The sequence below is a fragment of the Heteronotia binoei genome, chromosome 15 (genome assembly GCF_032191835.1).
Source record: "Heteronotia binoei isolate CCM8104 ecotype False Entrance Well chromosome 15, APGP_CSIRO_Hbin_v1, whole genome shotgun sequence".
NCBI lineage: Eukaryota > Metazoa > Chordata > Lepidosauria > Squamata > Gekkonidae > Heteronotia > Heteronotia binoei.
The window spans coordinates 8,630,928-8,766,133 of NC_083237.1; the positions used below are offsets into that span (position 1 = coordinate 8,630,928).

Sequence of the window (135,206 nt, forward strand, 5' to 3'; positions counted from 1 at the left end):
TGGAATCACTGGAATCCCAATGACATCAAAATTGCACTCAAAATGGACCAGGGTGGGGGGACAGATGGAGCTGCTGGCTGCAAAGATCCAGGGTGAGGGAAAGGGAGGTGGAAGGAAACCCCCCTGCTTGCACACAAGGTGCAGTCCCTTCTTGACCCCAAAATTTTAGGATTGGCTGCCTCAATGGCCCCTTTCAGAGCCTTCAGCTTTTGCCTCTACCCCAGAAAGCTTCTAAGAAACAGCAAGCCCTGCAGTGGAGGGGAAAAGGTGCCCCCAACATTTTAAAAAGCCCCCCCACACACACTTTTAAAATCCTGGCTACAGCCCTGATGTAGTTTCATCCAACTCTGAATTCACTGCCACAGGAGGTGGTGGTGGCTACAAGCATAGACAGCTTCAAGAGGGGGTTAGATAAAAATATGGAGCAGAGGTCCATCGGTGGCTATTAGCCACAGTGTGTGTGTGTGTGTATATATATAATTTTTGGGCCACTGTGTGACACACAGTGTTGGACTGTATGGGCCGTTGGCCTGATCCAACATGGCTTCTCTTATGTTCTTATGTTTTAACCAACCAGCCACAGCTTCCAATGCCTTGACCAGAATATCTGGAGCAGAGTCTGACCAGCCATCCATCAACAGATGCAGCTGGGTGTCATCGTCATACAGGTGACAGCCCTGCCCAAGCCCCCAATTCAGTTGGGTGATACACGCGTACATACACAGACATGCATAGAAGATGGATAGATTTACAGCAAATAGAGACAATAACTAATTGACCGTCCAGGTTGAGAGGAAGTACACCTTTGAATGCTCCCTTCAAGGAGCTGAGGGCTGTTTCTTTCATGCATTTCTTGACAGCAAAGGCTGTGCACCCCGTGGAACAACCCGCTGTTAAGAAAAGTAATAAAACGACCTGGCAGAGAAAAGCTTCAGGTATTGAGGAACTTTCTTGTAGTTGAAATGTTAGACATCCTATTTTCTTCATTTTTTTGATCCTTCTTTCATGACTCTGAGAATTGAGAAGAGAAACTGACATGAAACACCACAAGGGAAAGATTTCTGATACATGAACGATGGGGGTTCAATGGAGACGTTGGGTGCATTCACGGTGGATCTTTCATGAATGCTAAATCATCAGTATTTCTCTTGACTTTTGAGCCACTGTGGAGCCTAGGAGTGAGGAGTTCCTCCCCCCCACCCCAAAGCCAACACTTTAGTCAGATTGTTTTTTGACAGCCTCACAACAGGCTCCTTCATCGTTTACAAATCACATGAAAGAAGGTCAGCAGGAAAAATGGAAAGCCCAGCCCGGTGTTTTGTTGATGCATATTGCCTGAGGATTGCATGTGTACATTTTGATATATAGCTAGGGTTGCCAGGTCCAATTCTTTAAAGCCTTTAAAGCCTTATATGGCCGAGGACCTGCCTACCTGAGGGACCGTCTTTCCCCATATAAACCCCAGAGAGCACTGAGGTCAGCTGGGAAAAACCTAATGACCATCCCTGGGCTGAAGGAGATTAAACACCAGAATATTAGAGCATGGGCCTTTTCGATCGCGGCCCCTACCCTATGGAACCGACTCCCCGAGGAGGTGCGGGCCCTGCGGAGCCTTGATCAGTTCCGCAGGGCCTGCAAGACCACCCTTTTTAAACTTGCACACTCGGACTGCTAAAGAGGATCGGTAATTAAGGATCCGCCAATGCGGTCTAAAGACCTATACCGCTGTATAACTGCATTTATTAGACTGGTTTTAATGTTATTAAGCTTAATGTTTTAATGTTTTATATTGTAAATCTAAGGCTCTATTTATTACTGTATGTTTTTATAAAATGTTGTTAGCCGCCCTGAGCCTGCCGAGGTGGGGGAGGGTGGGATATAAATAAATAAATAAATAAATAAACTCAAGAAATATCTGGGGACTTTGGGGGTGGAGCCAGGAGCAAAGGTGTGACAAGCATGATTGAACTCCAATGAGAGTGCTTGCCATCACATTTAAAGGGACCTTTTAAATGCCTTCCCTTCATTTGGGAATACTGGAGCATAGGGGTGCCTTCTTTTAGGGCTCATAGAATTGGACCCCATGGTTCAATCTTTTTAAAGCAGGGCGGGGGAGGGTGCTGATGAGTGGCACCAGATACTATTCTGAAAATTTAGTGCCTATACCTCAGCAAACAGCTCGCTGCTCCCAGAGCTCCAGATACCCATGGATTGATTCTCCATTATAACTGATGGGGAACCAGTTTCCATAAGGTATAATTGAGTACCCAGCAGACATTCCCTCCCCCTTCCCTTTCTGACAACCCTGAAGTAGGGGGAGGGCCTCCAACCCAGGGGAATCCCCTGCTCCAACTGGGGACTGGCAACGATATAACGTAGTTGATGCTGTGAGTTTCCTTGAGAAACTGAAGAAAGGTGGGATATGCATGTGTTAGTTCAATAAGGCTGCAGTTCGAAGCAGATTTACCATTGAGAGGCAGTATTGAGCTCAGCTGTAATTTATGGCGACATGATTAATATTGCATTCACAGCCTCGGGTTCCAAATCAAGGCAGTGGCTTCAGCTCAGGGCCATACTTTCATTTGGTTGCTTAGCGCTGATGAAGACTTAGAAGCCATGTCCCATTCTCTGGCCCACTAAATCCTCAAAGAAGCTACCCTGAATTTAAAACGACCCCACTTAATACAGTTATACTTGTCATAACTGCAACTTTCATGTGAATGAAAGAAAACCACTCTCTTTGTGGCATATCTTGGATGGAGGGGGACACACCTAGTCTTACATTTGAGTAAATAAGGCATTTCTTTACATTGTTTTCAAACCAGACCACTACGTACTTGCTGTCAAAGTTTCCACTCCCAAAGTTTCCAAAAGTGCTCAAACTCTGCAGATGTGATTATCTCTCTCTCTCTCTCTCTCTGCAATTATCTAAACCCCTTCAATTGTTTCATCATAACCAAAGTAGCATAAGTGTCTGGTAAACAAGTTTGAAAGAGGTGATAAATGCCCACATCCCTGTGCAGTTAAGAAAGGTTGAAAGAAAAAGGCAGAGGGAGCTATCAGTTCTGCTTTATACTTGGTTAGAATCAATCAGCCTTGAGATAGGTATCAGTGCAACCTCCTCTGTTTTCCTCTCTGTGTTTACTGGTAGAAGTCGACTATTGTGTTTCCCTTTAAGGGACATATTACTGCAGCCAGTGAGGTGGGCACAAAAGAGTCTGCCCCAATGGTGAAGCTGATGATCGTACTGATTCTGTTTCTTCTCATGGCGTATGAAGTAGATACTTGGAGATGTCATATGAACGACCCCATTCCAGTTCTACATGACTTCTATCAGTCCGGGGACATCCTTATTGGTGGGATTGTTTCTCAGATTGTTTACCTTGTTCATATATCTCTTTTCAATGAGCATCCCTCTGATGGATTGTTTGACTTTCCAGAGTAAGGATTTCCACACTTCATTTGAATCGTATGAGCCTGGTTGGATCAAAAACCCTAGCAATTGTTCTTGACAATGAGAGGATGGTCATGTTTATGGTGTTTCTTCTCCCAGAGTGAGAACTCTTCATATTTTTAAGGCTGGGATGAAGTGGAGGAAAGAGAGAGAGAGATTTCAATGGCTTTAGACTTGGGAAACTATAGGAATGCATTGACCATATGTTAATAACACCAGATTTGGAGTCAATTACATGCATGCAAGTACTACAGACTACAAAAATATGGTAAAAGCTGTGAAAAGGGCAGGGGTCTTTTTCTTTTGTGGTAGATGAGTTTAAAACTCTTTCCCACATTCCCATCTGTAGCAGATAGATGCTCCATGAAAAGGCAATGCAATTACTGTGGGATGCTGCCATCCTCTATAGTTCATAAACCTATGCTTAGAGTAGAGGGAGTAAATTTTATGTCTCTCTTCCATAATACTTGTAACTCATGATACTTGAACTACGAAGGGCCCAATGAAACCGATGGGCAAATGGATTAAGGATGGGGAAAGGAGCAAAATGTTCACGCAACAAGTAAATCACTTGTGGAATTCAGTGCTAGTGGACATAGTGATGCACAGATGTTTCTAAAAGTCTGATTCATGGTGGAAATGTTGATTGACCAAAGAGAACCTCCATATTCAGAGGCATTAAAACTTGGAATACCACTGATAGGAAAATCAGCAAAGGGCTTCTTTTGGATCTCCAGGGCAACTAGATGACTGCTCCATGTGACAGGATGCATGCCCATTCGGCAGGTCTTTTCTTATGTCCTTGAAGGTTTTGCTGCTGCATTGCTGAGGTCCATGGAAACAAAATGGTGGCATCTTGTCCTTTCCAAACATATGAACCACAAGTTTCCATGCATTGCGCTTCATGCTATCTTACATGCTGTAGCTACTGAGGTACATTTTAAACTATCGATAACATATTAGAGGATAACAGAGTGTTACACAGTATTGATCTTGGTGTCTAATATTATTTATTTAATTTATATCCCGCCCTCCCCATCAAAGGCAGGCTCAGGGCGGCTCACAGAAGGGTCGACGCAAGCACATCAGTGTGACCGATAAAATAAACAGCAATAAGAACATAAAACATAAAAACAATTTAAAAACATTTGCATGTGCTACTATCATACTTTCAGCCAGTATTTATATTCAGGTGGTTAGCTGTACTCAGAGGTCTCAGGATCGCCGCAGTGTGGTGTGGTAGGCCATTGGTGGTGTTCTTAAGGGCCAGTTCCGTTGCTGCAGATGTAAACATCATGTAAATGCCTGGCAGAAGAGTGCCGTTTTGCATGCCCTGCGGAACTGTGAAAGCTCTCGCAGGGCCCTAACTTCCTCTGGCAACTCATTCCACCAGCTAGGGGCAGCAACGGAAAAGGCCCTGGCTCCCGCTGTTTTGAGCCTCACTTCTCTGATGCTGGAGGCTGTCAACAGGTTTTGAGACCCGGACCAAAGTGCTCACTGGGGTATATGCAGGGAAAGGCGGTCCCTAATAAATGCTCTTAGTGTTGAGGAATACATTTACTAGCTCATGAACCAACAATAGCAACTCTAATTACCTTATGCTGGGGTAATTCAACCATAAGAACATAAGAGAAGCCATGTTGGATCAGGCCAACGGCCCATCCAGTCCAACACTCTGTGTCACACAGTGGCAAAAAAATTTATATATACACACACACTGTGGCTAATAGCCACTGATGGACCTGTGCTCCATATTTTTATCTAAACCCCTCTTGAAGGTGGCTATACTTATGGCCGCCACCACCTCCTGTGGCAGTGAATTCCACATGTTAATCACCCTTTGGGTGAAGAAATACTTCCTTTTATCCGTTTTAACCTGTCTGCTCAGCAATTTCATCGAATGCCCACGAGTTCTTGTATTGTGAGAAAGGGAGAAAAGTACTTCTTTCTCTACTTTCTCCATCCCATGCATTATCTTGTAAACCATAACAGGCTTGTGGTAAACCTTTGTCAAATTCCACCATTAAAGATCATGAAATTCTGTTCACAGCATGCTGATAAAGTTCTACCAGCATGTCCTGGCTCTGGTGTTTGCTGTAGATGAAATCAACCAGAATCCCAAGATCTTGCGCAATGTCACTCTTGGGTTCCATATTTGTGACAGCTACTACAGTATCCAAATGACCTATCGCACCACCCTTCATCTCCTCTTTCAGTCGAGCAGGTATTTCCCCAATTATGAATGTGATATTCAGAAAAATGTAATGGCTGTCATAGGAGGACTAAGCTCTGACATCTCCTTACATATGACAGACATCTTAAGTCTTTACAAGATTCCACAGGTAAGATTTTTGCGCAGAGTATTTTCAAATTACATCTTTCTTTCTGGGTGTTATGTTGAAGTTCAGAAGGAGGAGGAGGGAGGATAGAAAGAAAAACAAATTGTGCCTGATGCATAAGATAAAGGGGACATAAAATTGTACTGCTTGACTTGGTCAGAGGGTCTTGAGTAAGGTCTTGTTAGAAATCTAGTTATTTTGGTCATTTGCAATCAAATGCATTATATTACAACATGCAGTAAGAATAGTCTGATGTGGATGTTTGGTTACTCACTTTAGTCTGAAGCCCGCTTGTCCATTAGAGTCAGACAAACATTCAGCAAAACTTTCCCTTGTCTTTGAACCGTTTTTGCTTCAAGCAAACAGTGTAGCATAGGTTATTTCAAGTTTAAGTTTTACTAAGCAGTTCTAAAACTTCCTTCAGCACACATTGTAGCTCAAACCAGCACAGGCACACACACTCCTCTCTGTAAATTTCTTTCAATATCTGTGCGTTGCCTTTCAGGTTGCCTACGGGTCATTTCCCCAAGAGGAGAGTAATACGAGACAGTTCCCTTCTGTTTACCGCATGGTTCCAAATGAAACCCAGCAATACATCGGAATGATCAAATTACTTCAGCATTTTGGGTGGACGTGGGTCGGTCTCTTTGCTGTGGATGACGACAGCGGAGGCCACTTCTTGCAGACCCTGGAGCCGTTGTTTTCCCAGCATAGAATCTGTTCGGAATTTACAAAAAGAATCCCAAACCAAGTCAATTGGGATACCTTCTATGAAGTTTATAATATTATGTCAGTTATATATCTGCCTTTCAGAGATAGCAAAGCCAACACATTTATCTTCTATGGAGAATCAAGGACAATCATATCATTGAATGATTTTCTGTTTCTAGCAGATTACAGCTCTAAGGGAAATACATATTTGAGAAAGGTGTGGATCATGACGGCCCAAGTTGATTTTGCATTAACAGGCACTCAGAGGACCTGGGATTTCAATGTTTTCCAAGGGGCACTTTCCTTCAGAATTCACTCAAATGACCCTTTAGGGTTCCACAACTTTCTTCAGAAAATCAAACCATATAGGGAACAAAAAGATGGTTTTCTGAAGGAGTTTTGGGAACAAGCATTTGATTGTTCCTTACTCGATCACCAGAATTCAGAGAAGGATGACACCTTATGTACTGGGGAGGAGCTCCTAGACAGCCTTCCAGGGCATATTTTTGAAATGAGTATGACTGGCCACAGTTACAGCATCTACAATGCTGTCTATGCCGTGGCATATGCTTTGCATGCAATGCACACATCTGTGTCCAATCACAGAGAAATATTATGTCGCAAAAGACTTGATTTTCACCATCTCCATCCTTGGCAGGTATGGTAATGAATACACTGGTACAAAATAGGGCAATGAATTTTGAGAGAATGAATGCACACAGTATTCAGTGAAAAAAAGTGTGAGTGCTGCTGAAAAAAAAAAAGATTAAGCATAGATTTTTATTCCTCTCAGGCTGCAAAGTAGCTGCATTGTCTGTTTTTTTTTCAACATGACATGTCATAAAGCAACGATTAATGTTTACGATCTCAACATTAAGACCACAATATTTTGTTTCTTGCTTTTTCTTTCAACCAGCTACACTCCTTTCTTCAAGGGATTTCATTTAACAACTCAGCAGGCGAACGTGTGTCTTTTGGGGATAACAGGGAAACGGGAGATGGATTTGATATCATGAACTTGGTCACATTCCCAAACAAGACTTTTGTTACAGTGAAAGTTGGAAGTGTGTCTTTCAAAGCTCCAGAAGGACAAGCATTCATCCTTCATGAGGAAAGAATTGTGTGGCAAACAAGTTTTAACCAGGTGCAGATTGTGGGCTCTTCACAGGTGTCATTCGTTCTCTGTTTGAGTGATTCGGGGAAAGCTGCTTTCTCTTCTTCTTATCATTGCCCTGTGTTTTGATTGGCTTCATAATAAAGTTAGAAAACTGTGATTTTGGAAGCTCTGCTATTAAAACACACACACACAGGCACACACATAAGGTCCAAAGTGCATGCACATCAATACTTTACATAATATAAAAACATAAGAAGAGCCCTGCTGGATAAGACCAGTTGTCCATTTAGTCCAACATACCATCTCACACAGTGGCAAACCAATTGCCCTAGATTGCCAATGACAAGGAATAGAGGTCAAGGCCTTCCCCTGATATTGCCTTCTGACACTGGGATTCTGAGGTTTACTACCTCTGATGGATATAGAGGTTCCCTTTAGTCACCATGGCTATGAGCTACCTATCATCTCGGAATCTGTAGAACAACCTTTTCATGTCTTTCATGACTATTGCCATCACTACACCATTTGAAAGCAAATTCCACATTTTAATTACTCTGAGGAAAGAAGGATTTCCTGTCATGAATTTACTCCCCATTGATTTTATTGGGTACCCTCAAATGCTGGTCTTTTGGAAGATGGAGAAAAAACTCTGTGTCCAGCCTCTGTAACTTTTGAAATTTCTGCCATGTCCCCTCTTAGATGTCTCTTTTCTAATCTGAAAAGTCACAGGATCTTCAACTTTTCCTCATCAAAATGGTGCACCACCTGCTTCTAGTTGGCATTTATTGTGTACTACACATATATTAAACTTCAGTTCAGAAAACTTCCCATTATGCCACATACTACGCTGAGATTACTCTAATATACCATCACCATTAGCTAACAATTCCTTTCAATAAAAGATGAAGAATTTGGTTGAGCAATGTGGCCAGACCGGAGCAAGGGCTTTGGGTCTGAAACAAATTGCCCTCTGGGCAGCTCTTCTCTAATCAAATGTAACACTGACTTCCCTTGAATACCTTTGTTTCCTACAGCATTTGAAAACAGTTGTGTATTTTCCATATAAGTGAAGTGAGTTGGACTCTCCCATACCTGCATTAAAATTTGCTAGATTTGAAAAGAGCTCCCCCCCATAAAGATCTAGGCAGAATATTCAAGTTCTTTTTGGCAAGCCACAAATTTCCTTCAGCAACTTGAAAAGCTTGCAAAAATAACCTGAGCCACTGCTGAAGAAACTGTTAAAATGGCAAATTCAAAGCAGTCTATCAGGACTTACAATTTTGCCTTAAAATTCTGCTTCACCCTCTCCACACAAGCATTTTTTTTGCTGGCTGCTGACCCACCAGCCTTCCCTTTAACATCATGTCACCTGCTTTGAGATGTTGGGGGTGAGGTGGTTAAATAAGCCTGGTTCTTATACAGTTTAGACCAGAACTAGTTTGGCAAGGATAGCGTGGGCTGATCATGTAGTGATGGAGGGGTCTTGAACACACCATGTGACAGGATGAGGCCAGGAAAGAGTGCCCTTGAGGCTGAACAACATCTTTCTGAACCTGATATTGGCTACCCAATGTGTCGTGAGAAGGAGAGGGCACTGGGCACCTTCCAGCATATTGGAAGACACAGGCCCAGGTTGGTGCCAGGATGTGTCTGTCCACCAAAAGCAACCATTGCCAGGCTCCCTAGCACAGCCCACCCATTTAAATATGTTAGCATATTTATAAGATGGCGTAGATCTGCATAATGAATTTATTCAAATTCTTAAACCCAATGCTATTACCTTCATTGGGGGTACCTGGGGCAAACGATGTTTGTGATTATTTCCCCTTTACCTGTCAAGTACACAGTAAAATAGTGTCTAGTTTCTCCCACTGTACTGTTTTTTTCTCTCTCCCCCGAACAGGGAATTCCCATTTCTGCGTGTAATGACTACTGCCACCCTGGTTTTCAGAAGAAAAAAAAGGAAGGGGAGAAATTTTGCTGCTATGATTGTGTTCCTTGCCCGGAAGGAAAGATTTCAAACCAACAAGGTAAGTGGTATACAGTGCAATCCTGGACACATTCACAGCAATCTAAGTAGAAACCTGTGGTCTTTGAATGGATGATCTCTGCAGAGAATTCAACGAGAAATGCTGCAGAATCAAGGCATTGTCTCTTCAAACTCCTCCATCCCAAGAGATCTCAAAATTGCCAGCAAATCTGCCAAAACCTCATACATGGTAAAAACCATTTGTGTAATGACAACAGGTGGTAGGCAGGCAGGATAGAGGAGGGCACACCAATGAAAACTGATATTATCATGAGTTAGATTCCTCTCCCCCCGCCCAAAAAAAGATAAGGATGAAATGTTAAAAATCTGAAAGAAACTTTATAAACCATTGACACAAAGTTATGTATGTATGTGCCATCCAACTGCAAAAGACTTATGGTGATGACCCTAGCAAGGGTTGGCAGAAGTGGTTTGCCATTGCCTTCCTCTGCAGAGTCTGTCTTGGTTGCCTCCCATTCAGGGACGAAACATAATAATTTGCAAGATCTGACCATACCATACCATTCCACATCCCATTACATAAAGAACCAGAATGGAAAATGCAAGTAATAAAATGCTGCAATACCCCTAAATAAACGGTCACCTGAAAAGCCAAAAAATTATATAATTTGGAACATAAATGGACAAAAGAAAATCAACCACGTAACAAACGAAAGGTCACACCCGAAGGGATTGAGGGCAAAAAAAAGAAAGAAAGTTCATTTAGTACAGTGACAGAATGAAGATACAATGGCTACCAGCTCAATCACAAACTCTGAAGAAAGGGTCAGTGGCTCAATGGCTCATCTGTCTTGCATGGCAAAGGTTTCAGAGCCAAACCTCAGTGCCTTCAGATAAAACTTATCAGATGACATGAAAAAACTCTCCACATGGAAGGTTTCCTCCAATCAAAGAATAAAAGTGCTGATTTTGAAAAACCATATGCCTCATTCTGTATAAGGGAGGTTCATATGTAGAATGATTTCTGTTTTCCTCTCCCCTCTCCCAGACATGGTGGATTGTATCAAATGCCCAGAAGATCAGTATTCAAGCAAGAACAAAGATGGATGCATCAATAAAGTGATAACCTTCTTGTCATTTGAAGAACCTTTAGGCATCAGTTTAGTTTTGCTTGCTGTTTCTTTTTTCCTGACCACAGCCTTTGTGCTAGGAGTTTTTATTAAGAACAAAGACACCCCCATAGTCAAAGCCAACAACCGGAATATCACCTACACTCTCCTTGTCTCCCTTCTGCTCTGCTTCCTCTGTTCTTTGCTCTTTCTTGGAAAACCAAACAATGTGACCTGCTTCATCCAACAATCTGCTTTCGGGATCATATTCTCAGTGCCTGTTTCTTGTGTGCTGGCCAAAACCATCACTGTAGTTTTAGCTTTCATGGCCACACAACCAGGATCTGGCCTGAGGAAGTGGGTTGGTAAAAAACTGGCCAACTCCATTGTCCTTTCCTGCTGCCTTGTGCAAGCTGGCATCTGTATCATATGGCTAGGAAGCACTCCTCCATTTCCAGATTTAGACATGTATTCCATGGCTGACAAGATTGTAGCAGAATGTAATGAAGGATCTGTGGTCATGTTTTTTATTGTCCAAGGTTACTTGGGACTTTTGTCTCTCATCAGCTTGGCTGTGGCTTTCTTTGCCAGAAAGTTGCCTGACAGTTTTAACGAAGCCAAATTCATCACCTTCAGCATGCTCATTTTTTGCAGTGTTTGGATGTCCTTTGTTCCGACTTACCTCAGCACCAAAGGGAAATCCATGATAGCTGTGGAGATCTTCTCTATCTTGGCCTCCAGTGCTGCATTATTGGGTTGTATTTTTTCCCCCAAATGCTACATCATTGTGCTGAGGCCTGAGATGAACAACAGGGAGCACCTGATAAAGAGAAAGAATTAAAGGCTTCAAATATCCTGCTTATAATGTCCATACATTGGAGTGAAGTGTCTGTTTCAAAGGACAGTCACTGTTGAGTTGTGGTTAAGGTGTCTGACTACGATCTGGGAGACCTAGCCTCAGATCCCTACTCTGCCATGAAATCTTCATAAGTGACCCACTCTCAGCCCCGCTTATCTCATGGGATTGTTGTGAGGATACACTGGAGGTGGGGATAATTCTGTAAGCCACTTTGTATTCCTACTAGTGGGAAGGGTGGGGTATAAGTTATGTAAGTTAAACAATGGCTTGTTTTGGCTATCACATGTACCAATAAAATTTATTTATTTTAGATTAAAGGAAACACAATGAATGTGTGGTAGGACCATTCTTGTGGTAGGAATCAAGCTCTGGAATTTCATCCCCCCACCACATGCTGCAGAAACCCACTATCAACACATTTACAAGCTTTTAGCCATCTGAACAAATGTTTTAATTTCCCCTTAACTTTTAGGCTGCCCCTGTTAAATTGCTTGCTTTCTGGGGTTGTCCTTTTATACTAAATGTCTTCTATTAGGGCTTTTATGGTTTTGTTCTGCTTTAAGAGGTTCTAAAATCCCTTTCATCTTGGGTTTTTTTTTTTTGCTTCCTCTTGTTTATCTTGTTATTTTATTGGTTTTATTCAGGTTTTTTTGGAGGGGGGGTGCTGTAAACTGCCTAGTAGATATTTATATTAAAAGGAAGGAAATACGTATTTTAAATGGTGAAATAAATGGAGGAAGAAAGAGCTTTTAATGGAGACAGAGATGGGCAACTTGGGTTTGCACCAATTTTTGCAGGTATTTTTCCCTTTGCAAACTCTCAAAATAAACCAATCAGGTGTTTAACTGGAATGGGTTTAATTGAAAATAGAAAGTAAAACTGTCTACTGAAATCAGTGAATAGGAGGAGAAAGTGATTTTAGGGAAAGTGATATTTAACTATCTCAGAGAGTGAGGTCCACAGAGAGAGCTACAAAATGATCAGCACTTCATTCAGTGAAGGAAAGAAAGGACCCACACACATCAGGCATGATACCACCACCACCACACATGTACATTATAGCACAGAGTGCTGGCTGTTATGGGGGGGGGATGTTCCCTGGGGTAGTCTGACATGTTTTTCCCCAAAGCAATAATTGATTGCTATTCTGGGGATGATCAATGTTCTTGGGAAACCTTGATGAGATTGCTGGGGATTGAAAAGGTGTTACAGTTCCTTGATGAACTTCTGAACACTGGACTGGAAAACAACCAGGTTTTGGTGAATAGTGTTTAGAGTTACATAATGTGGGTAAATAGGAAAGAGGGAAGTGACGCTGAATCTTGATAAAGTCCAAGATGAGAAAATGTTTTCTTGGGAGACCTATTGTTTTAAATTATACATCTCTTTAGGATTGGGAGGAGGGTCATTAAGGTGGTCAGCCTCTATGATTTACCTACTAAAATATTTCCCCAGGCTCCTACCTGACCATCATCCATTTTGTTTGTACAAGATCCTTCTTATCTATCTATCTATCTATCTATCTATCTATCTATCTATCTATCTATCTATCTATCTGTCTGTCTGTCTGTCTGTCTGTCTGTCTGTCTGTCTGTCTGTCTGTCTGTCTGTCTGTCTGTCTGTCTGTCTGTCTGTCTGTCAGTCAGTCATCTAGATTTCATTCTTAGGACAGTCGGTGCCCTGTACATATGATTTTGGGGTAATATTAAAGGTAATATTTTGGGGTAATATTAAAGGTAACTGTAATATTGAGGTATTACAGTTCTGATTACTTTGTTGGGCTAAGAAGAAGAGACTGGATTTATACCCCACCCTTTGGAGTCTCAGAGTAGCTTACAATCTCCTTCTCTTCCTCTCCCCACAACAGACACACTGTGAGGTAGATGGGGCTGAGAGAGCTCTGAAAGAACATCTCTGAGAGAACTGTGACTGGCCCAGGGTCACCCAACAGCAGCATGTGGAGTAGTGAGGAACAAACCGGTTCTCCAGATTAGAGTTCACTGCTTTTAACCACTACACTAAACTGGCTCCAATACTAAAATGGATGGTCATCAACCATCTCAGCTATCTTCAGCTGCTTGTAGGCTCCCCAAGGCATATAGCTGGTGTGAGAATCAGATGGAATTTAGTAGACTCTAGTAATTTCTTTGTTCTTATGTCCTAAGCCCCTCCCCTGGCATAATGACTTTAAATAACAATCTTTCAGAGACTGGGCCATCTGGAGAGCCAGTTTGGTGTAGTGGTTAAGTGTGCGGACTCTTATCTGGGAGAACCGGGTTTGATTTCCCACTCCTCCACTTGCACCTGCTAGCATGGCCTTGGATCAGCCATAGCTCTGGCAGAGGTTGTCCTTGAAAGGGCAGCTGCTGTGAGAGCCCTCTCCAGCCCCACCCACCTCACAGGGTGTCTGTTGTGGGGGAGGAAGGTAAAGGAGATTGTGAGCCGCTCTGAGACTCTTCGGAGTGGAGGGCGGGATATAAATCCAATATCTTCATCTACCTCACAGGGTGTCTGTTGTGGGGGAGGAAGGTAAAGGAGATTGTGAGCCGCTCTGAGACTCTTCGGAGTGGAGGGCGGGATATAAATCCAATATCTTCTTCTTTTTTCTTTTTTGCTGTTGTTTTGTCTTTCAATAAATTGAGAAACGATGACCAATTTCACACTAGACTTTTAATCGTGGTTTAGCCCTGTCCCCAAGGTGACATTCTAAACTAAAATCATACAATCATAGAGTCATAGAGGTGGTTTCTCTGATTCTAGTGTAGAATGTCAGTTTGGGGACACAGTTAAACCAGTATTAAAGGTCTAGTGCGAAATTGGTGTATGGTTCAACAGAGTTTCTTCTTTTTGTGCTAAGCTTCAGCTAACTTTCTGTCACTGTATCTCTGCGAACACAATAATACACAGCAGTGTCAGAAGAAGTTAGGGAGTTCAACTGGGCAGAGAACTGATTCTTGGAGGTATCTGCAGAAATAGTCACTTGGCTTTTGACCACTTTCTTCCATCATAAGGGTACATTCCTGAAACCCATTCCAGACCTTTCCCAGGAGGCTGACTGATCCAATGGCAAAGATAATTTGCATCAGATATTGGGAAACCAATCACTTTATATAACAAGCCCAGATTCTCTTCAGGTATGACAATTTCTGGTTCAAAAGAAGTAAACTGAACATGTAAGAAGACCCCTTAGGACAAGAAAAGATGATGATGAATATAGCATGTTAGGTAATCAATGTATTAAGCAAATCAGTTTTCCACAAAATATATGCTTATGTCTTGGAGTAGTCACCAAAGAAAACAAGAATAAAGGCATTAGTTTCATGATGTAAATGAAGAAATGTCCTAGACAGACAGGAACAATTAGTATTTGAGTTAATGAGGCAATGTGAATCCTCAGTTTAAGAGTCCTTTTGAAGAGGGTCTCTACATAACCATCCACATCTTGAAGGGATTTGCATAAGTCCTTCCTACACGAATACAAAATATAAAGAGGCTATTAGAAACAATGTTTGGTAGAGGGAACACTTCCAGTTTAGTGACGTACCTTGTCCCAGTGTCATGGACAATGAAGGGGAGCTGCCAGTTGCAGCAGAACTAGCAACTGAACCCTCTGATAGCACAGCAGCTGAACCCTTGGAAGAAACTGACAACTGCTGCCACCGTCATTCCTTGAAGTGGAGTGGCCACAAGCACAAAGCCCCCTCCCCCAACTCACCCTCACGGATGGCTCATCTTCAAGAGAGACTTTGGCAGGGTTTGGCCACCCGATGCCAAGAAGCGTGGTTGAGAACTAGGCACTCCCTCAGCCCAGAGTTCTAACAGGAGCATGGCCACTTGCTAATTGAAAACAGTAGCAGCAAGCCATTTAGCTCCCTGCTCTGGGCAGATTCCCTTGTGGAAGCAACACGTCTAATCTTGTGATGTGCATCCACCCCCGGCTGGTTTTGAAACCTGATCCTTCAGCTCCTGAACTCCCGGCTATGAACGACTTGGCTATTGGTTGGTGTGCTTGGACATTGTCCTCTATTGGTTCCTATTCTGTTCTGCTCTGTTGGCTCTGACCTTGCACTGGCTTCAGACTCTGTGCTTTGGACTTGCCCCAGTGGTTCCTCCTCTTCTCTTCAGCTGTCTGGGACTGGGTCTTGTTCCCTGCCTGCACCCCAGGGCATGACACCCAGGGTCTGATGTTTAGTTTAGTTTATTTATATCCTGCCCTCCCCACCAAAGCAGACTCAGGGCAGCTCACAGTACATAATAGAGTAACAATAAGAACAGTTAAATTAAACATTAGATTAAAGCAATTAAAAACAATTTGGTGCTAATTTCCAAATAATTTTTAAGGATGGCATTCAGTGATCTTGAACATCTATTTAGATCTAATATCTCAGCGATGGTCATCATTCAGTTAAAGGCGAACTGAAATAATATTGCCTTGCAGGCCTTGAGGAACTGGGCAAGGTTCTGCAAGCCTCTGACCTCCTCAGGCAGTTGGTTTCACCAGTGGGACCAGTGATGTATGCAATTCACTGCATAGTCTCATAAAGAGGAACCCTGACATCTTACAGGAGTGATGTAGGCATTGCCAGTCACTGAGTGATGAGTAGAGCTCCCAGGCTGACCTTTGCAACCAGCAGTTGGGCTTCAGGCAGGGTCATGGTGGGAGAGCGGTGTAAGTGTGATGACATCACTTCTAGTGAAAACACAGACATTACGGGTCGCTCTAGGAAATGCTGAAAACTCTGTGTTGAATCCATTGCATATCTGCAATTCCTAGAGCTACTCTTTATCACTTCTGTTTTATTACCTGGTGTGACAGTGCCTCACACAATCATGCTAGTTGCTTCCCCCCCCTCCCACCGCCTCTCAGAATGGTGGAGGTCAATGGGAGCAGGGGGTGGGGGTTACCCTACCCCCACCCATGGCTTGGCAGCCCTAGTGAGAAGGCTGTGTGTAGGTTTTCAATGCACCTGGTGACTGTCTTGAGCAATTACCCACACCTAATGGTCACATTCTTTATTTTTAAAACTGGAGAGTGACCAAACAGTGGTGCTCTGCCATAGGCCTATAAGGTTGCACAGAGCAAAATTTGACCATCCGTCCTACAGAGTTGCTAACCTCCAGGTGAAGCTTGGAGATATGGAATTACAACTTACCTCCAGATGACAGATACCAGCCCCTCTTCAGAAAATGGCTAATGTGGAAGGTGGAATCTATAGCTTTATAACCTGCTTTATAACCTCCCCAAACCCCAGCCTCCCATGGTTCTTACCCCAAATCATCAGAGAATTCTCAGTCTTGCATTGCAGCTCTACAGCCTGATGAAGGAGCCTATTCAGCACTGGGCGTCCTCACCTCAACTTGCATACGGTCTGGTGTAAGGGAATGGGGTTAATGAACATCATCTCTCTGCAAACTTTGATCTGCAGAAAAAGAATAGACAAGACGCATATTTCCAGCATTCATCTTCCAATCTTGTGCATCCCTTCCTTTCCTGCTCCAGAACAACATCTTTTACTTCCCTTCTCTATCCATGTTCCTGTACCATTCTAGCTTCAACTCCATGCACAGCATTCCCTCTCTCCCTCTGGTCTTGGATTGCATTAGGATTTCACTCACCTAGTTTCAATACCAACTCTGATTGTTCCAAGGCACAGCTTTTTTAGTCACCATACTAAGAATCAAGTTTGACTAGTAATCAGGTGGGGGAAAGTTTCATACCAGTGGTGCTCCTGAAGGGCAAAAGTCTGCCAAAGTAATTATCTTCCCCTTGCAATTATCCATATAATTATTATCATTCTCCTGATCAAAGCTCCAGCTGGGTTTTGGAAGGGATCCCAAAGCACCTGATAAAGTAAGAAATGATAAAAGCCAGGGTCGTTTTGACCTGGCAGAAGGGAATAGGTAGGGCTTTTGTCAGTTTGATCTCTCTGATTTTGTTTTGTTGTGTCATACTTGAGTCCAGAGCTTGTGCTTTTTTTTTTTGCCACTGTGTTGATCACAGAGATAAGATTGATATGTTTCCTTTCCAGTAGACTGGTTCCTGCAGCCTCCATTCAAGGTCACCTGCTGAGCCATAATTAGATAATGTCCAGATAATGAGGCTGATAACTTTACTCGTTCTCTTGCCTTCTATGGTATGGGAAGTAGATGGTATGAACTGTTCTAAGAATGATCCTGTCCCCATTCCACATGCATGGTACCAGTCTGGGGACATCCTCATTGGTGAGATCGCTTCTCAATTTGTATATTCTCACCATACCGTTGATTTTAAGAAACATCCTTCTCAAGGCTTGTTTGAGGCTCCAGAGTAAGAATCAACCCCCCTTCCTGTATCATTCAAGATTGCCAATGAGCAAACCCAAGCAAATGTTTATATAACTATCAGGATGCTCAAAAGAGGGAAATTGGAGGCTTGGTCAACCCTGCATTTTTGTCTGTTGCAATTACTTTCTGAGCCTTGTATGGTCTGCTTGGTTTGCTTTACGTTTCCTATCTCTTCCACATAACCAAAGGCCCTGTGTGCTTGTTTTAAAAGTTAAAAATCTGAAAATTCAACTTTACATGACGTTTAAAATATAATGAACGTGGGCCAATCTCCAGAAGGGGGGAAAAACAGTTGCAAAAAAACAATTCGGTACAAATTGTTTACAAATCCATGAGTGAGCAAACTGCATTTTCAATGAGCCTAAAAATGATAGTTTTAAAACACAGTTAAATACTAATAAAGATGGCTGCTGGGATAGCACTCAGAATGGAAAACTGAAGGAAGTGTGTGTCCTGCTAATTCCGAAGATGTGATGCAACAATCAATAGTCAATTGTTTGGGATAGTTTCAGTGGGTAACCTTGCTGGTCTTTCGTAGAATGGCTAGATTCAAGTCCGGTAGCACCTCATAGACCAAAAAGACTTTTGGAGTATGAACTTTAAGAGAGCCAAAGGGATCTAGGGAGCTTTTACTCTGGAAAGCACATACCCTCAAAATTTGGTTGGCCTCTAAGGCGCTGCTGGTCTTGAGTTTAGCTGATTGTTTGGGAGACAATGACGCATATAAAACATGATGCTCTTTTTATTGCATATCTTGCAAGAAAAAAACATTCAGTCAACATGGGACATGTAGAGTGCAACCCTAAGCAGAGTTAGATCAATGGGCTTAGAAGGGTGAATTCTCCTTAGGATTGCTCCAGGTCAATCTGCCACAGAAGAGCAAGACTTGAAGCCAGTTGCACCTAAGAGACCAACAAAATTTCCAGGGTATAAAATGGAGAAGAATGCTGCAAGCCAGTTTGGGTCCTCTTTGGGGAGAGAGGTAGAGTACAAATGAATGCAATAAATAAATTTCAAGCATCATTCATTAGATACCATCAGGAAAGAAGATTCCTGAGTCCTTATCCTAGAAATCTTGTTGATCTTGGAGGCGCTACGGTATGTCTCAATCTAGATCTCCTTAAGATCTGGATATTTACTAAACTGAACACAATATGGGGGATTCCATAATGCATTAAGGTAGCAGGCATGTTCTTTTCAAATTTTGTCATTCTCTTTTTAGCTATAATTTTTGAGGTGTGCATTTTTATGAGATTATCATATTGTGTACATTTACCCCTCCTATTCTTCCTCAGTAGTCCTCATAACTCCTTTTTAAGACTGTCTGTTGCAATGACTGCTTTTGTTATAAAAACAATCAAATCTCACCAGTTTTTTTATGACTTGCCCACTGTACACAGGCAGTCTGATTGAATCTTCCCAGAATTAGGTGTGTGCCTCTTTTTGCAACTATTCCCACCGTATTTCTTTCTAAGGAAAGCAGCATCTCATCTCTTGAATGTATTTTTGATTTAAGACATTCAAAAATCTCTCTCCCCAGTCCTGCAATTTAATTTAGTAGATTTTTTAAAACAAAATTAGTTGCTTTTTAAGCAAGTAGATTTTTAAAATAAATCTGTACTTAAAAAAAAAACATAATCGAGGAGAAGACATGCTGTGGAATGGAAACTTTTTAGAGGAAAGCATTTCAGAATAGCATTTCGGTTAATTAGTGGTATGAATGATTTGTATTGACACAACGTCCTGGGAAGCAATTTGAAAGGTTTGAGAATAAGTAAGTAAAGTAAGTAAAGAAATTTATTTTTATATCCCGCCCACCCCCGCCAAAGGCGGGCTCAGGGCAGCTCACAGACATGGAACATCATGATTAGAATAAAATACAATGTAAACAAGAGTTTAAAATAACTTTTCACTAGTCCTTTTTTGAACACAGGTTTGGATCGGTGGACATCCTGATTCTAAAGATTAGCAGATGCTAATTAGCAGAAATCAATGCTTTCTCAGGCACAATAGAAAGTAATCATGATTCCATGACTCTCAGCTTAAAGTAATGCACAACAGTACATACCATGATACAATATCCCTGCATGGGTCACTCACTATGCTTTGATAACAAAGAACCAGCATTGTGTTTGGGGCGGGGCGGGGGGGGGGCTTACTTCATTCTGCTGCATTTGGAGGTTGTCCAATATTCTGTGAATTGCACAGATTTTGGGGTTATGTCGCATTACAACGATTATTTGGGTTGAAGTAGAGGTTGATTAGATCAGAATGTCAATGAAAGGACAGAACGGTGGAATCAAAGCAAAATGGACCAGAACTATGGTGAAATGATACATTTCTGAGCAGACAGCTCTTATAAAAGCTCATTTAACTCTCTCACTTTCTTTTCAGAATGGTGATAAAGTACTACCAGCACATCCTGGCATTGGCATTTGCCATAAATGAGATCAACAAGAACCTCCAGATCTTGCCAAATATCAGCCTTGGGTTCCAAATCTATGACAGCTACTTTGATTTAAAATTGACATATTGTACAACTCTGGGACTGCTTTTCAGATCATGGAGCTTTGTCCCAAATTACAAATGTGAGATTCATAGAAACCTAGTAGCCATCATTGGGGCACTTGGTGCTGACATCTCTTTCCATATGGCAGATATCTTAGGACTCTACAAAATTCCACAGGTAAGAGCCATGCAGAGATGATTGATGATTTCACAAACTGAATTCTTGAAATGCAGTTAATTTTGGTGGAGATGAGAAATAAAAGTATGATGAACAGGGAAAAAAACCCAACCCTCTTGTCTGATGTTTAAGGAAGAAAGCCACGTAACAATTGCTTTATACAGAAAGAGCAGAAAAGAATTAGCGGTAGTATGGGAAACCTGTCGCTTACTTCTTCCCCATGAAAAGAATTAGCGGTAGTATGGGAAACCTGTCGCTTACTTCTTCCCCATGACCATTTTCTAGGAACTGTACAGTAGTCACAAGATATCAGGAATTTCAGCCAGAAGTATAAATGAGTCAGAGACACACAACTTCCTACAACAGAGTTATACTGTAATCGATATCATATCCAGAAGAGGTGCGAGCTCTGCGGGACCTAAATCAGTTCTGCAGGGCCTGCAAAACTGCCCTCTTCGAGCTCGCATTAAGATGAAACCCAGGAAATGACATCTAGCCTTCTTATATACAACTGAATTGTAGCAGTGAAACTTAGAATTCATAACGGTTTAACTGTTTATTTAATTTTAACTTAACTTATGAATGTAATTTATCTGTTTTAACTGTCTAATTGTTTGTAATAATATTGTATTTTACTGTAATCATGGTATATACTGTGTCATGTTAGCCGCCCTGAGCCTGCCTTTGGCAGGGGAGGGCGGGATATAAAAATAAATTTATTATTATTATTATTATTATTATTATTATTATTATTATTATTATTATTATTAAGTCATACATGCTATATGTATCAGTTCCTCAATTTCTCTTTAAATAAATCTATACATCTTATTTTAGATTGCATATGGCTCATTTGCCTCAGAAGAGAGGGATGCAACAGAGTTTCCTGCTTTCTTTCGCATGGTTCCAAATGAAGCTGCTCAGTATAGCGGGATTATTCGGTTGCTGCTCCATTTCAGGTGGATATGGATTGGGCTCTTTGCTGCAGATGATGACACTGGAGAGCATTTCTTGAAGACCATGGAGCCATTGCTGTCCCAGAATGGAATCTGTTCAGCCTTCACTGAAAGAATTCCAAACCAAGCACAATGGGATACAATAGAAGATATTAATAATATACTCTCGAAGGTATATAAACTATTCACATATAGCAAAGTCAATACATTTGTCCTCTATGGAGGGCCTCTGACCATGATATCAATGAACAATATGTTGGTTTTTGGGGGTAGTGGCTATAAGGAAAATACACTTTTTAGAAAAGTGTGGATTATCACAGCTCAAGTGGATCTCACATTATCTGGAATGCAAAGGAACTGGAATTTTGACTTATTCCCAGTTGTCATTTCCTTCACAGTTCACTCAAATGAGCTAACAGGATTTAAAACTTTTCTACGGAAAATAAAACCTTCACAGATGCAAGGAAATGTTTTTCTCAACGAATTCTGGGAACAAGCATTCAATTGTTTTTATCTAGATCCTCAGGATACAATGATGGCCAATGATACATGTACTGGGGAGGAACTTCTGGAGAGCCTTCCTGAGCCTGTTTTTGAAATGACCATGACCGGCCACAGCTATAGTGTCTATAATGCCGTCTATGCTGTGGCCCATGCTCTGCATTCCATGCTTTCATCTAGAGCCAACCATGGAACACCTCTGGCTTGCAGAATAGTTGAACTTCAGGCTCTCCACCCTTGGCAGGTATTGTGTCCTCAATGAAAAAAATTGTATTGCCCTAAACATTGAGACAACATGCAACTTTGTCCTTCGTGAATAGCTGATAAAATGGGACTGTGGTTGTGTTTCTTGGAAAAGTTTTGTGGGTGCAAATTTATGGGCCTGAACAATAGATATGTGGCACTTTGTATAGTTTTCTGTTGCTACAAAATATTTTTATATCCATGCTTTATCAGAAAGAAAATACATAGAAAACAGTTTAGGAAGGAAGGAAGGAAGGAAGGAAGGAGAAATTGGATTTATATCCCACCTTCCACTCTGAATCTCAGAGTGGCTCACAATCTCCTTTATCTTCCTCCCCCACAACAGACACCCTGTGAAGTGGGTGGGGCTGAGAGGACTCTCACAGCAGCTGCCCTTTCAAGGACAACCTCTGCCAGAGCTTTGGCTGACCCAAGGCCATTCCAGCAGGTGCAAGTGGAGGAGTAGGAAATCAAACCCAGTTCTCCCAGATAAGAGTCCGTGCACTTAACCACTATACCAAACTGGCTCTCTGCTTCTCTGTGTGTGTGTGTGAGTGTGAGAGATGATTTGCAGCTGCTTGGGAGAGGAAATGAAGACTGTATTCAGGGGAACTGCACTGCTGTGTTTTTATTTATTTATTTTAGGGAAAATCTCCTTGCCCCACCCAGGAAGTCCCCAGATATTATCTGAGTTAGACTTGGCAACCCTGCACATAAATATAGTTATGTACTTCCTGAAATGGGACATGTCTTGTGGGATTTTAGTGTAGATGCAGTCAGGGTCCCCACCCTCCGGAAAAAGAGGAGCAGGAACTCTAAAGAGGGAAGTGAAGAAGAAACACATGGGTACCCCATACATACTTTAAATTTTTTTTGAGGATTTTGTTTCTATGAAGAGGTTCTGGAACTCCATTCTGCCATGTTCCCCCAGAATAAAAGCCCTTGATGTAGCACTATTGTAAGACTACTGCAAATTCACAGCCATAATTCATTTCTTTCTGATTCTGGAAGAAAAAAAAACATGCCTTTTAGACGAAAGTGGAAGTGACTCCTGTTTCTTCTTTCCTCCTCTTTTTTTAACTAGCTCCACCCATTTCTTCAAAGTATTTCATTTAACAACTCTGCTGGAGAAACAGTGTCCTTTAATGAGAAGAAGGAAACCAGAGCTGAATTTGACATCATGCACATAGTCACATTCCCAAACAGGACTTTCCTCAGAGTCAAAGTTGGAAGGGTTGATTCTGCTGCTCCCAAAGAGAAACAATTTGTTATTGATGAGGATATGATGGTATGGTACGGAGCTTTTAACCAGGTGAAGACTGCAAGGTTTTTCCAATGGGTGGATGATTTGGTGGTTGAAAGCTGCCTTCATTGCAAAAGCAGTCTGTCTGGCCCCACTGTCTGACCCCACTGGTGGACCTCCTGATGGCACTTGGGGTATTTTAGCCACTGTGTGACACAGAGTGTTGGACTGGATGGGCCACTGGCCTGATCCAACATGGCTTCTCTTATGTTCTTATGTGACACAGAGTGTTGGATTGGATGGGCCATTGGCCTGATCCAACATGGCTTCTCTTATGTGACACAGAGTGTTGGACTGGATGGGCCATTGGCCTGATCCAACATGGCTTCTCTTATGTTCTTATGCGACACAGAGTGTTGGACTGGATGGGCCATTGGCCTGATCCAACATGGCTTCTCTTGTGTTCTTATGTCTCATAGATAATGGTTGCCACCCTCCAAGTTGAGTTTAGAGTTCTCCAGGAATTACAACTGATCTCCAGACTACAGAAATGATTTCCCCTGGAGAAAATGATGAATTGTAGGGTGGACAATAAAATTGTACACTATTTTGGCCCAAATCCTGCCCTGCCCAGGGTCGTCCCCCCCCCAATCAAATTTCTAGGAATTCTCCAATCCAGAGTTGACAAGCCTAAAGCCAGAAACTAAAGAGGCGTAGTAATCATATAATTCATAGGATCATAGAATCACAGAGTTGGAAGGGGCCATACAGTCCATCTAGTCCAGCTCCCTGCTCAACAAAGTATCAGCCTAGAGCAGGGATGTCAAACTCATTTGTTATGAGGGCCAGACCTGAGGTAAATGAGACATAGCTGGTCCAGGCCACGTTGGGTTGGGGTGGGCCATGTTGGGTCAGGCCATATGTATACCTTTAGACAAACCAGAGATGTTTAGCCACGAAGGTATGGATTTTAACTTTCAAATTTTGGCTGTGTCTTCCTTTCAGAAGCGGGCCTAATAGTCTCATTGCACATATGCTGCACGAATCATATCTATCTGATTGGCTAACCCACAATGAAGAGAAAATCACATCAATGGGGCTTAGCATCGATGATCTGACCCTTTTTTTCGGAGAAGCATGCTTTTGTCATGATTAAACAGGGATTAATTGACATGGGGATTTAAGACCTTAGAAGTCTTGCTTCTGTGCGTTGCTCTCCCATGCAATGGGGGATTCCTTTTAGTGGTTCACTTGCAGAGTATTTTTCTTGTTTGATTGACCCCTATATTTGAAAGGAGTTTGTGTTAGCCCATTTTAATGTGCTTCCTTCTGCTGTGCTATACGGGAGTTTTAAAAAAAACACCATTCTTTGATAGGTTATGTCCCTGTGGGCTGAAGGAAACTGAAGGAACAGACCATGCACTTTTATCCTGTAGATTCTACTGTGATTTACGTGCATCCTATCTGGATCCTATATTTCAGGTGTGGCCATCGGTAGCTCTCCAGGTGTTTTTTGCCTACAACTCCCATCAGCCCCAGCCAGCATGGCTGATGGCTGGGGCTGATGGGAGTTGTAGGCAAAAAACATCTGGAGAGCTACTGTTGGCCATCCCTGCTATATTGCAATCCCTGGAGGGTATATCTGATGAAAGTAAGATAGTAAGCTTACTAGTCTCAAATAAGGCTGAAACCATCAAAGCGGTGGCAAACTTCCTTTACTGTACTTATAAGAGGAGAAGTCTGTTCAGAATGTTTAATTAACCACCTCCCCCCCCCCACCGCTTCCTTGATTTGATACTGTTGTTCTTATGCCAATAAAGGTTCTGTGATTGTGATTATATACCTATTTAAGATTAGGTAGCAGAGAGATAAACGTTATAAAGGACAAAGACAAAGACAATTAAATATATATATATATTAAAAAAACTTAAAACATTAGCACTTGTTGGCTTTAAAGGTGCTTTCTTTGTATTTCTCCCATGGGATCCAGGAAACTGAGCAAAGGAAACTGTGGCTCTTTCCTTTCTTTCCCAGGGGGCTGGGGAGGGGGAGGAGCATCAGCCAATAGAAGGAAGAGAGGCTTCCTTCCAGCTCTGCTGTTCAATTGAGAGAGCCTGGCAAATCAAGCTCTGCATCCCCCCTCTTCCTCCCCAACACAGGAATCTCAGCCAATGGAGAAAACAGGCTTTGCTCTGTAGCTCTTGTGCAATTGAACAAGCCTGGAAAAGCAAACTGTTATGCAGAAGGTAGAAAGTTATAGGGAGAAGGAAGCAGATGACAGCCATTTGCTCTGGGGCCTGATGGGGCCTGATTCGGCCCCCATACTGCATGTTTGACACCCCTGGCCTAGAGCATTCCTGACAAGTCTTTGTCCATATGCTGCTTAAAGACTGCCAGTGAGGGGCAGTTCACCACCTCTTTAGGTAGCTGATTCCACTGTTGAACAACTCTTGCTATAAAAAAGCTCTTTTTCCTAATATCCAGCAGGTACCTTTGCACCCTGAATTGAAGCCCATTATTGCAAGTTAATAATTAATTGAAACGCATTCATTTAAATCTGTTATTGCAAGTAATTAATATTGCCACCAAGAAAGTTCAAGACAGGCAATGAAAAACCACTTCTGACTGTCTCTTGGCTTGAAAACCCTACGAAGTCTCCATAAGCCAGTTGTAGGGTTTTGAAATTCTGAGTGGTGTGTATAATGATCTGCGCTGGTCATAGACCATAAAAAATAAATTGAATTGAATTGAGTTGTAGAGTTGACAGTTCCCCTCACTATCATGGCGGGGAGATGGGGGGGGGAGCATTCCAGCAGTAGACTCTGAAGCCCCCCAAGTGGGGGAAACCCACTAGGATCTGGGGGCTGGCAAATGAATTGCTACTTGGTGGCACTTTCCAGCCAAAGGTAACATGGAAGTGTCAAAATTATGGAATCCTTGCAAAATCTGACAACGTAATGAAAAAGGGTGAACTATTTTCAGTCTCTTCAGCCAGGAGATTTGTAAAACAAACCTGTTTTATGGTATTATGGTACCTGTTATGATATCACAGCCCCAACTTGTAATGCTAAGTAAATGAAACGTTGGTCCCGTCTAAGGATGTGATCCACAGGGTTTTTTTGTTTGTTTGTTTGTTTTTGCATTCAGATATCAGGGAGGAAAAAAAATCCTCAGTTATCCAGACCCTAAATAATACTTTGATATTTGGATTCATGGTGTGTGTGTGAGGTCATTACTCAAGTCCATGATTCCCTATGGGGAATTTTTCTGCGGGGATTGGAGGGACTGTCTTTTAGGAAAATGGCAATTAATTCCAGCAGTGCTGGTCATTACTCAAGTCCATTATTCCCTATGGGGAATTTTTTGGAGGGGGGGGGGTTGGAGGGACTGTCTTTTAGGAAAATGGCAATTAATTCCACCCATGCTGGTCATTACTCATGTCCATTATTCCCTATGGGGAATTTTTCGGGGGGGTTGGAGGGACTGTCTTTTAGGAAAATGGCAACTAATTCCAGCAGTGCTGGTCATTACTCCAGTCCATTATTCCCTATAGGGAATTTTTCGGGGGGGTGGGGGGTGGAGGGACTGTCTTTTAGGAAAATGGCAACTAATTCCAGCAGTGCTGGTCATTACTCCAGTCCATTATTCCCTATGGGGAATTTTTCGGGGGGGCTGGAGGGACTGTCTTTTAGGAAAATGGCAACTAATTCCAGCAGTGCTGGTCATTACTCCAGTCCATTATTCCCTATGGGGAATTTTTCGGGGGGGCTGGAGGGACTGTCTTTTAGGAAAATGGCAACTAATTCCAGCAGTGCTGGTCATTACTCCAGTCCATTATTCCCTATGGGGAATTTTTCGGGGGGGCTGGAGGGACTGTCTTTTAGGAAAATGGCAACTAATTCCAGCAGTGCTGGGGGTGCCTGTCCAATAAGTGACCCCAAGTTTCAAGTGAATTGGACCAAGAGGTCCAGTTCTATTGGCTCCTGAAAAAAGTGCACTTCCATTGTTTCTCCTGGGCAAAGAATTGCACAGACACAAGAGCAGTTCTTAGGAACGCGAACAAGAACTTACGTAATTGACATTGAACTTTCACGTCTTTATCAACAAGTTACAATGGAGCTCCCCATGCCAGAAGAATAATCGAAGCAGGACTAGTCAAGTCGACTTCCTGTATGTTGGGACTCCTTCTTCCTAGAATTTTGATAGTTTATGTCTGTTATTGTTCATTCTTACTAATGCACCATAGTTATTCAGATACAAGAGCAAGCAATGTAACATCTGGCCAAAAGCCTCCCAATGCAAGCAGACCCAACAAATCCAACAGAACCACTGCAAAGCCAGGGAACAGTGGCAGAGCCATGGGACAATGTTGCAAGCCTAACACAATGCTGTTAGCTGCTTTGAGCCACATTACTCTGATACAAACATGAAGGGAAACTGTTAACAATATTATGGAATGAAATATAAACAGTGTTTCCTAAAGGAAAAATCCAGTATGAGCTAAATTTAGCTATCATATAATAAAGTAAGGTCTATTTTCTCCTACTCTAACATTTTCCTTGATTTTAAATAGGTGCTGCCCGTTTCTGTGTGCAATGACTACTGTCCTCCTGGTTTTCATAAGAAGAAGAAAGAAGGGGAACAGTTTTGTTGCTATGATTGTGCTCGGTGCCCAGAAGGACAAATTTCAAACCAAAATGGTAGGTGACGTAATGCACAAAATCTAGATGAACATCATTCTCTTGCTCTACTTCCTCTCTTCTTTCATATTTATTGGAGAACCAAGAAAAGTGGCCTGCTTTCTCTCCCAGTTTTTTTTTCCCCCCACCATTGTCTCAGTGGCTGTTTCTTGTGTACTGGCCAGAACCATCATTGTGTTTGTAGCTTTCATGAACATCAAACCAGGGTCCACCTGGAGGAAGTGGGTGAGGAAAAGACTGACCGACTCCTTTGTCCTTTCCTGCTCCTTTCTTTTGGGAGTCATTTGTACAGTTTGTGTAGGAGATGCTCCTCCTTTTCCAGATTTTGACACAGTCATTGATTAGACCTGGGTTATATGGGGCTTCTATTCCTCATCAGTTTGACTGTAGCTTTCTTTGCAAGGATAGCTTTAATGAAATCAAGTACGTTAAAGAAGCCAAGTATGTTCAGTATGGGCGTTTTCGCACTGACCTTAATCGGCAGCGACGTCCCTCTTCACCGCGCAGGATCTGCGCAGATTTCGCACCAATTGCTGCGGAGCACCTGGAAGAGCCGCAAAGTCCCGTGGCTTTTGCGGCGCAAATGGAAACCGCCAAAAACCAGTTTCCATTTGCGCCGCAAAAGCCGCGGGACTTTGCGGCTCTTCTGGGTGCTCTGCAGCAATTGGTGTGAAATCCGCGCAGATCCTGCGCGGTGAAGAGGGACGTCGCTGCCGATTAAGGTCAGTGCGAAAACGCCCCATGTTAATTTTTTTGCAGTGTTCAGGTGACTTTGGTTCTATCCTACAAGAGCACTAAAGGGAAATACATGGTAGCCATGGAGATCTTCTCTATCTTCTCCATCTTGGCCTCCAGAGCTGGGTTATTGGGTGGTATCTTTTTACTCAAATAGTACGTTCTTCTGCTGAGGCCACAGCTGAATAAGAGGAAGCAACTAATAACAAGAAACATAGATCTCCTGACCATTTCCAACAATGCATTCTTTGAAGAATATTCCAGATGAGAAAATTTCCTCCTCTCAGATGTTTGCAGCTGAGACCAATAAACTTAATTAGCAAATTTAATGAAGTGACCTTGATGGGTAGTGATTTTTATGGGTAATGATGTAGCTAGGATCTGTTGTTGACAGCACAGGGCAAATGACAGATCTTACTATTGGAATTTTCTCAAAGATGGCTATTTTCCTTAACAGAAAGAATATGGGGAAATTCACCATACAATCAAATGAGATCGAGTTATTGTGCTGGCCATTGGAAAAAAACTGCCAAAATTCAAGTTGCAAGTCAGGGAACAGTAACTTCATTTTCACCATGCAATGATCAATATTTTCTGTATTGCCACAGGAATCTAAAAGTCCTAACACGGAAAGACATTTAAAAATTAACAATTAAAGAGATCTTTGATGCTGATCGCACATGTACTCATTTACAAGAAAGTGTCTTTGTCTTTCCAGTATCTGTTCAAAGTGGAAATGAAGATGCAGATTAATATGCCTCAGGATTTGCAAAATGCTGGGAGATTTAGAGTCTAAAATGCACTAAAGACAACCATTGTTATCTCTCTTTTTTTGCAGACATGGAGGACTGTATCAATTGTCCAGATGATCAGTATGCAAGCATGAGTAGAGATCAATGCATTCCCAAGACAATCAACTCTCTGTCTTATGAAGAACCTTTAGGAATCAGTTTGGCTTCAATTACAGTTTCTTATTCTCTCATCACAGTCTTGGTTCTAGGAACTTTCATTAGGCACAAAGATACCCCCATAGTGAAAGCAAACAACCGAGATATCACATACACTCTTCTTATCACTCTCCTGCTATGTTTCCTTTGTCCTTTGCTCTTCATTGGTGACCCAAACAAGGTGACCTGCTGTTTCCGACAACCAGCTTTTGGCCTTATCTTTTCTGTGGCTGTATCTTGTGTGTTGGCCAAAACCACCACTGTAATTGTAGCTTTCATGGCCACTAAACCAGGATCCAGAATTAGGAAGTGGGTGGGGAAAAGACTGACCAACTCCATTCTTCTGTCTTGTTCCTTCATTCAAGCAGCCATTTGTATGATATGGCTAGGAACCTCTCCTCCTTTCCCACATACTGACATGCAGTCATTGACTAGAGAGATCACTCTAGGATGCAATGAAGGGTCTGTCATCATGTTCTATATTGTCTTGGGCTACATGGGACTTCTATCAGTCATAAGTTTGATCGTAGCTTTCTTTGCAAGGAAGTTACCGGACAGTTTCAATGAAGCTAAGTTCATCTCTTTCAGTATGTTAATCTTTTGCAGTGTTTGGGTGACTTTTGTTCCTACGTATTTGAGCACAAAAGGGAAATACATGGTAGTTGTGGAGATTTTCTCTATTTTGGCCTCCAGTGCTGGATTACTGGTTTGTATCTTTTCCCCCAAATGCTACATTCTTCTGTTGAGGCCAGAGTTGAATAAGAGGGAGAAATCAATAAGGAGAAACAACTGAATGCTTGAGTGAGTATAAATGGGCAGTCTTCACAGTGGAAGACGATAAGCAGTGGGGTGCCACAGGGCTCAACACTGGGTCCCATGCTCTTTAACTTGTTCATTAATGATCTGGAGTTGGGAGTAAGCAGTGAAGTGGCCAGGTTTGCAGATGACACTAAATTGTTCAGGGTGGTGAGAACCAGAAAGGATTGTGAGGCATTCCAAAGGGATCTGTTGAGGCTGGGTGAGTGGGCGTCAACGTGGCAGATGAGGTTCAGTGTGGCCAAGTGCAAAGTAATGCACATTGGGGCCAAGAATCCCAGCTACAAATACAAGTTGATGGGGTGTGAACTGGCAGAGACTGACCAAGAGAGAGATCTTGGGGTCGTGGTAGATAACTCACTGAAAATGTCAAGACAGTGTGCGATTGCAATAAAAAAGGCCAACACCATGCTGGGAATTATTAGGAAGGGAATTGAAAACAAATCAGCCAGTATCATAATGCCCCTGTATAAATTGATGGTGCGGTCTCGTTTGGAGTACTGTGTGCAATTCTGTTCACCGCATCTCAAAAAGGATATTATAGCATTGGAAAAAGCTCAGAAAAGGGTAACTAGAATGATTAAAGGTTTGAAACACTTTCCCTATGAAGAAAGGTTAAAACGCTTGGGGTTCTTTAGCTTGGAGAAACGTCGACTGTGGGGTGGCATGATAGAGGTTTACAAGATTATTCATGGGATGAAGAAAGTAGAGAAAGAAGTCCTTTTCTCCCTTTCTCAAAATACAATAACTCATGGGTATTCAATGAAATTGCTGAGCAGTCGTGCTAAAACGGATAAAAGGACGTACTTCTTCACCTAAAGGGTGATTAATATGTGGAATTCACTGCCACAGGAGGTGGTGATGGCTACAAGCATAGCCAGCTTCAAGAGGGGATTGGATAAAAATATGGAGCAGAGGTCCATCAGAGGGTATTAGCCACAATGTGTGTGTGTGTATATATATTTTGGCCACTGTGTGTTGGACTGGATGGGCCATTGGCCTTATCCAACATGGCTTCTCTTATGTTCTTATTAATATCCAATCTATCATCTTCTAAGGGTATTTTTACTAGTTTATATGTAATTTATAGGAGACAGATAAGATCACATTAAGATAGTGCAAAGGGACAGCGTTTAAAGTTCACTACAGTCATTCAAAGTTATTTGTTCATTTATTTACAACATTTAGGTCTTCATTGGTGACCCAAGGAAGGTGACCTGCTTTTTCCAACAACCAGCATTTGGCCTTATCTTTTCTGTGGCCTTCTTGTTTAGGTCTTCACTGCCCATGAATTTTTTTTCTCCTTCCTCATTCACTGAATTAAACTAATCTTTCAGAGAAATTGCACCTTTGGCAATAAGATATGATAATCACATCTTTCAGGGTAATTTCCCTCTGACATATATTTCTGATAGTGAAAAAAAATGCCATTTTCCAACAAATCCCTTGTCCCACAACAAATCAACATGATCACTTCAGGGTTTTTTAAAAAAAGGATGTAGCATTGACCCAATCATCTATCATTTCATGAAGACTTGGCTCTTGATAAAATAGGGTCAAGGTTTCTTCTCAGAAAGAATGGCAATACCTTGAGTGATTGTATACATTTTGGACATAGATGTTTAAATAAAACCACTTAAAACAAGTTATCTCCACTTAATTTGCTTATGCTTATTTTGGACTAAGAATAATTAGAGATCACACAGCATAGAAATCAATGTATCTCTAACTATGCCCGTTATTTCATTTTAGGGTGGAATTTTCTTGTTAATGTTTGTTCACCATGGGAATCTGAAAGCAGGAGAGGCTGATCCTTAAAGGAGCAAAGAAAACATCTGTGACCAGATCTGGAAATGAAACTATAGTTACCATGGTACCACTCAGAGCTCTAATGATATGAAGATAATTACCCTTCTCGGGAGTTATCCAAATCAGTATAATTATTTGGCTGACCAAAGACTCAGTGACTTTTCAAAAACTGATGACAGCAGTCCATATGCAAATGTGACTTATTAAAAACAAAACTTATGCTTTTGAGATTGGGGATAAGGGACTTGGAATTGTCTGACATTTTGCTTCTTTAAAAACGACCCTTGATCTCAGAGTACTGGAAATATCAGCTGCCCCCCACTCGAGCTGCGCATTTCAAACCCTGTTGAAGCTAAAGATAGGAACGATATGCACAGACCGCTTTACAAATATTGACAGACTCTGCAGCTATCCAAGGTCAGGCTGGTGCTAGCAATAGACACCGGAGAGGGCTCATCCAGAGGCAGGGGCTGCTTCAAGATGTTGGGGCTCGTGATGTTGCTGCTGTTGCTGCCTTGCTTTGCATGTAAAGTCAATTCAGTGAACTGCCTCTTGAAGAATCCCCTCCCTGTCCCACATGAATGGTACCAGCCAGGTGACCTCCTCATTGGTGGGATCATTTCTCAGATTTTTTTTGATTTTCACACACAACTTTTCAAGGAGCTTCCTTATCAGGAACTGGACATTCCACAGTAAGAAATGATCGTTGGGGGTAAAAAAATCGTGTGACCTTGTTCTTTGTATAGTTTATAAGGAAAGACTATGTTGGCTATGTCAACCCCAGAGTCCTTCCTTTCTCATTATTATACCTTCTGCTCACTTTGCAGTTACTTTGGGCTTGAGATCTCTTTCTCCTTGGGGGTTGGAAGTGGGTGATGGAAGGAGTTATTTAGTTACTTAAAATCAACACATTTCACTATAGTTAGAGCTCTGCAAGGTGTTCAGGTATATATATATATATTTAGAATAAGATGAAATTAGAAACATTGTTTAGTATTTTTAAAAAAAAAACAATCAAACCCAACAGCCAAGTGAGAATATGCCACTGATTGTTATACACAAAGTCACTGGACATGCATGTTAAACCCCAGTTTTCATACCTCTCTGCAATACTACATATAGACCAGAGGTGTCCAAACTTGCTTAACATAAGAGGCACATAGAATAAGCATCAGATGTTTTAACGCCTCAAGACATGAATATCAGATGTTTGAGAGCTGCAAGAAAATAATGAAGGAAGGGTGGTAAGAAAGGTGGAAAGAGAGCAAATAGAAGGGGAGAGGGAGAGAAAGGTGGAAAGAGAGCAAATAGAAGGGGAGAGGGAGAGAAAGGTGGAAAGAAAGCAACTTTAGCTTTAAATGAATTCTCCAAGCAACCAGATGGCTTGGCTTGGGAAAGCGATTTAAAGAGACAAATGCCTTCTCCAAGCCAGTGGATGGGGTAGTAGGGCTTCGAGAGTCACATACTATATATTGTGGCTCCCTAGTCACAGTTTGGCCACCCCTGAATAGATGAAGGCACTGTTCTGCATTTGTGTATGTATGCCATCAAGGTGCAGCCAACTTATGGTGACCCTAGGGTTTTCATGACAAGAATGTCCGGCCCCTGCCCAGCCGAGCCAGCTTGCAGGCTATAGGCTGGGGGCCGTCTTTGCGTCCCCGGAAGGAGGGAGGGGCAGCAACATCACCCGACATACGGGTGTTTAGCGAGGCGTGGAGATGGGGCTTTATAAGTCCCGGCTCCCGCCTCACTACGCAGTTTGTTTTCGGCTCTCTGCCCGCCCACCCTTCCCATCGGCAGTACAGGTGTATGCCGGTCGCCTTTTGGGGCCAGGTAGGAATTTTTTCACCCCCGCACAATTGGCCTATGTGGGGGTGTTTTTCGCCTACCTTGTACTGCCTAGTAGGTTAGGTTTTGCCAAGTATTAGTTTGGTCGCAGGCTGGATGGGGTTTGGCCACAGCGTTTCCCAGGGGAGCACCTATGGCCTAGCACCGTTGGTGCGGTGGTCTGCAGGAACCGTAGATGGGCTAAACGGCTCAGTATGGTGATGCAGATCACAGGGAGCCTCACCTGGGTGGATCTTTCCATAGGGATTGATGCCAGCCCGGTTGGTGACGGCTGGAGGCCTGGCCGCTCAGTTACAACCCGATTTCGGCGGGTTTGTGCTGGGGGCAGGGTGGCTCGCCCTTTGGACAAGGCGGGGTCCAGGTGTTGACCCCAGGGCTTGTCTGGTTTGGTTTCCCCCCCTGCCAGTTATTGGTTATTTGTTATTTCTAATAAAGCGGCCCGGTTTAAAACCCAACAATCGTGTCTGCCTCTTCTTTCCGACTGGGGGGGCAAATGTACAGAGGTAGTTTGCCATTTCCTGCCACTGTGTATCAGCCCCAGATTTCCTTGATGGTCTCCCATCCAAGTACTAACCAGGGCTGACTCTTAGTTTCCAAGATTGAATGAGATCAGGATAGACTTATTCTGCAATGATAGCTTAGCCAGGCAAGACAGCAGTGGAGCTCTAGAGTAAAATAATGTAGAAAAGTGTATTGTTCCACAATATAATATCAAAACCCCCAAATATATATCTGTATTATGTACAATGGCAGGCTGTATACTCTAGGATACTTTATATGATCAGATCTACAGTTGTTGACAGCTGAAAGACAAGATGGTCTCGCAGATCTGCATTCTTTCTTGAATCACATGGACTCAACTGAAATATTATAGAAACATCACAGGACTTAACAGGCCTGATGACCCACCCCTGTGGAACTTCATCTCCTAGTCCCTGTTTTTAGGCACCCTCTAGTAGATTGACCATTTGTAAATGCTTGAACTTTAGAGACACATGGCTCTCAGATGGTTCATCTCTCCCTGCAGTACCTATCTTTGTTTATTTGCAATATCTGAGGCTCTCCAAGACCCTTCAAGAGGACTTTCTGAGCAGTCTGTTTACAGAAGGGGAAAGCAGGGAGAGGAAGAGTGGAGAGACTTCTTCTTCAACTACACCATCTTTCTGAGATTTATTTGCCCCTTCCTGTTCAGGTGCCTCTAAAGCTTGGCGGTGTCCAGAGGCATGACTCCAAAGGCAATGGCCAAAAGGTTCTTAGCTTCATGAATCTTAGCCTGTGGCCATTTTAGAGGAGCCAGTACCTGGGTCCAGGACCACCTGAGATAGTCTGCTGTTGGCACTACTGTTCTATTGTTTATTAGTTTGCATACATAGAGTCTCTTTTTTGCTCATATGCCACTTTGGGCCTCTTGAGGGGGAAAACTGGGGTACAAATAATTACATAAATACAGACATTTGATCCTTCAGCTCCTTATCTGAACTCTTCTACTGGATCCAACACAGAAATGTAATTCTGAAAGATCCAGGGGAAAGGTCTGAAGTCAGATGAGACAAACAACCCCTCTGATTGGTTGGCAGAGTGTAGAGAAGCAGTAAAGTGGAGCACAAGTTGTTTAAAGACTAAAGTTGGTTTATCAAGAAGAGAACAAACTTTTTGGGAAAGAGGCGAGAGAAAGAGAAGTCTAACTAGCTAGGAAAGAGTCAGTCAATGAACACTTCTCAGCAGAAGTGGGAAAGAACCCTAACTGAGCCAATCAGGAGACAGGAAGGAGACTATTTGAAAAGTAGTAGGAAGTCCCTAATCTCACTATACTAACTAGTCGTCCTCTCTGCAGGCAGCATGCTCTTGTCATTTATCTATGCAGGATAGACCTTGCATACTCCAACTAGATATAAAGGCCCACTAGACATGATGGCAGCCATGTGGCTACCATGAGAAAACATGCACCAGTTTAAGTTATTTAAAACTACTTTTAAAAGGCAGTGGCATCCTCATGGTGGCCACGAGGATGTCATGACATCTAGTTTGGCCATAAAAGGATTTATTGTGCAAAAAATACAAGGAAGGAAAAAGACATTTTCAAATTTAATATAAATCTTGCACCGTTCTGTACATAAGGATGGTGAAAAAAAAGTATGCAGTAAATGTGTCTGTCACAACTGTGGATTCGCTTTCATTAGTGTGCTTACTTTGGCACACTGTATTGTTTTGTCCATTGGCTGTTGACAGTTAACCTGCCTCGGGAATTTCGTTTTGTTTTATTCCTGCCTTCAGCATTGCAGTCGCCTTTTGAATCTGATTGGAAGGGCAGAATCTTCCCCTGTGCACCACAGTGTCAAAGTAACGTTATAGTACAAAGGGCGGCATTTTGAGGCAACTATTTTTTGATAGAAAAGGAAGATGGAAAATACCTCAGAAATCATTAGTTATAAATGAAAGAACATCCCTCTGCTGAGACAACTAAGTCATAGCCAGTGCAGACCAGAATTGCGTTCAAACTTCTTGGTGCATTTTCTCCTCTAAATAAGTATGTCACTCTTTTTTTAAAGAATGTTGACAAAGTTCTATCAGCACATTCTGGCCTTGGCCTTTGCTGTATATGAGATCAACAAAGCCCCCAAGATCTTGCCCAACGTCACCCTTGGGTTCCACATCTATGACAGCTACTATGATGAGAAGATGACCTACCGTACCACTCTAGACCTTCTATATAAAGTGCTTAGATATTTTCCCAACTTTGAGTGTGACACCCACAAAAATCTAATGGCCGTCATTGGGGGAGCTGGCTCAGATATCTCCTTACACATGGCCAACATTCTCAGTCTCTACAAAATCCCACAGGTATGATCTGTGCACAGAAGAATTATGGATTTATTTTATATCTGGGAGTCATTCCATATTTCATAAGAAGGAAATGGCAGGTGGACCAATTGTTGTTGTTTTTTTTAAAAAATATCATGCGAGCAAAAGGATATCTTCAAATTGGGAATTTCTCCATAACAGCAGGTGTCTGAAGAAGGACACATAGTGTAATGTAAGGTAGTTTTAGTAACTTCCTTTCCCGGAGCCATTTTCCTGAAATTACTGACTTGAGAAGATTCAGGTGGAAGTATTCTTAAACCAGCAACATCTTCAAAAAAATTATTTTTTGGACTTATTTGCAAGTTTGTTTATTTGCTCTGTGTTGAGATGCTCCTTTTACTTTTTTTATTTGCATATCTTACTAATTACCTCTTGTTAATCTTTATTCATTTGTCATGATGCATTTTGATTAAATAAAGTTTATTTTTAATTTAAAAAAAAGAATTTTTTTTTGCAAAAACAGACACAAACATAGAATTACTCTTCCTCGATCATTTCTCAAACTCTGTTCCATCTTCCTTTTAGCTCACATATGGCTCTTTTGCTTCTGAGAAGAGGGATACAAGGCATTCCCCATCCTTTTATCGCATGGTCCCAAATGAGGACCAGCAGTACATTGGGATTGTCCGACTGCTTCAGCATTTTGGATGGACATGGGTTGGCCTCTTGGCTGTGGATGATGACAGTGGATAACATTTTGTGCAGGTCATCGAGTCTTTGTTTTTTCAATATGGAATCTGTTTGGCCTTCATAGAAAGCATTCCAAACAAATGCAAATGGGATGTTCCGGCTGACTTTAATAATGTAATCCTTAATATCTATCCACTCTTGACAGACAGCAAAGTCCGTACCTGTATTCTGTATGGAGAATCTAGGACATTTACAGCATTTAATTATCTTAGATTTCTAGACAGTTCTGGCGATGAGGAAAAAATGTTTAGAAAGGTGTGGATTACCACAGCCCAGATTGATTTTGCAGTCACAGGCTTTCAAAGGAACTGGGATTTCCATTTCCTTCATGGTACAATTGCCTTCACCATTCATTCAAAGGAACTGGGATTTCCATTTCCTTCATGGTACAATTGCCTTCACCATTCATTCAAAGGAGCTTCCGGGGTTTCAAAAATTTCTCCAGAACATAAAACCTGATTGGAAACAAGATAATAGTTTTCTCCGAGATTTCTGGGAGCAAGCATTTGATTGTTTATTTCCAGATTTCCCAGATTTGAAGAAAGATAATGGGACATGTACAGGGGAGGAGAAACTGGAAAGCCTTCCTAGGACTCTTTTTGAAATGACTGTGAGTGGCTACAGCTACAGTATTTATAATGCTGTCTATGCTGTGGCACATGCTTTTAATTCCATGATCACATCCAGATCCCAGCAACCAGTAATGGTAGTTCATCAGAATGCTGAACTTCTTAATCTCCAGCCTTGGAAGGTAAAGTATTGGAAATGAAATGCCTTTTGCACTATGGATAACTGGTTAATTGGGTATGCCATTCACGTATGTTCCACTCTTGCCCTAGGTATTTTTTCTCCGGAGTTACTTCCTTCATATACTAGATCCTTAAAAACACCTAGTCATAGACGTGCTTTCACTCTTGCTAGGCTTAATTCTTTTTCCACTGCTGAGTTGACAGGTCATTTTTCTAGAGTCCCATACTCAGATCGCTTATGTGATTACGGGTCTGGAACTGTAGAAACACTTGGCCATCTTCTATTACATTGTCATTAGTAGTAGATTCCTAGATCAATTTGAATAACTCCTGTTCTTATTAAGCACCAATTACCAACTGAACTTTGGATGATCCCTTATTTGCTGGCAGATACTAATTCTGAAACCACCCATTTTGTTACAATTTTTTTTAACAATAATCTTATCTGTAAAAGGGCAGAAATCTGGATTGATCTGATGGTAATGGAATCTGGCAGATATGTGGTTAACATGACAATTTTAGGTTTACTTAACTATGATAGGTTTTATTAGAAATTCCTGTTTTAACATTTTATTCACTTTTAGATTTGAATATTTTGACTGTAACTTTTGAATACTATGAATATGGTTAGTTATGCTGTATACCAATGCATGTTTTGACAATTGTTACATCCTGATTGAGCTTAAGACCTTTGGTCATAGAAGCTAATAAATGAAATGGAAATAGGTATGTCCATTGCTGGATTGTCATCTCCTCATCTGAAACCTCATTTTTAATGGTTTGAGTTTTATAAACTTGGTCATGTGGACATTCAAATTCAGTTTGGTCTGCATACCTAAATTCCTACTCCTTTGTGAGAAATATGTTTATTGGTGTGTGAATTTTAAATCTTCTGCTGTCTACCAATCTGCAGTCATTTGTTAAATTTCTTTTCAGATTAACAGAGCAGTCCCCATCAAAGTAACAATATGGCTTTCATGGCTGTTGGATTCAAAGCTGCCAACATTTGTGCCACATTTCAAAAACTCTTTTTGAATACTCTTTGGGATAGCTGTTGTTGTAATTTAGCTATGTGTGAATCATCCTAGTCATCAGTTCTCCCTCTAAGCTGAGTTAGTGTGAGCTAGCTCACAGATTTTTAGCCTCCAGCTCACACATTTTCAACTTAGCTCAGGAAAAATGGCCACAGAGCACAATAATTTATGCAGTAGCTCGCAACTTAAATGGCAGTAGCTCACAAAGTAGAATTTTCACTCACAAGACTCTGCAGCTTAGAGGGAACATTGCCAGTCACTTTTAATTTTCAGTTTCTTGAAGAGATTCATATATACTGTGGAACTGTTGTTTATGTTGATGGGTTAGGGATAAAATTGCCAGCTCTGACTCGGGATATTCATTGAGATTTGTGGAGGAGATTCACTTCTTGGGAGGGACGGTGGCTCAACGGCAGAGCATCTGCTTGGCAAGCAGAAGGTCCCAGGTTCAATCCCTGGCATCTCCAACTAAAAAGGGTTCAGGTAAATAGGTGTGGAAAACCTCAGCTTGAGACCCTGGAGAGCCGCTGCCAGTCTGAGTAGACAATACTGACTTTGATGGACCGAGGGTCTGATTCAGTATAAGGCAGCTTCTTATGTTCATATATGTTCTTACTTGATAAAGATGTTCTGTAGGCCTATGGTGGTGGAAAGCGCTATCAAATTGCAGCCACTTTTTGGTAACCCTGTAGGGTTTTCAAGGCAAGACACATTTAGAGGTGGTTTGCCATTGCCTGTCTCTGAGGTCCAGCAAGATTGGGACTAGCTTGGGTAATCCAGTGCCACTTTTCTTGGATACTGTTAGATCTTTCTCTCAAAGCAGGAAAGCTTGAGAAGGAAGATTGTCTTAGTCCCAAACAGTGAAAGCAATGTTGTCTTAATGCCTTAAGGAAGGAGAAGGGTGTTCAGTGTCCTGACCCTATGAATAAGACTTATGTGGTTTCCTGATGGTCATGTTTCAGGAAATTATATAAGACTAATTGGTTTGGACCCTGCTTATGAATGAAAGACCACAAAGGAAGTCCAGTTTCATTACACAGAGGCAGACAATTGCAAGCCACCTCTATTCACCTCTTACCTTGACAACCCTATGACATCATCATAAGTTGGTGTGATTTGACAACACTTTCCACAATCACCACCAGACCAAAATATTCAGGTGGTCTTGGCATTCTATGATTTTAACCATCTGGGGAAATGCTAGGAAAGAAGCTGAGTTAAAAACAAATTCACAAAACACAGCTCATAATTAGCAGTCTGATCATGAAGAGAGAGAAAAAATCCTCTGCAAAAATTCATGCTGGCTCTCTGTGAGATAAAGGCAAGTATAACTCAGGAAACACATCCATAAACCTCTGTGAAGACTCCAACCCCTTTTGTTTCATTCTCTCTATCAACTAGCTCCATCAGTTTCTTCAAGGCATTTCCTTTAACAACTCAGCAGGTGAAACAGTGTCTTTTGATGATGATATGGCAATGGTGGCTGAATTTGACCTCACAACCCTGATCACCTACCCAAACAAGTCCTTCCAGAGGGTGGAAATTGGAAGTGTGCATCCTGATGCTGCTGAAGGAGAAGAACTGATCATTCATGAAGATTTAATTGTATGGCATGGCAGTTCTAGCCAGGTCTGAATTCTGAGATGTTTTCAAGAGCTATCCAATCCTTAAATAGGTGATTTGTTGGCAGGGGTTTTAATTTTTTCAACACATCACTATTCTATAGGAAATTTAGCTATTGTAAGTTCACTGACACTTCACTCCACCACAAACACAATAAAACCTTTGAAAAGATGTAACAATAAAATGCCTAGTTTCTCCATTCTTAATAATTGAAAACTGTTTTACATTTTGATCTGTGTGAAACACAAACATTCATGGAGTTTATGAGAATGGTGAAGAGCACTTATTCTATAGGATGAGATGCTAATTTGAGTAGTCAGTCTCTTTTCTTTCATCTCAACACTTTCCACAGACGAAAATAGGCTTTAAAAGGCAGTAACTGCAAAGATCTGGATAAGGCTAACAAATTGTTACAATCTTAATAGCCTACATTTTTACATTGCAACTGTTCACTGGCTCATTTTTCAGTCAGTTGATAAACTGAATAATATTTTTTTTCCTATTTCCATGGATAGGTTCCTCCCCTTTCTATGTGCAATGACTACTGTCATCCTGGTGATCACAAGAAAAAAAAGGAAGGGGAGAAATTTTGCTGTTACGATTGTGTTCCATGCCCAGAAGGGAAGGTTTCAAAAGAGGAGGGTAGGTTGTCTTGTGTAGCTCTTCTGAGGGGGGTGGGGTGGGTATAGATGGTAACAAAAAGACAACACCATCAACATGCAAGAGCAAAAAAAAAATGCTGAACATTATTTTCATGTGTTCCTTAATGTAAAATTGGGAAATGTAAAATTCTTCAAGGGTCATGATTCAGATAGTAAACGAGTATTGTATGTTGGGTCTTCACCAGGCCCGTAGCTACGAGGGGGCCTGTGGGGTCACAGTCCCCTGACTGCTAGCTGGGGCCCTCTGACTTGGGCCCCTAACCAGCCTCCAGTGCCTCGGCTGCATCCTTCTCCATTCTGCCGTCATCATACACCGTTGCTTCTGCTTGCTTAGGGGATGTGATCATACACAGTTGCTTCTGCTTGCTTAGGGGCCGGAAGAATTCTCTGATCCCTCAGCAAGCAGAAACAATGGGGCACTTTCAGCACCCAGGACTGAAAGTTAAGCTTTGAGTTGCTTCTGCTTGCTTAGGGGTGGGAAGAAATCTCTGACCTATCAGCAAGCAGAAACAACGGGGTACTTTCAGTGCCCAGGACTGAAAGTTAAGCTCCGTGTTGCTTCTCGGCTTGCCCTCCGACAGGAAGAAATCCAAATCAGAGATCTTGTAGCCCCAGAAGTCAGCTGTGACTTGGTGGTGCCTTCCACCCCCCCCCCTTGTCCCGCCGGGCTTGCCTAGCTAGATTATGCTACAGGTAAGGGCAGGAGACCATGCGGCATGTATCTAAACCTCTGAGTGGCTCCCCACCAGAGCTGCTGGAAGAGGGGTGGAAAGGGATCACCTTGGGGCAACTGTGGAGAGGGGGGAGGCTGTATGGCAGTGAGCTGGCAGCTTTCTTCCTCAGTGGTGGTAGGAGAGAAGGCCATGGAGGTTGGGACCACTGTGCCCCCTGAAAAAAATCAGGGCCCCCAAATTCTTCAAATCCTGGCTACGGGGCTGGTCTTCACTTAATTCAGGGGTACTAATTTAATTCAGGAATACTCAGAGCTCCTGCTTTTACAACTGATCTCCAGCTGGCAGAGATCAGCTCCTCTGGAGAAAATGGCTGCTTTGAAGGGTGGACTCTATGGCATTGTACCATGCTGAGCCCCCTCCCCTCCCCAAACCCTACCCTCTCCTGGCTCCACCCCCAAAGCCTCCAGGTATTTTCCAACACAGACCTGGAAGCCCGACTCCCTGACTTTCTGTACTTGGTTCTGCCTCTGGTGGCAACCATGTTATGGTTGCATTAAGCACAAAACAAAGAGACATGCTACATGTTAATTAATGCAATTCATTTTCATAACCCATTGGCTGATTTATTGTGCTTCATGGTTATATATTGCTTTTGGTGCATTTTGTGGTTGCATGGCAGCTACCTCCTTGTGTCAGAATTTCAAAGGTGCTTGTAAGCTCAGAAAGGTGAGGGACACCTAACTGAACTTGTTTCCAGTATTTATTTTTTCATTTACAGGGAGGCAAAAACTTTGCCAAATGCACTAAAGACAAAAATTATTCTTTTTTGCAGACATGGAGGACTGTATTAAATGTCCAGATGATCAGTATGCAAGTGAGAGCAGTGATCGATGCATTCCCAAGACAATCAACTTTCTGTCTTATGAAGAACCTTTAGGAATCAGTTTGGCTTCAATTACAGTTTCTTATTCTCTCATCACAGTCTTGGTTCTAGGAACTTTCATTAGGCACAAAGATACCCCCATAGTGAAAGCAAACAACCGAGATATCACATACACTCTTCTTATCACTCTCTTGCTATGTTTCCTTTGTCCTTTGCTCTTCATTGGTGACCCAAGCAAGGTGAACTGCTTCTTCCGACAACCAGCTTTTGGCATCATCTTCTCAGTGGCTGTTTCTTGTGTGTTGGCCAAAACCATCACCGTGGTGGTAGCTTTCATGATCATTAAACCAGGATCCAGGATCAGGAAGTGGGTGGGGAAAAGACTGACCAACTCCATTCTCCTGTCTTGTTCCTTCATTCAAGTAGTCATTTGTACGATATGGCTAGGAACATCTCCCCCTTTCCCACATATTGACATGCAGTCATTGACTAGAGAGATCACTCTAGGATGCAATGAAGGGTCTGTCATCATATTCTATACAGTCTTGGGCTACATGGGTCTTCTATCAGTCATAGGTTTGATTGCGGCTTTCTTTGCACGGAAGTTACCAGACAGTTTCAATGAAGCCAAGTACATCTCCTTCAGTATGCTGATCTTTTTCAGTGTTTGGGTGACTTTTGTTCCTACGTATTTGAGCACCAAAGGGAAATACATGGTAGTTGTGGAGATCTTCTCTATCATAGCATCTGGGGCTGGTTTACTGGTTTGTATCTTTTCCCCCAAATGCTACATTCTTCTGCTGAAGCCAGGGTTGAATAAGAGGGAGCAACTAATAAGAAAAAACTATTAAATATCTGCTGTACTGTATTCTTGGTATTTCTTCATTAGTTTCTATGTAGCTGATTGGTTTTAGATAAAATGCTGCCTAGGGTAGTCTTTGACATACAAGTGGCACAAGTCTTCATCTTCTTATTTGGGGTGTATACTGAGAACAAAAATTGGTATAGATTCAGATCTGGTCTTCAGGGGATTTTTTTTAAACTGTGATTGCTTATTTGTAGGTAGGACATTACCATTTCAGGATTCAAATATATGTGTTTTTGAGTTTGGGTTCATTGTTTTCAATAGGAAATGCATGTGAGTATCAGGGGTAGCTGTTTGCCCCGCCCCCAGTCAGAAGAACGAGACAACACAGTATATTGGGTAATAAACAGGGCAACTTTATTGAACAAGAACAGCCTGGGGCAAACTAACTACTACCGGACAGGCCAAGGGAAGCACCCCAGACCCTTCCCTGTCCGGATGGGCGAGCCACCCAGCCCCCAGCAGTAGCCCGTTTAAACTGGCTGCTGCCAGGCTGGCGCAGGCCGGGTATCCCCCAAGTGGCACTGCCACCCACCCAGGGATCGCCTGCCAAAGGAGGGAACCCTATAGCGGGCAAGACAGCAGAGAGCCGTACAGCCCCACTGCCGTCCGATCCCACTACTTCCCTTAAAACCGGGAAAACCGTGGGTGCACACCGAAAACCTGGATACCTACTTAAACTCCCGCCAAATAAAGTTACCAAACCTAACCCAACCTCAAGGCAAACAGTACAAGGTAGGCGAAAAACATCCTAACCATGGCCAATCAGTTAGGATGAAAAAATTCCTACCTGGCCCCATAAACTCGGTGACCGAAGAAGCCTGTACTATTGCAGGGTGGGAAGGTGGGCCAAAACCACCGTCGAAGTGCGTAGCTCTGGGCGTGGCTGGGCTTATAAAACCCCCAGGCCATACCCAGCAATGTCCCCAGATGGACGGAGGACCGTTTGCCTCGGCTCCATCCGGGGAGGCAAACGCGGCCCCCGCCCTATGCCGCTGAACGTCGGCACAGGCGGGAAGGGGCCGGATTGCCCCCCCCAGTCGGAAGAATGAGACAACACGGTATATTGGGTAATAAACAGAGCAACATTATTGAACAAGAACAGCCTGGGGGCAAACTACCTACTACCGGACAGGCCAAGGGAAACACCCCAGACCCTTCCCTGTTCGGATGGACGAGCCACCCAGCCCCCAGCAGTAGCCCGTTTAAACTGGATGCTGCCAGGCCGGCGCAGGCCGGGTATCCCCCAAGTGGCACTGCCGCCCACCCAGGGATGGCCTGCCAGAGGAGGGAACCCTATAGTGGGCAAGACAGCAGAGAGCCGTACAGCCCCGCTGCCGTCTGATCCCGCTACTTCCCTTAAAACCGGGAAAACCGTGGGTGCACACCGAAAACCTGGATACCTACTTAAACTCCCGCCACCACAATGCCAAGCCTCAGCTTAGGCACTTGGGCCCACCGGTTGGCCTAAAGCCAGCCGAAGCCCCATCTGTAGTTCACACAAAAATGCCCTGTTGCCCGTTACGGACAGGTGGACACCGTCCTGCTGATACAGGTCCACCCTATCCGACCTTATAGCAGGGTGGGGCAGGTACACGCCAAGGCCACCACAAAGCGCCTTCTTAATCGCCCTGTTGGCCTTACGTCTAGCTCTCTCGGCCCCGGCGGGGTCCCAAGCAGCTCTCCACACCTGCCGAGGAAGGATGGCGGACCACAGTATGAGCACCTCGGGCCACCTGCTCCGAATCACCTTGAAGTCTTCGATCGCCTGCAGTGACAGGGCCCTCCCCTTCACCAGGCCGAGATCGTTACCACCAAGGTGAATAACCAAAATCTGAGGCAGAGGACGGTTCCTCCCCTGAAAAAGAAGTGGCAGGAGTCCGTCCCAGCGAAGGCCCCGACGCTCCTGCCACTCAACGACTGCCCACTCGCTGAGGCCCAACTGCAATCCAATGGGTGAGCGCCGGGCCTGGTGGGCAGCCCAAAATACCATGCTGTGGCTGGCGATCAGTATCCTCCATCTCTTGCCCTGTGCCACAGCACCTAAAACAAAAGAACAGAGTAACCAACATTGTAAAACTAACCCCAGACTAACACTTGCTGGGTAAAATTGGGTGAACATAACCCTTGTATGCCATGGACCTCCACCGCCCCACATGCTGAATGGCCAGTCCAGGGTACCCCATGGCAGCTGCTGTAGATGCCACCCCAATACAGAACGAATGGGTCCCAAAACGGACACCATCTTCCGTAGCCTGAAATCGTCCGAAGCGTCAGGCAGACCCCTTATTTTACTAGTGAACGCTAGGGCTGCCAACTTAGCCCTGATGGTCTTAACCACAAGCCCCTTACCTTTTAAATATATGCAGAACTGCATAAGATGGGCCGCTGGTACCGGCCAATGATTGGCCAACCCTACCTGATCCCTAAAAGCCTGGAACTGCTCGACAGAGCGATCATAGGTTTTCTGGGTAAAAGGTGCCGGAGCTAGCATCATTGCCTGGTCAGCCTCGACTCTCCAAGCTGCCACATCTCTGGGGGCATCCGGGCTGGCAGAACGTCGGCTTCCGGTGCAAGCAGTCGAAATCACTCCATCTGCCGGCGAGACAGAGTGTCCGCAACTCCATTGCACACACCAGGCACGTGCTTAGCGAGGAACAAAATATTAAAACGTAAACAACGTAAGGTAAAGGCCCTAACCAGTCGCATAACAGGAACCGATTTAGAGGTCAGGGTATTAATCACATGAACTACAGCCATATTGTCGCATCAAAAGTGCACGACGTGGTTGGCTAAGTCCCCACCCCATAACTGAACTGCCACAACTATTGGGAAAAATTCCAAAAAGGTCAAGTTACGACAAAGGTCACTGTCCAGCCATTCGGCGGGCCAACTCTCCATGCACCAATGCCCGCGGAAATAGACCCCGAAACCAATCGAGCCGGCGGCGTCTGACATGATCTGAAGATTAGCTTCGATCCTCATATCCTCGTGCCAAAAGGACACCCCGTTAAAGTCAGACAAAAAATGCTCCCAGACCTCAAAGTCTTGCCTCATTCCCCAGCTGATCCTAACCCGATGATGGGGCATACGCAACGCTCCCATAGCGTCGCACAGTCGTCGTAAAAACACCCTCCCCGGGGCCACCACTTTGCACGCAAAGTTGAGGTGGCCCACAATCTGCTGTAGTTCCAGTAGTGAAATCTTACACTTACCTTTCACCACTACCAGCTTCTGCCGTAAACAGTCAATCTTTTCAGCCGGCAACCAGGAGGCCTGCCGCACTGTGTCCAACTCGATGCCCAAAAAGGTCAAAACAAGGGCCAGGCCCTCCGTTCTTTTCGTGGGCGAGTGAGACACCCAGGTCCTCAGCCAACCGCAAAAAGGAGTGGAGCAGCCGGGCACATTGTCCTGACCCCTGTGGGCCCACAAACAAAAAATCATCCAAATAATGGATGGTATTGGCGGAACCCACCCGCTCATGCAGGGCCCATTCCAAAAAAGTGCTAAAGCGTTCAAAAGGGGAACAAGAAATAGCACACCCCATCGGCAAAGCCTGGTCCATGTAGAACCTCCCTTCAAACATAAAGCCGAGGAGTTCAAAATCATCTGGGTGAACCGGCAACAGGCGAAACGCAGACTTAATGTCGCTTTTCGCCATTTCAGCCCCGATTCCACAACTCCGGACGACTTTGACAGCCTGATCAAAGGAGGTATACCGGACTGTACACAAGAAGTCTGGAATAGCATCGTTCACAGACCCACCTTTTGGATAGGACAGGTGGTGGATCAACCGGAACTCCCCAGGTGCCTTTTTAGGCACTACTCCTAAAGGAGATACCCGCAAGTTGGGAACTGGGGGTGAGTCAAAAGGGCCTAAAACCCGGCCCTCCTTGCACTCTTTACCGATCTTTTCCTTAACCACCTGCTCCATCCCCCTAATAGACTGTAAATTCTTAGCCATACAGGGTCCTCTAGGACCCTGGAATGGAATGCGAAAACCATAAAGAAAACCCTCCAACAAATATTCCCTATCACCTACTCTAGGATAGCCAGCCAAAAGGTTCCTAAGAACCCTCACCTTGATGGGGCTGGGACCCCTTGTTAGCAGCCTGGGTATTCCCGCCCCCACCTGACCACTTTCCCCCCACCCGGGGTTTGGACCTGTTGCATGTCGACAGTGCTTGTGAACCTCCGCACAATGGACACTCATGCTTGTATTTACACGTTTTCCGGTTACATACCCCCTGGGACGTGTATTCCCAACACAGAAGCCGGGGTTGAACCGACTGCCCCACTGCTGTGCGGGGACCCGACATGCCCGCCTGTTTACTCACAAGGTGACCACTGTCGGACCTGTCCCCCACGTTGGGCTTCACAGGGGAAATAAGCTGCAGCCAAAGCTGCTGGTTGATTTGGTCCCAGGGGATTGTGGGGTTCAGCACTGCCCTCATTCGGAACTCCTTGTCGTACTGCAGCCAAGCTGCGCCCGAGAAGTCCGTATATGCCTTATACACAATATCGCAATACTGGAATAGCAGTGCCGCCCATAAAGGCTGTGCTTGCACTATCACCCCAGCAAAAATGAGGAACCCTGGTAACCAATTGGCCCAATTCCTTTCAACCTTTCTGTGCTTAATTTTTTCCTTGTCCTTTTCGTCCAATTCGTCCTTATCCTTCATTTCAAGTTCCCTATAAAGAAGGCTGAAAACATCGACATATTCCCCGTGCAGAATCTTTTCTCTCGTATCCGCCGTCCGGTGATCCCCCAACGGCATGGCCATGTCGCCAAAAGGGCAGCACTGGAAAGGTACTGACCCAAAGGGGGTCGGGGACCAACCCCCCCACTGGGTGGCAGGCCACCCAGAGGCCACCCAGAGGGCCATTGACTACCCCATTGATGCCCCCATGGCAGAGATCCACTGGGAGACTGTTGACTCATGACCCCCTGGGATGTGAAAGGGGTGCTGGCCGTTGTGGAGACCTGTGCAGGGCCCCAAGGCAGGATCTGTCCCTGCCCGCATGGGCCCCAGCCACAAGCTGCCCCCGGCGAACCCAAAAACCCCCCTATTGCTCCCGGGCCTAACATAGATGAAGAAACAGCTGATCCAGGCGGATAGAGGGGGCCCCAACCACCCCACAGCCAAACGCCAGAGTTGCCCGGCCTACCTTGCTCACCATCAGAGTCATCCATGCCAACTGCCACTACAATAGGCGCTAAACCGCTGCCTCTATCCAAACAAGCAGGCCCTTCCAGGGGGTTACCTTCTTCCTCCGAATCCATGTTGGTATCAGGGGGATCATGGCTGGGCCTGCCGGAAGGGCCCGGCTGGGCCGACATGTCCTGCAAGGTAGAAAGGCGAGCCAGGGCCTCCTGTTCGAAGGCCTTGGTAGACAACCGCACAGCTTTGCATCCCCGCACCAGCCCAGTTGCCCCGGAAGCCAATTCCTGCTGCCGCTCTAAGGCAGCAAGCCTATCCACTATGGCCTGCCTAGTGCGGGCCTCCTCGTCTTCACCAGGGCAACTTGCAGGAACTGGCCTTTTGGGTGCAGTCTTCACAGGCTGCTTGCCCTTTGAATTTCCTTGGCCCTTCTTGGGAGCCATGTCCAGGAGCCCACTGCGTAAAAAAACCCAGGGGGGGCACCCCCACCCGCTCTTGATCCGCTAAGGCTAGGGCCCCACCCCTGGGGGCTGCTTCCCACGGAGGCCGCTCCCTCTGGCCGGCCGAAAGCACACTAAACAGGGATTGGGGGGGGGAATATGCCCATGAAGAGGGTGGGCGCATAAAGGCCTGCTGCCTCCTATCGAGCGCTCTACCCTCACACCTATCGAGGATGCCCGCCCTGTACAACGCGCTCCCTCGTGGTTCCTAGGCAAGGCAGGGATTGGGAGGGGGAGGGGGGGGAATATGCCCCAGTGGAGGGTAGGCGTGTGAAGGCCTGCCGCCTCCCCTCGAGCGCGCCGCCCTCGCTCCTGTCGGGGACGCCGACCCAGACAACGCGCTCCCCGGTCCACAATCCAGAGGTGAAGCGATCATCCCAGGGACGCCAAAGCCCGATCAGTGACTTCCTCAGTTGCCGCCGCCATCGAGCAGGCCCCGCCGCAGGCTGCCTCAAGGAGCCACACACCTCTCCGCTTCCCAAAACCACTGGCAAAGTGCATAGCTCCGGGCGTGGCCAGGCTTATAAAGCCCCAGGCCACGCCCAGCAACATCCCTGGATGGATGGAGGACCATTTGCCTCGGCTCCATCCAGAGAGGCAAACGCGGCCCCTGCCCTATGCCGCCGAACGTCACCAGCGGGAAGGGGCCGGATTATAAAAACAATAGGACCAAATTTGCTAAAGTCCCCCCTCCCCCAGTTTCTATTGGACCAAGAGGATGATTTTACAGACTCCAAAGTGGATGCATCCCAGTACACACCCAGTGCCCTCTACCAGTTCCTAAAATGATGGACAAGCAGCAGCTAAGCAGACAAGCTCTGGCTGGCTATAGCATTAAACACGCACACACACACACACACACACATATACAAATCTTGTCTACCTACTCTTACAGGGACTGACTTCCAGTAAAAATTCCTGATGGTTCCACTCAAAGCTCTGCATTTGCCATCTTGTTTTTTGACCTGTTTGTTTCCTTTTTAGTCCCCCACCCCTTTCTGCTGGTCTGCACATATTCTAAAATGAATGTAGGGACACATAACTTGCAATGAAAACATGGAATGGGTTACAAGAAAAGGAGTGGAATGATGGTCCCTGGGCTCTGATAAAATGCTCTTAGATTGAAATTACAGCTCCCAGAGTTGAATGAAGCTTTGGTACCAGAATCAGTGCTTTGAGGGCTGTCATTCCAGTTCCAAACTACTGATTTCTGCTTTGACTTGGATATCCTAGGTAGTCTGATCTCATCAGATCTCAGAAGCTAAGCAGGATCAGCCCTGGCTAGTGTTTGGATGGGCTACATCCAAGGATTACCAAGGGCATGATGCAGAGGCAGGCAATGGCAAACTACCTCTGAAAGATCTCTTGACTTAAATAAACAAGTCTAGCTCATCACCTAGTGGTGCATAACTTCTGACTGCCAGACAGTCTTAGGATCTCTTGGCTATACTATGCTAACTACCATATGATAATTAATTAATGCACTACTATTGATTCCAGTCCTAGAGGCTGTCACTCCATAGTAGGGGTTTGTGATTCAAGTTCTAGAATATTTATGTTATTCCCAGGGGCTGCCATTCCACTGGGGGGGGGGAGGTCATTACAGTTACAGAGCTCTGATGTCAATCCCAGAGCTATGTTCCTGAATCCTGTTATATCCAGTCATCATTCAGGCATTTCTCATTTTTCTCAATGGATATTGTAGTTTGTTCCCCAAAGGTGCACTGGTAATTAGGACGGGGAAAGCAAGTGAAAAGCCATCAGGGACAGAAATAAGCCAGTTTTTTGTGAGGAAATTTTCTCCCCCTGCAATTATCCAAATCAATAGAATCTGTTCACCGAACCAAAGCTGCAGTGACTTTGCATAATGTGACAGATGACTTAAAAAATAAAATAAAATAAATAACCCGACCTGAATTATATAAACTCCTGTGCCACAGAGAGGTGGTAAAAGGCATGGATGGGTTCTGACGATTTGAGATATCACATTCTACTTTGATAAACCAGACTTGAAAACCAGATGTGCATGCGCATGAAAGCTTGTGCCTTGGTCTTTAAGGTGCCACTGGACTCAAACTTGGATCTGAGGCTTAAAACTGTTGTATTTGCAAGCCCAGCAGGTTTCCACACCAGGATGGTGAGGGTAATGGCATCCCTGCTTTTGTTGCCTCCTATTCTATGCAAAATATATAACAGGAATAGCCCTAAGGATGAACCATTTCCTGTTCCTCATGCGTGGTATCAGTTTGGGGACCTACTCATTGGTGGGATTACTTCTCAGGTCATTTATACTTTACACACATTCTCTTTTGATAAACATCCTTCTGATGGCTTGTTTAATGATACAGTGTAAGTTTCTCCCCCCTCCTGTCTCATAATGCAATCTGTCCGTCTGTCAAATCATGACTATTCTGTATAGAAATGTCCAACTACTTCAAAGATGGAAGGGATAGGCTTGAGCCATGCCAGTATTTCTCTTTTGCAGTTGTGTGCACTCTGTCTTGTTGGCAGAACATCTAGATTTTCTTCTCCCATAACAGAGGTTGCGCCTGTTTTCAAGGTGGGAAATAAAAGAGCAGATTGAGTGCTTTCACCCAGCTGACGTGCAGTTTCTTGAGTGCATATTTATGAAGAAAGTTACAAATATTACTATCAATAATTAAGGGAAACAAACCCAGGTATTAGAAGCCAGATTTATGGGAGACTGTAAAATATTTGCAAAGGAGGGGGAGGGGGGAATCTGCAAACCATAAATCAAGAATGAGAGGGGGGGGGGAACAGGCAAATCAAATTTTAAACAACAGATTAAAGATTACTGTAAAACTCAAGAGCTATTTTGCAGAGCCTCAAGTATTTGATTATAGTAACTTCCAAACACTGATTTACACAAGATATGACCCCATGTCTGTTGCATATCATGAAAGCTACTACCAGCCTATGAGAGATGGGAAAATCCTCTAGACTGGACATATTACTATGGTGGTGAAAAGTGCTATCAAATTGCAGCCACCTTTTTGTGCCCTTGTAGGTTTTTCAAGGCAAGAGACATTCAAGGCAAGAGAAATTGCAGTCACCTTTTTGTGCCCTTGTAGGTTTTTCAAGGCAAGAGACATTCAGAGATGGTCTGCCATTTCCTGCCTTTGTGTGGTGACCCTGGTATTCCTTAGTGGCATCCCACCCAAACAGTAAACACAGCCATCCATGTTTAGCTTCTAAGATCTGCCAAGATTGTGCCAGCCTGGGTCACATTACAATAGGAGTTCAAATAATACAGTAGTCTTGCATAACACTGTATTTAATGTAGTCTTTATTAGAAAGTACTGTTAATTTACAGTCATCTTATTTTTAGTGGTATTTTTCCATTGCTTATTTTCACAACCATATTATCTGTCTCGTCTTATACACCTCTGGACAAAGCAGCATCTTGTCTGGTTCATGTATTCTAGATTTTTGGTTTTCAAAGTGTTACTCAATATTCCTGCAATTTGATTTCCTAGATTTTTTCCCATTCTATACAGGGATAATTAGAGGTAAAAGGATATACTATGACATTTCCTAAAATCATTTTAGAATGGAATTTGGGGCTACGGGTGATCGGAAATAATTTTAACAATCAAAAGACACTGAAAAGCCATGTTGAGCTTTCCGTTTTTTTCTGTATCATGGCTCAAAGTCTGGGACAAACACATCCTAATGGTAGACATACAGCACATGAAATAGATACCATTTTGGATAGAGCAGGATGTAGTCATCATGACTCCATAGGTCTCAGCTGGTTTCAAGTCAAGTAGCACCTTAGAGACCAACATTTTGGGGGTGTCGTGTCCTGAATTTACTGTTTTGCGATAGCCTCGTGAACTTTGGAGTTACCGCGGGGAACCAGAGACTACCTTGATGGATTTGAACTATGAGCTTAAACCAATGAGCGGTTAAGGTGCAAAACTTGACCACAGTGATTTGGTATGGGACTCCGGGGGTCCCATTTTGTTGAATGTCTTATAAGCGGGGTCTCGGCCTCACCATATCATCTTTTAGTGCATAGTAGCAATAAAGCATATTCTGTGTTGAACTCCACTGCCTTGAACTCACTATTTAACAGGGTGAATAACTTGTCAGATAAAAGTTATTGGTCTCTTCAGTGCTTCTGGACTTGAATCTAACTGTTCTACTGCAGGTCCTCTGTAATCATCTCCATAGTCCTCACTATAACATAGCGTTATGTCATCAAAAGAGTTCCCAACTATGGTGCAATGATGACAAAATAGCAACCTGTTTCAGGTTGCCTTTACTTCAGTCTGTGACACTGTTCTCAGTATTCAGAACTGAAGTTTGGGGCAGAAAGAAACAACCGCCAAGAAAAACAGAGAATACTTCTTTACTGTGATATGTTCTTTGGGATGATATCCAAGCCTATGAGGTGATCTCTAACATTAAAACAAACCAACAAAGCAGTCAAGTAACATATAGTAGTAGAACCATCATAATTATTATTGGGGTTCAAACACACGTACTTTAGTAGCATTGCAATGTCATAATAAAGAGGATATATTTGCTCTTAAGTCAGAACTAAAATGGACAAGCCTTACGGTAAAATGATTTGGATTAAAGTAGAATTCTCCTACAGATAATCATTTCACTCTCTTTTAAGTATGGTGATAAAGTACTACCAGCATAACCTAGCATTGGCATTTGCCATAAATGAGATCAATGAGAACCCCAAGATCTTGCCGAATATCACCCTTGGGTTCCACATCTATGACAGCTACTTTGATGTAAAAATGACATACCATACCACTCTGGAATTGCTTTTCAAGCTGAGGAGATTTCTTCCTAATTACAAATGTGACATCCAGAAAAATGTAATAGCTGTTCTTGGAGGACTTGATGCTGATATCTCCTTCCATATGGCAGACATCTTAGGACTCTACAAAATTCCACAGGTATGATTCATCTACAACAGTGGTCCCCAACCTTTTTGGCACCAGAGACCAGTTTTGTGGAAGACATTTTTTCCATGGACTGGGTGGGGGGGGGGGGATTGTTTTGGGATGATACAATTGTGTACTTTATTTTGGTGTGGTGGTTGAGTGTGTAGACTCTTAGCTGGGAGAATTGGGTTTGTTTTCTCACACCTCCGCTTGCAGCTGCTGGAATGTCCTTGGGTCAGTCATAGCTCTCAAAGAGGTTGTCCTTGAAAGGGCAACTTCTGGGGAGAGCTCTCTCAGCCCCACCCACCTCACAGGGTGTCTGTTGTGGGAGAGGAAGATAAAAGAGATTGTGAACCACTCTGAGATTCGGAGTGGAGGGCAGGATATAAATCCAATGTATTACTACTACTGCTGCTACTACATAATGAAATAATTATACAATTCACAGCCCGGTTGCTAATAGGCCACGGACTGGGACCAGTCCATGGCCCGGGGGTTGGGGACCCTTGATCTACAGAACTTTGAATGATTTCACAAATCATTAGGGTTTGTAGAATCTTTCGGGCTCAAGTGCCGTGTTCTACTGGAGAAAGTTTTTCTTCCAGACGTTTCGTTCTCAGCTGCGGAGAACATCCTCAGTGGCGTTGCAGCTCAGTGGCGTTCTCCGCAGCTGAGAACGAAACGTCTGGAAGAAAAACTTTCTCCAGTAGAACACGGCACTTGAGCCCAAAAGATTCTACAAACCCTAATGATGTTACCAGCTGTAAAAACCTAAAATCTTTGATTTCACAAATCATTTTTTTTTTCAATTCAGAGAATGATTTTGAGAGAAAGAAGGAACAGTATGATTGACTTACTTCACATAGGAAGAGAAGAAATAAAGTACAGGGTCAGCATAAGAAACTTCCTGGATATTTATTTCAAAAAACTGTTTTACAGAAACTATACAATGTTCACATTCATTGAAAAAATCAGGCACAAGTACCTTAGGTTTGGACCCCAAGGGTTTGAATAATCTAGATGAGGACAGTTGCTCCAGTGTAAATTGCTTTCCACCAGGAACATATGCTTCTTTCAGCAGATAAAATTTTGCATTAGAGGAAAGCTTATTTGTCAAAAAGAGACTTTGGATCCAGTTAATAAGTTTTATTTTGTTCACAATGACAAATCCATTCAGGCAGTTCACGATGCACATAGCTTTGCATGGTCTCCTAATCAATCCCTAAAACCTTTGTTTCAGATCACATATGGGTCATTTGTCTTGAAGGAGAGGGATGCAACAGAGTTTCCTTCCTTCTACCGCATGGTCCCAAATGAAAACCAACAGTATACAGGAATTATCCAGTTACTGATATATTTTGGATGGACATGGGTTGGCCTCCTTGCTTCAGATGATGATTTTGGGGAGCATTTCTTGAATAACTTTGAGCAACTGCTTTTCCAAAGTGGAATCTGTTCAGCCTTCACATTGAAAATAGTGAACCAAGCAAAATGGGATTCCTGGGGGGACATTATTAATTTAGTCAAAGATATATATCAACCTTTTGAAGACATAAAAGTCAATGTGCTTATCCTCTATGGAGGACCTTTAACCATCCTGTCGCTGAATACTCTGATCTTTTTAGGAAATCCGGCATATGGAGGGAATGTATCATTGAGCAAAGTGTGGATTTTGACAGCACAAGTTGACTTCATGTTATCTGGAGCTCAAAGGAATTGGGCTTTTGATGTGTTTCATGGTGCCATAACTTTCACCATTCATTCAAATGAAGTTCTACAGTTCAAGAAATATCTTCATGACATAAAACCTTACCAGGAGAAGCAAAATGGTTTCATCAAGGAATTATGGGAGCAAGCATTTGACTGTTCATTTCCAAATCTCAATGGACCAATGAAGGTCAATGACATATGCTCTGGAGATGAGAAACTTGAGAGTCTTCCTGGGCTTCTTTTTGAAGTGCTGATGACTGGTCACAGCTACAGTGTATATAGTGCTGTCTATGCCATAGCATATGTCTTGAACACCATGATTACATCTAATTCCATGACTGGGAAAAGTGTTAGACTCCAAGATCTCCAGCCTTGGCAGGTAAAGTTCCCACAAGGTACTGCACATTAACGTGAGGCAATTATTCAATGTTGTCTTCCAGGAACTTCTGGGGAAATGGTGTTGCAAACCTTTCATTGACATCTTTTTGTGGGTTCTTCCTGCACATGGATCCTGAAAAATTACAGAATGTTCTGACACGACACGTACCCTCAAAAATAGCCACATCTCTGGGCTGTCCTTGTATATAAAAAGTTACCAGCAAAGACATGTGAGTTGGAGTCTTGATGTATGAACATCACGACTTCATGGATTTTAAACTAATTTTTACTGCCTGAATAATGTCATTCATTCATTTCTCTGTTACTATCTAAACCCAGATGGTGTCATTGCTAAAATCTCCCACTGCCATTTTTCTATCACAATTTTTCCTGGAGGATGCTTCCATCCTCGATCCCCATCAGTCAGGCTTTCGTCCAGGTCATGGGACAGAGACAGTGCTGGTTGCTCTGGTGGATGATTTTCAGAGGCATCTGGATCGAGTCGGCTTGGCAATACTGATGCTGTTAGACCTATCGGCAGCGTTCGATACAGTCGACCATCGGTTGCTGACCTGCCATCTCGCTGACGTGGGGATTCAGGGGTTGGCTTTACAATGGCTTTCCTTTTTCCTCGATGGTCGAAGACAAAGGGTGGCGATTGGGAATGAATTGTCCCGGAGGCACCTGCTTGATTGCGGGGTGCCTCAGGGGGCAGTACTCTCCCCGATGTTGTTCAACATCTATATTCACCCCCTTGCCCAGATTGCCTGGAGATATGGGCTGGGCTGCCACCAGCGCGCTGATGACACCCAGCTCTATCTACTAATGGACGGCCGGCCTGCCTGTGTTCCAGAAAATCTGGACCTGGCGCTACAAGCCATGTCTAGATGGCTCAGGCTGAGCGGATTGAAACTAAATCCAGCGAAGACAGAGGCCTTTGCTTAGGTCGCCATGGTCCGGGGGGGGGGGGAGATTCCCTTACCAGCCCTTGACGGTGTGCCTCTGACAGCGGCACACAGGTTCAGGAGCTTGGGGGTATTATTGGAGCCTGCCCTAACTATGGAGGCCCAAATAGCAGCCACTGCCAAGTCTGCATTTTTTCACCTTAGGCGAGCAAGGCAGTTGGCCCCTTTCCTGGAGAATGGCGTCCTGGCAACAGTGATCCATGCAACGGTCACCTCAAGGTTGGATTACTGTAACGCACTCTACAGGGGGCTGCCCCTGTGCCGAACCCGGAAGTTGCAGTTAGTGCAGAACGCCGCCGCCTGGTTGTTATTAGGGCTCCCTAGATGGGAGCACATTCAGCCGGGGCTTCGGGAACTGCACTGGCTGCCGATAATATACCGAGTTTGGTACAAGGTGCTGGTTATTACTTTTAAAGCCCTATATGGCCTAGGACCTGCTTACCTTAGGGACCGTCTCTCCCCATATGTTCCCCAGAAAGTGTTGAGATTGGGTTCTCAGAATCTCCTTACAATCCCCAGGCTAAAGGAGGCCCATCTGAAGTCAACTAGGGACAGGGCTTTTTTGATCACAGCCCCTTGCTGGTGGAACCAATTGCCGGAGGAGGTGAGGGCCCTGTGGAACCTTGGGCAGTTCCACAGGGCCTGTAAGAAAGTCCTCTTCCGGTTGGCATACAACTGACCGACACCTGAACATCTGAATATCTGAACATCAGAATATTGGAATATCTGAATAGCTGAATTTTAAGGAAGACTGTAGCATAGCACGCTGATAATTGTGTTTTTATTTTATGTGTAAATTATTAATGTATTTTTAATTTTTGTTTTATTGTTAGAATTTTATGTTGTGAGCCGCCCTGAGCCCGCTTCGGTGGGGTAGGGCGGGATATAAATTGAAGGAAATAAATAAATAAAAATAAAACAATTTTGTCCATATTAATTTATGATCTTGTTTGTGTCAACTGTTCTGATTTTTAACACAATTGCAGTACCATCTGGGGCATTGTGAACTGCCAAAAAGAAAAATTCACTACTCTTCTTATGTATGTTCTTTTCTATGCTTGTTTGTTCTGTGTCTCTGATCTGCTACTCCCCATCAGTCCCTGAGAAATCAGAGGCAGGAAGGAACAGAGAAGGAGTTTGTTTGGCCAGATGAGAGTGTTTGGCAATAAGAGAGAGGGGTAAAGTAGTCCTGCTGCTGGTGGTGGTGGTCATACGGTGAAAAAAACCAACCACTTATTCTTCATATTAATTGTCAGTTAACTTTCAGTTGAAAGGGATCTTTTATCCTCAGTGTAAAAGACGAAAAATCCTATGTGAAAGGAACCAGACACAACTCCAATATTATTTAACTACTTTATTTTGAGCTATGCAACAAAGAAGATTTTAAGTCAGTAAGGTTCATTCCTTCATTTTGACTTCTTTTTACAAATTCCTCAACCTGAGAGGATATATTCCCCCCAAAACAGCAAAGATTTTCAAACAACAAAATTCTAAAAGTTAAATCCTCTACTGTTCCTCTCAACCCAAGAGGACAGATTCTCCAAATATGGATGGATGGACGGACGGACAGACGGACGGGTGGGTGGATGGGTGGATGAATTCCACAAGTTAAGTTCTCCACTAGCTTCTAACCAAGAAAATTAGTCCTCAAAATAGAAACTCTCCACTAACTCCTCTCAGTCCAAGAGGACCAATACTCTAAAAAAAATAAATCCAAATAAATTTCAAAACATAAGTCCACCATTAGTTCCTTATTCAAAACGAACTAGTACCCCCCCCAAAAATAATAATAATTCAGTAAACTTATCACATTACTTCAAAGATAACTGTTCTTCCCCCGATGCTACCTAACACATTACCTCAAATATAACTTTTCTTATCCCAGTGCTAACTTTTTTACAATCTTCTAAACAGTTTGCAGGAGAAATCTGAAAATAAAATTAGTTAGCTATTCCCATCTTAATGGGAGCAGTCTGGCTGAGATATTTTACAACAGCATTCTTTAAATTCATTCAGAAGAGGAGGTAAAAGATAATCTGTAAAAGATCAGAGAGAGAGAAAAGACAGCGATCTATCTCCTCCCACATTCTAGAGACCCGCTCCCTTTTTGATATCTTATCAGCGAGACCACTTCCCATATGGCTTTTTAGATCTGGTGACCCTATCCTCAAAGTCCACATCTTCAAAATCCACAGCAGAGCTAAGTGGTTATACAACCATTTTTTTTTTTTTACCAACTTGTCATGTGGAGCTTGGCACAAACTCTGCATGGACATTCAACATTATAGGGAAACATGCAAGTTCCATGTGGAAGATTCAATATAAATCCCTTCACCCATTGCTTTATTTTCCTCCCCCAAAACACCTTAATGAATCCTTAACCATTATCAAACAAACAATGCCTTCTATCAGCTATGTCTGACAAAGACCTTTCCAAAGGATTCCTTTAGAATCATATGACTATTAAAATGTGAACTCTTGTGGAAGCAAGAAAAAATACCAGAAAAATGGGACTGGATTATGAAAGTTATGTCATGGAGTGAAATGGACAAATTAACAAGAAAATTAAGAGACTGTGATTTAGAACTTTTTAACCAAGAGTGGAAGAAATTCAGAAGATATGTAGAGAAAGAGTGGAAAATAAAAGGACATTGGACAATTTTTGAGGATTAAGATTTTTAAGATAACAATATAACTCTTGAAGGGGGTTCTTCTTCCCTATGTTTCTTTTTTGTTTCGTTTTTTTTCTTGATAGTTAAGGGTACCTTTAATATCTGTTTTTTTAAAGAAAATAACACTGGCGGGGGTCAAGTAATTGGGGGAGGGGTGGGAGAAAGTAAGATGTGGGGTAGAATGATGGTCTTTTTCTTAATATATATTAAGCTTTTTATAAGTTGTAGTTATAGTTCTACTACCATATGTTACTAATAAAATTGTTTATTCATAAAAAAAAAAAAATGTGAACTTGACAAATATATAGGTGTGTGTGTGGTTTTGCTATAGACTACATGGAAAGTGGGTATGAATTCACATGGTTCATAAAGGTTCACCAATCCTCATGCCTTCCAGCTTCCCCAAATCCCTACCCGACTTGACTTATTTTAATCCTGAAATAATCAGGTTAATAATTAAACCTTCAGACACAATGTCAACGAAGGTGAGACTTCCAGTTAGAATGTTCCATTTCCATTAAATTTGTGTCACTGTATTACTTTAAAATGTCTTTTTAAAAATATTCATCTTTCATCAGAAATCTTCCTCCAATCCTGGCAAAATCTATATCCTGACCTTTTTTTTTTTGCCTATACTGTTTTCAGCTGCTTTTAAATTTTCAATAATTCTCAGCATTAGTTTTGAGAGTTCCTCCCAAACATCCTGGGGTCTCTTGCCCCAGGTTGTGATAAACAGAGCAAACATTGATCAGAAATATTAGGTGAAATACAGAGCACATGCTGAGGCCTGAAAATCTCTCAGATCCATACAATACATAGAGAATACAAAAATGCTGTACCTAACAGATCATGGAATCATGAAATGGCCAGCCTGGGAAATACACAACATCTTCTTCAAAACTTCCTACTGGGGTTTTACCTTGTGTTAATTCATAGTTTAATTAAACTGCTGATTGTGCCAGGGTGAGGGGGATGTGTGAGTTCATGTGGTATGTATATGTATGTGCATATATTTGCAGATCAGTTTGAATGAGGTTTAAGCAAAGCACAGAGAAAGTGACAGATCACATCTAACAAGTAACACAAGATTTTGTAGCTATCTGATACCCTATCATTGAATACCTTACTATAAATGAAGCTATCTGATACCCTATCATTGAATACCTTACTATAAATGTATCACGTAGAGTATTGTTTTGAAAAATGACATGTTTCTAGTTATTAACTGTTAGCATTTTCAGTCCAATGTACTTGATAAATTAATGCTAAATAACAGTATAATTTTTGTACTACAGAGAACTCTGACTTAGAAAGATTTATCTAATTCTAGTTAATGTGAATATTATTTTATTCTATTTGTTTTATTCTCTTAAGCTAAATGTGGATGCTACATCATTATGTTGCACAGTTGTACTGTCACAAATGAAAATTATCAATAAAGACTTGAAAGGGGAAAAAAAGTAACACAAGCCCTGTTCACACAGCGTGTTGAGTCCGTGTTAAACTGACCCAGTTCTGTTCAGAAAATCTTTGTTCCGGATATTATCAATCAGACTGTCCTACTGCAATTTGAATCACTCCGCGGTGGAACCGTCTTCTGCCGTCCACACGATGGCACCATGCAGTTCTTTTTTCTCCATTATTATGCGCACATTATGCACATGTGCGCATTATGTGCATGCACACAGGTTAAAACATTATGTGGTTTTGCGCATATCACTAAGTAGTAAAAAAAAATGGTGACCGTAAACCGGATGTCTGAGGCTCCTTTTGCTCTTGGACAGCCTTCAGACATCCAGAAGTTGGTTAATATCGCAGCAGAACTATCCAGATGGAGAAAACTGCAAGATGAAACCGGAAACACCGCAAAGGAGTAGGTAACAAAATAATCCGGTTTCGAGAAGGATGAGGAGGAGGGTGGGCCACCACGAATTAATACTGGGAGGCAGATGTTGCTGTCTGATCAGCCACTTTTAATTTGAAAGGAAACAGCAGTGACATCTGATTATACTGTGCGTCTGAACAGGGCACAGGGTTCTTTGAGGAAGCTTGAAATTGGCAATAAGGTCATTACTACAGATAGATTAATCTACAAAAAAGGAAATTCATAATTTACAGAACAGAAGTAATTGCGGTGAGGAAATAATTTGTTCTCAGTGACATTTTAAGGAACTTGCTGTATTGGGATGTATATTGTTGGATATTAATGCAGATGCAGCAAACAGCTATAATCAGGTTTTCTTTTGATTGTGGTTGGGTAATAATCTGCAGAATAGTCAAGAATTCAGAAATGAATGCAACACTGGTTTCCTTTTTTCTTTTCCACAAGCTCCATTCATTTCTTCAAGCCATTTCATTCAACAACTCTGCTGGAGAAACAGTGTCTTTTAATGTTAACAAGGAAATAGAAGGTGGATTTGATATTATCAACATGGTCACATTCCCAAATAGGTCCTTCCTGAGAGTCAAAGTTGGAAGAGTCGATTCCTCTGCTCCCAAAGGGAAACAATTCATTCTTCTTGAGGATATGATAGTGTGGCAAAGGACTTTTCAGGTAAGGATTCCAGGATCTTCTCAGGAGCCGTTCCAGTATCCAAAGAGGTGATTTGGTGGTCAGAACTTTTATTTGGCTTGCAAGTTACCTCCATCATGGATGACCTGGTAGCTCTATAATAAAGGCCAGGCTACAAACAGTGCTTTGAAAAACTAAAGCAATACCAAATATTTCCATTCCTCATAATATTTTTAAACTCCTTGAAATACTTTCCAAAATGTTCTTAAAATGGTTTAGGAGGGAGAAGAATAAAGGTACTTCATTGGTCTCAATTGGTTACCCACTGGTCATCTCTTTTTGATGTAGGGTTATTGTTATGTCCGGGATGACATTTCCTAGGGACTTTGTGAATGTCAACCCAGAAGAAAATAGAATCATAAGAGAGCATGTGGCTAAGGAAACTGGAGATTGCCCAGAGGGTCAGGAAAGGATGCAGTCCTGTGCTGGCACTGGACAGGGTTGGCATGGCCAAAACTACCTGAGACCATGACCTGAACAAAGTACCAGAGACCATGACCTCACCAATGTTCCCATTAAGCTGCAAAGTCTTGTGAGCAAAAATTCTACTTTGTGAGCTACTGGTATTAAAGTTGTGAGCTACTGCATAAATTGTTGTGCTTTGGGGTCATCCTTCCTGAGCTAAGACAAAAATGTGTGAGCTGGAGGCTAAAAATCTGTGAGCTAGCTCACACTAACTCAGTTTAGAGGGAACACTGGACCTGACATAACTCCAGAGTCCCACTTGGAGGATGTAGGCGACTTCCCCATAGGCCAAGGAATAGGGTTGCCAGGTGAGGACAAAAAGGCCAGTGGGGGACTTACCTGGAGGTTCTGCGACAGGGGAGGGAAGAAGCACAATTGAACTTCAAAGCAAGTTCTGGGTGAGCTGGCCATCCATAATGGAGGATAGGGCACCTTCTTCTGGGGCTCATAGGATAGGATCCCCTTTTTGAAATGTATTTTTTTTTTACAGCTATACTGAAAATTTGGTGCCTCTACCTAAAAAACAACAACAAAAACAGATACCAACAGATCCATTATACCCTATGGGAACTGGTCTCCCTAGGGTATATTAGAGTATCTACCAGCCATTCCTCCAGCTTTCTAATAGCCCTGAAGCATGATGATGAAGAAGAAGAAGATAGAAGATATTGGATTTATATCCCGCCCTCCACTCTGAAGAGTCTCAGAGCGGCTCACAATCTCCTTTCCCTTCCTCCCCCACAACAGACACCCTGTGGGTGGGTGGGGCTGGAGAGGGCTCTCACAGCAGCTGCCCTTTCAAGGACAACCTCTGCCAGAGCTATGGCTGACCCAAGGCCATGGTGGCAGGTGCAAGTGGAGGAGTGGGGAATCAAACCCGGTACTCCCTGATAAGAATCCGCACACTTAACCACTACACCAAACTGGCATGGGGAGGGGTTTCAAGCCAGGGGATCCCCACCCCAACTGGGGATTGGCAAATCTATGAAGAAAGCATGGGTGACCATGAGGCATTCCAAGAACTGGCTAACATAAAATGCCCTCTGGCAGGAGAGCAGGGCAAAGGGCAGGCATAGGGTGAATGTCAAGTGTCCAAATGAGGACAGTGCTAGGAGGAGTCTGCGCACCAAAACAAGATGGCAAGGAGGAACCTGGGAAGGAACTCCTATGCAGTTGATGTAAAGGGTCCCTGGCCTGAGGCCTTTTGAGCTGTGACACCTTCCCATCCTCCTCCTACAGCAACATGAAACCTAAAACAAATGCAAGGCTGAATTTACAAAAGGGTGTGCTGATTTCGCAACAAAGGAAAATCAAAGAGAAATAAAAGAGAAAACCTTCTTTTAAAAGAGAGGGAAAAGAGAAGAAGAGGAACCAAAATCTATATCTTAAAAAGTAGATAGGTAGATAATAAATGATCAATATATGATAGCTATACCACAATACTGCCATACCACAAGAAAGAGGTCAGGGGAAATCCTTTTCCACTTAAAGTACTCACAGGTTCGAATGTGCTCTGTAAACAACAACAACAAAAAAAGATCTAATATTTCTTAAATCCTTTCACGTTTCTGGATAGGGGCCTCCCCTTTCTGAGTGCAATCTTCACTGTCTTCCTGGTTCTCAGAAGAAAAAGAAGGAAGGGGAGAAATTTTGCTGCTATGATTGCATCTCTTGCTCACCAGGGAAGATTTCAAGCCATAAGGGTAGGTTATCCTTTATTTCCAAATGGAAGGAAGGCATTTAAAAGGTGCACAGTCCCTTCAAATGTGATTGCCAGAACTCCTTTCGAAGTTCACTCATGCTTGTCACAACCTTGGTCCTGGCTCCAACCCCAAGTCCCCAGATATTTCTGGAGTCAGACCTGGCAATCCTACTTCAATCTCTTTCTGTCTCTTGTTTTCCCTCACTATCTCTCTCTCTGTATCTGGTCTGCTGCTATGGGATATCATTCCCCCACCACCACCTGTTTCCATTCCAGAGGAGGATAGTGAGGAGCCCTCAGCCAATCAAGGGAAGGCTTTCTCTGGCTCTTTCTCTCCTCCTCCCTCCCTCAGCCAGTTGAGGGAAGGCTTTGTTTCTCTCCTCTGTGAAACAGTGCGGCATGCGGCTTGGCCACTGAGAGAGTAGGCAGAGCCAGAAACTGCAAGAATCAAGGTTGGTTGCCATTTACTGATGAAATCAGCTTGTCTTCCAGGCAACAGCTACTTGGGTGGGAGAGAGGAGTGGACTCAGCCAATGGCATGCAAGTACTCTTGATTGGGCGATACAAAAAGGTGACGTTCCAAGAACGATTATGTCCCTGCTGCTGCAATGATGGTATCAAATCTCTAGTCCATGTCATATTTGACTGTGAGGCTTATAATGATCATCGAGAAGTACTTCCATTTCCCACGGGATACCTTTTACCAGTAGCCAAAAATTGCAACTCCTTAAGAATCTTCTTAGTGATAGGAACCCTGAGGTTACGTACAAATTAGCAAAATTTGGCTGGCTTGCCACAAGAATAAGGAAAACTCTAATGATTCAGTCAGGAAATGGCTAAATGGCTGTAACTGCCATGTTTTGTTATATTTGTAGTTTTTAACAGTATTTTATGCCTTTAATGTATGATTTTATGGACAATCAGATTTAATTTTGAATGATTTTACTGCTTTAAATGCTGTCTTAGGCTGTGAATAAATAGTTTACTTATTAAGGGAAGAAACAAAGAGGTCTAGACAGGGTTTTTAGTTCATCCTTGGTTTTAACACTAATTTTACATCTTCAGTGTCAGTGTCTTAAAGTCTGCATTCATATTTTATGTATATTTTAGGTGGTATATTTTAGTGTATAATAATTATTGTATATTTATATTACCTTTTATTGGTTATGAATTGGACTTTTATGAATTGTTTGCTGGTCTATTACTCTCCACTCTTGATTGATGTCTTAATTACTCTCCACTCTTGATTGATGTCTATTGCGCTCCACTCTTGATTGATGTCTTAATGGGCCAGAATTTGATGCAGCACAGTTCCAACCAACAGGAGAGCTCTGTTTTACCACCACAAAAGGGCTTTTATTATATAAAGGATTAACATCAATAACTCTTATACGATACCTTGAGACACCAAAGACATATATGACTCAATCATGAAGAAATGCCAATTTCTTTTCTTTTTTCAGATATGGTTGATTGTGTAAAATGCCCAAAAGACCATTATCCAAGCAAAGACCAAGTTGAATGCATCCACAAAGATATAACCTTCTTGACATTTGAAGAACCTTTAGGGATCAGCTTAGCTTTATTAGCTGTGTCTTTTTCTCTTATCACACTTTTAATATTAGCAACTTTCATTAAGCACAGAGATACACCCATTGTCAAAGCCAACAACAGAGATATCACCTATGTTCTCCTGTTCTCCCTCCTGCTCTGCTTTCTCTGTTCCTTGCTATTTCTTGGAGAACCAAGCAAGGTGACCTGCTTCATCCAACAAACCGCCTTTGGCATCATCTTCTCAGTGGCTGTTTCTTGTGTCTTGGCCAAAACCGTCACTGTGATTACTGCTTTCATGGCCACCAAACCAGGGCCAAGCATGAGGAAATGGATGGGGAAAAAACTGACTAATTCTGTTGTACTTTCTTGCTCCCTTATTCAAGCAACAATTTGCATGGTGTGGCTAGGAACTTCCCCCCCATTTCCTGATTTTGACATGGAGTCTCTGACTGAAGAGATCATAGCAGAATGTAATGAAGGGTCTGTTGTTATGTTTTACATTGTTCTGGTCTACCTAGGACTTCTGTCTATTATAAGCTTGACAGTGGCTTTCATAGCCAGGAAACTACCAGACAGTTTCAATGAATCCAAATTCATCACCTTCAGCATGCTGATCTTTTGTAGTGTTTGGATGTCCTTTGTTCCAACCTATCTGAGCACAAAAGGGAAATACATGGTAGCTGTGGAGATCTTCTCTATCTTGGCATCCAGTGCTGGGCTACTGGCTTGTATCTTTTTCCCCAAAGGTTATATTATTGTGTTCAGGCCTGAGCAAAATAACAAAGAATGCCTAATTAGAAGGAAAAAATCAACCATGTAAGATTCTGGTGTGTGTGTGTGAAGTGCTATCAAGTCACATATAGCTTATGGTGACCCCATAAGATTTTCAAGGCAAGTGAGAAGCAGAAGAGGTTTGTCATTGCCTTCCTATACAAAGTCTTCCTTGGTGGTCTCCGAGATCTGATGACATCAGGTTATGCTTTTTAGCTCCTTTCCTTTTGTACCCTTAGAAGCTCATTGATTCACAAATCTTGAGTAGCAGAAGATACTTATTTCTTATTTTTTTAATATGAAAGAACAAAAATTGAGACAAATTGCATGATTGCATGATTGCTGAGACAAATTGCATGATTGCTTTATCACTGAGCAAAAGAGGCAGGGTTTCTGGAGTGGGGGGGGAGTCAGTGATTAGGCTTAATATAGTAATCCCTCATAATCCCTAAAAATCTGCATTGTAGCAGAGCAGGAAAGGACATATTCATCCTAAAATCACAAGGGGACCTTAACCCCTGAAAGCTGATGAGATCTGGCTATACTATACCATTTCACATCCCGTGTAATTATTTATGTCTTACTGGAAGAATCTTCGTCATTACATGGGCCTTTTCCTTTGGCAACCATAGGTTGATCAAATAGTTTACTTCCATGCACTAGGCAACCTCAATTAATATGTCACCAATCAGGTAAATGAGTGACGGTGAATAAAACCTTTGTGTGATTATGACTCATCATTTTCCTATTTGTGTCAGTAGCAAAGAGTAAGAGTTTAGTATCACTTTAAAGAACATGTCTCAATACCCTGTTCATATTTCTATAGCATCATATTTCAACAGCATTTATGGTTATCTCTTTGCAGAGCTGATTCTTTGCTCATTGCGTGACCCTTTTCCTTGGGAAAGTGTAATGTTCTCAGAGATGTTGGGACCCCTTTTGTGAACTTCAATGCCCATTACATCAGAATTCATCACAGTGACAAGATAAATTAGACTAAGGGGTGATCTAGGAGGTCTCAGTTTAGGAGCTCAAAGTTATTCATACGGGCTGCCCCAAGTGTTAAACCCAAAATGCTCTTCAAGAGTTGCTAGATGTCATGTGGCATAGAGTACTTTCTAAGGAAACTTCAGACCTTATGGGTGAGTTAGCTTTCCAACTGTCTCCTCCTTTGAACATATCAGTCCTTCACAATAAGGAAAGCATAACCCCAGTCAAGTCTTTTCACAAAATCTCCATGATCTTGTGGAAGGAGGAGGATGGAGAAGCAGAAACAGCAGAAGCAGAAAAAAGAAGACTTGCTTTTTATACATTGCTTTTCTCTACTCCATGGACTCCTGAAGCATGTTACAATCACCATCTCTTCCTCCCCCCACAACTGTCACCTTGTGAGGTAGGTAGGGCTGAGAGAGTTCTGAGGGAACTGTGACTGGCCCAGCTGGCTTCATGTGGAAGAATGTAGAATCAAACCTGGTTCTACAAATTTGAGTCCACCGATATGAACCACTGCTCCACAGCTTGTTCTCTGACCTGAAAGTTTTATATATACAAGCAAATTTTTCATCAGAAACCTAGAATATCAAAATTAACATAACTGAAACTCCCTGGCACACAATTCCCATATAGAACCCCCCCCCCCAGCTCTGCATGAGGAGTTTCCCCTGGCTTAGTGGAAGGAAGAGAAGACAAATCGAAATGGCTTTATGCAAACTGATCCACAAATGAAAGAGAAGAAGAAGAGATTGTATTTATACCCCACCCTTCACTCAGAGTGTCTTACAATCTCCTTTGTCTTCCACACCCTACAACTGACATCCTGTGAGGTAGCTTGTGAGGCAACTGAGGCTGAGAATCAAACCAGGTTCTCCCAGGTAAGAGTCTATGGTACTTAACCACTAAACCAAACTGGGTCTTGCTTCAAAAGCTCTCCTTTCCCCTTTGTGACGTCAATGCAGGATGAATCATTGGTACCAAACATACGCTTAGGCATTCTTAATCCTTCACCTATATTCTTAAGTCACTGTGCTAACTCTATGTACTGTGAGCCGCCCTGAGCCTGCTTCGGTGGGAAGGGCAGAATATAAATCTAATAAAATAAAATAAGTTATAGACTGTAGCTGTTGCTGTCTTGAACTCTGCAAGCAGGTCTAATCTGGTTTCCACAGGAGTAGTGCCCTCAGGCCTGGATAGTGAGACTTGGGAGCATTGATAGGAACTGGCAGCAAGTAACTGGAACACAGGGTTATACTTACTGAACTGGTTGATATATAAAGGCAGCCTTTGCAGACCTCAGCCTAAATAGGATGGCAGCTAATCAGGCTTGACTGAATTGCTGGAAAACATGTAGCTCCTGCAGCTGAATTGTGCTTTGGCCAGGATCCTGCTAAGAAGAATTGCTTTCACTGCATGGCTCTGCGATGGGGGTGCCTGCAGGCAGTCTGTTGTTTCACCTCTTTTGAGATACTTTGTCCCAGATCTTCTGCTGCTGCTATTCTTAAAGAGTAGGGTTGGATCCCAGGGAGATTTGGGCCCAGGTTAGAGACCTAAGCAGTAGAGGCATGGTGGCTATCTGAAAGATCAGTGGCAAGGACTCACTTGCAGGTTCTGACAGGATTGCCTCTGGGACAACATCTGCTGTCATGTTAGACCCTCCCTTGTCTGTCTGGTCCTCCTAAACCATGATCTTGCTTCATTGGGCTCTTCGCTGAGGACTCTGGGACCATCCCTGAATGCTTCAAGGGGATCATAACAGCAGCACTGGATGCAATGAGGCGCTTTATTCCAGTATCAGAAGTTTCTCCTGTGTAGCTTCTGTCATCAGAGCACTACACTGCAAATCTGATATTTGACTCTCTTGAGGCTTACTGGGGAATAGAAGTCTCTCCAGATTTAAAAGACAGTATTTTCTGCTTTGTAGTTACCTTGATCTTGAGGGCCTTGATTAGGCCTATCTCCCTCCACCCCCCCCCCCCCACACACATCTCAGAAACTAAGCAAGGGCAGCCACAGTTAGTAAGTCACAATCCTATGAATGGTAAATTGGCACATCCAGGAATATCCTGAACCAAACTGGAATTGTTTCTCATAAAGTTTGCTTGTGAAATTGCAAGAATTTATTCTTGCTTGGGTGCTACATGGTTCTGTATTGGACCATTCTATTACAGTGCTGTCTGATTATGAAGACCACCTTGAGTTTCAAAGAGCATAGTGGATGATATATAAATTAATTATATAATAAGTAACTATAAATCTTATGTCCTTTCTCTAACTTCCTGGCTGCTTCTTAAGGCCTCCTTGGTGGCTTTTGTTTTTGAAATATGGCAAGCACCTAAGGAAAAGAGAATGTTCGCGGCCAAATTTTGGCAAGGGAAGGTTTCTCTCAAAACCCAGATGCTACCAAGATAATTATCTCTGTCTCCAGAATTATCCAAATCACCGTCATTTCTTCTAAGGGACAGAGAGCTCCAGCAGCTCTTCAGGGGACAGAAAAAAGATACTTGGTAATAAAAAAAAAAAAAGAGTGAAAGTGGTTATAAAACTCTTGTGGCAATGACCAGTATGGCAAGGGGGTGGGGTTGGATAATGCAGAGCCCTGTAGGTCTGACCACTAATATTTCACTTTGCTCAGTCAAGTCTAGCTGTTGTAGTACGTGCAATCTCAGCCGCTGTTGGAAATATGCCATTATACCTCTGCTGATGCTTTTTGAAAAGCTTATGCATCTCCATTATAAAAGTAGATTAGCTGAGCCAATTTCCATGCAAGGCAGACTATTATAGATTCAATTTGCACCTAATGCTGTCGAGGTTGGTGCTCTTCCTGCTCTTTCTAGCTCCCCTCATCTCTGAAGTAGATACAGTAACATGCACCCTGAATGATCTCCTCTCTATTCCACATCAATGGTACCAGCCAGGGGACCTTCTCATTGGTGGGATGGTTTCTCACATTGTTTATCATTTCCATGAAATTTTCTTCAAGGAACATCCCTATCAGGACTTGTCTCAGAATCCAACGTAAGGAATTATATTCCTGTGACTTCAAGTGAACTTGGTCAGATCTATAAATTATGTCATCTGTTTGCTGTTACGTATTCTCCTGCTCTCATTGCATTATTTTCTCCTGATACAATATCATTCTTTCTGCATTGTTTATCATATCGACTAATTTCGCACTAGAGCTTTTATCCTGGTTTAACTCTATCCCCAAACTGACTTTCGACACTAGAATCATAGAATCAGAGAAACCAACTTTATGACTCTATGATTCTAAGGTTTTAGTGTAGAAAGTCAGTTTGGGGACAGAGTTAAACCAGGATTAAAGCTCTAGTGCGAAATTGGTCATCATGTCTAATTCTGCATACTTTGTTCCAGATTTCTTTAATCCTAGTGCTATTTTATTAGATGTGCTATTCTATTGATTGTATCAATTTCCACTGTGTAATCTGCCCTGATTCTCAGTGAGAAAGCCAGATCATGACTACAGTAGTCAGTTATACAAATGCTCAATGAAAGTGCATCTAGAATGACAAACTCGTGTTCAATCACTTTCCAAGTTTCATATATTTGGCAATACACGTATGGATTATTTGAACATCTTCTGAAATCTCTATTATAGAAAAAGGGGATTTTTCTAAAAAAAAAAATTACACCCAATGTCTATTTGTCTTAATTTATTTAAATTGTATCTAGTGAATATGGAGGGATGAAGAAAAAAATTAGAAAAAAAGATGAAACTTTTCACAACTCGCATATGAGAGACTGCAGAAACTGAAGATATGAGGATAATCTGTGGTAAAGCCACGACACTGAAAAAGAAACTTCTGAACAGACTTATGCCTGGGCAACTGATCTAAAACTAACCTAAGGGGTTAATAGTGATAAAGGTGGGGTGTCACAATATGGAAGAAGACTGGAAAGAGTTGCAAAATATGTCCAAATGACTTACATTTGTCTTGGGATTTTAATGACAGTGCTTTTGGTGATTTTGGTGATTTTAAGTTGCTTCATCCTGAATAGCCCAAACTAGACTGAGTTTTTCAGACCTCAAAAGCTAAGCAGGATTGACTGTGGTTAGTACTTGAATGGGGGACAGGGGCGTAGCCAGGATTTCATGTTTGGTGGGGCCCACAGCAGGATTTGTTGTTTGAGGGCACTGAGGGACCACCTGGTTTTGCAGCCCTGGGCTCTCAGCACTGTAAGCTGCTTGAGTTCCCCAAACTAACCCCCTTCACCTGGGCAGTCACAGCAACTCTGGTCCCCTACCCCTTTCTTATGTGCCCATCTCTCAGAGAGACAGAGACCTCCTAACTCCCCCCCCCCTTTTTTTGGTCTGTTTGTTGTGACAGGGAAGGGTAGAGAAAAAAAGTGAAAAGGCCAGCATCAATGCTATTACTTGTTTAGAGTGGTGGTGAGCAAAGGGGACAGATTGGGGGCCCTACAATGGAGGGTTAGTGTACTTGAAAGGGGGTTATGAAAGGATGGGCCTGGGCCCCACCGTAGCTACGGGTCTGGGGACCACCAAGAAAGATCAAGGATCCTATGCAGAGGAAGGCAATGGCAAGCCACCTTGACTCATCTCTTGCTTGGAAAGATTCCATGAAGGGTCTCCAGGAGTTACTTATGGCCTCACAGCACTTCATAATAGTATTGTGGTGTTTCATTAAGTTTAATTTAATTTTAGATTTATATCCTGCTCAGGGAAGTTTACAACAGAAATTTAAACACCTATTACAAATTAAATCATCATAAAAACGTAACAATATAGAACATAACAGTATAAAAACAAAGGCAATACAGTGTCACAACACATATGGGAAGCCAGCAACAGTGTATAGGCTGATATCTTCAACACAGCACAGTCACCATGATAGTAAGCCCATGATAGGGAGGCCAGATGATACCAAAGCCTGGTGGAAGAACTCTGTTTTGCATGTTGTCGTGTGGTTGCAAGTTGTCATGTGGTACTTTGTGAGCTGCTTCAAGTAGATGGCAGATCCATTTTCTGAACAACGCCCCCCCTCAAAAAAAAATTCTTTTTACCACAATATTGTCATAAAAGTTATTATTTGATGGAAAGAACACCATGATGCTGTCTTTCTTTCAGCTGGGTAATTTGTGAATGGCAAGGCAATGATTGGAATGATTCTGAAGTACCAAACAACTGGGAATTCCTTTCCCCCCAGGAAAAGTCTTTTTTACATTTTTTTTTAGCTAAGCAACATATGGTAAAATGACAGTATGCATTGTAAAACACTACAACAAAAAGCATTTTTCTCTTTTTTTAAAAAAAAGTATAGTGACTAAATTCTACCAACATCTCCTGGCCTTGGCATTTGCTGTTAAGGAGATCAACGAGAACCCAAAGATCATGCCAAATGTCAGTCTGGGGTTCCACATCTATGACTCCTATCATTGTGTTCGAACAACCTATCGTTCCTCTCTGGATCTCCTCTATACATTGCATAGATATTTCCCCAATTATAAATGTCACCCCCCAAAAAACTTAATAGCTGTCATTGGAGGACTTAGCTTGGAAGTTTCTTCCTACATGGCCGACCTCTTGGGTCTCTACAAAATTCCACAGGTAGGCTCTCTGAATGGAATGGTGAAAGATTTTAGAAATAATTATCATTCCCTTGTGGGAGTTACTCAGAAGGAGGAGAGATAAGGATAACAGAAAAATAATGACTTCCTGTTGCCTTGTAGAAGGAAGGGAAGCCCAAACAAGAATTTATTTACTAGACTGGGGGTGGGGGGGATGTTGCAAGTATACGGTAGAATACAATATTTTAAGTAGATTTTTTTAAATGATTTTGAAGAAACTGTCATGCTATCGTTTGTGAAAATTAAATTAAAATTAGATCACTAAACTCCTCCTTCAAACAGGCAAGAGAACACAGGCAGGTATTCCATTCAAATCTTTTCTAAAACATCTGCATCTTTCCTTAAAGCTCACCTATGGCTCGTTTGCCCCAAAGGAGAAGGGTACAAGAGATTTGCCTTCCTTTTACTCCATGGCCCCAAACGAAGCTCAGCAGTATATGGGGATTATCAAATTACTTCAGCATTTTGGATGGCGGTGGATTGGGCTCTTTGCTGTGGATGATGACAGTGGAGACCGTTTCTTGGAGGTGATGAAGCCATTGTTTTCCCAGCATGGTATCTGCTTGGCATTCACAGAAAGACTCTTAAATCAAGCTCATTGGGATGGCATGAATGAAATAATAGATTTAATTGAAAATATATATCTAGCTTTCACTAAAAGCATGGCTAGGACCTATGTGCTCTATGGAGAATCTTTTACAATTATAGCACTTAATATTTTTTTGTTCTGGGGCAATCCTGATCACAAGGAAAATATTTCATTTAGAAAGGTGTGGATTATGACAGCCCAAGTTGATTTTACATTAACAGGTACTCAAAGATCCTGGGATTTCGAGTTTTACCATGGTGCCATTTCCTTCATGATTCACTCAGATATGCTTTCAGGATTCCATATGTTTCTTCAGGATAGGAATCCTTATTCAGCACAAGGAGATGGTTTTCTCAAGGATTTCTGGGAACAAGCTTTTGACTGTGCATTTCCAAATCCCTGGGGGGTATTGGAAATCAATGAAACATGTACTGGTGAGGAAAGGCTAGAGAGTCTCCCCGGGCCTGTGTTTGAAACGTACATGACTGGCCACAGCTACAGTATCTACAACGCCGTCTATGCTGTGGCACATGCCTTGCATGCCATGTGCTCTTCTAAACCCCACAGCAGAGCACTTGTGGACAGCAAACAAGCTGTACTTCAAGATCTTCAACCTTGGCAGGTAATGTCACCAAAGCAAATTGGTTCATTGCCGTGAACAGATTTATTGATGTATTTATTCATATTTACATGGGTTGTGTGTTTAGTATGGGATGAGTTTGTCCCAATAAACAGGCAGTGGACAATAATATTAAAATATTATAAATCAGCAAAAAAGAAATCTTGTGAGCTACCAAAGTGGGCCATTTTGAAACATCTTCATCCAAGCTTGTTGTCAAGACTAGCTCATTCTGTTTTGCTTTATAGTAAATCTTAATTTTATCGTTAAATTTCTATTTATTGTTATTTAGTCACACTTTTATGTGACTCTGTAGCCCTCTCTGAGTGTGCTTGTAGGAATAGTTAGAAATTGAACGAATAAATGAATAAATGAATATATAGCTGTGTCACTTAATTGCACACAGTATAATTGTGTTTTTTAAAAGAAATTTTTATTGTTTAAGCATCCTCACAGAGCTTTTTTTGTAGAAGGAACATATTAGGTCATGCCCCCTTGATGTAGCCAATCCTCTCAGAGCTTACAAGGCTCTTTTTACAGGGCCTACTGAATGCTCCAGGAGGATTGGCTACATCAGGCGTGTGGTCTAATATGCAATGGAGTTCCTGCTACAAAAAGAGCCCTGGATCATAGTAACCAACACTTTGCAACCCAGACAATGCCAGGATTTATTTTTATTTTTATTTATTTTATTTTATTTCATTTATATCCTGCCCTCCCCACTGAAGCAGGCTCAGGATTCTATTATCTAGAGACCAAAGTGAGACAATTTCCACCCATCTGTAAAGGAAACTTTAACTCTCAAAACCTCTATATCAGCAGGGTTGTTATATGCTCAGAACTGGAAAACTATGCATATACCTACAATACAGGAATGGGTGGTCAAGATGATGGAATTTGAAGAGATGGCCTAACTTACATCTTTGATAAAAGATAACATTTTATTTAATTTTATGCATGTATGGAAACCCTTTATGGATTTCTTGCATGAAAAAGAAAAAAAAATGAACTGTGTGTGTAGGTGTCTCTTTTTGTTTCCCCCCCTTTTTATTATTTGTACAAAAATTCTAATACAATATTATGAATTAAAAAAATATATCACAAAAATCTTGTTTGTCTCTCAGCCGCTGTTGGACCCAAATCAAGCTGTTTCCCTGTATGAATATCTAGGAAATTAATGTATCATTCATTTACAATATTTTGTGCCTTCTCCTTTTCTTCAGTAATTGAAGACCCCAAAAGGTAACTCACACATATTCAGTTTTGTTGTGCCGTAAAATAATTGCACTGCCAAGATGGACAGATAAAGTGGCATCACAGTTGCATCAACAATGAAAGACATTTTGAAACCTCAGCATAAACCAAGAGCAAAATGATGTTGGTGTTGTTTTCCTCTTTCCAACAGATCCATCCATTTCTTCAAGGCATCTCATTTAACAACTCAGCTGGAGAAGCAGTGCTTTTTAATGACGACATGGAAATAGCCACTGGATTTGACATAACCACCTTGATCACATTCCCAAATAAATCCTTCCTCAGGGTGAAAGTTGGAAGAATGGATCCAAGTGCTCCTAAAGGAAAAGAATTCACCATCAATGAGGAGAGGATTGTATGGCAAACAAGTTTTAACCAGGTATGGATTGTAGGGTCTTCTTTGAGGCCACTCAGTTCTCTAAAAGTTTGGTTCAGGGATTGACGATCTTCATCAGTTCTTTATCTTGGTCTCTTTTGTTTCTTCTTGTGGCTCTATAGCAACAATAGAGCCACATTTGACAAGTCGATGTTAAAGGAAGATGCAATACCGATGTTTCAAAAATCTAATTTTCTAGTGTCATTCGAAAGCGACTGATCAGAAATCAAAATATATGAAATTATAACCATGCCGGTATCAGCCTTTGGTAGATTTCTTAGGGAGTTGTATAAACCTTTCACCAGAGGAAAGTCCCAATGCGACTCTTTGGTTTTTTTTCTTTATTACAGTCCCCAGTATTGCAAAAAGACGCTACCATGCTCCCGGTAATTTTTCCTGTTGGTTTTTCTTAAGTGGAATGATTTCCCCACTCTGACCTGGATTGCATAATCTAACGTTATTTTCTCAGATCCAGAAGCTGAGCAAGGTCCGCCCCGTTTAGTGTTTAGATGTAAGAGTACCAAGGAAGGGGCAGGAAATGGCAAACCACCTCTGTTTACCTGTTGCCTTGAAAACTCTATGGAGTTGCCATAAGTCAATTGTGACTTGATGGCACTTCGCACCACAAACTGATGAAGAACCAGATTGCACACATAATTACTCAACTTTTACTGAACCCTGGTGTGTGTTGTTCAGCTATCAAACAATAAATAGTATTATGTTTATGTTGGGACAGGTGGTGCCCCTTTCCCTGTGTAACGATTACTGCTATCCTGGTTATCACAAGAAAAAGAAAGAAGGGGAGCCATTTTGTTGCTATGATTGTGCTCCATGTTCAAAAGGGAAGATTTCAAATCAGAAGGGTAAGTTGTGTAGCATACCAGCTTGCAGGGTTAGTCTGCTGTGCATGTTACCACTTCATGAAAGAGTAGTTTCTCCCATTATGAACAATACTGGAAGAACTACTACAAAGAAGAAGAAAAATAGCAACCAGTTCCAGAACAAGGTCACCTTAAACTCATCATAGTTAAGGTTTCTCAGTTCCCATATATTATTGTTCTTTACCAAATGAGGAGAAATCAAGGGTACAGTCAAGTCGGCTTTCTAACTTAATGTTGACCAATTCTCTGTTGCACATGGATTTTTGCCCATGGGTTTCACAGTTCCCAGTTTTGCATTGATGTTTTGTCAAAGGAGTCAGCTCTTCACTTTCTCACCAGAAGAAAAGCTGGTGGGATTCCACCCCAAGTGATGTACATGCATGTGTCTACCAGCCTTTGGTTGGCAACAGAGTTGTGAGAACACCAAGATGAGACTTGGGGGGGGGGGGGGGACATGAAAACCTGAAGCTCCATTGCACTGTGCCAAACCATTCCTCTATAAAGGACAGAATGCTCTACTCTGATTAATCATGATGATATTGGATTTATATCCCAGCCTATACTCTGAATATCAGAGTCTCAAAGTAGTCACAAACTCCTTTACCTTCCCCTCTCCACCACAGACACCCTGTGAGGTGGGTGAGGCTGAGAGAGCTCTCACAGAAGCTGCCCTTTCAAGGACAACTCCTACGAGAGCTATGACTGACCCAAGGCCATTCCAGCAGCTGCAAGTGGAGGAGTGGGGAATCAAACCCAGTTCTCTCAGATAAGAATCCACCAAACTGGCTCTATGAAGAGAGTGGCTCTACAAAGCTCAAGGTAAAGGTCCCTCCTATCACAATCCACCTGGCCTTTATTCTTGGAGATGTCAGGAATCTAGAATGATTTGTATGCAAGGGACAAGAACCATCCTCAGATGTATTCAAGTAGGGCCAGGACCCCTCTATGTGACCATCATTTTTTGGAAAATAAAGTCAGATTTTCACATTTCTTCTTGAAATGATTCTTTTCCAAAATAGGAAGAAACTGGAGACGCTCCAATATCGTCAGATTGGCTGGGGTCCCATTCACACTGCCTTCCAGGTCCTGGAATCCTATGTGCTGAAAACAGGATTCTGTTACCCAGTGACATCCAAACCACCCCAAGGCAATCTCCCACTATCTTGCTTTCTCATCTCCCACCACTGATGGTTTGGTTTTTTATATCATCCCAGGCACCAAATATCCCTCTGAAATGCAGTTTCTAGTGTGCCTGAAGTACTTTCATTAGGAATTCTGAATATGATATTTCCCAGGACTCTGGGTTTCCTTCTATCTGGGCCAGTGGAGGGGTTTATGTCTGATTCTCAAGAATGGAGTCAGGAGTCTTGAGTCCTTTGTATTTGGAAGGATGGAAGGAGAAACCCAGGAAATAAATAAAATAAAGTTAATATCTTATACAGATTATTGGTTATCATTCTCGTCCACTCCTGGATTCCTCTGATGGATGGTCCAGCTCACCACTGGTGAAAAGTTACTGAACCCTGACTGAGAGAGCGCATATCCCACCTTTCTACTCTAGAGCAATAATACAGCAATTACATAATGCCTGTTTAGCTTTAGATAAACAGGCCTCCAAACAAAGACAAATGTAATACAAGGATTAGAACTCTGAAATGTGTTTGGAAGCAGACATCTAACATGTCCCATGCTGTTACTATGGCAAAGTAGGTCAGCAAGTTAACTCTGAGTCCCATGAGAAGGACCACTGTCAGGTTGAGTCATTTTTTTTTTTTTTTTTTTGTAGATATGGATGACTGCATCAAATGCCCAGGAGATCAATACCCAAGCATGGACCGTGATCAATGTCTTCCCAAGATGCTGAGCTTTCTGTCTTATGAACAACCTTTGGGGATTGGATTAGCCTTGATTGCCCTTTCTCTTTCCCTCATCACAGCCTTAGTGCTGGGAATTTTCATTAAGCACAAGGATACACCAATTGTCAAAGCCAACAACAGGGATATCACCTACACTCTGTTCATCTCCCTCCTGCTCTGCTTTCTCTGTTCTTTCCTTTTTCTGGGATGGCCTGGGAAGGTGACTTGCCTCTTAAGACAAGTGGCTTTTGGTATCATTTTCTCAGTGGCTGTTTCTTGTGTGTTGGCCAAAACCATCACTGTGGTGGTAGCTTTCATGGCCACCAAACCGGGGTCCAGCATAAGGAAGTGGGTGGGGAAAAGACTGGCCACCACTATTCTTCTTTCCTCTTCCTTCACTCAGGCAGGCATTTGTATGGTGTGGCTTGGAACCTCTCCCCCTTTCCCAGATGTGGACATGCTCTCTTTGACTGAAGAGATCATCCTAGAATGCAATGAAGGCTCTGTTGCTATGTTTTATATCGTCCTGGGCTACTTGGGATTTCTGTCCCTCATCAGCTTGATTGTGGCTTTCTTTGCTAGGAAGTTGCCAGACAGTTTTAACGAAGCCAAGTTCATCACCTTCAGCATGCTGATTTTTTGCAGTGTTTGGTTGTCTTTTGTTCCAACCTACCTGAGTACCAAAGGGAAAGACATGGTAGCTGTGGAGATCTTCTCTATCTTGGCCTCCAGTGCTGGGTTGCTGGGATGTATCTTTTCCCCTAAATGCTACATTATTCTGATGAGACCTGAGTTGAACAATAGGGAAATGCTCACAAGAAGACAGAATTAAAGTATTGAAGATCGCTCTTGAAGGCATTCTTTAGCTTTAGAGCAGAGATAACAGGCCTAGTCTAAGAGAACTGCAGAGACGCAATGGTTAATTCCATGCTTGAATGCTGGGCAGAGCAATTGCCTGAGCCACACCCATGCCTCAGTGCTAGTCTATTCTCAAAGGGCATGAATGATGTCCTGGCCAACAGATAGATTTAGTCAGTTTGCAGTGTTTTCTGTTTGTAACCAGAGTAGCATCTATAGCAACCATGCTACAGTGGTCTGTGGAGACATTGTGTGGAGGTGGTAGCACTTTAATAGACAGAGCTGCCAGAACCAATCATGGGCCATGTGACAAGGAGGTGGAGTCCAGTGTCCATCTCAACAGGGGGTGGGGAGGCATGAATCCAAAGAGATCCACGGAATGAGGCTGAACCACAAAATAACAAACTGTGAATGAATAAATAACACACCTACAATATATAAATTTAAATACTTCAGCAATACACATTCGCAATTTTATGATCAATCATATGCACACAGGAATTGTCCACTATAGAGAATCTCTCAATAAATGTCTTTAAATTCTTGAGTCATGTCTTTGCAATGCTGATCCTGAGAACTTAGGGAGTTTCCTGCATCATGCAGAGAGCATTGTACTAAATGACCCTGGGGATCTCTTCCAGCTCTATGATTCTATGATTTTAAGTGTAAGGTTCTTCTCAACTCCCACTCAAAAGGTGGGAAGATGAGTTTGTGCCAGTCTTATGCTTGATGAAAGTACTTTCATGAAGTCTTTTGTTAATTTCAATTTAACCTGGATTTTGGCAGTTTACAATAAATAATGCATTATATGAAGAGGCAAAAAAATATACAACCTACAAAGTCACTGATTAATAATTCCAATTAAGACAGCATATAATAAAAGCTAAATAAATCAAAATGCAGTCCTAAGTAATACTGTCTTCAAGCGCCTCCTGAAGATCGATAATGAGGTAACCAGGTGCACCTCTCTGGGGAGGTTGTCCCATAATTGTAGGGCTGCCACCAAAAAGGCCCTCTCTCATATATCCACCAAATAAGCACGTTTAATTTGTGGGACAATGAGGATGGCATCTCCACATGATCTTAATTCCCAGGCAGGAACATATGCAAGAAGATAGTCCTTCAGATGATCCAATCCCAAACCATGTATGGCTTTAAAGGACAAGAGCAATGCCTCTAATTGGCTCAGGAGCGGATTGGGAGCCATTGTAATTGTTGTTATATTTGGGGTTTATGTGCCTGATAGCTAACCTTGACCAGCAGTCTAGCTGCAGCATTCTGCACTAGCTGCAGCTAATAAACATTCTTCAAGACTAGCCTCACATAGAGCACATGGTAATAGTCCAGCCAAGATGTAACTGTCATGGATCACTGTGGGTAGATCTAACTGAACTCGGAGAGAACAAAGTTGATGCACCAGCCAGAGGGAGCTTGGTTTCAGATTTTTGCAGTCATTCCTAATCGTATTCCATTGTTCATTGGAGATACTTTCTGAGGGCAACCATGTTGGTCTAAAGTAGAAGAACTCAATTAAATTCCAACCTTAGAGACAGTCAAGATTTCCAGGGTATTAGCTTTTCTTAGCCTCTGGTAAAGGAAGCTTGGATTCTCAGAAGCTAATACCCCCAAATCTTGTTAGTTTTGAAGGTGTTACTGGACTCCAGTCTAATTGTTCACAGGATGCCCCATCCTATTACTATGCTGACTTACTGTGAAGACCACCTTGATGTTCAGAGAGAAAGTTAATTAAATAATAAATAATTATAAATCTTATGTCCTTTCCTTAACTTCCCGGCTTCATCTTAGTGTTTTTTAATTTCGTTTTTGTTTGGAAATATGGAAACCACCTAGGGAAAAGAGAATGTTTGTGGCCAAATTTTGGTGTATGTGTGTTGGGGGGGGGGGGTGTTCCCTCACAACCCAGATGCTACTGAGATAATTTTCTCCATCTCCAGAATTATCCAAATCACTGTCATTTATTCTAATAGACAGTGGCTCTTCATTTATTCTAAGCTCCAGTGGCTCTTCAGGGGGAGTAAAAGATGCCTGGTAAAAAAGACTGAAAGTGGTTCTAAAGCTTCTGTGACAATGGTTATTATGGGAAAGGGGTGGTAGTGGATAATGCTGAGCCCTGTAGGTCTGACCACTGATATATCATTTTGCTCAATCAGCCCTGCTGTTGTAGCATGCAATCTCAGCTGCTGTTGGAAGCATGCCATTATGCCTCTGCTGATGCTTTTTAAAGGCTTATGCATTTCCTTTAAAAAAAAAAAAAAGCAGATTAGCAGAGTCAATTCCACCCAAGACAGACTGTCTTAGTGTCAGAGCAGAATTTGCACCTAATGCTATTAAGGATGGTGCTCTTCCTACTCTTTCTATCACTCCTGGTCTCTGAAGCAGATTCCATGGAGTGTATCCTGAATGATCTCCTCCCTGTTCCACATCAATGGTACCAGCCAGGGGACCTCCTCATTGGTGGGATGACTTCTCATATTGTTTATCATTTCCATGAAATTCTCTTCAAAGAATGTCCCTATCAGGACTTGTCTTGGAATCCATCGTAAGGAATTATATTCCCATGACTTCAAGTGAACTTGAAGTTATGTTTTTTTCCCTGTATGTATTATCCTGCTCTTGTTGCATTTTCTCCTGATAGAATGTCATTTTTCTACACTGTTTAACATATCATGTCTAATACTGAATGCTTTGTTTCAAATTTCTTTAATACGAGTATTGTTCCATTACTAAATATCTCAATCTATTGATCACATTGATTTCCACTGTCATCTGCCTTGAGTCTCAGTGAGAAAGACAGATTATGACTACGGCAAATAATAAATGTGAGTCAATTATATAAATGCATCTAGCATGACACATTTGTATCCAATCACTTTCAAAGACTTGTATGTTTGGCAATTAGTTGACTATCTTCTGAAATCTCTATTATAGAAAAGGCGGGACTTTTAAAAAAGAAAATACACCCAATGTCTATTTCTCTTCATTTATCTAAATTGTATCTGGTTATAGAGGCTTGAAGAAAAAAATAGAAAAAGGGGGAATTTTTTCACAACAAATATGAGAGACTGCAGAAATTGAAAATATATAAGGCTAATCTGTGATAAAGCCATACATTGAAAAATAAACTTCTGTAAAGACTCACATCTGGGCAACAGATCTAAAACAAATCTAAAATGATAATACTGATAAAGGTTTGTGTCAGAATGTTTAAGACCACAAGAAGGAGTTGCAAAATGTGTCCAAATGTGTCCAAATGACTCACATTTGTGTTGAACTTTTAATGGCTGTGGTTTTATTGATTTTAATGATTTTAAATCTGCTTCAGCCTAAATAGCCCAAACTAGCCTGAGTTTTTCAGACCTCAAAAACTAAGCAGGGTTGACCATGGTTAGTACTTGAATGGGGGGCCATCAAGAGAGACTAAGGTTCCTATGCAGAGGAAGGCAATGGCAAGCCACCTTGGCTCATCCCTTGCTTTGAAAGATGCATTGAAAGGTCTCCAGGAGTTATTTATGGCCTCAAAACACTTCATAATATTCTTATGGTGTTTCATGAATTTGTCATGTGGTACTTCATGAGCTGCTTCAAGTAGGTGGCAGTTCAGTTTTCTGAATGAAAATAAATAAATATATTTATTTTTATGCAGTATTCTCATAAATACGTATGTATTTTAACATTTATGTTGTAGAAAAGGTAGCCGGCTCGAGGTTGACTCAGCCTTCCCTTCTTCTGAGGTCGGTAAAATGAGTACTCAACTTGCTGGGGGAGAAGTGTAGATGACTGGGGAAGGCAATGGCAAACCACCCTGTAAAAAGTCTGCCATGAAAGCAACGTCACCCCAGAGTCGGAAACGACTGGTGCTTGCACAGGGGACCTTTCCTTTTCCTTTCCTGCAGAAAAGAAATACTTATGTTGGAAGCATTGGAACTTGAACCATTACTGTTGTGAAAAAGGTTCTTGGGAGAAATTTGTATTTTGATGTTATAGTCCATATGCCCCCTTTTCTTCAGAATGAGTATGAAGCTCTAGATCCCCAGATACACAGATGGGGCAGGAAGCAAATTCCAGGCCAGTAGAAAATATATTTGGATCTATGAACTGCAGCATTCTGAAAAGACCTATCATGTTATGTTTATTATTGTTGTCCAAATAGGCAATCTCCTAATTAGTTGTGGGAATTTGCTTAAAAGAGACAGGGTAAGAGGAGGTAACTGGGATCTTCCACCTATGTTTATGGGTATTTTTCTTTCAAGTGTACTCTTGTGTGTGTGTGGAGAATCCAAGAACATAAACACTGAGAGGAATCCCCCACACAAGTGAGGGATGGGTGTTCAGAGAATACGAAAACACACAGAGAGACATTAATGGCTATGTAGTCTAGATACAGGACAAAATGCTGCCTGGGGCAGTCTGACATTTCCCCCCCCCCCCCAAAGGAAAAAAAAACTTGATAAGTTCTCCAGAGATGGACAATGATTTGTAAGAGGCTTGCTGTGTTATCTTGATGATCCTCTAAGCACCAGATGGGAAAAGCTACCAGGTATGGTGAATACTGTTAAGTATTGCTAAATTAAGGATAAATGGATAAGGGGGGGGGGGGGGTGAGGCTACTTTCTGATGAGATTAGCCACAGGGCATTGATGGAACTCTCTGTGTGGGGCAGTGATGCTCTGTATTCTTGTTGCTTGGGGGGCAACTGTGGGAGGGCTTTTAGTGTCCTGATCCCACTGATGGACCTCCTGTTGGCACCTGGGTTTTTTTGGTCACTGTGTGACACAGAGTATTGGACTGGATGGGCCATTGGCCTGATCCAACATAGCTTCTCTTATGTTATGAGATCAGTCAGTAGTTTCTTCAGAGAACTATTTTCTTAAACTATGCATCTCTCTGGGGTCCATTAGTCAGTCATCCACTCTGATTCATCTTCAAAAAAATATTTTCCCAGGCTTGTCTCTGGCTGGCATCCATTTTGTGTCAGGCATTGTCTTACATTTATGATTTTTTGAGGTGATATTGTAGGAAGAATATTTATGTCTCTTTCTATCTAACTGCTAAACTGCCACTGCATTGTAAAATACTATAGCAAAAATCATTCTTCTCTTTTTAAAAGTGTAGTGACTAAGTTCTACCAACATCTCTTGGTCTTGGCCTTTGCTGTTAAGGAGATCAAAGAGAATTCAAAGATCTTACCGAATGTCAGTCTCGGTTTCCACATCTATGACTCCTACTATGATGTTCGAATGACCTATCGTTCCTCTCTGGATCTCCTCTATGCATTGCATAGATATTTTCCCAATTATAAATGTGACATCCAGAAAAAATTAATAGCTGTCATTGGAGGATTAAGCTTGGAAGTATCTTCCTACATGGCTGATCTCTTAGGTCTCTACAAAATTCCACAGGTATGGAACTTTGCAGGATTTTAGAAATAACTGTCATTCCCTTGTGGGAGTTACTCTGGGACTCAGAATGAGGGAGAGGTAAAGATGACAGAAAAAAGTCATTGTAAAAGGGCAGGAAGCCCCAACAATAATTTATTTACCAGGCTGGAGGTGGAGGGGATGCTGCAAGTATATGGTAGAAAAAGGAGTTTTGAGTCCTTTTTTTGTTGTAATGATGTTGAAGAAACTGCCCTGCCTCCGTTTGTGGAAATTAAATTAAAAGTAACTTTCAATCCTCAACAAATTCTTATTCTACTCCCTCAAACAGGCAAGAATATACAGGCAGGTACTCAATTCAAATCTTTTCTAAAATATCTGCATCTTTCCTTTCAGCTGACATATGGCTCGTTTGCCCCAATGGAGAAGGAAACAAGAGATTCACCTTCCTTTTACTCCATGGCCCCAAACGAAGCTCAGCAGTATATGGGGATTATCAAATTACTTCAGCATTTTGGATGGCGCTGGATTGGGCTCTTTGCTGTGGATGATGACAGTGGAGATCGTTTCGTGGAGGTAATGAGGCCATTGTTTTCCCAGCATGGTATCTGTTTGGCATTCATAAAAAGACTCTTAAATCAAGTCCATTGGGATGATGTGGATGAAATTATTGGTTTAATAAAAAAATTATATCTACCGTTTGCTAATAGCAAGGCCAGGACCTATGTGCTCTATGGAGAATCTCTTACCATTATAGCTCTTAATACTTTTCTGTTTTTGGGCAATCCTGATTACAAGGAAAATATTTCATTTAGAAAGGTGTGGATTATGACAGCCCAAGTTGATTTTACATTAACAGGTACTCAAAGATCCTGGGATTTCGAGTTTTACCATGGTGCCATTTCCTTCATGATTCACTCAGATTCGCTTTCAGGATTCCATGCGTTTCTTCAGGATAGGAACCCTTATTCAGCACAAGGAGATGGTTTTCTCAAGGATTTCTGGGAACAAGCTTTTGACTGTGCATTTCCAAATCCCTGGGGGGTATTGGAAATCAATGAAACATGTACTGGTGAGGAAAGGCTAGAGAGTCTCCCTGGGCCTGTGTTTGAAACGTACATGACTGGCCACAGCTACAGTATCTATAATGCTGTCTATGCTGTGGCACATGCTTTGAATGCCATGTGCTCATCTAAACCCAACAGCAGAGCGCTTGTGGACAGCAAACAAGCTGTACTTCAAGATCTTCAACCTTGGCAGGTAATGTCACCAAATCAAATTGCTTCACTGCCATGAACAGATTTATTGATGTATTTATTCATATTTACATGGGGGTTTTTTTGTGTGTGTGCATGTGTGCACACACGTGTGTGTGAGGGATGAGTTTGTTGAGTCTGTCCCCTTAAATAGGCAGTGGACAATAATATTAGAATCTTATATACCAGCAAAAAAGAATTATTGTGAGCTACGCAGCTGCACCACTCTGAAACATCTTCATCTAAGCCTGTTATCAAGGCTTGCTCATTGTTTTGTTTGATAGTTGATGTTAATATTAATTTTATAGTTACATTTCTATTCGTTATTATTTAGTCACATTTTTGTGTGACTCTATAACCCTCTCTGAACATGCTTGCAGGAACGGTGAGATAGAAATTGAATAAAGGAATGAATGAATTAATATAAGATGTGCCATTGAATCGCACCCTATATAATTGGGTTTTTTAAATAATTTTGTTTAAGCACCCTCCTCCTAAATTTTATCCTCTCTTACTGTGTCACTCTCAGCTGATTTCAGATTATAACAAAGAAAGATTGAGTGATTGATAGATCACAGTAGTCAGCACTTTGCAACTCAAACAATGGCAGAATTCTATTATCTGGAGAACAAAGTGAGACTATTTCCACCCATCTGTAAAGGAAACCTCAACCGATTTCTCACTGGGCTTATTCTGGTCTCAGAGCCCTTTTACCCCCAGTGCTCCTGCCCGATTTCACCCAAGCTGCCGCAGGGCTGCGACTTGCCCTGCCTCTTTCCTGCGGCAAGCAAGATTCTCAGAAGTGGAAAACTGTATGTATACCTACAATAGAGGAACAGGTGGTCAAGATGACAGCATTTGCAGAGATGGCCAAACTTGCATCTTTGATAAAAAAAAAACAACATATAATTTTATGCACACATTAGAACCCTTTATGGATTTCTTGTGTGAAAAAGGAAAAAAAAATGAATTATGTGTGCAGGTGTCTCCCCCTCCCCACCTTTTATTATCTGTACAAACATTCTAATAAAATATTATGAGTAAAAAAAGTTTATACCACAAAAATCTTGTTTGTCTTTAAGCTGCCGATGGACCCAAATCAAGCTGTGTCCCCCGTATGATGAATATCTAGAAAAATAATGTTCTACATATCATTCATTTACAAAATGTTGTGCCTTCTCATTTTCTTCAATAGCTGAAGACCCCAAAAGCTAAACCATACATATTCAGTTTTGTAGAGCTGAAAAATAATTGCGGTGCCAAACTGGACAGATAAAGTGGCATAACAGTTACAGTATGTCAACAATGAAAGACATTTTGAAACCTCAGCATAAACCAAGAGCAAAATGATGTTGGTGTTGTTTTCCTCTTTCCAACAGATCCATCCATTTCTTCAAGGCATCTCATTTAACAACTCAGCTGGAGAAGCAGTGCTTTTTAATGACGACATGGAAATAGGCACTGGATTTGACATAACCACCTTGATCACATTCCCAAATAAGTCCTTCCTCAGGGTGAAAGTTGGAAGAATGGATCCAAGTGCTCCTAAAGGAAAAGAATTCACCATCAATGAGGAGAGGATTGTATGGCAAACAAGTTTTAACCAGGTATGGATTGTAGGGTCTTCTTTGAGGCCACTCCATTCTCTAAACGTTTGGTTCAGGGACTGGGGATTTTTGTCCGTTCTTTGTCTTGGCCTGTTTTGTTTCTTCACATTGGACAAGAAAACATTAAAGGAAGATGCAACACCGATGTTTAAAAAAAAATCACATTTTCGGGTGTCATTCGAAAGCACTTGATCAGGAATCAAAAGAAATGAAATAATATCCATGCCTGTATTAGCCTTTGGTAGATTTCTTAGAGAGTTGTATAAACCTTTGGCCACTGGAAATTCCCAGCGGGGCTCATTGGTTTGTTTTTTTATTCCATCCTCAGTGTAGAAAAAGACATTAGAAATATTATATACTGCCACTGGGTAAGGCCCTGTCCTGGATGACCTTAACTAGGCTAATCTTGTCATATCTCAGAATCCTTTTTGTCATGATGGTTCTACCATGCTCCCAGTAATCTTTCAACTGGGTTTTCCCTAAGTGGAATGATTTCCCCTCCCTGACCAGGATTGCATAATCTAACTCTATTTTCTCAAATCCAGAAGCTGAGCAAGATCTGCCCTATTTAGTGTTTGGATGTAAGTGTGTCAAGGAAGAGGCAGGAAATGGGAAACAACCACCTCTGTTTCTCTGGAGAGCCAGTTTGGTGTAGTGGTTAAGTGTGTGGACTCTTATCTGGGAGAACCGGGTTTGATTCCCCTCTCCTCCATTTACACCTGCTGGAATGGCCTTGGGTTAGCCATAGCTCTGACATAGATTGTCCTTGAAAGGGCAGCTGCTGGGATAGCCCTGTCAGCCTCACCCACCTCACAGGGTGTCTGTTGTGGGGGGAGAAGATATAGGAGATTGTAAGCTGCTCTGAGTCTCTGATTCAGAGAGAAGGGCAGAGTATAAATCTGCAATTCTTCTTCTTTTTCTTCTCTGTTGCCTTGAAAATTCTGTGGAGTTGCCAGAAATCAATTGTGACTTGATGGCACCTCCCACCACAAACTGATGAATAACCAGATTGCATGCATAATTAGTCTATCTGCTGATGGACGGCCGGCCTGACTGCGTCCCTGAGAATTTAGACCGGGCCTTGCAGGATATGGCAACGTGGTTGAGGGAGAGCGGGCTGAAACTGAATCCAGCGAAGACAGAAGTCCTTTGCCTGGGTCGGGGCGCCCAGGAAGGGGAAATACCTCTTCCGGTCTTCGTCGGGGTGCCACTGAAAGCGGCGCACCGGGTTAGGAGTCTGGGAGTTCTACTGGAGCCTTCATTATCAATGGAGGCCCAGATTGCAGCCACTGCCAAGTCAGCCTTTTTCCACCTGAGGCGGGCAAGGCAGCTGGCTCCCTTCCTAGAGCGCCAAGATCTGGCAACGGTACTTCATGCAACAGTCACCTCGAGACTGGATTACTGTAATGCCCTCTACATGGGGCTGCCTCTGTACCGAACCCGGAAGCTGCAGCTGGTGCAGAACGCAGTGGCCAGACTGTTGCTGGGGCTCCCTAAATGGGAGCACATACAGCCTGGACTGCGCGAGCTGCACTGGCTGCCAGTTATATACCGGGTTCGTTACAAAGTGCTGGTCATTACCTTTAAAGCCCTATATGGTTGAGGACCTGTCTACCTTAGGGACCGTCTTTCCCCATATGAACCCCAGAGAGCACCGAGGTCAGCTGGAAAAAACTTGTTGACCATCCCCGGACCAAGAGAGGTGAAGCTGCAATGCACCCGCAATCAGGCCTTCTCCTCTGTAGCCCCGAACCTATGGAACCAACTTCCAGAGGAAATACGGGCCCTGCGGGACCTTGAACAGTTCCGCAGGGCCTGCAAGACCTTCCTCTTCCGACAGGCTTTCGCTGACAAAGAAAGTAATTGCTAATGATTACCGCCATCATAAAAGAACAAATAGCATTAGCACTTTTATCACTTAATTAATTAATTAATTTTAAACTTATCAGAATTTTAATGTTAAATGCAACTTTGTTTTTTGTATAACTGAATGATGTTGTTAGCCGCCCTGAGCCTGCTCCGGCGGGATATAAATAAAATTATCTATCTATCTATCTATCTATCTATCTATCTATCTATCTATCTATCTATCTATCTATCTATCTAGTCAACTTTAACTGAGCTCTGCTGTGTGTTGTTCAGCTATCAACAATGAAATAATATTTTTATTTTCATGTTGGGACAGGTGGTGCCCCTTTCTCTGTGTAACGATTATTGCTATCCTGGTTATCATATGAAAAAGAAAGAAAGGGAGCCATTTTGTTGCTATGATTGTGCTCCATGTCCAAAAGGGAAGATTTCAAACAAGAAGGGTAAGTTGTGCCTGAGGCCCTTTCATTAGGAACCATGAATGTGATATTTCCCAGGACTCCTGGTTTTCTCCTTTCTGGGCCAGTGGAGGGGTTCATGTCTGATTCTCAAGAAAGGAGTCTGGAGTCTTGAGTCCTTATTTAGGGAGCTTGGAAGGGGAGACCCAAGAAATAAATAAATTCAATATCTTATACAGACTATTGGTTATCACTAGCATCCACTCCTGGATGACCCTCTGATGGATGGTCCAGCTCACCATTGGTGAAATGTTACTGAAACCTGACTGAGAGAGCACATATCCCACCATGCAACTCTAGAGCAACAATACAGCAATTACATAATGTTTGTTTAGCATTAGATATTTATTTAAGTGTATATTTCTAAAAATAGTCATTGACTTCCAAAGGAGTTTATACAAAAGTCGATAATCATCATACAATAATAACATTTAATATTAATGAACTAGCAGCATGAAAACATTATGGATTGCTTGGGTGAAACATTTCGGTACTGCCTCTTCCAAGACTAATGCTTCACAAAAGAAAAATATAATGATCAGCCCCCTACTTGAAATCCTGAATTAAAAAAAGGAAAAAGAAACATTCTGGTCTGCCAATGAAAAGATAATAGCATACCATCAAATGAGCTTCAGAGTGAGGGCATTCCATCGGCAATGGGAAAGCGCTGAAAAATCCCTCTCTGTACACTATATGCCTTGTCTCTGCAGATAAGACACAAAGAGCAGGGCTTTTTAAAAGGATCTTGACCAGCAGGCTAGACAATATGGGAGAAGGTGGTGTTTCCGTTTGGTGTAGTGGTTAAGTGTTTGGACTCTAATCTAGGAGAACTGGGTTTGATTCTCTGCCCCTCCACTTGCAGCTGCTGGAATGTCCTTAAAAGGGCAGCTGCTGTGGAGCTCTCAGCCCCACCCATGTCCCTGGGTGCCTGTTGTGGGGGAGGAAGGTAAAGGAGATTGTGAGCCGCTCTGAGACTCAGATATTCGGAGTGGAGGGCGGGATATAAAACCAATATCATCTTCATCTTCTTCTTTCAAAGTACAAAGGCCTCCAAAGCTATAGGAACTTAAATATAAGGATTAGAACACTAAAATGTGTTGGGAAGCAGAAATTTAAAATTTTCCATGTTGCTTCTATAGCAAAGCAAGTCAGCAAATGAACTCTGAGTCTCATAAGAAGGACCACTGTTAGTCATTCTTTTTCTTTGCAGATGTGGATGACTGTGTCAAATGCCCAAGAGATCAATACCCAAGCAAAGATCGTGACCAATGTCTTCCGAAGACACTGAGCTTTTTGTCTTATGAACAACCTTTGGGGATTGGATTAGCTTCTACTGCCCTTGCTTTGTCCCTACTCACAGCCTTAGTGCTGGGAATTATCATTAAGCACAAGGATACCCCCCTTGTCAAAGCCAACAACAGGGATATCACCTATACTCTCCTCATTTTCCTCCTGCTCTGCTTTCTCTGTTCTTTTTTCTTTCTGGGATGGCCTCGGAAGGTGGCTTGCCTCTTAAGACAAGTGGCTTTTGGTATCACCTTCTCAGTGGCTGTTTCTTGTCTGTTGGCCAAAACCATCACTGTGGTAGTAGCTTTTGTGGCCACCAAACCAGGGTCCAGGATGAGGAAGTGGGTGGGGAAAAGACTGGCCAACTCTATTCTTCTTTCCTCTTCCTCCATTCAGGCAGGCATTTGTACGGTTTGGCTTGCAACCTATCCCCCTTTCCCAGATGTGGACATGCTCTCACTGACTGAAGAGATCATCCTGGAATGTAATGAAGGATCTGTTGCTATGTTTTACATTGTCCTGAGCTACTTGGGACTTCTGTCCCTCATCAGCTTGATTGTGGCTTCCTTTGCCAGGAAGTTGCCAGACAGTTTTAATGAAGCCAAGTTCATCACCTTCAGCATGCTGATCTTTTGCAGTGTTTGGTTGTCTTTTGTTCCAGCCTACTTGAGTACCAAAGGGAAAGACATGGTAGCTGTGGAGATCTTCTCTATCATGGCCTCCAGTGCTGGGTTACTGGTTTGTATCTTTTACCCTAAATGCTACATTATTCTGATCAGGCCTGAGTTGAACAATAGGGAACTGCTCACAAAAAGTAGAAAGAATTAAAGTATTGAAGATCCCTCCTGAAGGCATTCTTTCACTTTAGAGCAGAGATAACAGGCCTTGTCTAAGAGCACTGCAGAGAGGCAATGGTTAATTCCATGCTTTGAATGCTGAGCCACACCCATGTCTCAGTGCTAGTCTATTCCCAAAGGGCATAAGTGACATCCCAGCCAACAGACAAAGTCAGGTTGCAGTGTTTTCTGTTTGTAACTGGAGTAGTGTCTATAGCAACCATGCTACAGTGGTCTGTGGAGGCATTGTGTAGAAGTGGAGGCACTATGATGGACAGGGCTGCTGGAACCAATCATGGGCCATGTGGCAAGGAGGTGAAGTCTAGTATCCATCTCAGCAGGGGGTGGGGAGGTATAAATCCAAAGAGACCCATGGAATGAGGCTGAACCACAAAATAACATCAACCGTGAATAACTAACTGACACAACTACAATATACAAATGTAAATACTTTAGCAATATATATTCAAAATATTGTGATCAATCATATGCACACAAGAATAGACCACTATAGAGAATTTCTCAATAAATGTTTTTAAAGTCTTGAGTCATGTCTTTGCAATGCTGATCATGTGAAATTAGGGAGAGGTTTTTTTTGAGTTTTCTGTATTGTTCAGGGGGTTGGACTAGATGACCCTGGGGGTCCCTTCTGACTTTATGATTTTATAATTTTAAGTGCAAGGTTCTTCTCAACCCCTCAAAAGGTGAGAAGAAGTGCTTGTGCCGATCCTATGCTTGATTAAGGTGCTTTCACGAAGTCTTTTCCAAAATTTCAGTTTCAAGTCCACTTTTCACAGAAGGTGAGCATCGACCTCTGGAAGTGCTTCTTCTCAAATCTTTCTCAAAGGGACATCTGAATGAAGTCTATACCATTCCAAAAAGGACAGCATTGTCTCAAGCACAGTTTGCAGAGGTGGAGAGGGGGAGGCTACAAGAATTGCAGGAGTTGCACTTGTTTTCAGGAGCACCCCCCACACACACACATACACACACACTCGCTTAAAGGGGCCAAACTCTTGTCAATGGATCCAGAAACCCAATAGTGGGGAAAGAGTATGATCTGTTTGTTGCTGAGGGTGCTTCTGCACTACCCCTGCCATTGGAAAGACAGGAGAGGGCAACTTATGTTCTGTGGCACTGCGTTCTTCTTTCTCAGGAAAGTTCAGCCTTCCAGCTGTCTCCTTGCATGCCTAAATATCCTGGTTTGATAGGATAGGACCTCTGCAGTAAGGAAAGCAATAACCCCAGCTAGCTCTTTTCATAAAAAATCTCCATGATCTTGGGAGACTGGGAAGAATATGCCCATCTCCCAACTCTTATGGATTTCAAAAAGTTAACTAGGTAGGTGTTTTAATTTGTATAATTAAAACTTCTCAAAGCAGCAAACAGGCTCTTTCTAGAAAAGTATACAATTGTCAAAATCTCTGAGTTGACTTCAAAGGCCTATCCCTGCAGAATACATTGCAATTGTCTGGTCTCATCCATGCTGTGGATCTACGTGGCCATATCCGCTGCGTGAAGGTAAGGGTACACCTTCCTGGCTAAAGGTCAGATGAATTTGGGTCCATTTATCAAAATACAGCGTGATAGTGTAAGTGCTCCTTAAGAGCCAAAGAAACCAATAAAAAAGGAAAGGCAGTCCCCCGTGCAAGCACCAATAAACAGATTGTTTTGGATGGCGTATAATATCTAACGGGAGAGGGCTGCCACCGCATCTGGATCTATCGTGCTTCTAACTGGATCTAACTGCCTAGGATCTGTACGCGTTGAGAAAGGAAAATATTACATGATCCACCTGAATAGATGAAGCAGCACCATTGATTGTTTTATTGTTTGACTGTTTTAATATTGCTTATTGTTTACTGCATTTTTTTTTTGGATGTTGGATTTATATCCCACCCTATACTCTGAATCTCAGAGCGGTCACAATCTACCTCCCCCCCCCCCACAACAAACACCCTGTGAGGTGGGTGGGGCTGGAGAGGGCTCTCACAGCAGCTGCCCTTTCAAGGACAACCTCTGCCAGAGCTATGGCTGACCCAAGGCCATCTCAGCAGGTGCAAGTGGAGGAATGGGAAATCAAACCCGGTTCTCCCAGATATATGTCCACGCACTTATCCACTACAAACTGGCTCTCTCTCTCTCTCTCTCTCCCAAATTGGCTAATATTTTATGTTATTAGCCGCCTTGAGTCTGCATAGAATAGCTGGGATATACATATAACGTAAAAAAATAAATTATCAATTATTTCATTAAAGTTTTACTTATTGCTCAATTCGCGGTCAAAGAAGAAGTGTTGCCTTTTATACTCTTCTTTCCTCTACCTGAGGAATCTCAAAGCAGCTTACAATCACTGTCCCTTCCTCTCCCCAGAACAGTCACCTTGTGAAGTAGGCGGGGCTGAGAGAACTCTGCAGGAACTGTGATTGGCCCAAGGTCATCCAGCAGACTTCAGGCAGAAGAATGTGGAATTAAACCTAGTTCTCCAGATTCGAGTATACCACTTTTAACCACTGTGCCACGGCCTGACCTGGAAGTTTTATATACACAAGCAAATTTTTCATCAGAAACCTGGAATGTCAAGATTAATACAACTGATCCGCCTTGGAACACAATTCCCATAATCTCAAAGCATCACATCACATTAGGTTTCCCCCTCCTAAGGAAGGAAGGGAAGACAAATCTTCAAGGACTAAATGGCAAATAGGCCCACAATAAAAGGGGGTCCTGAACTGAAGGACATCCCACATGTCTTGCTTCAAAAGCTTTCTTTTCCTCTTTGTGAAGCCAACACAGGATTGTCCATTGTTACTATAGGCTACAGCTGTCTTGCATTCTGCAAGCAGCTCTAGTCTAGTTTCCAATGGAGCAATGCCCTCAGGCCTGGATAGTGAGACCTGGGAGCCTTTACAGGAACTGGCAGCAAGTAACTGGAACCAATACTCCCTCTAAGTTGTGGAGTCTTGTGTGCAAAAATTCTACTTGGTGGGCTACTGGCATTAAAGTTGCAAGCTACTGCATAACATTTGTTTGCTCTGGGGCCACCTCCTGAGCTGACAAAAATGTGTGAGCCAGAGGCTAAAAAACTGAGCTGGCTCACACTAACTTAGCTTAGAGGGGACACTAATTGGAACATAAGGTTATGGTTACTGAACTGGTTGATACATCAAGGCAGCCTTCTCAAACCTCAGCCTAAATAGGCTGGGAGCTAATCAGGCTTGGCTGAACTGCTGGAAAGCTTTGAGCTGCTGTAGCTGCACAGTGCTTTGGCCAAGATCCTCTGAAGAAGGATTGCTCTCAATGCATGGTTCTGGGATGGGGTTGCCCACAGGCACTCTGTTGTCTCATCTCTTTGTCCCAGATCTGCTGCTGCTAATCCTAAAGAGTGGGGATGGATGCCGGGGGGTTATTGGCCCAGGTTAGAGACCTATGCAGTGGAGACATGGTGCCTATCTCAGAGACCAGTGGCAAGGACTCACCTGCAGGTTCTAACAGGATTGCCTCTAGAACAACATCTGCTGTCATGTTAGGCCCTCCCTTATCTGTCTGGCCCTCTTAAGCCAATGGCCTCAGTTCGTTGTGCTCTGAGACCATCACTGAGCTGCTTCAAAGGGGTCATAACAGCAGCACTGGATACAATGGGACATTTTATTCCAGTGTCAGAAGTTCCTCCTGTGTAGCTTCTGTCATCAGAGCACTATAGATCTGCAGATCTGATATGTGACCTTCTTGAGGGTAGCAGGGAAAATATAAGTCTTTCCAGAGTTAAAAACACATTATCTTCTGCTTTGCGGTTATCACTTTCTTCCTTTTATCCCTTCAGTTATCATGATCTCAATGGCCCAGACTAGGCCTATTTTTTCAGACCTCAAAATCTAAGCAAGGGCGGCCACAGTTACTACTTGTATGGGAGACTACTAGAGAAATCCAGATTTGCAACACTTAGGAAGACAATTGCATGCCACCTCTATTCATCGCTTGCTTTGAAAAGCCCACTAGGGGTTGTCATAAGTCATCCAGGTCTTGACAACACTTCGTGTGTGAGAGAGAGAAAGCCATTCTCCATTATCTTCTCTGATCCAAAAGATAAACAAAAGAATGGATCAAACCCATTATCAGTTGTGCTGCTGGTCCATGTTGCATTTGGGAAACATTTTGGTTGTCTTTCCAATTATTTCAAATGTGCAGAGTCACTGGTCTTCTAGAAATCTCTGAGATATGAACAGGCCTGACTATATAACTTTTCATCTTGGTTTTCCACAGTAATGGTGTTGGAGGCAACAGATATGGACCTTTATACACAGGGGTCTTCTGGATATGCAGTGTCCTTATAGGGAATGCTTCCTTTTTAGCTTGCTCTGTATTGTGACTTTTGTGATTTACATGGACCTTAGAGTCAGAACTAGGGAAGCTCATGCCATTCCTTCAGAGGTCATATCCAGCTCATGTATTCTGTATTAGATAGCCATGTCTAACAGCACATTCATTTGATGGCAGATCCTGACAACTCTTGCATTGAACTTTGGATTTCCTAAGGTTAGTTCTATCATTGAAAACGCTTAGCCAGAGGAGTATTTCCCAAAAATCCTGACTTTTTTTTTAGGTAATTATCCCCCTCTGCAAGTATCCTGGTGAGGTAATTATCCCTCCTGCAATTATCTCCCACTCCACATTAATCAATGTAATCTGTTCACCAACCCAAGCTGCAGTTCCTTTGCATAATATATCAGGAAATGCCTTTTTACCAGTCTGAATGATATAAACTCCTATGTCATTGAGAGGTGGGAGAAGTCATGCCAGGGTTCTGTTGATATGGCATTTCATAGTCTACTTTGATAAACCAGGCTTCAAACTGTTGCACTGACAAATCCAGCAACTTCCCATACCAGGATTATGAGGTTAATGCCGTTCCTTCTTCTGCTACCACTTATCCCATGCAAAATAGGTAACAGAAAATTCTCGAAGGAAGAAGCCATTCCAGTTCCACATGAGTGGTATCAGGCAGGGCACCTCCTCATTGGTGGCATTGCATCTCAGATGGTTTATACTCTGCACACACCGCCTTTTGATCAACATCCTTCCGAGGACTTGTTTGATGATATAGTGTAAGATTTTTTTTTCATATCTTAAAGGTAGACATGTGGCATATGAAACAGATATCTTTTTCAGGTTTCGGAAGAAATACACTGTCTCCACAGCTTTCAGTATAACATACAATGATGTGGCCCAACAGGGGTTCCTGATTATGGTTTAATGACGAAGAACTAGCAAGATCATTAGACTTCTCCTTACTTCATTCTGTCACACTGTTCAGAGTATTCAGAAATGAAGTTTTCAGCATCAATGACCATCAAGAAAGATAGTGCAAACTTTTTTCTTTTCTTTGATGAGTTCATTTCTAGTATATTAAAATTCACAAGGAGACCTCTGGCAGTTTAAAAACTAACAAACGGTGGGAAACACATCATAATTGTTATCTGGCTTCAAACACAAGTACTTTAGTAGTTCAGCAATGTCAACAAGGTACAGAAAGATACCATTGGGGAGGGACAGTGGCTCAGTGGTAGAGCATCTGCTTGGGAAGCAGAAGGTCCCAGGTTCAATCCCTGGCATCTCCAAAAAAGGGTCCAGGCAAATAGGTGTGAAAAACCTCAGCTTGAGACCCTGGAGAGCCGCAGCCAGTCTGAGTAGACATTACTGACTTTGATGGACCAAGGGTCTGATTCAGTATAAGGCAGCTTCATATGTCCATACGTCCATCACACATAGATCAGAAATTGCTATTATAACACTGCTTGGTTTAAGTAGAATTCTACTATTAATGATTGTTTCACTCTCTTTTAAGTATGATGATTAAGTACTACCAACACAACCTAGCACTGGCATTTGCTGTAAATGAGATCAATGAGAATCCCCAGATATTGCCAAATGTCACCCTTGGATTCCACATTTATGACAGCTACTTTGATCTGAAAATGACTTCCCGTACCACTCTGGACCTGCTTTTCAAGTTGCGGAGATTTCTTCCTAATTACAAATGTGGCACCCAGAAAAATGTAATAGCTGTCCTTGGAGGACTTGATGCTGATATCTCCTTCCATATGGCAGATATCTTAGGACTCTACAAAATTCCACAGGTATGATCTATGCATGGAATGTGGAGTGATTTCCCAAATTAAACCCTTTGAATTCAGGGAATGATACTGAGGAATAGGAGGAACAGTTTGATTGAGCTACTTCACACAAAACAAAAACAAATGAAATACTGGTTTAGCAAGGTTTTGCTAATACGTAGGGATTTCTTTCTGATTGTGAATATTGTATGCAGAGGTGACCTCATATCAGGTTCATATGCTAGTTAAATATGATTGCATAAAGTTATTTTATTTTATAACAGTTACAGAAATATTGGATTTGTTGCCTTTTAATAGAGATTAAGAGTTATGTTTGTCCTAACCTTGCTTCCCCCCCCATATATAACAAAATTTTACTATGCATAAAGTACTATGGTATATGTAACATTGTAGAACATCTTATTTCGCATTTAAGATAACATCCAATTTGCTAATTAATCAATCTATAGATAAATAAATAAATATCTTTTAAGGATAAATTAACTGAATTGGGCTAGAATTTTGACTCTTAAACTAAGAATACTGCCTTGCTCCATCCCAAGCCAAACAAAAGAGAATATTTAAATACAAAGAGAAAGAAGGGATAGCATAAGTTAGAAAGAATTATAGTGAGAGAAACTGAAGGTAGGTTGTGTTAATAGGTAAAATGTTTTTAGATTCAATATATTCCAGAAACGGAAGCCATTTTTCTTGGGGTAAATGTCAGTCAAGGAAAGTTGGGGTATGATTTTCTCCATTATTAAAATGTCCCAGATTTTTGTAAACCAGAGTTCAAGTGATGGTAAGGTGTTGGATTTCCATAGAGATGTTATAGCCGTTTTAGCAGCTGTAAGAAGACTTTCAATCAATTTGTGAGAAAGCTTTGGAATCTTCAAAGTTTGCCAATATTGTAAAAAAAAAAAGACTTCAGGAGAGTGTGGGATGTTGTAACCAGTAATGTGCTTAATGTGTTCAAGAATCTGCCTCCAGAAAGCTTCTATTAGTGGGCATTGCCACCAGCAATGTGCAAATGTACCAATATTCCCAGAGCCTTTCCAACATAAGTTGGAATATAATGAGGAAATGAAGCAAGTCTTTTGAGGCTTAGGTACCATCGGGTTAAAATCTTGAAGTTCTGCAGCTTCATATGACGAGATGATGAATTGGCCAAAGCAGATTTTCAAATTTCTGACCAGTGCTCTTCTGTAAGTTCTGTAACACAGTGCTCTTCAGTAAGTTCTGTAAGTTCTGTAACACAGTCACTGTTCCAAGATTGTTGATAGTGGAGTATCTTTGGTTTGGTATTAGTAAGCAATATTTTGTAGATTTGTGAAGTCAGATCTCGAAAGTCACAATCAGTCATATCTAGTAGTTTTTCAAAGGCTGTCTGAGGAGTCTGCAATACTGAAGAAAACTTGCTCTGTGAAGCTACATGTCGTAATTGAAAATAATAAAAAAAAACCCATGGGATTTTTACCTTTAACCGATGCTCAAGCATCTGTTTTGGAAGAAGTTCCTGCTTCGATGCCAATTCTTTTAATCTTGTGATTCTGGCTGGTCTCCACTTTGAGATGGGTATAGGATTTGAAGTTGAGGAAAACCAATTTTGTTGCAGAAATGTCGTATGTCTAGAGATTTTTGATAAGAGTTTACGCTACAATGAGTCCCATGTTTTGAGTAAAATGGAAAACAGTGGATTCTGATGTACTTTTCTAGGTCTTGATGAGGGAGACGACCAAAAGATTTCTGGGAAAGACATGGGATAGATCAATGGAAGTAAAGTTAGAGCCCAGTCTCCATAATCAATATTTCTAATAATCTTTACTGCAACTGAAAGTATAGCAGTTCTGTGGTAAAGTGTCAGATCCAGAAAATTCAAGCCTCCTTGAGTGTAGTGTAATCTTAAGGTTTTGAAGCCAGTCCTTGGCTTTTTGTGATGCCATAGAAACTCATTGAGAGCACTTTGTCATTGCTTCAGTGTAAACTAAGGTTTTGTAGACAATGGAGTGAAGACTGTGGATCTGTAACATACAGCAACATGTCATCGGGAAATATACTTAACTTGAATTCTTGATAATGAAATTTAACTCCTTTAATGCAGGCGTTATGATGAATTTCACTTGCTAAAGAGTCTAAGTCCAAAGCAAACAATAAAGGTGATAAGGGGGAGTCTTGGTGCGTACCTCGTTGCAATTAAAAGGTTGTAGAAGTTACACCATTTACCTTGACATGTGCTGCGGGAGATGAATAAATGGAAGATATTGCTCTGATGAAGTTATCCCCAAAGTTCATATGCTGAAGTAAAGAAAGCAAGTAGGTTGTTCCCAGAGAATTGAAAGCTTTCTCTATGTCCAGGGAAAGCAACAGAGTTTCAGAGTTCTTTGTAAAACATGTAGAGATGATACTTATAGTTTTAAAAATTTTGTTCGTTAAATCACGGCCTGGCATAAAGCTGGATTGGTTAGGATGGATGTATTCAGCAATGAAGTCAAATGATAATAGAACTAAGCTGTGTAGAGAAAGTAGTACTATGCTACTCAAATGAGAATAGGTAGATTACACGGTACAATTGATCATATTCAGATTCCTAATAATGGAAAATAATTAATTATGAAAATTAATGAGATAGTTAATAAGCATAAATATTATATAAATACAATCAAGCTAATAAATAGTAGACGGTATCTATACAACAGAATTAATTGTAATAACTAGAGCAGAGCGTTGTTCAGGGTGACCACTGTCTACTGTGTCAAGCATGGTTCTGATGTTCCAACACGCAAGCTTTATTCTTTGCACACTTTGTGAGGCAGGTGCATGCCTTTTCTTTGTTGTTATTTTTCGACCGCAAGTAAGGATGCCCGTTGACCGCGGCTAGCCAACTGGGGTGGGGGAGACGAGCTTTGTTTAGGCCACCTTTTCTAGGCCCCTCTCCGTGTGGAGCAAGCAGTGCTGTCCCTAGATAAGGCTGCTTGGTCGTTCAGGGTGCTGCCGAAAAATGCTTTCGTCTCCGGGTCAGCAACAGGCGACCAATACCCTAAACTGCCTACATGCAGGATCGGGACTGCAGCTTCCAGTGGCATCTTCTACCTGCCGTTTCGCCCCTTGCCCATCGCTGCAGGACTTTGTGTGTTGTGGGTTGTGGATGTGGATATGGATATTCCCTTCAGGCCTGCGCAGAGTAATTTTTAGGTGAAGCACAGTGTGCGCGGTACTGGCTCCACCCTTTCACCTTGGGGTCATCTGCCATGGCCCAGTAAGCCGGGACGCCGGCAGCGAATCCTCCAGGTGGTAGGTGTTACATTAACGAGCTCTATCTGCCTGGGTTTGATGTTAGAGTTTTCCTTCTCTTGGCTGGCGAGGTTGGTGAGCCCAGCCTGCCTATCCGGTTATACCGCCGGACATTCGGTCGCACCATGACGTGGCAAACTCTGTGAGAAATGGGGGGACCAGCGGGAAGGTGTTGCCACAGATGCAGTAATGCAGGAGAGGCCATTGCAGTGACCATCTGCCAGGCATAGTCGGACAGTGAACACGCGGCGTTCACTACACCGGGAAAGGAGAGGCTATGTATTGCGCATACACTTTCACTGTGGGGGCAGGATACCCAAGAGGGAGCCCACCCCTCCCCTCCCTGAATGACGCTCTGCTCTAGTTGCCCACGAACTTCTCAGGTTGAATATTGACATAACAGCTCTCAGTGATGTCCGTTTCCCCGAGGAAGGTAGTTTTCAAGAACATGGTGCTGGCTATACCCTCTACTGGTCGGGTAAGTCAAAGGCTGAGAGCCGCCTTTCTGTCGTTGGCTTCATGGTCAGGAACTCCATTGCCTCCAAACTCGAAAACCTGCCAACAGGTCACTCAGATCGCATCATGTCCATGTGCCTCCCACTTCAAAACAAGCAGCATGCAACACTCTTCAGTGTGTATGCCCCAACCCTTCAAGCAGATCCTGCAGAAAAGAACAAGTTCTATGCTGATCTACGCAACCTCGTACGGAAGACCCCTACAGAGGACAAGGTGACCATCCTTGGTGACTTTAATGCCAGAGTAGGTAAAGACTTGGAAGCCTGGAAAGGAGTACTTGGCAAACACGACATTGGCAACTGCAATGATAACGGGCGCCTCCTGCTAGAATTCTGCACGGAGCATCAGCTCACCATTACCAACACTATCTTTCAGCAGAAGAACAGACTGAAGACAACCTGGATGCACCCACGGTCCAAGCACTGGCACCTTATCGACTACATTCTGGTGCGCCAGAGAGACCTTCGAGATGTCTTACACACCCGAGTAATGCCCAGTGCGGAATGTCATACGGATCATCGTCTTGTACGCTGCAATCTCCGTCTTCACTTTAAACCCACACCCTGGAGAGGAGGTATCCCTTGGAGGAAGCTTCAGGTTGGCAGCCTTCAGTCAGCCGAAGTGAAAGCTGCCTTCCAGGCAAAACTCCAGTCAAGAATTGAGGATCCCAGTTGCCCCACAGACCCTTCTCCAGAAGCACTCTGGGAACACCTAAAAACTACCATCCTGTCGATCTCTGAAGAAGTCCTCGGGTTCTCCACAAGGAAGAACAAGGACTGGTTTGACGAGAACAATCAAGAGATCCAAGAATTACTAGCGAAAAAGAGATCTGCCTACCAAGCACATCTTGCTCAGCCCTCCTGTCCCGGGAAAAAAGCAATCTTTCGCGCTGCATGTAGCAACCTCCAGCGCAAGCTTCGAGACATTCAGAACGAGTGGTGGACCAAGCTTGCAGAGAGAACCCAGCTGTGTGCAGACACTGGTGATTTAAGAGGGTTCTACGAAGCCCTGAAGGCAGTATATGGCCCATCATATCAGGCTCAGAGTCCCTTGCATAGTGCAGACGGCCAAGTGCTCCTCACAGACAAGGCATCCATACTGAACCGGTGGTCGGAGTATTTTCAGGATTTCCTTAGTGCCAACCGCATAGTTCAAGATTCAGCAATCCACCTCACCCCACTTCAACCAGTGAAAACAGAGTTGGATGAGATCTCCACCCTAGAAGAGATTGTTAAAGCCATCAAGCAACTGAAAAGTGGCAAGGCAGCGGGAGTTGATGGAATCCCACCAGAGATCTGGAAGCATGGGGGCACAGTACTACATAGCACACTTCACAAAGTACTTGTCACCTGCTGGGAACAAGGCAAACTACCACAGGACTTTCACGATGCAATCATCATCACTCTACACAAGAACAAAGGGGAAAAGTCAGACTGCTCCAACTACCGGGGGATAACCCTGCTCTCCATCGCAGGTAAAATCCTTGCCAGAATACTCCTGAAGAGACTGGTGCCCACCATTGCAGAAGAACTCCTCCCAGAGAACCAGTGCGGCTTCAGAGCTAGCAGGAGCACCACCGACATGGTATTTGTTCTCAGGCTCCAAGAGAAATGCAGGGAACAGAACAAGGGTCTATATGTGACTTTTGTCGACCTTACCAAAGCTTTCGATACCGTTAGCAGGAAAGGCCTGTGGCAAATCTTGGAACGCTTAGGATGTCCCCCAAGGTTCCTCAGCATGATCATCCAGCTACATGAAGACCAGCGAGGCCAAGTGAGACACTGCAACGGCCTCTCGGAGCCCTTCCCAATAGGCACAAGTGTAAAGCAAGGCTGCGTTCTCGTGCCAACTCTCTTTACAATCTTCTTTAGCATGATGCTTCAAAGAGCCGCAGTAGATCTAGATGATGACGATGGTGTCTACATCCGCTATCGCACCGATGGCAGCCTGTTTAACCTGAGGCAACTAAAGGCTCACTCCAAGACAATGGAAAAACTTATCCGAGAGCTACTGTTTGCTGATGATGCTGCACTCGTCTCCCACTCGGTATCAGCTCTGCAGCATATGACGTCCTGCTTTGCAGAGGCTGCCAAGCTATTCGGCCTAGAAGTTAGTCTGAAGAATACAGAAGTTCTCTACCAGCCTGCACCCCAGGAAGATTATCACCCTCCCTGCATCACTGTGGGTGAATCAGTTCTGAAGACAGTCCAGCAGTTCAGCTACCTGGGGTGCATCATCTCCTCAGATGCCAAGATCGACAAGGAGATTGACAACAGGCTGGCAAAGGCAAACCGTGCATTTGGCTGACTGCACAAAAGAGTGTGGAGCAACAAGCATCTGAAAAAAAGCACAAAGATCAATGTTTACAAAGCGGTTGTGATGACAACCCTCATCTACGGCTCTGAATCGTGGGTTTTATACCGTCATCACCTGCGACTCCTTGAGCGCTTTCATCAGCGCTGCCTTCGCACCATCCTCAACATGCACTGGAGTGACTTTGTGACCAACACTGAAGTCCTCAAGAGGGCGGAGGTTACAAGCATCGAGGCACTGCTGTTGAAGACGCAGCTGCGCTGGGCAGGGCATATTTCTAGGATGGAAAACCACCGCCTTCCCAAGATTGCTCTGTATGGCAAACTTTCCACCGGCCATCGAAATAGAGGGGCACCAAAGAAGAGGTACAAGGACTCCTTGAAGAAATCTCTTGGCACCTGTCTCATCAACCATCACCCGTGGTCTGACCTAGCCTCGGATCGCAAAGCATGGAGGCACACTATCCACCAGACTGTCTCTTCCTTTGAGAATGCATGCATAGCTGGTCTTGAGGACAAAAGGAGATTGAGGAAGAATCGCACTGCTACAGCACCAACCCCAAATCAGACTTTTCCCTGCAGCCACTGTGGCCGGACCTGCCTGTCCCGCATTGGTCTTGTCAGCCACCAGCGAGCCTGCAGCAGACGTGGACTACTGCACCCTTCTTAAATCTTCGTTTGCGAAGTCAAGCCGAGAGAGAGAATTGTAATAAATAATATAAATTTGATGAATTATCTAATCACAACTACCTATTAATCAATAATGCACTAAACACACTATAATCAGTTACCAATAATCTCCCAATAATGTCAGCTGAAGTGGGAGTATGAGGATATTACATTAAATGCTATATGTAGACTTGGGGAAAGTTATTCAAAATTATGGAGAAACTGTGGATCTGCACTGTAAAACTAATAAATCCTTAGAGCATTAAGTTTCCTGAAATACAGCAACAGTATGTGTTTAACACCAACCTGGAATGTAATATTGCAATCACAAGATATATATATATATATATATATATAAAATAGAACTATATTCTAAATATATCTGTCTCTAAGCATTTTTTTTCTTATTTTCTTTTTTTATATTGGATCAGTCTAAAAGTAATGAATATAAAAGGATGCAATTGGAACTGTAATACTGTATAGTAAACCCCACCCCCCAAAAAACTTTGACTGTTTCACACACAAATTCACACAAGTTTAAAGAAGTGTGACAACAATAAGACACAGTATAACAAGTAAATCCTTAGAGTATTATAGAAATTTCCTGAAATATAGCAACAGTATGTGTTTAACAACAACCTGGAATGTAATACTGCAATCACTATATATAAGTCAAAGTTATAAGAAAAAAAAATGCTTATATTATATATATATTGTGATTACATTCCAGGTTATATATATAACACAGAACTATATTTTAAATATATTTGACTCTAAGCATTTTTTTTCTTATTTTCTCTTTCTTTCTCTTAGATCAGTCTAAAATTAATGTAAAAGGATGTAATTGAAACTGTAGTACTGTATGTTTAAAAAAACCCTTAAAACTATTTCAAACACAGATTCACACAAGTTTAAAGAACTGTAACAACAGTAAGGCTGGACGCTAAGGCAGACTGTTCAACATGCTGTCAGAAATCAATGTAAACACACACACACACTCCAACTCACTAACTGGCTAGAAAGGAGCAACTGAAACAACGTCTCGCCCCCCCTCCAATAGTTCAGTTTAGGGTGCAAAGATATTTGAATTAACTAATTTAAATAATAATTCTTATATAATAAATTAGTTCAGATTCTCTAAGTGGATGTGGAAGCCTTTTTGCACATTTTTAATATGAAAAACTTCTAAATCTTTCTTTTCTATGAAAAGTTTCCAGGAACTGTACAATGTTCACATTCATTGGAAAGAAAAACAGGCACAAGTGTCAAAGATCTGGACACCAGTGTTGCAATAGACCAGTGGAGGAGAGTTCCTCCAAAATATATTGCTTTCCAACAGTGAAATATGTGACTTTTGAGAAGAGAAAACCTTGAAGCAAAGGAAGTGCCTTTGTTAAAAGGAAACTTTTGATCCAGTTAATGAAGTTTTTTTTTCTTCATGCCAGCAAATTCATTCAGTAAATGCAGCAAGCATACAGCCATATATAGTCTCCTAATTTCTCTTCCTCAACATTTCTTGTAGATCACATATGGCTCATTTTTCTTGGATGTGACAGAAGTTCCTTCCATGTACCGCATGGTCCCCAATGAAACTCAGCAGTGTATGGGAATTACCCAATTACTAATCCATTTTGGATGGACATGGGTTGGCCTCCTTGCTGCCAATGATGATGGTGGAGAACATTTCTTGAAGACCCTTGAACCACTGCTTTTCCAAAATGGAATCTGTTCTGCTTTCACAGTGAGAATAGTCAATCAAGGAAAATGGGATTCCTGGGAGGACATTCTTAACTTAGGCAAAGATGTATTTCGACCTTTTGAAGAAAGAAAAGTCAACGTGCTTATCCTCTATGGAGGATCTTTAACCATTCTCTCACTGAATACGCTGATATTTTTAGGATATTCTGCTTTTGGGGAAAATATTCCATTGAGCAAAGTGTGGATTTTGACAGCTCAAGTTGATTTCATGTTATCTGCAGCTCAAAGGAATTGGGGTTTTGATATGTTCCATGGTGCTATATCTTTCACTATTCACTCAAATGAGGTTCCACAATTCAAGAAATATCTTCATGGCATAAAACCACACCAGGAAAAGCAAAATGGTTTTATCAATGAATTCTGGGAGCAAGCATTTGATTGTTCCTTTTCAAATCTCCATGGGCCAATGGAGGTCAATAATATATGCACTGGAGATGAGAAACTGGAGAGTCTTCCTGGGCTTCTTTTTGAAGCGCGAATGACTGGTCATAGCTATAGTGTCTATAGTGCTGTCTATGCCATAGCATTTGTTTTGAACACCATGATTACATCTAATCCCATGACTGGCAAAAATGTTAGACTCCAAGATCTCCAGCCTTGGCAGGTAATGTTCCTGTAATCAAATAGGTTTACTATTCTTTGCACATTAGCCTAAGGTGTTAACCATAGCCAATGCAAAACTGGATAAATGGTGTTACAGTCTTGATGGTTTTCTCTGTATTTGGTCCTAAAGAACATACAGAATGTTCTGTCACACACACTAGCATCTGTTACATGGGAATGTACCCAGCAAAGAAATTGGATTCAGAATTTCATTGTGTGGACATCAATACTTGTTGGTTTCTGTAATGTACTGAGTGACGAGACGTGTTGAAGGCAACATACTTTATTGGCGAGTACATCACAAGAGGGAGAAACCCGGGTCGGGTCCCAATTATATACATGCTCTGGAACAACCCTCCATCTGGCCAAATCCAATCCTGGCCAGTTAAACTTCCCGCCACAGATCTTCATGGGCAAAGCGTATTAGCGAGCTACATCCGGGGACCTGTGGGTTTCCACTGGTCACCTCAGTAGCGTTCGTTGTGTTGTACATCCAGACTTAAATGCAAGACATAACACTCCTCCCCCCCCTAGTTCAAGATACAAAGTCTTTCAAGTAGGCTGGTGCCCTACGTTCACTGACCGACCTCCTCGTGGTTACTTGGGGAGCTGGAGCGACCGCCGTGGCTGGCGGGGCAGTGGGTTTTCCGTGTTGGGGTGATGCTGGAAGAGGACTGTCTGCCACTTGTTGCTCTTCCGGAGTCCCCTCTCTCGGGTGGTCGCTCCCACCGCTGTGGTGCTCTTCTGCCCGTACAGTCGGTGCAGCTGGCATGGACGGGGTAGCTTCCGGGGTTGCAGTCAGTTCTCCCCCGCTCCCCCCACCCCTGATTGCTGTCGGTTCCTCTGGCAAAGTGCGGTGGTGCAGCTGGTCAATATGCCTCCTAAGGATCTGGCCCCCCTCCGTCGAGACCTCGTAGGAGCGGGACCCGGTCACCCGCAGCACCCAGTCGGCTAACCACTCTGGGCCACTTGCAAAGTTCTTAGCGTACACCGGATCCCCTGGAAAGAACCCCCTAGCGGCTTCCCTGGTTTCGGGGGAACTGCGGAGGTCCATGGCCCGGTCGGGATGCAACCGGTCTAGCCTCGTGATCAGCTTCCTCCCCATTAGTAACTCGGCAGGGCTTAACCCAGTGACGGGGTTGGGGTTGATTCTGTTATCGGACGAGTCGTGGTTGGTGGACTGGCATCTGCGGGTGGCCTTGGCCCGGCAAGCCCGCGCCATGTGGCCCAGTCTTCCACAGTTCCTGCAATCAACGTTGTGATAGGGGCAGTCCCGTCACTTGTGTGGATCCCCACAGCTTGTGCACTTGGTGTTGGCTGGTCTCTCGGTCGCTCGTGGCAGTTGGGTCTCTCTCGGCTCCATTCCTGGTTGGCGACGAAGCTGGTGTGTCTCCTCCTCCTCTGGGTTGCTTGACGCCATCTCCTCTTGGTAGACGGCTTCTGCACGCAGGATATGGAAAGCTTTGGTGGCTCTCTCAAATGCGGTGGCTTCATTGAAAGCAAGTTGGAGGGTGAGCTCCTCCTTTGCAAAGATCTTTTGCTGCAGTCTTTCATCTTGGAGGCCCCAGACGAATCGATCTCTCAGGGCTTTGTCCAGCTTGTCGAAGCTGCAGTTCCCCACAAGTTGGCAGAGGGTGGCCACGTAGACTGCGGCTGTCTCTCCCGCCCCTTGATCCCTCTTGTGGAAGAGAAATCGGCGGGCGATGAGGGATGGCTAGGGCAAGAAGTGCCTGGTCAGGAGTCTGACTATCTCCTCGTACATTTTCTCCGTGATGTTCGCGGGGGCCAAGAGACCCTTTGCGATCTCCAATGTGGCCTCCCCGCAGACGCTCTGGAGCATGTTTTTCTTGTGGCTGTCGTCCGTGATCATGTTTGCTCGTAAGTAGCAGTCAACCCGCTCCATGTAGATCTCCCACCTATCGGGGTTGGTGGGGTCGAACTCTGCAAGGTGGCCCGTCGTCACGCTCGGGTTCGCCATGGCAGTGGAGGTGGCAGTGGCCGCTTCAGTCTCCCTAGACTGCATACCTTCCTCGTCTCCGGCCAGGTCAGCGAAGTCCCGCTTGAGGAGTTACCTGGCTAGGATCCCATCTTGTCGCCACTATAATGTACTGAGTGACGAGACGTGTTGAAGGCAACATACTTTATTGGCGAGTACATCAGAAGAGGGAGAAACCTGGGCCGGGTCCCAATTATATACATGCCCCGGAATAATCCTCCGTCTGGCCAGGTCCAATCCTGGCCAGTTAAAGTTCCCGCCACAAGTCTTGATGGGCAAAGCGTATTAGCGAGCTACATCCAGGGACAAGTGGGTTTCCACTGATCGCCTCTGTAGCGTTTGCTGTGTTTTACATCCAGACTGAAATGCAAGACATAACAGTTTCAGAATCACCTTTTCGGCCAATATACATTTACTCTGTTACTGTGCAGAATCCAGATGATTTATCATTCAGTTGATGCCATTTTTAAAAGCTCCCACTGCATTTTGAAAATTCCCCATTCCATGATGTCTTTGCTAAAATCTTTGACTGCAATCTTTTTCAATTACATTTTCACTTTGGTTGTGATCTTACCTGAGGCAACCATTTATTTATTTCTCAGATTTATATCCCGCCCTCCCCGCTGAAGCAGACTCAGGGCAGCTAACAACAGTCAAACTAAAACAATAAAACAGTAAATAAACAACTAAAATTTAACAATTAATACCAATTGAATAATATTAAAACAGCTTAAAACAATTTAAAACAATTTTGGTGCTAGTATTGATAACCATTCGGATATTAATACAATTGTATAACCAGCTACTGCACATCTTTATTCCAGAATACGAAACTTCCCCAGCCTTCTCAAATCTTCCCTCCTTTGCTTGCTCTTTTGCTGTGTTTCTGTTAAAAAAGTAAAGACTGGTATACTCACATCAGTTCTTGAGAAATCATTGCCAGTAAGGAACTGGAAAGGAGGTGTTTGGGCACAGAAGAATGGATGGCCACGGGGTAAGGGGTGGGTGGGATCTGCCCTGTGAGTTTTATTATTTTTTGCTTGTATGCACATAAATTTAAATGAAGTATGAGATTAACAATAAGAAGGGAGGATGAAGGTTGTCTTGCTGCTGCTTCTGGTGGCATGTGGTGGCTGGAGAAAATAACTACCTGCTGGGACATTCCCTTCATTTAATTGATTTTTTCCATGGAATTTCTGACTATATTACTAAAATGGGAAATTATAATTTCATAGGTATATATGAGTATTTCCATATCTCATCATATATTCTCAGGCCTCAGATTCAGTGGGAGCTCACAGGAGCACAGCTCCTGAAACTTTCTGAGAGTTCCACCTCCTTGTCCATAGAATACTTGTGCAGCTGCATAACAATCCCTGGATGAGTTCCACCACCTATTAGTCTACAAAATGACCCCTGTATATTCTAATATATGGTTGCTTTGAGATACTTAAATCTGAGGATAAGGTCTGGGTGGAGAGCAAGAAGATCTTCCAGCGAACCTATTGGTCCTTGTGGGCTTGCATGATGATTTAAAATTCAGTAAAATTCAATGTGGTGGTTTTTATCCCCCAAAGGTTTTTTTTGAAAAATGAAGTCTGAAATTGTCCTTTTGGTCATCAATACAAACTGCCTATAATCAGAAGGATATTGGTAAGAAATATGAACAATTGCATCGAGGAAACAATACATTCTTAGTTCAGCTATATCAGAGGGAGTGTATTTTAGAATTTTAATACATATGTGGTAAACAGCTGTAGGGATGCAGGTTGAACAGCAGAGAAATTAAAACTGCGTCACAGAGTGTTGTGTATTTAAGCTTTGCTATGATATGATAAGAAAACATGCTAGTTTGAGAGATTTGCGCAGGTGTTATTTGTGGTCACGCTGACCAGAGACATATAATTAATTGGCTAATGGTGGTGGAATGTTGTGATGTCATGATTTCAATAAAGGCTGGACGGACAAAGGCAGGAGGAGTCTTCTAAGACTACAGATTCCATCTCAACCTTTGTGAGCACCTTTTCTTTAACCAAGACGTCTCCCGGAATTCGTGTTTTCTCCTAAATCTATCTTTCTGCACTTAAAGTGTTAGAGCTGGAATCTCTGACAAACAGCTATAATCGTTTCTTCTTATTGTGGATGGGTAACTATCTGCAGAAAGGAAAAGAACTCAGAAATGAATGCAACACTTTTTTCTCCTCAAACTAGCTCCACACATTTCTTCAGGGCCTTGCGTTCAACAACTCTGCTGGAGAAACAGTGTCTTTTAATGTTAACAAGGAAATAGAAGCTGGATTTGATATGATGAACATGGTCACCTTTCCAAATAGGTCCTTCCTGAGAGTCAAAGTTGGAAGGGTTGATTCCTCAGCTCCCAAAGGGAAACAAGTCACTATTGATGAGGATATAATAGCGTGGCAGAGAGCTTTCAGCCAGGTATGGATTTCAGGATGTTCTCAGGGATCACTCCTTTCCTCAGACATGTGATTTGGTGGTTTGAACTTTCCTTTGCTGCATACTTCACTTTGGTCATAAAAGCCATACTATAATAAATGTAGAGTCAAACAATATGAATACTATAGAGGATTGGATCATTAATGTCAGATATCCATATTTTTCATAGTATTTGAGACTCCATGAAATACTTGCCAAGTCATTAAAATTATTTATTAGATCTTTAACTTCATCAGAAGTCACAGAGGGCCACTCCGTAAGATCTACCTGAGAAAGTTCGAAAGGTCTAGAAGTGTATAGTTTACTTTGGGAGAACATAGAGAAGAAATATTGGTACCAGACATTTGGGGAAATGGCAGACATAGAAGGGACATCAACTCTATTTGCACCTGATACAATAGACCAGAATTTTTTAGAGTTCTTTAAGATTATGGCCTGGTATAGCTCCTCCCATTGAAATTTAGCATAATCATTCTTTTTGCTTATAATAACCCGGGACAGCTGATTTTTAAGATCAAAGTACTCTGATGGTAAAGACAAAGCCCCGGAGTCGTGGTAACATCTGTAGGTGTTACGCAACAGAGTTTTAACAGCTCTACATTCTTCATCAAATCAGGCTGCAGAGATTTTATGTTTCTTCCCTTTTTTACATTTTTAGGTTTAACATTAATGAACTAAGAATGTTAGATACTAGAGAATCATAGGCTATTATTAGCACTGAAGAATTCGTTGAGGTGGTTAAAACTCTTCTAAGATTCAAAAGGGAATGAGAATTTAAAAGTAACTGAGCTGCTTGTTTAGTCTGACTATTCCAGCAGATTTTTGGTAAGGATGTGGACTCCAACAAGTGTATAGAGGGATTAAGGGAAGAGTCTGGGGAAGACTCTGTATGAAGGGTCAAAATAAGTGGAAGGTGATCATTAATAATGATTTCACCTATACAGAAATCTTTTATGTAAAATTCTAGTGAGAAAGGGACAGTAATATAATCAATTATACTGCAACCTTTCTTAGAAATTAATGTAAAATTCCCCGAATGAGAAAATCTTTCCAAACCATTTAACCAGACCCTATTGTGTTGGATACAAAATTTGGCAAAGCAAATAGATACAGAAATAACGACAACAACAGAATAGTACCAGCAGAATTTTGAGTAGATAATGTTATCTGATCCTTTTCTACTGCCATTCTCTTTCTGTCAGCTAACAACAGCCTCCCATTAACTCAAGTTTCCTTTGTTCCATTCTCTGTCTCTGTCAACTATGACTGGGCTTTATAGTGGTCTTAACCACCTACTAAATCAAAAGAGAATAAGGTAAAATGTTCAAGGGATAGATAATTAAATATCTTGTGATATTTATAAATTGTTTTCCATACGTTTGATGCAGTACACTATGCCATTCGGACTTAAATACAGCAGCTTCTTTCTGTGGTCTCAACATTTGCCTCACACAAGGAAAGGATGGAATGGATATTTCAATACCTTAAGCAAGAGACAAGTGCAATCTTTTCCCACTTCAACTGGATGCTGTGAGCAGGGGGGAAAAAAACCCTAATGAATCCAGTCTTAAACTCTTTTTGTGTTTCTGGTTAGGGGCCTCCCCTCTCTGAGTGCAATCCTCACTGTCTTCCTGGTTCTCAGAAGAAAAAGAAGGAAGGGGAGAAATTTTGCTGCTACGATTGCGCCCCTTGCTCAGCAGGGAAGATTTCAAGCCAAAAGAGTAAGTGCTGTTTTTTATTCAGGACTCACCATCTAGGGTTAATTCACATGGATATTTCCAATATGATAAGGGACCAATTTGTGCATGAGCACATAATGTGCAACATTTTCAAATATCATTGGACAATATATCATCTTGAATTTCTGAGCAGATAGTGGCCCTCTGAAATCTGTGGCATGAGATTTATCTGTGATGAGATATCAAGTGTTGCACATGTATGTGTAAGGTGATGACTCAATAATCCACGGCAAGAATTCCAAAAAGAGGCAATCATTGTCTTTGAAAAAACAGAGACCACATATTTGCAATTCACTTGATTTGTTGCAGGTAGTTGCAAAACATAATGAAAATACAACTGTTTCATAATAGTTCTTATTATTCCGATAGGTCTCCAGCTGTCCAAATCAGGGACAACCTGCCACAAATACCTGAACACATGCTTCTGTTACTGAAATCCAGAGTTGTGTGTGGTTCCCGCATCCCAGAAACCCATTAATTGATATGCATGAACAGAACAGATATGTAACATTAAAACAATGTAACGACCTTGGATGCTCCCATCCTGCCGCCCTCAGTGTTTGCAGCCACCTCCACTTCACCAGCACTCGTGGAGGACATTCGGGCTAGCCAGGCCAATGATCATGGGTCGAGTAATAAGCACAGGGCTGGAGTGGCTGGGACGGCTCCTCGCGCTGGGACAGCACTGCTCCTAGGGCCACATTGGAGGCATCAGCTTTCACCGTAAAGGGAAGCTGGGGGTCGGGGTATCTCAGGAGTGGCCTGGTGGCGAAGCAGGTCTTGGAGAAGGCGTTATCGGCCTCTGGGGACCACTGGAAGGGTTCTTTGGAGCGGAGTAGTTGAGTCAGGGGCGTGGTCAGGGATGCATAGGCCGGAATGAATTGCCGATAGTAGTTGGCAAAACCAAGGAACCGCTGCAGGTCCTTGCGATTCTGAGGAGCCTGCCAGGTCAGGACCGCTTCCACTTTTCTGGGGTCCATGAGTATTCCCTGCGGTGACACAATGTGACCAAGGAACTCGACAGAGCGCAGGTCAAAGTCGCACTTCTCCAGCTTGGCGTAGAGGCCGTGGGCTCGTAGGCGCTGCAGGACCTGGCGAACGTGCTCGGCGTGCTGGGCAGGATTGCAGGAGTAAATCAGGCTGTCATCTAGGTATATGATCGCGAATCGGTCGAGCAGGTCCCGGAATACATCATTCATGAACCTCTGGAAGACAGCGGGGGCGTTGGTCAGTCCGAAGGGCATCACCAGGTGCTCGTACTGCCTGTATCGGGTCCCAAATGTGGTCTTCCATTCATCTCCAGGCCATATGCGCACCAAATTGTACGCTCCACAGAGGTCCAGCTTGGTGTAGATTTGGGCCCCCTTTAAGCGATCCAAGAGTTCAGGGATCAGTGGTAGAGGGTACCGGTCGCGGATGGTGATCTTGTTCAGGGCCCGGTAGTCATTGTACAGCTGGAGCTCCCCACTTTTCTTCTTCACGAAGAGGACTGGGGCAGACAGGGGAGAGGTTGAGGGTCGGATGAATCCGCGTTTCAGGTTCTTGTCCAGGAAGTCTCGCAGAGCTGCCAGCTCAGGCTCCGACATTGGGTACAGACGCCCCACCGGGAGTGGTGCCACAGGTACCAAATCAATGGCACAGTCATAGGGCCAGTGAGGGGGAAGCTGATCAGCTCCTGTCTCTTCAAAGACATCGGCGAAATCTGCATACTTCTGAGGGAGCTGAGGACCACCACTCGGGATGCCGGCTGCTAGAGTGGTGGGAGGAGTCAGATGGGGCATGAGTCTCGGAAGCGTAGTTCCTGCTGGGCCCAGTCCACAATGGGGTTGTTCAGCTTCAGCCAGGAAAGGCCTAGAATCAGCGGGAAGCGAGGCATGCGGGTGACATCAAACTGCAGCTGTTTTTGGTGCTGCTGGACGTGGAAGGTGATGGGACAGGTCTGGTAGCAGTTTGACTGGTAGCAGGAACGGGCCCGGGGTATCAGCCTGCTGTTTGGAGGACCCAGCTAGTTGCCCCAGGCTGGAGGGTCCACTTACGCCTGGGGCTGCCCTTTTGGCGGCAGTGGCAACGAAGGTCCGGGTATCCGACGCTTAGCAGGGCAGCCAGAGGCATAGTGGCCTGCCGTGCCGCAGTAGAGGCACAGATTCTGCGTGCGGTGCCTGGCCTTTTCTTCTGGAGTCAGGCGGGGTCGAGCAGCTCCAAGCTGCATAGGCTCACCCTCGTCTCTGGTACTAGCTGGGGATGGAAGAGGAGCCGAGTGGCACGGCGCAGGGAGCTGGAGCCCTCTGGTCTTGGCTTGGCGGCGACTTTCCAGGCGGCCATCGATGTGGAGGCAGAGGGTGATAAGTCCTTGGAGCGTGGATGGCTGCTCCACCCTGGCCAGTTCGTCCAGGACTTCCTCCGCCAACCCTTCGGTAAACTGGTCTATCTGGGCAGCCTCATTCCACGCCAAGTCTTGGGCCAGGAGCTTGAATTCGGTGGCATACTGAGACACTGAGGATTTGCCTTGTTTCAGGGCCCTGATTTTCTGGTTGGCTGTAGCTGCTTGGACTGGGTTTGAGAAGGCAGCAGACAGGTGGGCCTCAAACCCCTGGTAATCAGTCAGCAGGGGAGAGGACTCAACCAGTAGGGGTGTGGCCCACTTGGCCGCCTGCCCCTTTAACAGACTAATGATGAAACACACCTTTGTTTTGTCATTGGGAAAGTCCCATGCTCTTAGCTCGAAGTACAGCCGACACAGCGCCAGGACAGTAAGTAAGTAAGTAAAATTTTATTTATATCCCGCCCTCCCCCGCCAAGCAGGCTCAGGGCGGCTAACAACAGCAAAATAACAATACATTTAACAAAACATTAAATTAACCCCAAACCGATTAATACATTAGTTAAAACAGTTACTAAGTCTAAAAACATTAAGTTAAATCTGACAGTACCATTATTAATCGACGCTATGCCTGTCAATTTGTGTAATGATGGCGGATCTCCAGACTGGACCATTTTGATGTTTCTTTGTGGACTTGGTCAGCCGTTCATGAATGCCTGTTTGAAAAGGGTGGTCTTGCAGGCCCTGCGGAACTTATCAAGGTTCCGCAGGGCCCGCACCTCCTCTGGGAGTTGATTCCACAAACATGGGGCCACGGTAGAAAAGGCCCGTGCATAGGTAGTCCGAAGTTTAACTTCTTTTGGCCCAGGGGTGGTCAATCTGTTTTTACCTACTGACCTCAGTGCTCTCTGGGGCTCATACGGGGAGAGACGGTCCCTCAGGTAGGTCGGTCCTCAGCCATATAGGGCTTTAAAGGTAATCACCAGCACTTTGTACTGGACCCGGTATACAATCGGCAGCCAGTGCAGTCCGCGTAGCCCCGGCCGTATATGCTCCCATCTTGGGAGGCCAAGCAGCAGCCTGGCCACCGCGTTCTGCACTAGCTGCAATCTCCGGGTCTGGCACAGAGGCAGCCCCATGTAGAGAGCGTTACAGTAGTCCAATCTTGAGGTGACCGTCGCTTCCACAGCACCTCCAGGTGGGGGAACTGGGCACTTGCTGGCTGGAGCACTGGCTGGAGCACTGGCCGAAGGTTGTTGCTGCAAGTGCACTACTGCCTGTGTCAGCTGCTGTACCTGGGCTTGGAGAGCAGCCAGTAGTCCTGTGGTTCCACTTGCTTCAGCATCCATCCTGTGGAATGGGTGTTTGTGGTAGTGGAAGCAATCTGTCACGGGCTGGGGCCAGGCCAGGCGAAGTCCAGGGGCAGTCCAAGGTCTGTAGCTGGGTAGCAAGGAGGGTCCAAAGCGCCAGAACCAAATCACAGTCCAGGTATCGTTGGTCAGAGGTTCAGAAGCCGAAGTCAGGGGGTCCAGAAGTCAATGCCAGAGTCAGGGGGTCCAGAAGCCGAAGTTAGAAGCCAAAGTGGATGCTAGAAGGTCAGGTAAGTGACTAGTTGCTTCCACAACGCCTTCTCTCAAAGCCCACAGCTATATAGCCCTCTGCTGTCTGTTGCCCATTTGGGCTAATTGCTGACTCAAAGGGCAGCCAGGATCCTGCTGAGACACAAGCACCCTCACTCCTAGAAGGGCCAGAATCCTTTCAAAACTCAGGGCTCAGGGAGCGTCTTGCTGGTGAGCGTGCCGCCCTCCTCCGATCCCTGAGGTCCTGACGAAGGCGGTCACGCACATGAGCCACCCAAGAGGGCGAGGCAGGGGGGCTTGGATCTTCTCCAGCAGGAGGCACGGGCACTGGTGCAGGTGGCAGGGGCACAGTTTCTTCTGCAGGCTCGGCTTCTTCTGCAGGGCCCCCAGCACCCATGACGACCTTGGCTGCCGCCACCACCACTTCTGAAATAGGAACAATGATAGATTTAGTGGGTAGCCATGTTAGTTTGCAGTAGAAGACCTAGGCTAGAGTCCAGCACCATCCTTCTAATTATGCTCCTCATACTTTGAAAATTTTGTTCGTCTCCACTGAGCTTGATTATGGTGTTGACAATAACTTTCACGATTATGATGATGACAGTTTACAACAATACTGAAAATATATTTAAAAAGTGCATTCCAGATACTCAAAGACTGGTTCCAGAACAGCAGCTTGGGGTGCCAAATCTCCTCCACAAATCCCAGCATAAGACGCCCCTTTCCCACCTGCGGGGCACCTTGGTGCAGTCAGATGGCTGTATCACATCATTCCCTTGGTGCAGTTTGGGCTTCTTTTCCCCCATACATTCTTAGTAGTCATGTGCACATGTGCTAATGCACTCTAGGCAGTTTTTTTTAAAAAAGAATACCGGTGAGTGCCTAGAGCAGATTGGTGGGTTTACACAGATTGGTGGGTTCACACCACCAACCTGCCTCGTTTCCGTGCTTCCGCATCCAAATGCCAAAGAGGTGATTGACGTGTGGCTCAGAATTTTGCTACCACTTCAAAAGTGGTAGCTTTTTGAGCCACTTTGAGGATGCTGGAGGACAGGGTGAGTATGGGACTGGGGTGGGCAACAGATATTTGCATTTGGATTTGCTTTTCTGATTGGTTTCTAAGGTGTCCCTGGGTTGCCTTAAACTGCTGGTCTGGAACCAGCTGAACAGTATGATTATGCTGCCGCTGTGGAAATTGCATTGTAGATGTGTCAAATGTTTGTTTTACTGTGATTTCTAATTCTTAATTTGTCTTAAAGGTGAATTGCTTACAGGCTGTTAAACTTAATGAACATGATATAAGAATGTTTTCAGCAGACCACCTTCACACTGAGATGAATATTTTATACATTTACATAAATAAGTCCTAGGATGAGACACAAGACACCTAAATTATATTTTAATTAACTTTGAGACAAATCCTTTATTTTTACAGACATGGCTGACTGTGTAAAATGCCAAGAAGACCATTATCCAAGCAAAGGCCAAGATGGATGCATCCATAAAGTTATAACCTTCTTGTCATTTGAAGAACCTTTAGGGATCATATTAGCCCTATTAGCAGCATCTTTTTCCCTTATCACACTTTTAATTTTAACAATTTTCGTTAAGCACAGAGATACAGCCATTGTCAAAGCCAACAACCGAGACATCACTTATGTTCTCCTAGTCTCTCTCCTGCTCTGCTTCCTCTCTCCCTTGCTATTTCTTGGAGAACCAAGCCATGCGACCTGCTTTATTCGTCAAGCTGCTTTTGGTATCATCTTCTCTGTGGCCATTTCTTGTGTGTTGGCCAAAACCATCACTGTGGTGGTAGCTTTTATGGTCACCCAACCTGGGTCCAGTTTGAGGAAATGGGTGGGGAAAAGACTAACCAACTCAATTGCCCTTTTTTGCTCCCTTATTCAAGCAGCCATTTGTATGGTATGGCTAACAATCACTCCCCCTTTTCCAGATTTTGACATGGATTCTTTGATTGAAGAAATCATAGCAGAATGTAATGAAGGGTCTACCACCATGTTATACATAGTTCTGGGCTACATGGGACTTCTGTCCCTCATCAGCTTGACTGTGGCTTTCTTTGCAAGGAAGTTGCCAGACAGTTTTAATGAAACCAGATTTATTACCTTCAGCATGCTGGTCTTTTGTAGTGTTTGGATGTCCTTCGTTCCAACCTATCTGAGCACTAAAGGGAAGTACATGGTAGCTGTGGAAATCTTCTCTATCTTGGCATCTGGTGGTGGGCTATTGCTTTGTATCTTTTCTCCCAAGTGTTATGTGATTGTGTTTAGGTCTGAGCTGAACAACAGAGAGCAACTAATTAGGAGGAAGAATTAATGAATATAGGATTGTAGCTATGTTTTATTCTTCTCCTTTCTGCTGGATTATGAATATACATAAAGGATCATCAAGCAGTCAACCTCAACTGATATGTTACAAATCCAGTCACCCTGCAAATGAACAACAGAAATCAACCACACCGCCAAAAAAAATTACAATAAATAATAATTTCCATTAAAATATATTTCTGTATTTTTTTAGGAAGAAATGTCAACAATTCAAGTAAAATGTTATAATGTTTTGTAAACAATAATTGCAATAAAGTATTTATACAAAATAGTGTAATCATGTAGTATTTCTTTCCTCACCTAAGTATCCATGTAATATCAAAAGTTGAACTCAGTTAAATTTAGTGTCCTCAAAAACTGTACATTTATTTTTCATATGTTCTAAAATTTTACGCAATCCATTCATCGACAATCTATGGAAGTCCTCGAATTGCTTTTACTGCATGGCTCTTGGATAGCAGTCTTCTGCTTCACTTACTTTGGGCTTCTTTGTCCTAGATGTTCTGCTGCTGCTGTTCCTAAAGAGTGGAGATGGATGCCAGGGGGTCCCAGGGTTGAGACCTATGAAGTTGAGGCATGGTAGCTATGGAGAAACACCATTTTGTTTGTGTTTACTTGTAAACTGGATGAGGAGAAACTTTTCAATCTGAGGCAGGCCTTGGCCTAGTCTTCTCTTCATTCTCCCCTCTTCTCCTCTGAGTAACCATTAATCTGAGGGACCTAGAGAGGACGGGAAGTCCATCATAGGTCTATCCCAGAACACTCTATATGAGTGGGCCAGTTCCTGGACAGGAACTGCAGTTTATATTACAGCTTTGGGGATTGAAACAGTTCTGTTCAGTCATCAGTTGGAGTTTGCAAGAGGCACAGCTATGCTCCTATTCCAAGGGTGGTGGCCATGTTGGAGAATATGTGCAACCATTTCATCCAGAATAACTAAGTAAGGTACCAGCCCATCTAGTTAGGGCATGAGTTTAAACAGTGAGGCAGCTGGAGCATTTTTGTCTGCTTTGATTTATGTCTTCCACTCACTTGTATTTTGCATACAAATAGTTATAAGCTTTAAATATTTTTTTCAAAGATTTCAGGTTTTCACGGCTGGCAACATCATTAGGGTTTGTAGAATCTTTCGGGCTTAAGTGCCATGTTCTACTGGAGAAAGTTTTTCTTCCAGACGTTTCGTTCTCAGCTGCGGAGAACATCCTCAGTGGCGTTGCAGCTGGAGAAGGCGCTCTGACCTTCTTGGCTGCTGTGCATTGAGTGAGGCCGGGGCTGCTGGAGTGCTGCTATTTCTAGGCTGGAGGGGGTGTGTTGAGAGGGCAATTGGTTTGTAGATGTGCCCATTGTTCGGTGGGGCTTCCTGGAAGGGAAGTGATAAGGAAACTGGCTGTTGAATGTGACCATTGTTCTGTGTTAATTGCTGGGAGGGTTGGAAGGAGTGTGAAGATAAGGAAGATGGTTTTTGACTGTGCTGATTGTTCTGTGGAATGTGCTGGTTGTTCTGTGACCTTCTGCAATTTATAGTCTGTAGGGTATTTTGCAGAGCTGGAAACCAAGATTGGTGGATGGAAATGCCTTCTTCCTTTCTGTTAAAGTTGTGTTGGTGTTTGTAAATCTCAATAGCTTCTCTGTTTAGGCGGGTATGATAATGTGAGACCGTAGAAAGGACTTCAGTTCTTTCAAAGTGGATGACGTGGTCTCCTTCTTGAAGTGCATGTTCAGCTACAGCTGATTTTACTGGCTGAAACAAGCGACAGCGTCTCTTGTGTTCGGTGAGGCGGGTGTTGATACTGCATTTGGTAGTGCCAATGTAGACTGCACCACAGGAGCAAGGTATTTTGTAGACTCCAAGGGGTGAAAGTGGATGTCTCATATCTTTGGCCGAGCGCAGCATGTGGCGGATCTGTTGTGTGGGCTTGAAGACTGTGTCAACATTGTGGCGTTTGGGAATTTTGCCAATGCGGTCGGTAACAGATTTTATGTAGGGCAGGAAGGCTGTACCAACATTTGTGTGTGGCTTGGGATTTTGGTGTGGATGGTCTCCTGGGATGGAGGGCTCTTCTAATTTCTTGCTCGGAGTATCCATTGGCCTGCAGTGACTGGATGAGGTGGTGTAGTTCCTGCTGGATTTGGCTTGGTTCACAGATGCGTGATGCTCGGTGGATGAGGGTTTTTACAACTGTGCGTTTTTTGCGCTCTGACCTTCTTGGTGCCAAAAGCGCCAAAAATAATATTTTTATTATTATTATTATTATTGTTAAATGATTGAATCTCTCCGTACAACATAGTTTCCCCCAGCTGCTTGGAAATGCTAAGAGTGGGGCAGGGAATCTCTAGATTGGAGAAAAGTGGCAAAATGGCTAGTTGCTAACTCTCCAGGGGAGTTCCAAAAATATTTGGAAAGCTCCAAAGTGGGCTCCTACTGACATGGGAGGGAGGTTAAGTTGGGAGGCTGTCCCACTTAACCAGAGCCCAAGACAGGGACAGTGGCAGCAGTAATACCCTGAGGCAGTGGAGTGGAATGACCCTTTCTGGCAGAGCCAGGGGCCACCAGCTGACGCAGGCCCAGTCTCCCACAGTGGCTATTTCAGAGACCAGTGGCAAGGACTCACGTGCAGGTTCTGACAGGATTGCCTCTAGAACTTTGGCTGATTCCTGTCATGTTAGGCCCTCGCTTGTCTTGTCTGTCCCTCCTAGACCAGTGGCCTTGGTTCCTTGGGCTCTTGCCTGAGGACTCTGGGACCATTACTGAGCTGCTAGAAGTTGGGTTGCCAAACCAGGATCCTCAGGTTTGGAGTTGGTCCCCCCACTTAAGGCTCATCAGAAAGTGAGGGGGCAGTTGAATGTTTGCTGGGCACCCTATTATATCCTATGATGACTGGTACCCATTGAGTATAATGGAGAACTGATGTGTGGGACTCTAGAGGGGGGCTTTTTTTAGGTAGAGGCACCGAATATCAGCATGGCATCTGGTGCATCTCCACAAAAAATAAAGAAAAAAATTCCAAGTTTCAAAAAGATTGGACCAGTGGGTCCAGTTCTATGAGTCCCCAAAGAAGGTGCCCCTATTCTCCATTATTTCCAATGAAGGGAAGGAATCTAAAAGGAGCACGGTCCCTTTAAAAGTAATGGCCAGAACTCCTCTTGAAGTTCAATTGTCCTTGTTCCTTGGTTCCACCATGCTCCTGGTCCCACCCCCAAAGTTCCCAGGTACAGGCATCTCCTGAGTCAGACCTTGCTGCCCAAGCTTGAAGGAGTCATAACAGCAGTACAGGATGCAATGGGATGTTTTCCTCCCCTCTAGCTCTTCTCATTACAGCACTACAGATGTACAAATCTGATATGTGACTTCCTTGAGGCTCACATGGGGAACAGACAGGGCTTTAGCCAGGATTTTAAAAGTCAGGGGAATTTTGAAGTCAGGGAGCACCCTTTCCTATCCATTGTGGTGGGTGACGTTTCTCAGACGCTTTTTGGGGTAGGAGCAAAAGCTGGTTCTGAAAGTTTCCAAGTTGAGGCAGCCAACCCTAAAACTTTGGCGCCAAGAAGGGACTGCACCTTATGTGCCAGCAGGGGGTTTCCTTCTGTAGTGTATCAGTAACAACATGCGCCCACGCGCAGGGGGCAACTGGGCGGTCCCAGACGCCCCAGCGCCGGGCGCAGAATCCCCCGCCAATCAACAGCTGTGGCGGGAAGTTCAACCGGTCAGGATTGGCCTGACCGGCCCAGTAGGCTGTTCCGGGGATTGTATATAAGTGGGACCTGGCCCGCGTGTTCTCTCTCTTGCAACGTGCTCCTAATAAAGAATGTTGCCCTACTTGCGTCTCCCGTCTGAGTACGTTACACCTTCCATCTTCCTGGAGAGCCAGTTTGGTGTAGTGTTTATGTGTGCGGACTCTTATCTGGTAGAACCGGGTTTGATTCCCCACTCCTCCACTTGCACCTGCTGGAATGGCCTTGGGTTAGCCGTAGCTCTGGCAGAGGTTGTCCTTGGAAGGGCAGCTGCTGTGAGAGCCCTCTCCAGACCCACCCACCTCACAGGGTGTCTGTTGTGGGGGAGGAAGGCAAAGGAGAATGTGAGCCTCTGAGACTCTTCGAAGTGGAGAGCGGGATATAAATCCCATATCTTCTTCTTCTTCTTCCTCTCCCCCAACAGAGCACTTTGCAGCCAGCAGCTCCATCCATCCCCCCAGCCCATTCCTCACAGCTTCCTCCACTTCCTGCTCCTCCACCTCCTTCCTCTGCATCTGCTGCTTTTGCTGCTGCAGTGCACGGTGCCCTGCTCAGCTCTCCAGGCTCCAGCTACTGCTGATGACACTTTGGCAGCTCAGCCATGGCAAAAAGAAAAAAAAAAAGAAAGAAAAAAGAAAAGAGAAGAGAAGGCTGCTCTTCAGAAGATCCCTGGAAGTTGGGGAAGGGGCTTTGCATGGAAGTCAGGGGGCAGTAACCCACAGCCCCCACCTTGTGGCTACATAAGTCTTTCCAGAGTTAAAATACATTATCTTTTGCTTTGGGGTTACGAAGCCTCCAGAAGCCCGCTGCAAGCAGCGTGGCTGAGGAGGTAATTTTTGCCCCCCCTTGGAGGGAGAGCGGATCTTTCGGCGCGCTTCTGAGCGCGTTGGGGAGTGGGCGGGGCTTCAGCGTTGTTTCTGAAGCCCCGTCCGACGCCGTGGCAGTCTTCCCGGCGTTTTTGGAGGCTTCGGAGCGTGCGTGCACGCTCTGGGTGTCTGGGAGCTGCTTCTGCTGATCGCTGCTTCGTCTGATCGCTGCTGGCTTCGCCGGGATCGTCGTGGGACGTTTGCTGTTTGTTCTGTGCTGAGTTTCTTCTGTGTTTATCTTTTATCTTGGATAGCCCTTGGTGTTTGGGGTGCCTTCTTGGTGGTTGGTGGCCCCTACAATTAGGGCACCTAGCCTTTGGGGTTTTTCTACCTTCCCCTCCCCCCCCCCACTCTCTCCTACAAGTGAGACATTTGGGGGTTCTTTAACTGGGCTGGTCAGCCATTCTGGGGTGCTTTTCTTGAAGGCTGTGCTGATCTTATTGGGCTTCTTTATAGCTCTGGGTCTTTGGGGTGCCTTCTGGGCGGTTGGTGTCCTCTACATTCAGGGCTCCTAGCCTTTGGGGTTTGTTCTACCCCCCCTCCCCCCCCGCCCCGCTCGCCTCAAGTGAGACATTTGGGGCTTCTTCTTTGAGGGCTGGGAGGTATTAAAGGCTGCAGGTCCAGGGCTGGGTGTTAACTGGGCTGGTCGGCCATTCAGGGGTGCTTCTCTTGAAGGCTGGGTGGTATTGCTGGCTGCAGATCCAGGGCTGGTGGTTAGCTGGGCTGGTCGGCCATTTTGGTTGGGAGCCATTTCCTCACTAGTGGGAGGTTGTTGTTTGTCCTTCTTGCTGGTGCAGGGCGGCCATTTTGGATCCTTTCCTGGTGGGAGGCGGCGGCCATTTTAGAGGCTTGTAGTAAGGGTTGTGGAGCGGCGGCCATTTTAGGGTGTGTAGAGCGGTGGCCATTTTAGGTGCAGGTTTTGGCCTGTTCGCCCTTCACATCCCCCCTCCCCCCCCCGCTCAATTTTTATTCAGGCCGCTGCCTTGAGGTGCGCATTTCTTTCTTGCGCTTTAATTGCTCTGCACACTTTAGCACAGCATGTCGGGCCGTAAGGGTTCTGGTAAGCCTAAGGGGAAGCAGCCTGCCCCTAGGGCCCCCAAGCCGCCACCAAAGCGTCCTGCGCCTCCCTCATCTTCGGATGATGAAGGCGATGACGATGTTAATGCAGTCATTTTTCAGCGACTGCAGGCTTTGGAGCGGGCTTCGGGTCTTCCTCCTTCTCAAGTGCCCAATAAGGGGCAGGTTTCCAAAAGGATGTTTCAGGCTGATATTCTGACACGCTTGTCTCTCCTTGAGGGTAGATCAGCAGCGGCGGCTGGTGGTGCTGTGGGGCTTGGAGGCCCTGATGTTGGTGCTGGCCCTTCGTCTGGTGCTGGCGGTGCTGGGTCTGCGTTGGTGCCTGCTGTGCCTTCAGGTAAGACTGGGAATGGCTCCCTACCACACATGGGGCATGCATGGCGGTGGGGTGCCTGGGGGTATGCTGGCAATAGTGGTGTTTGCTCCTCGTTAGGGGCTGCTTCTGCTGGGGGCTTAGAGCAGCCTGTTAGTTGGATGGGGCCTCAGAGTCAGTGGGGCATGTTGGGTCAATGGCCCGGGGCCGGGCAGCAGGGGATAGGTGGTGCCTTGCCTGGTGCTTGGGGTTTTCCTTCGCCTTATGGGGCGGTGCCATTCAATGCCATGCCTTCTGGTGAGGTCGCCTTACCCTTAGGCGATCACTTGCTGCCTGCCACGAAAGAAAAAATCTTAAAGGGAGAATATGTGGATGTATTCTCCCTTTTGTATAGAGAGCTGGAAAAAAAGGACAAAGAGGAGCTTGACGACAAAGATAAGGAGAAGCTTAGGAAAAGGAAGGTCGACCGGACCTGGGCCAATTGGCTTCCTGGGTTTCTGATCTACGCGGGAGTTATTGTGCGGGCTCAGCCCTGGCGGGCGGCCGCTCTTATACAATATTTGGACATCATTTACAAAGGGTATACGATGTTCAGTGGCCCTGCCTGGAGCCAGTACGACCAGGAGTTCAGAATGAGGGCCGCATTGTACCCTTCACTCCCATGGGATCGGATCCACCAGCAGTTGTGGCTGCAGGTGATGTCACCGGCACGGCCCAATTTGGGGGATCGATCCGACAGCGGTCACCTTGTTTCCAAGGGCTCCGCTTCTCTTTCAGGTGCGTCCTCTTCCCCCCGCAGTGTTGCGGGGCAGGCGGTTCAACCCCGCCTGCTCTGTTGGGAGTTTGGGTCCCAGGGGGCTTGCAGTCGTAAAGACTGCCACTTTAAGCATGAATGCCCCTTGTGCGCCGGCCCTCACTCCTTCAACACCTGCCCCAAAGTCCGATCTCGCAAGGGTCAGAGAAAATCAGGGGGGGTTCTTTGCCTGGAAAAGGGTCCCAGCCCGATAAGGGTGGGGCCTCTCAGTGATTGGCTTAGTAGATACCCTCATAGGGAGGAAAGTTGTTATCTTTTGAATGGTTTCACGTTAGGTTTTAGGATTCCTTTTCAGGGTCCTTGGGTACCAACTCGGTCCAGGAACCTTAGTTCAGTTGTGGGTTTGGAACATATAGTTAGGGAAAAAATTGCTAAGGAGTTGGCTGCTGGCAGGATTTTGGGCCCATTTGCTAGCCCTCCTGTTGTTAATTTTAGGGTTTCCCCGTTAGGGGTTGTGCCAAAGAAAGCACCTGGTGAATTTCGTTTGATTCACCACCTTTCTTATCCTAGGGGTTCATCCGTTAATGATGGCATACCGGAGGAGCTTTGCTCCGTTCGGTATACCTCATTCGATCAGGCTGTGGGCGTCGTGCGACGCTGTGGGCAGGGGGCTGAGATGGCAAAATGCGATATTAAGTCGGCATTTCGCCTTCTCCCTGTCCACCCCGATGATTTTGAGTTGTTGGGCTTTTCGTTTGCAGGGCAATTTTACATGGACAGGGCGTTGCCTATGGGCTGCTCTGTTTCATGTTCTGCTTTTGAGTGCTTCAGCACCTTTCTGGAATGGGCTGTGCGCGAAAAAGTGGGTTTGCAGGAGGTTGTTCATTACCTGGACGACTACCTGTTTGTGGGCCCTGCCGGCTCGGGTCGTTGCGCTCAGTTGTTAGCCGGCTTTGTTGAGTTGGCTGCTGAGTTGGGCGTGCCATTGGCCGAGGAGAAAACTGAAGGCCCGGCCCAACGCCTTGTTTTTCTAGGGATTGAGCTAGATACCTTGGCTCAGTCATCCAGGATTCCCGAGCAGAAGCTGTTGGATTTGAAGGGAAGGATTCATTCCTTTCTGGGTAGGAGGAAGGTTACGTTGCTGGAGCTGCAGCAGCTGGTGGGGCACCTTAACTTTGCTTGCAAAGTGGTCGCCCCAGGTAGGCCTTTCCTGCGTAGGTTTTGTGATGCTATGGCGGGCCTTCGCCTGCCACAGCACAGGACTAGGGTTACTAGCAGCATGAGGGAGGACCTGCGGATGTGGCAGGAATTTTTGGAATCCTTTAATGGGATTTCTTTTTGGAGGGAGGACATGAGGCTTGAAGCTGAGCTTCAGGTTATGTCAGATGCTGCTGGGTCACTAGGGTTCGGTGTCTACTTCCGTGGACATTGGTGCATGGAAGAGTGGCCTGAGTCATGGGTGCAGGCCGGTTTGATCAGGGATCTTACCTTTTTGGAGTTTTTTCCGATTTTGGTTGCGGTTTGGCTGTGGGGGAAGGATATGGCCAATTCCACCGTTCATTTCTGGTGTGATAACATGGCGGTGGTCCATGTTATTAATTCCCTTACATCCAAATCGCAGCGGGTTATGAGGTTGGTTAGGGCCTTCACTCTGCGCTGCCTGCGGCTCAACATTTTGTTTTTGGCCAAGCATGTCCCTGGGGTGAATAACGGAGTGGCTGACGCTCTCTCTCGTAAACAGATGGAGAGGTTTCGTCAGCTGGCTCCAGACGCCGATATGGATGCGGTGCCAATGCCCCGGGAGCTATGGCTGATTGGAGAGCCGAGGCCTGCAGAGCGATAGGCTTAGCCATTGCACCCAGCACCAGGAGGTCCTATGAGCGCGCCGTGCGGCAGTTTGAGGACTTTAGGGCTGAGGTAGGGTATCGGATTGTTTGGCCCATCCCAGTGGAGCAGTTGCTCCATTACTGTGTTGCTTTGAGAGGTAAGGGTTTGGCCGTGCGTTCAATTCGGGGGCGCATGTCGGCGTTGGCCTTCGCTAGTAAGGCTTTGGGGTTCAAGGAGGAGACAGCAGATTTTCGTCTTCGGAAGATGCTGGAGGGGTGGTCCAGGGAGGCTGGGCCCAGGCCTGATACTAGGGCCCCTTTGTCTCCTGAGATCCTTAAGGGTCTCAAAGGGGTGTGGAGCGCAGTGTGTGCGTCTCAATTTGAAGTAGTGTTGTTTCACGCAGCCTCCTTGGTGGCCTTTTTTGGTGCTCTGAGGATTAGTGAACTGGTGGCAAGCTCCAAGAGTGATGTGTCAGGTAGGGCATTGTTGTTGAGGGACGTTATGTTGCTGGGAGGTAAGGCGGTCCTCACTGTCCGGCGGTCTAAAACTGACCAAGAAGGCGCGGGGACGGTGCTGGAGTTGGGTCCGTGTTCAGATGGGGAGCTTTGCCCAGTTGCCGCATTGGCCGCTTATTTGGCTGTGCGGGGAGGCTGCGATGGATTGCTGTTTTGTCATGCAGGGGGCAGTCCCCTGACAAAGCATCAATTTTGGGCTGTGACATCAAAGGCTTTAGCCATGCTGGGTTTGACTGGAATGAGGTTTGGTACCCATTCCTTTCGAATTGGGGCAGCTTCTACTGCTGCTGCCTTGGGTTATTCAGCTACGGCCATACGACGCCTTGGCCGTTGGCGCTCTCAGGCTTACAAAAGCTATATTCGCCCTTTGCTCCGCTAATAGGAGCTGGGGGTACCTTGATGTTCTGGTGGTATAACTTGTGTGTTTCTTCTTTTTAGATGCTGTGGTTCCTGGCCGGAGGAGCAGAGTTCTCATCTGCGGGCACAGTTATGTGTTTTGGGCAGCACATCAAGCTCGGAGAACTGCTGTTGGCTCTCAGCTGGGGCTCAGCAAACATGTCACTGTCGAGTGGAGGGGGCGCCGTGGTCTTCAGTGGCCTGGCTTGCTCCCCCTTTTGTTTCACGGGGCGGGGGCCCCTCCTCCGCAGGTATTAATCATTCACCTGGGAGGGAATGATCTCGGGCTAATTAAAGGCAAGGCGTTGATCTTGCAGGCCCGGGATGATTTCAGGTACATAAGGAACAGATGGCCTGGTACCGTTATAGTTTGGTCGGCCATGATTCCACGCCTGGAGTGGCGTTGTGCCTGGAATCCAGCTGGGTTGGAAAGGGCTCGTTACCGAGCGAATAAGGAAATTCGCAAGGTTTTGGAGGGTGGCTTGGGTCACTATTTGCCCCATCCGGACATTTCTAAGGATTGTCCCGACCTCTACAGAGGGGATGGAGTGCATCTCTCGGAAAAGGGTAATTTGCTTTTCCTGAGAGATTTGCGGCAAGGGCTTTTGTCAGTTTTGGGTCTTTCTGTGGGTGCTAAGCCCTAAGTAGAGACTTGGCCTTAGTTGTGGCAGGTTCTACGGGGTTTATGGCACCAGGCGGCCTGGGGAGGACCGGATAGCCTCCCCCTTTTGGGGAGTTAGGGGTCTGTCAGGATCTACCTTTGGTGTGGCCCGAGGTATGTGAATGCAGACTGTCCTGGAGACTCGATTGGATGGGTGCCTTTCGCTGAGACTCGCGTCTGGTGTTGGGGCCCTCCGGTTTGAGCCTCCCTGCTGGGCCTGCCTGACGGGAGCTGTGGCTCACAGCTCCGGCCAGGGGGCCGGGTCTCTCGCCCGCTGAAAAAGGCAGGGGAGCGGTCTGAGGAGACCCCTGGCCCTGACTTGGCCGCAGCTCGGTTGCCCTTGCCGTTCTTGGTTAATTTTAATAAAAGTGGCCCATAGTTTCACCAAATCATTTGTGTCCGTCTCTTTATTCCGCCTTGGGGGGGCAACGAAGCCTCCAGAAGCCCGCTGCAAGCAGCGTGGCTGAGGAGGTAATTTTTGCCCCCCCTTGGAGGGAGAGCGGATCTTTCGGCGCGCTTCTGAGCGCGTTGGGGAGTGGGCGGGGCTTCAGCGTTGTTTCTGAAGCCCCGTCTGACGCCGTGGCAGTCTTCCCGGCGTTTTTGGCCCACCCGCCCGCCCTGTTGGTTATGCAGGCAATTTGCTGGTCGCTTCAGTTTGGAAGGGCCGGGTAGGAATTTTTTCACTCCACGGCTATTTGGCTTTGGTCTGGGGGTGTTTTTTGCCTACCCTGCATAGCACTTCAGTGGATTGTGGAATTGGCTCTGGGTTGGTGCCTTGGTAGTGTCGGTCACTTTTTAAGGCAGGTTCTACGGGGTTTATGGCACCAGGCGGCCTGGGGAGGACCGGATAGCCTCCCCCTTTTGGGGAGTTAGGGGTCTGTCAGGATCTACCTTTGGTGTGGCCCGAGGTATGTGAATGCAGACTGTCCTGGAGACTCGATTGGATGGGTGCCTTTCGCTGAGACTCGCGTCTGGTGTTGGGGCCCTCCGGTTTGAGCCTCCCTGCTGGGCCTGCCTGACGGGAGCTGTGGCTCACAGCTCCGGCCAGGGGGCCGGGTCTCTCGCCCGCTGAAAAAGGCAGGGGAGCGGTCTGAGGAGACCCCTGGCCCTGACTTGGCCGCAGCTCGGTTGCCCTTGCCGTTCTTGGTTAATTTTAATAAAAGTGGCCCATAGTTTCACCAAATCATTTGTGTCCGTCTCTTTATTCCGCCTTGGGGGGGCAACCACATTTCCCAACTTATTTGTTGCCTTGTGGCTGCTTTTTCCCCTCTTATTTGTTGCCTTAACTTCAGTGGCCTAGACTAGGCCTATATTTTCCTGACTCAGCAATGAACCAAGGGCTCTCACAGTTAGAACTTCTATGGGAGTCTACCAAGGAAATCCAAATTTGCAACACAGAGGAAGGCAATTGGATGCCACCTTTTCATGTCTTGCTTTGAAATGCCCATGAGAAATTGTCATAAGTCCTCTCTGTCTTGACAACACTTTTCATCACCATCTTGCTCTTGCCCCCAGCACCAGCCCTAGTGTGCATGGAGCCCCAAGCAGGCTCCCTGGCCAACACTCCCCCACTCCCTCCACCGCCATCCCCCTCCCTTCCCATCTGCACCCCCCACAGTCTCACCGCAATGAGGCCGGGCCCTACTGGCTTCAAGGCAGCCAGCAGAGCTGCGTTTTTTGAAGAGAATGTTGAAGGATGCTTCTTCCCCCTCCTTTCCGGAACTGGAATTGAGGGAAAGTGAAGACACCTCCTTCTCGAAGCCGGTAGGGCTCAGCCTCATCACAGCGAGCTTCTCCCAGGGAGGAGGTGGGGGATGGCAAGCTTCTCTGGGCGAGGGGGGTAGAGCACAGCAGATGGGAAGGGAGAAGGCTGGCAGTGGCGGTGGTGGGGGAAAGAAGAGAGAGAGGCAGGGCTCTTTTTCTAGCAAGAGCTCCTCTGCATATTAGCCCATGCCCCCCCTTATGTAGCCAATCTACCTGGAGCTAACAGTAGGCCCTGTACTAAGACCCCTGTAAGCTCTTAGAGGATTGGCTACATCAGGGGGCATGGCCTAATATGCAGAGGAGCTCCTGCTGGAAAAAGAGCCCTGGAGAGAGGCAAATTTAGGTGGTTGTGTTGGGCACTGGAAGGGGGGAGTCCAATTTGGCACACCCCTTTCCAGCACCCTAGCAACTGCCTAGTTTGCCTATTGGGAGAGCCGGCCCTGCTAGCCCCTGTATACCATTCAAATGCTACTGAAACTGATATAAATACAGAGACCATGGATAAAGTTTCCAAACTTTGTTCCCATGCAAAGAAATTACATTTTATGGTTCTGACAAGTCAATGTCAAGGTAGCAGATTGTAATTTTAACCAGTGTATTCTAGTTAATATTTTTCTGGAGCCGTATAATCTTTAAATTTTTTATTATATGTACTATATTTATTAAGCTAGAAGATGTTTGACCACTATTGTATTATTTGTCATATCTCATTATTCATAGTTACTTCCTATAGTTTATTTTCACATACTGCTTAAGCAGCACACACGAACAGACACACACAGTCTCACATTGATCTTTGGACCTCCTAAGGTCAGTTCCTTTTTAGCTTGCTCTGTATTGTGGCTTTTGTGATCTCCATGGTGCATGGACCTCAGAGTCAGATCTAGGGAAACTCATGCCATTCCTTCAGAGGCCAGATCCAGTTCACATATTCTGTATTAGATAGCCATGTCATATGTCTAGCAGCACATTCATTTGACAGCAGATCCTGACAACTCTTACATTGAACTTTGGATCTCCTGAGGCCAGTTCCATCATCAAAAACTTTAAGCCAGAGGAGTATTTCCCCAAAAAGGAACAGCAGTAATTAAGTTTGGAAAAACTAGTGAAATACAAGTGAGGCCGAGAAAAATCCTGACATTGTTGAGGTAAATATCCTCCTCTGCAAGTATTCTGTTGAGGTAATTATCCCCCCTGCAATTATTTCCCAACCCACATTAATCAATGTAATCTCTTCACTCAACCAAAGCTGCAGTGTCTTTGCATAATATATCGGAAAATGCCTTTCACCAGTCTGAATTATATAAACTCCTGTGTCACTGAGAGGTAGGAGAAGGCATGGCAGGGCTCTGTCGATATGGCATTTCATAGTATACTTTGATAAACCAGGCTTCAAACTGTTGCATTGACAAATCCAGCAACTTCCCATACCAGGATGGTGAGGCTAATGGTGTTCCTTCTTCTGCTATCTCCTATCCCATGCAAAATAGGTAACAGAAAAACCTTGAAGGAAGAAGCCATTCCAGTTCCACATGAGTGGTATCAGGCAGGGCACCTTCTCATTGGTGGCATTGCGTCTCAGATGGTTTACAGTCTTCACACACTGCCTTTTGATCAACATCCATCTCAGGACCTGTTTAATGAAATACAGTAAGACTTTTTTTCCGCAGATCCTAAAGGTAGACATGTGACATATGACACAGATACCTCATCAGGTTGAACAGGATAAATACCTGTCTCCATAGCTGTCAGTATAACATAATAGAATGATGTGGCCCAACAGGAGTCCCTGATCATGGCTTAATGATGAAGAACTAGCAAGACCTTCATTCTGTCATACTGTTCTTAGTATTCAGAAATGAAGTTTTGGGCAGAAAGATATAACTATCAACAAAGGCAGAGCAAACATTTTTCCTTTGATGTGTTCATTTCCAGCAGGGCTTTTTTGAGCAGGAATGCCGTTCTGGCTGGCTTGGTGTCAGGGGGTGAGGTGTAATATGCAAATGAGTTCCTGCTGGGATTTTTCTTTTTAAAAAAGCCCTGATTTCC

The 135,206-nt window shown here is 43.8% G+C and overlaps 7 protein-coding genes across 7 annotated transcripts; all 7 read left to right on the forward strand.

Annotated features, from left to right (window-relative positions):
• Positions 1–5,505: 5,505 nt before the first annotated feature.
• LOC132584642 (vomeronasal type-2 receptor 26-like) lies at positions 5,506–11,561 on the forward strand. Its single transcript, XM_060256543.1, has 4 exons — positions 5,506–5,796; positions 6,299–7,162; positions 9,525–9,651; positions 10,660–11,561. The coding sequence occupies exons 1-4, from the start codon at positions 5,506–5,508 to the stop codon at positions 11,559–11,561; spliced, it is 2,184 nt and encodes a 727-aa protein (XP_060112526.1).
• A 6,170-nt stretch (positions 11,562–17,731) lies between these two features.
• On the forward strand, positions 17,732–30,707 carry LOC132584643 (vomeronasal type-2 receptor 26-like). The gene is made up of 5 exons (XM_060256544.1): positions 17,732–17,886; positions 20,298–20,589; positions 21,427–21,717; positions 28,106–28,232; positions 29,806–30,707. The coding sequence occupies exons 1-5, from the start codon at positions 17,732–17,734 to the stop codon at positions 30,705–30,707; spliced, it is 1,767 nt and encodes a 588-aa protein (XP_060112527.1).
• Positions 30,708–36,937: 6,230 nt separating this feature from the next.
• LOC132584644 (vomeronasal type-2 receptor 26-like) lies at positions 36,938–44,415 on the forward strand. Its single transcript, XM_060256545.1, has 4 exons — positions 36,938–37,228; positions 41,124–41,327; positions 41,861–41,987; positions 43,514–44,415. The coding sequence occupies exons 1-4, from the start codon at positions 36,938–36,940 to the stop codon at positions 44,413–44,415; spliced, it is 1,524 nt and encodes a 507-aa protein (XP_060112528.1).
• A 10,325-nt stretch (positions 44,416–54,740) lies between these two features.
• On the forward strand, positions 54,741–67,857 carry LOC132584646 (vomeronasal type-2 receptor 26-like). The gene is made up of 3 exons (XM_060256546.1): positions 54,741–55,031; positions 56,260–57,124; positions 66,947–67,857. Exons 1-3 carry the CDS (start codon positions 54,741–54,743, stop codon positions 67,855–67,857), a joined length of 2,067 nt encoding a protein of 688 aa, XP_060112529.1.
• Positions 67,858–74,352: 6,495 nt separating this feature from the next.
• Positions 74,353–80,815, forward strand: LOC132584647 (vomeronasal type-2 receptor 26-like). The gene is made up of 6 exons (XM_060256547.1): positions 74,353–74,388; positions 74,756–74,935; positions 75,314–75,619; positions 77,022–77,249; positions 77,983–78,109; positions 79,914–80,815. The coding sequence occupies exons 1-6, from the start codon at positions 74,353–74,355 to the stop codon at positions 80,813–80,815; spliced, it is 1,779 nt and encodes a 592-aa protein (XP_060112530.1).
• Positions 80,816–81,786: 971 nt separating this feature from the next.
• LOC132584648 (vomeronasal type-2 receptor 26-like) lies at positions 81,787–93,542 on the forward strand. The gene is made up of 7 exons (XM_060256548.1): positions 81,787–81,791; positions 85,970–86,261; positions 86,634–86,813; positions 87,192–87,497; positions 88,873–89,100; positions 91,286–91,412; positions 92,638–93,542. Exons 1-7 carry the CDS (start codon positions 81,787–81,789, stop codon positions 93,540–93,542), a joined length of 2,043 nt encoding a protein of 680 aa, XP_060112531.1.
• Positions 93,543–99,399: 5,857 nt separating this feature from the next.
• LOC132584649 (vomeronasal type-2 receptor 26-like) lies at positions 99,400–121,241 on the forward strand. Its single transcript, XM_060256550.1, has 4 exons — positions 99,400–99,687; positions 114,860–114,986; positions 119,286–119,356; positions 120,516–121,241. Exons 1-4 carry the CDS (start codon positions 99,400–99,402, stop codon positions 121,239–121,241), a joined length of 1,212 nt encoding a protein of 403 aa, XP_060112533.1.
• Positions 121,242–135,206: the final 13,965 nt, after the last annotated feature.

Excerpts from the sequence above, each read along its gene's own strand:
- LOC132584642 (XM_060256543.1), top strand. The coding sequence starts at position 5,506 with ATGCTGATAAAGTTCTACCAGCATGTCCTGGCTCTGGTGTTTGCTGTA. Across the intron at positions 5,797-6,298 it reads GTCTTTACAAGATTCCACAG|GTTGCCTACGGGTCATTTCC; the intron begins GTAAGATTTTTG and ends GTTGCCTTTCAG. Across the intron at positions 7,163-9,524 it reads ACCATCTCCATCCTTGGCAG|GGAATTCCCATTTCTGCGTG; the intron begins GTATGGTAATGA and ends TCCCCCGAACAG.
- LOC132584643 (XM_060256544.1), top strand. The coding sequence starts at position 17,732 with ATGAACTGTTCTAAGAATGATCCTGTCCCCATTCCACATGCATGGTAC. Across the intron at positions 20,590-21,426 it reads GACTCTACAAAATTCCACAG|ATTGCATATGGCTCATTTGC; the intron begins GTAAGAGCCATG and ends ATCTTATTTTAG. Across the intron at positions 28,233-29,805 it reads ACAAATTTCAAACCAAAATG|ACATGGAGGACTGTATCAAT; the intron begins GTAGGTGACGTA and ends CTTTTTTTGCAG.
- LOC132584644 (XM_060256545.1), top strand. The coding sequence starts at position 36,938 with ATGTTGACAAAGTTCTATCAGCACATTCTGGCCTTGGCCTTTGCTGTA. Across the intron at positions 37,229-41,123 it reads GTCTCTACAAAATCCCACAG|CTCCATCAGTTTCTTCAAGG; the intron begins GTATGATCTGTG and ends TCTATCAACTAG. Across the intron at positions 41,328-41,860 it reads TCATTCATGAAGATTTAATT|GTTCCTCCCCTTTCTATGTG; the intron begins GTATGGCATGGC and ends TTCCATGGATAG.
- LOC132584646 (XM_060256546.1), top strand. The coding sequence starts at position 54,741 with ATGGTGATAAAGTACTACCAGCATAACCTAGCATTGGCATTTGCCATA. Across the intron at positions 55,032-56,259 it reads GACTCTACAAAATTCCACAG|ATCACATATGGGTCATTTGT; the intron begins GTATGATTCATC and ends CCTTTGTTTCAG. Across the intron at positions 57,125-66,946 it reads GCAGGTAAAGTTCCCACAAG|ATATGGTTGATTGTGTAAAA; the intron begins GTACTGCACATT and ends TTCTTTTTTCAG.
- LOC132584647 (XM_060256547.1), top strand. The coding sequence starts at position 74,353 with ATGGCCGACCTCTTGGGTCTCTACAAAATTCCACAG. Across the intron at positions 75,620-77,021 it reads AAGATCTTCAACCTTGGCAG|ATCCATCCATTTCTTCAAGG; the intron begins GTAATGTCACCA and ends TCTTTCCAACAG. Across the intron at positions 77,250-77,982 it reads GGCAAACAAGTTTTAACCAG|GTGGTGCCCCTTTCCCTGTG; the intron begins GTATGGATTGTA and ends ATGTTGGGACAG.
- LOC132584648 (XM_060256548.1), top strand. Across the intron at positions 89,101-91,285 it reads GGCAAACAAGTTTTAACCAG|GTGGTGCCCCTTTCTCTGTG; the intron begins GTATGGATTGTA and ends ATGTTGGGACAG. Across the intron at positions 91,413-92,637 it reads GAAGATTTCAAACAAGAAGG|ATGTGGATGACTGTGTCAAA; the intron begins GTAAGTTGTGCC and ends TTTTCTTTGCAG.
- LOC132584649 (XM_060256550.1), top strand. The coding sequence starts at position 99,400 with ATGATTAAGTACTACCAACACAACCTAGCACTGGCATTTGCTGTAAAT. Across the intron at positions 99,688-114,859 it reads GACTCTACAAAATTCCACAG|GGGCCTCCCCTCTCTGAGTG; the intron begins GTATGATCTATG and ends GTTTCTGGTTAG. Across the intron at positions 119,357-120,515 it reads TAGGAACAATGATAGATTTA|CACAGAGATACAGCCATTGT; the intron begins GTGGGTAGCCAT and ends ATTTTCGTTAAG.